Below are 127,486 nucleotides of genomic sequence, written 5' to 3'. Positions count from 1 at the left end.
TTTTCCACTTTATTAGCAGTTTCCTTCATTGTTTCCATCATTTCTTTCATTGTTTTCAACATGTGTATTCTAAATTCCCTTTCTGTCATTCCTAACATTTCTGTATAGGTGGAATCCTCTGCAGTAGCTACCTCATGGTCCCTTGGCGGGGTTGTTCTGGACTGGTTCTTCATGTTGCCTGGAGTTTTCTGCTGATTCTTCCTCATGAGTGATTTCTTTTATCTGTTTCCTTGCCCTAATTTTCCTTTCACTTCCTCTTGCTCTTTAAGTTCTTGTGCCTGTGGACTAAGGGTTACAGGACCAGAAAGGTGAGAAGGTTGAAGAGCAAAAAAGGGATGAAAGAAAGGAGGACCGAGTGATAAGAAAAAAAAAGAAAGATAGAGAAAGGAGAGGGGGTAGGGATAAGGAATATTGACAAAAAGAAGAGAGGCACAGAAAGAGGGAGACAGGGCAATATAGGTGTACAGTAGGGTACTTTGACACAACCTTAAAAAACCCCACCTTCTGGGGGTTGGGTGCCCAGTTGGGTGGTTCCCTTGAGGTCAGCAGCTCTTTGCTAACCTGGTCAGACACAGTACCCCATCTCCACCAAGTAGAGAGGAAAGACAAAAATGCTATAAATCAAACTAAAACAAGCAAACAGAAAACTTTATGGCGATAAAATTGGGTGAAAAACCAAGTGATAGCGGTAGAAACACTAGCAAAAATGAAGTTGTAGTTATTAAAAAAGGCAGCAATGGGAAATTATAATTAAACTAGAAAAATTGAGAAAGAAAAAGGGATCTGTATGGAAAAGATTGAAATTAAGAAACAAAAGAACATCAACAACGTCAAAATAAACAAACAAAAAAACCCAACCAAACAAAAAAAAAAGAAAAAAAAATACACAACCAAAAACAAAGCAGTTTGTATATGTTGTTGAATATTGTCTGGGCAACACGTGGTCTTTTGGGGTATGAGATGTTAGTCACAGTTCTGATACGACTGGAGGCTGCTGATTTCTCAAACCCCAGCAGGTAGACACCCTAAATCTCTCTTCAGCCCACTTAAAAGGCACTTTGAACTTGTAAACTTGCTGAGCAGAAGCTTTCCCAGCTTTCTCGCTGGAATCACTGCTGAAGTGGCTATCCACTTACTCAGTGTGCCAAAACCGGTCTCACTCTGCCCCTGAGGGTTAGGGCTGCAAGGCGGCTCAGACCCCACCCTTAGGCTACTTGGTTGCTGGGTTACCAGCTCCCACCCGTTTCTAGCTCTGCTACCCTGAGGGCGGAGCTTGCCGGGGCAGATCACTGACAATGGATCCGTGTGACCCACCGCCAAACACTATTAGCTCCGTCTGGCTCAGCGGCTCAGACTGGGGCCCTAGACAACGGCCAAAGTTCTCCGCACTCCCACTCAGGCCTTCCCCAAGGCAGTTCAACTCAGTGCCAAGTCCAAGGACATCAAAAGAGTTCACAGGTAAGGCCTTTCTGGTTTGCAGTCTCGCTGCTACTGAACTTACAGTTGTGGGCGGGTTTAGACGGGTTGAACACACGCGACCACTTGCCGGTTTTCCACTGTTTTAGTCCTCCTCTTGGGGTCCAGAAGTCTCTCGCTGACTCCCTGTATCCTCATAGGAGTGATGATAGGTAGTTCCCACCAGCCAGAGATGCCTGGAGTCCTATCTCCCCAGACTCACGGTGCCCAGATGCAAGGAAGCTGTTACTCGGCTGCCATCTTGCTCCGCCCATCGAGGCTCTCTTCTTAAACCTCGCTCCTCCAGCACTTCTCAAGGTGAACTCTGATGGGTGTTCATGGCCCATCACCCCTCACTTGCTGTGAACTTTCTACAGGCAGGAGCTGCGTCTGAGTAAGTAATGCATTCCCGGTGTCACACAGGCATGACACACACGAGGTGACATGCTGATTGTGATGGGCCGACGGGGCCTTCTTCCCAGAACAGAGCTTAGGGGAGTACAGCTGTGTGACAACCCTCCAAGAACAAGTACAGTCCATTCCAGAAAAGTAACTAGGCAGCTGAAATGTGCCAGGTACCACCCTAGGCATGGGGGACTTGCAGCCTAAAAAGTCATTTTCCAGATGAGACAGACACACTCATAAGTAGCTGCAGGGCCAGGCAGAGTGGACATTGTCCGAAGTGCGAGCTGGAGAAATGCTATTGATTTGGCCCATTTTCCAACCTCAGCATGAGGATGCAACTGCTTTTGAATTAATAAATTCATATTTCCCCTATGACAGATTTTAATACAACATCTCACAACGGGTTTTAAGTAAACCAAAATACCCAAAATGCCTAGATTCATCTGCAAGGTTAAAATGACAAAAGGCTTATTAAATGTAAAAGACATGCACTGTTCTCTGAGGAGACAAGGCAAGCCAGGCCAGGGCAAACACGTCCATGAGAGGCCATCCCCTTCCCCCGACCCCATACCTCACAACGGGCTGAGGCCTGGCAAAGGCACATCTCTACATCTCTAATCTTGGCTTCGAGATTATGTTTTGACTTTGCTGAATGATACCTAGTCCACAGATAGTTATTTCTATGGGCAATGAGGAAAAATTTCTTTTAAACCTCCCTGCTGACTAAGGACCAGTGTACTAAGTGGGGAACACCAAGGCACAGGAGGCAAAAGACAGGCTCGTAGTCCTCTCATACACGAGGCAAGTGGGACTCTGGAGAGGAGTGGGCTTCCTGTCACTGACAGGGGAGAGTCTCAGTGCATGGAGATTTGGGTTGAAGGCAAATATGGCCTGTTTCATATGGTCAACCTGGTGATGCCTGTGACAGAGAAGAGTAATAAGCCCCTCACTGAGTCATTCTGGAGGCCAAATAAGAACACCACGTAAAGCTGCTACAAACATTTACATGCTCCACGTGAACACCAGCCGTGGTGTGACAGCTAATTTGATGTCAATTTGACTGGCCTGCAGGGTGGGGGAGATGTTTGCTTAAACATCATTCTGGGTGTGTTTGTGAGGGCATTTCTAGATGAGATTAATATTTGGGTTGGTAGACTGGGTAAAGTGGATTGTACCTCAGCCACCAATCCACTGAAGGCCTGAAGAGAACCAAAAAGGGGAGTAAGAGAAAATTCACTCTCTCTGTCCCATCAGGCTTCTGCCTTCACACTTGGAATTGAACCGGAACTTACAGCATTGGCTTTCCTTGTTCTCTAGCTGCTGCTGCTGCTGCTGCTGCTGCTGCTGCTGCTGCTGCTGGGACTTCTCAGCCTCCATAACTGTGTGAGCCAATTCTTCATAATAAATCTATTTATCTCTTTATATAAACACATACATATTAACATACCCTGTTTATATATATTTGGCATATACAGATACATTCTATTTGTGTGTGTGTCTATCTTCTACACATTCTGTCTCTCTGGAGAACCCAGACAAACACAGCTGGAAATCATGTCAGAACCACACTGATGGCTGGGAAAGTCCTGGCTAGTAGCCTGCTTTTCTTCCCGGCTTGCACAGTCTGGAATTGGCCCTTCAGACAGTATAGTACCTGGTATGCAGCGGGTGTACCAAAAGGAATTACTGAATAAATGAGTGGCTTATGCTGCAGAGCATTTTAAAATGTGCAAAGTGTCTTTATATAGGTTTAATTTTATCTCTGTGATAATCCTGTCAGGTAGCTTTTATTGTCACCATAGTATATGAGGAGATGGAGGTGTGGAGAAGCCAAGAAACTTGGCCCAGGAGCATTGGGTGGTGGGGCCTGTAACACTTGCTGACCTCCCAGCCCTCCCAGCACAAACTCCGTGCTTCTCTGTCTGGGGTTTGCATACAAGAGGGAGGGGCTGAATACAGGAAGCAAGAGAAATCAAGAAACTTCTAGCATCTAAACAAATCACCAGGGCTGCCATCCTGCTGGAGAGCTTTTATTCCTCTCATCGCCCCATGGTTGTCAGGTGAACAGGAGAGCAGATGAAGGTTTGAAATGCTCCCTTGGGAGGTGAGGGCCCTTCACAGAGACCCTGGTAAATATCATTCAACAAGCTCCTCTATCCAGGGACACATTTATCCTCTGAATGAGACTGCCTGCTTGGAGCTGAGAAATCTGCTTGTCATTCAGCACTTTGCAAAGGGGAGAAGAATTGGCTGGGACCAGTATCAGCCTCCATTATCTTGCAGTTCCACTCTGACTGTCAGCTGCAGAGTGAGCCCTCAGAATCTCCTGCTGAATAAGGTTGTTCCCTATTTCCTGACCCTTCAAAGTATTAACACTGAAGGAGAAAACAAACAGGCGATGTCAGAGATAAAGGAATCTCCCATTTACAAAACAAGCCTCGTCTATGTAGTAGGGGTCCCAAGTACGGTCCACATAGCACAATCACTCCCCAGTACCCATTTCTCAGGATGACTTTCTAGAGATGTCACATTATACCTATCTGGTCACCACCAGCTCTGATTCGATTCACTTTGCTTCAGCATGGTTACGGAGTGGGGATAAACAGATGAGGGTCACATTATACCTACCTTCAAGGTACTTACTATCTAGTATGACATTATTATACTCTTTAGACGCCTCTTTACTTCTTACTAGCCAATCCCTTTCACTCTGATTTCCATTACAGTTAATAATTCTTTACCTTAACCTATCTCTGCAGAAATTACTGTGTGGTTTTGTGTTCCTACTTTGATACTGACATACATAGTGTATGTTAATTTAAAAAATTAGATAATAAATTCTGGGAGGGAGTTAGAAAAGTAAGATAAATGAGGTGCCACTCATTTATTTATCTGGCCATTAGGCTGATCAACCTATCTAAAACATACTGGAAAATCTTAGCTGGGGTGGGGATTACTTCAAATGAAGACAGCCTCTGCCCCTGAAAAGTTCAGAAAAGGTGCTAGATAGGCATGCTAATCTCTGCAAGACACAAAAAAGAAAATATTACATAGTGGGATTTGTATGTGTATATATACAATGAATGAATAATTGGTGCTGGATTAAGGGGAGAGAGAGAGAGAGGAAGAGGACTGGGTGTGGTGGCTCATGCCTGTCACCCCTGAAGCAGGAGGATCACTTGAGCTCAGGAGTTCACGACCAGCCTGAGCAAGAGTGAGACCCTGTCTGTACTAAAAATAGAAAGATTAGCCTGGCATTGTGACAGGTGCCTGTAGTTCCAGCTACTCAGGAGGCTGAGGCAAGAGGATCACTTAAGCCTAGGACTCTGAGTTTGCTGTGAGCTAGGCTGACGCCATGACACTCTAGCCTGGGTGACAGAGTGAGACTCTGCCTTAAAATAAAATAAAATAAAATGAGGAAGAGGGAATGAATATGAGAATATGAATGAATAAACAAAGAGTGGCTGTGCAGAAAGTGACCCTGGAGCACTTGGACACATGGTCTGAGTCTGCCCACTAATCTGATGGCCACCTTCTGAAGCAGGGAAGGAAGAAGAGAGAAGTGCTGGCCTTGCAGACAAAACTGGTAGTCAGGACTCTGCTGGGAGGGTACCTCGAGAGGAAGAGGGGATGTGAGCCTGGCGGCAAGGTGTGAGGAGTGAAAAGCGGGGCACTCCTGACTCTCCAGCTGCCCAGCCCTAGCCAGCTAGGGAGGTGCCAAACTTAAGATCGTGCCTCTCCTTATCTCCCTTCTGCTCATGGTCTAGTCCTATTTACCCAGCTCTGGACCCACGGTCCTGCCTCTGGGCTCGACTGGCATGCTCTAGTTCTCCTTCCCTCACGGCTCTCTGGGCCTAAGGATTCTGGATCAGACTTCACTCCCCTGACCCTTTCCTCCTTCTTGTTCTAGGCCCCTGATTTGGCACTTGCCCATCAGCCAGAGTTCTGGCTGGACCCCGCTCCAGTCCCTTGCCTGAGGTTGGGTGGAAGGTTGAGATTTAGATCACCACGGTCACGGAGAACAGAGACAACCAAAGGTTGGCCTAACTGTGGGACAGGGAAGTATATTTCCTGGCGAGGGCTGAGAGGGGAGTGTTAGAGAGGGAGCAGACAGAAGCTTCTTCACGGTGCCACCTGCCTGGCCAGCATCTGCTCCAGGAATGCTCTGAAAAGCCCAACTCCTGCCTGCTCTGGGGAATATAAATCGTGCCGTCACCAGACGCAGGCTCCAAAATGCTGTTCCCACGCAGCCCCCAGAGAGATGGAAACGGCCCATGAATCAAGCACCTCGGAGCTGTGCCAGGGCTCATCCTGTTTTGGGGGACAGGGCTTGGCAAGAGACTCCAGACAGGATTTTCATTTGCAAGTGTGGCCTCCTGATCTCTCCAAGAACACGCTCTCTGTCATCCCCCTGACAGTGCAACTGAAATTCCACAAATCACACTTTCATTTATGTCTCAACATCCTTTTGCTATTCATTCTTTTTCCATCTCCACCACCACCACCAATCTCCAGGCTTCTTGTGCACTGATAACCAGTTATTTGTTGAAGAACGACTACTAGCAACCCTGAAGCTGGAAACTATGGGCAACTCTGTCTTCAGTGTCCCCTGCACAGGGTAGTGAGGTGGCTCCTACAGCACCAGCCCCACACCAGTGGGAGCACATCAAAAGGCAGCAAAATACTCCTTTCAAAGCAAGGATTCCTCTACAATTGGCAAAACTTGAGGAAGCAGGACCGAAAACTCAAAACTTGCTGCTACCACATATAATCATTCAGTGCCACCTAAATGATTCCAAGAGGCCAGGTCTAACTGCCAGCACATCGCGTGGAGACTCTACAACCAGGAAGCAGAGAATGTCTTGGAGACATGAAGAGATGACAGATGACAAACACCAGGGGCATTTATTGGGTTTTGTGTGGCCCGCTGCTGATGGCTGAAAGGGCCCATTTTTTCCCAAAAGCCACTTAGCAACAGAATGCCAGAAACTAAAGACATGAGACTTCAGGAACTTAGGTTGTCTGAGACCTTTGAACCTTTCCCATGTGAATTACTTACTACTCCCTGTCTGGTCTTTTCATAGTGATTAGTAAACCTTTAAGATGAAAAGAGCCTGGGGCTTATTTTCAGGGACAGCAAGGAAAGTGGGGGAGGCATCCTACTCCATGGGTTGTCTCACATAGAAGAACCCAAGAAACAGAAGCTGATGTATGTCTTTAAAGAAGGAAAACTGGCTATATGTTTGGGGATGGGGAGAAGGGGGCGGTGTAGTAGACAGCTTCGGGGAAGTTGCCCTGGTCATACAGATTCTAGTTCTAGAAATTCCCTCCCAGACCCACAGGATCACAGGGATGAGTGCTGAAGTTTATGCCCCATGACTCTCTTCCCCAACATTGCTGACTGTACCAGAGGTGGATTTCTGACCTAAGCTAAGCCCACCAGATTCCCTTCCCCAAAATTTGAGCACTGGCATTCAGGGAGAGCTAAATATGACTTCCTGTGGCTAGTTCTATAGGCTGTGGGTGACACGCACATGAGCCACATAAGGTGACTGTTTTCCCACATTAGGACTAGGAGCAGAGAGCATTTTACACACTGCTGGAGGTGCTAACTGAAGCCACTGAGCAGTGAGGAGAATCAGGTGCCTTCTGCCTTGAATTACATGGATTTCCTTGGATTTCACCCCCATAATTTTATTAGAAACCCCCCTCTTGAGACTATCAATGCTTTTGAGAGGATTGTTGTTGAGGGGAGAGGGAGAAGAAGCCGAGAAGTATCCTCTGGGACCTGTGTGGCCTTGCTACACTAAGTCAGTGCCACAGCTGCCAAGTTGCTCCAGCATCATTCTTCTTTTTTTTTTTTTTTTTTTTTTTTGAGACAGAATCTCACTCTGTTGCCCTGGTTAGAGTGCTGAGGCATCAGCCAAGCTCACAGCAACCTGGATTCAAGTGATCTTCCTGCCTCAGCCTCCTGAGTAGCTGGGACTACATGTGCTTGCCACAATGCCCAGCTGCTTTTTCTATTTTTAGTAGAGACAGGGTCTCACTCTTGCTCAGGCTGGTCTTAACCTTCTGAGCTTAAGGGAGCCACCTGCCTCAGCCTCCCGGAGTGCCGGGATTACACGCATGAGCCACTGCACCCGGCCTCTCCAGCATCATTCAAACTTGTAGGCCATGCAGGAGTGCAGCTGGAGGCAGTCAGCGGGCAGGAAGAGTGCAAGCTGCACACCAGAGAGATGTGTTGTCCCTGTGAGGGCAGGGACACTGTGAATGCCATTCTCCTCAGAAAACTCCTTCCAGTGAGCTGCCTCATATCCTAGTCCAGACCTCACGACCAGAGGAAACGTGGTATAGCAAGCACAGATTCTGAAGTCAAGGCTGCTGGTTCAAACTCACGCTAGCAGTGGGGCCCTCCAGCAGTCACTGTTGACACTAGCTAAGGGGTATTGATAGCTTCTTCTCAGAAATCCAATCACGGCCACCAATTCACTGGTCTCTCTGCTGATATTTGGATGAAACAAGATTTGATTTCTTGCACCTGTATGTCACTCTAGAAATCACTTTTTTTCTGTATCTTCTCAAGAATATAATCCATACTATATTTAACAGTTGCTATTTATAGAACAAACATTCTGTTGGTCTGAAGGCAAATAATTACATTTACCTGCCAAGAATCTACGAGCGTGCACACACACAAACACAGTATGAATGATCAATAAGCTCTGATGGGGACTTTTGCTGTTAAACTGATAAAAGAATACAATTCCTCCTCAAATGTGCTTTCTTAAGATCATTTGGATGAAAGAAAGCCTTCTGGCCTTTGGGATTCAGAACTGTGCAATTTTAACTCGAAAGCACTTTGTGTGTACCCTGCGTATCTCACGGCCTAGAATTATCTAGTCTGCACTTAAGTGTTAAAAAAAGGAACATGGGTATTTTTTCTAGCTTTTCTTCTCTCAGTAAACACTATGATCAAACAAATAAGAAGGTTTCACTTCCATTAGCTCAGTAGTCTGTGTGCACGAAGACTGTCATCGATTGGAAGGCCCTATTACATGGTATCTATTTTTGAAAGCTTCGACGAGAAAGCATTGGCAATGGAGATCCCCCCGACAAAGTGGCTCTCAAATCCACTCTAACATCAATTACCACTACTGTAGGCAGTTGTAATACAATGGTATTTAATACAATGGTGTATCTAAAAATAGAATAGGTGTAGTAAAATACAGTATTATAATCTTATGGGACTCTTCGGTGCATGCGGTTCATTGTTGACTAAAATATTGTTAAGGGCGGCACCTGTGGCTCAAAGGGGTAGGGCACCAGCCCCATATGCCGGAGGTGGCGGGTTCAAACCCAGCCCCGGCCAAAAAAAAAAAAACTGCAAAAACCCCCCAAAACAATAAAAAAGAGTTTTTTAAAAAATATATTGTTATATACACGACTGTATTTAAAATTGAATCTAAAGGAAACCAAGTGAAAAAGTAGAAGCCCTTCTATCTTCCCACAAAGTGAGCACTAAAACTGCTGTCTGAACAGACGGCCTGCGTGACCGATGTGCATGTTTACATACATTCATGTGTGTCTGCCTGTACATGTGTGTGTACACAGGAGTGGGACCTCTAACTGAGGTGTCAGCACAATGACTATCAGACACTAAAGAAGCATGCACTCTGCATCACCTCCCAGGTCCAGACGCACACAGACAATGGCTTTGAGAACCTGCCTTAGGGCTTTTAGGTCCCCATCTCCATCAGGGCTCAGAAAAGGAGGGTGTGATAAGACTGGTGGAAAGATCTCTTTGGAGAGTGTTACCACCATAGAGTGAGTCCCCATCCCAGCCCTTCCGGGAGAGTAGTGAGATTGACCATCTTACAGGAGGTATTTTCATGGAGGTACTACTCAAAGAGCTTAGAAACGTCTACCCTGAAATCAGGAGAGAGACATGCAGGACTGAAGCCTCCTGCCCCATGCTGAGTGGGGTCTCACTGTCCCACTCTGCTCCTTCCCTGCTAGATGGGCAAGGCTAGAGGAATAGCCTATGCTCCTGGAGTTCATCAGTGGCAAGGATGCAAGAATGCTTCCTGTGGACCAAATGTAGTCCCGGGGGGGTGAGCAGGGATGGCTTGTCTTTATCTCTGTCCAACAAGGGCCCCTGGAGAAGCCAGTCGAGGCGCACACCCGATGCCAAGGGATAAGAAGAAAAACGGAGGACCAGACGTGTGTCCGCCCAGGTTCAACAAGCTACAGGTACCTGTAAAGGGCCTATAGAAAACAAGATTCCATTTTAACCATCTGTCAGACCCAGAGTTCCCAAAGCCACACAGCCAGGCAGGAACAGTCCTGTCTCCTAGCCCCTTGTAATACCAGCAAGTGAGTGGCGAGGAGGCAGGCCTACCTCCTTACCCTTAGCAGGCTTCCAGCCCAAAGCCCCGAGTGAGTATAATGCTTTCTTCTCCTTCACAATGATGGGACAAACTCTGGCTATTGAACACGACCACAGTCAGGTTAATAGGAAGAGGAATTTAAATGCTTCATAATAAAGCAAAACCACAGATGTAGCATTCAGATAAAATACATAAATATCGTCAGATTTGTCTTCCAAAAACCAGCACCCAGAAGACAGTGCAGAGCAGGTGTCAAGACTGCTGTCATCTAGTGTCAGGTGAGCTTACACACCTTATCTCCCACCACCAGCTGGGACAGACTGCTCCATCCAAACCAGGCGCTCTCTATTCTGTGAATATACTTTGCAATGGGCCACGTTCCTGCTTTGCTTTGGCCATGCCCTTGACCTGGACTCCCCCTCTCCATCACCCCTAACCTGCCTACACACATGGAAATTATGCTATTCCCTCAAAGATGAGCTCAAATGCCTTCTCCTGTATGCCTCCTTCTCTGAGCGTCTCCGGCAGCACCTGCTAGGTGAAGAATTCCTGTGTTCCAGACATCAGGAGCCTTATGGTCTGTTCCTCCTTGCTCCTTGTTGGACAGGGGTGGAGGCAGGGGCGGCCTCATGTTTCTGACCCTTACAAGGTCTAGAACAGGGCCTTGGCTACAGCAGAGCTCAGCACAGGCTGAGTGGCTGCACAAGGACTCCTGAGGGTTCCTGCCCTCATCACCCAAACCTGGGGAGATGTACTCCAGCCCACAGCACCCCATAATACCCTCAATACAGCTGGGAAATGGTTTTACTGCAAAAAATCCCACCACACAGGTTAGGTTCTGTCCCCTCCCAGGAGAACCAAATTAGTCACTGGAAAAACAAAACATGCACCTTTAAGTAAACAGTGGTTTTTCAGCAATTGTAAAACACCTTTCTTCCATTTCCTTCCTAGAATCTTGAACTTTCTATGAGGTTATCAGAGAAAGGAGGGATTGTTAGAGTAACAATTTTTTTTTTTTTTTAAGCAGAGTTAGTTTGGGGTCAGATTTCTAAAGCACCAGAGAACACTGAAACTTTGGAAGCTAGTCCCAAATCCATGGCACTTGGCTGTTCCTTTCCCCACCTGGGTTGGGGACTGTATAAGGGCTCACTTCAGCCTGGGATGTGTGGGTGTGTGTACATGTATGCACAGAGCGAAGCAGTGAGTGTGCATATTTGTGAGAACACTTACTAGAGTGTGGTAGTTAAGAGTGTGGTAAATGAGTGTGTGTGTGACAGCAAGGGCATGTGGGGACAAAGCATTCTATCAGGTAAGTAGCTGTGAGCCCTTTCACAGGGCATGTGAAATAAAGTACCCATCCTGATCTGGAATTAGGCCTCCCTAATTCCAAATCCAAGAGTAATAGAGTTGAGGCGTGTTATTAATGACAACTGAAGTCAATTACTGAGTCCCAGGATCCTTCTAGCATATTATTATTAATCCTTGTAGCACAGCTAGGAGGAAGATCACCTTATCTTCATTAAAGAGGCCTGAAGGGAGACCCAGAGGCGTTCAGGCACTTGTGCAGGGTCCCACAGATAACAAGCAGTAGAATTGGGCCTGGGAGACAGGTGAGCTGAATCCTAGCCGGTGCCTTCCCATGTCACCATCCCGCCTCCATGGGCTCAGAAAGCTGCCTGACCCAGACACATTTTCCAAAGGTAATCGGGGGCTAAGAAATTCAACGATCACAGGGGCATTTCCATTACCTCAGCTCTCCTTAGCAGCATCAGCACCCATATTAGAGGCATGCTTTTAAATTTTATATGACTGTGTGTTCTTGTAGAAAACATAGGCTGTTATAACTGTAAATGGTCTTCAAAGATCACCACGAGGTCCATTTCCTTTGTCCACTCAGAGAAAAGAACGTCTCTGGGAGGAGCATTTGCATATACAGTGTATGTGCAATGTATCATTTATGTGCATTTATACAGAAAGGGGTTTCAGCTACACGAAGGTAGAGTGCATGGGGTATGGGCAAGTCTTTCTCCAGCTGTTAAAGAACAACCTGTCTGGTTCAGTGTTTAAAGATTTTTGTTTCCTATAATTGCACTAATACAAGTTATATTGAAAAGCCAAATGACCCCTTTAACGAATGAAAAAGAGATGCCTGCCTATAACAGGAGTCCCACAGCTAGACCTCCACGAGTGCTGTGAGAATGCCCCCCCTTGGAGTTGTTATAAACACAATAAAACCTAATATGTCATAATGAAATGCATATTCTAATACAATATGATCCCCTTAATGAGGAAAACTGGAGGGGGAGGTTGTTTTATTTATAATCCTCTAAATCTAGGTAAATTGTACATGTTTAAAATTTCTATACAGGGCGGCGCCTGTGGCTCAGTGAGTAGGGCGCCGGCCCCATATGCCGAGGGTGGCGGGTTCAAACCTCAGCCCCGGCCAAACTGCAACCAAAAAATAGCCGGGTGTTGTGGCAGGCGCCTGTAGTCCCAGCTACTCCGGAGGCCTGAGGCAAGAGAATCGCTTAAGCCCAGGAGTTGGAGGTTGCTGTGAGCCGTGTGATGCCACGGCACTCTACCCGAAGGCGGTACAGTGAGACTCTGTCTCTACAAAAAAAAAAAAAAAAATTTCTATACAAATAACGTCACAAAGAGCTATACAAATAGTGTCACAAAGAGCTATTAATACACAAGAGTGTATTTGGTCTGGACCAGAGACAACTTAACAGATTAACAGACAAAGTCAAGGTGTGATGAAATGCTAAGCAACAACTAGGGTAGGGGTTATTTTTCTTTTTTTTTTCTCTCTCTCTTTTTTTTTTATTGTTGGGGATTCATTGAGGGTACAATAAACCAGGTTACACTGATTGCAATTGTTAGGTAAAGTCCCTCTTGCAATCATGTCTTGCCCCGATAAAGTGTGACACACACCAAGGCCCCACCCACCTCCCTCCTTCCCTCTTTCTGTTTCCCCCCCATAACCATAATTGTCATTAATTGTCCTCATATCAAAATCAAGTACATAGGATTCATGCTTCTCCATTCTTGTGATGCTTTACTAAGAATAATATCTTCCATGTCCATCCAGGTTAATACAAAGGATGTAAAGTCTCCATTTTTTTAATGGCTGAATAGTATTCCATGGTATACATATACCACAGCTTGTTAATCCATTCCTGGGTTGGTGGGCATTTAGGCTGTTTCCACATTTTGGCGATTGTAAATTGAGCTGCAATAAACAGTCTAGTACAAGTGTCCTTATGATAAAAGGATTTCTTTCCTTCTGGGTAGATGCCCAGTAATGGGATTGCAGGATCAAATGGGAGGTCTAGCTTGAGTGCTTTGAGGTTTCTCCATACTTCCTTCCAGAAAGGTTGTACTAGTTATGGGACTTCATTAAACTGAAAAGCTTCTGTACAGCTAAGGGTAGGGGTTATTTTTCATACAGGATGTGGTCCCTAAAAGTGAAGGGTGATTTCCCAAATCACTCCAGATTCCCCAGTTCATTCAAAATCGATAAACAAGGCAGAGGGAGAATGTGGCTCCCATGCTTCTAGAAGGAATCACGAAAAGCTTTTGTATTCCCTCTCATGATGTTTTTAAAACCATCATATTTGTTATTGTCTAAATTGAATTGTGGGTGAAAACAATTTCCTGTTCACCTGCACTGTTTGTTTCCTGAGAAGACATCTAGAAACACTGGTTTTCTGAGCTAAGTCAAAGTAATATAGGATTTTCCTTTGTCAATATTGAGACTTTTACCTCCGGGGAGAACCTGTTCTCTCCCTCCCTCCCTCCCTCTCTCTCAGCAAAGCATATTTCCTTCTCTCTATAATTGGATTTTCTGAAAGAATCTGTTTCCCTTTCTCTCTTCCAGATGCTCAAGATACAGCACTGTACAAAAAGTCATTGGCTGGTGTCGTTCTTGTCTTTTTCTGCCACATTAACCCAGTAGGGGGTTTAACAGCCTGAGGTTTTGAAAAGCTGTTGTCAAGTCCTGAAAGCTCCCAAATGCAACTTAAATGGTTATTAGCTAGTAGGATACATCCCCTGCATTCTAATACCTCCATTTAAATAACAATAATAAAGAAAATAATAACAATAAGAGTAAACTCCATGTCTTCACAGCCATGATTATACCCTACCACCCACAGACCACACAGTCTACAGGGCATTTATACAGGATCTAGGAGTGAGGGTCTGTCTTTTGGTTTAGTAGTGGGCACACCTGATTTCACAGGCTGCCAGCAGGGGTCGCCCAAGTCATCTAGGAGCCAAATCAGAGCTTTCATGACATTGTGGATAATTCCTTTAAAGAATCCAAGGCACAGCCTAAATGCCCACCAACCCAGGAATGGATTAACAAGCTGTGGTATATGTATACCATGGAATACTATTCAGCCATTAAAAAAAATGGAGACTTTACATCCTTCATATTAACCTGGATGGACGTGGAAGACATTATTCTTAGTAAAGCATCACAAGAATGGAGAAGCATGAATCCTATGTACTCAATCTTGATATGAGGACAATTAATGACAATTAAGGTTATGGGGGGGGAAGCAGAAAGAGGGATGGAGGGAGGGGGGTGGGGCCTTAACTTTATGGGGGCAAGACATGATTGCAAGAGGACTTTACCTAACAATTGCAATCAGTGTAACTGGCTTATTGTACCCTCAATGAATCCCCAACAATAAAAAAAGAAAAAAGAAAAAAAATGGAGTTAACTTGGTCCTTACAGTTATGTTAAAAATTAAAATGTGAGATGAGGAAATTTCCAGGAAAATGCCCTTATTTTCTGCTTTTAGAAACCAAAAGAATGTCTCATTATGGCGTTGCATCCGAGAATCGGAATCCCCAAGAGAGAGCTGGACACCAATGCAAATCACATGAGGGCATTTATTCAGGCTCGAGCCAAGGCAGTCGGCCTTCCCCCAGATGCAGCTGGTGAGACCTGGAGCCTAGAGCCGTGTACTCGTCGTGGGTGGGGGGTTTTATGCCGTGGATATGGGGTGAGGGGCGTGGGAAGCAAAGCATGGCCTTTGGATTGGTTATCTCTTATGCCTATACTAGAATTTAAAGCTGATAGGGTCCCGCCAATCTCAACAGCCAGAAGGGTGGGGGGTGGGGTGGGGAGGGTTCTGACACACTCCGGGAGATAGGGACACATCCCAGGAGACAGGGCTATCCCTTTATGTTCATCTACATAGAGATGAAATAGTTTTGTAATATCAGGGAGTCCGGAAGTGGGGGAAGAGAGCAGAGCAGTCTTAAGTTCTCTTTCTGTTGTCCATTTGAAGGGGTGTCCCTCCCTCATGGCTTCAAAGAGGGGTTTTGCAATTTCAGCAAAGCCTGGTACCCAAAGTCAACAGAACCCTGCAGACCCCAAAAAGTCTCGCACTTGCCTGGGGTTTGTTGGGGTTGGGATGTTAAGTACAGTGTGCTCCCTGGCCTCAGTGAGCCATCTCTGTCCATCTTTAAGGGTATATCCCATGTAACTCACAGTTTGCTGACAGATCTGGGCCTTCTTTTTTTTTTTTTTTTGTAGAGACAGAGTCTCACTGTACTGCCCTCGGGTAGAGTGCCGTGGCGTCACACGGCTCACAGCAACCTCTAACTCTTGGGCTTAAGCCATTCTCTTGCCTCAGCCTCCCAAGCAGCTGGGACTACAGGCGCCCGCCACAACGCCCGGCTATTTTTTTGTTGCAGTTTGGCTGGGGCTGGGCCTGAACCCGCCACCCTCGGCATATGGGGCCGGCGCCCTACTCACTGAGCCACAGGTGCCGCCCTGATCTGGGCCTTCTTTGCTGATGCTCGATATCCCCATCCCCCACCCCCCCAAGTGTGATGAGCAGGTCTCAGTTAGTCTCTCCCACCTGGGGTTAGGGATTCTAGGCTACTTGAAGAGAAGACTTTTTAACTCCCCTAAAACAGGATCCCAGGAATTTGAGCAGAAAGTAATTATTGACCTAAGTGTGATTATGCTATAGCTTTTAAAAACTATTATGCCTTTCTAATGTAGCTTATTACCTAGAGTTCAACATCTACTTATCTTAGATGGAATATTTTGCTGAAGATCCTTTCTGTAAATCAATTACAGTCATGTGCCACCTAACAAGCTTATGTCAACAATAAACTACATATGTCATGGTAATCTCATAAAAATATAACAAGGCTATACAGGTGTACCTTTTAAAAATCTTTTCTACTATATTTTTACTGTATCTTTTCTATATTTAGATACACAAATACTTCACCACTGTGTTATAGTTGCCTGCCATATTTAGTACCATAACATACTGTACAGATTGGTTACCTAGGAGCAATAGGCCATACCATATAGCCTAGGTATATAACAGGATACACGTATACCACCTATACCACAACAACTAAATTGCCTAATGCATTTTTTTTAATTTATTTATTTTTTATTGTTAAATCATAGCTGTGTACATTAGTGCAATCAGGGGTATAATGTGCTGCTTTCATATACAATCTGAAATATTCTCATCAAACTGTTCAACGTAGCCTTCATGGCATTTTCTTAGTTACTGTATATAGGCATTTGTATTCTGCATTTAGTAAGTTTCACCTGTACCCATTCTAAGATGCACCATAGATGTGGTCCCACCGATTACTCTCCCTCCACCTAAACCTCCCCCCACCCTTCCCCTTCCTTGGCTCTTTCCCCATAATTGCATTTTTTTTTAATGATGCATTTTTCAAGCTCCTCCTCACATGGCAAGCAATGCATAACTGTATGTGAAATCCCTTAATTAGGGATTAAGTTGCTAAAGTAATTTCTAAAGTTATCATTATTTACTATGTATGAGATTTTTTTTTAAGGAACCAAAAATGTGTTTTGTGTCAGGGGAACTTAATTTGGGGCTAGATTTTTGATTATTTAACTTGCTCCAGAGTTGCAAAGTGTTTTGTTTTGAAGAAGGGAGTGAAAGAGAAAGTGGTTGAAGTCTGAAAAAGTATTTGAAGTTTTATTCTATTTAGGGTAAATTATTATAATTCTATTTAAATAAAACCAGTAAAGACAATGTCAAACTTTAAGAATACTAGTTTCTTCCCAGCTACTCGGGAGACTGGGGCAAGAGAATCGCTTAAACCCAAGAGTTTGAGGTTGCTGTGATGCCACGGCACTCTAGTGAGGGCCACATAGTAAGACTCTGACTCAAAAAAAAAAAAAAGAATACTCATTTCCTGTGAAATGTGAGAGGAAGGAAGAAAGTCAGCACCAATTTCAGAAATCTGATTCTAACAACAGGTCATCTCTAAATGAGGTAAATCTTGGAATCACCTCCAACTTTAAAACCATTACTGTGCACCAAGTCATATGCTAGATTCTGGGAAAAAGACGAAGCACTATTTTATCTCCAAGTGAGAGAGACAAACCTCTCTCCTGTGTCCGCAACCATATTAGAATTCTAACAGTCCTCACTTCTGCTCTCCAAACTTCAAATAAGGGGTCAGAGCCAAGAGCCAGGACTTTAGTAAAAGCACCAGAAATACTCTCAGAGTTCCACATTTTCCTAAGAGTGATACACACTGAAGAGTTGTGAAATAAGTCACTTGGGTTCTGTTATAGTAGTATTTGAAGATAATTATTTAACATGCTGACTTTAACACACTATGTGTCTTTCTCCATGTGTGCGTACAGGATAGACCTCTGAAAAGCGGCCTAGTTACTTCTAGATTATTGACTGTGTTTGCCCATTGCTGACCTAAAGGGCTATTCACTTGCAGCAATACCTTCTCTGCTAAGTTGAATTGCTCAACTCTTAAAACCCTTCCTACAGAAATTTCAGAGTCATCTCTGATTCCATGGCAGCCCCTACATGATAGAGTGGTGAATTAATTGTCAAACATGGAAGAAAGGATACTGAAAGTTGAGCAGAAATGGCAACATTTTGGAGTAACTAACCAATGGAACAAATGTGTGTTCTGCCTGCCGCCCTAACTGGTGCTCATGTTTTTTTATCTTTTCAGTGGGATTTATTTACGGTTAAGTAAAAGTAGCAAATGTTACGTAAGTTATTTCTTTAAGAACATTTAATTTATACAACTACATTGTTATCAAGCAACATTTATGGAATGTGCCCTGGATCTGGGATATTGAACTTTGTAACTATTGTAGCATTCTCTTTTCCAAGTTTAAACATGACCTTGTGCAGTGAAGAAGCATGGCTTCTCATTGTAGAGTTATCATGTATGACAACCTGACCTGCAGGAAGGCTTTGGGTGTTTAATCTTCTATTGATTTACAAAATGATTTGTGTGTGTGATTATTCAACCCATATGATTGTTTCAACTCATTTTTCTTCTGCTGTGATTAAAATAAATCAGCTAAAACTAAGCAGTTTAGCAACATAGTCAATCAAATAGATATGACGTTATATCTTCTATAGGATGTCTTAGGCGATATTGATGTTTTATATTACACATATGTAGTTAATATACTTTGGGCAATAAAAAGTTAAAACATGTCTGGTAAACAAACAAAAAGAAAATTCTGAAAATCAATGCATTGTTTTAACAATCCCCCAAACCTGGATTTGTGTGTGTGTGTGTGTGTGTGTATGTTAGTGTCATATTAAAATAAAAAAATCTTGACACCTGCAAGATTTTTTTCATATTCCTATTTTATACATTTTTAGATAATGGAATAATTCTATAATTTTATTGCTAAAATCTTATTACTTGTTAGTCATGATTATCAGATTTTCATTATTATCTGAATTTGTTGCTGTCATATTTGTGAACATCGATTATTCACTGTTTACTTTTCCAAACATGTACTTACACTAAGATTCAAAAACTCTAAAGAGGAGTCATTGATAATAATAAATGTATAATGATAAGTTGGGACAATGAATAATCTTAAAGATTGAAATTTTTGTTGCTATGATAAGAATTCTGACTATCCAGTTAAGTTAGCTGTACAGAGTAGTATGGGGGGATCAGGAAATGCATATTTCCAAAAAATGATATTGCATGCTTATTTGATTGGGAGAAATTCTCTGGTCTGATGCATCACTGGTATTTAGGAGGGATTCTACCTACATGCAGCTTCTTCAGCGAGCTTGTTGGTCCCTCAGGGAGCCCAGTGATGATACGATGTCTTACAGCTTGTCACTGCAGATGTCTGTCTCTGCTCACTGCCAGGAAGGTTGCAGATTCTCCACAAAATCCAATGCTAGATTTAGAACTGAAGGAGCTTTGTTACAGATACCTGTAATACCAAAATAATCTAGTTAATATCCTGAGAGTTAGGATTTTTGCTTAAATTTGGCTTCTTGGTACAGTTGTTTAGCTTTTGCCCTATCATTCTCCTAATTGAAACATCATCCGTATTGGTAAATAATTGTTTTGTTACTCCTATGATTTCTTGAACTTCATTCTGATTCATAGCTGGTTTTCCGGCTTTGTCCCTTGAAGTACAGGATTTTGCTCCCGTCAGGCTGTGTGTGGCCATATATTCATTTGTGTATAGCACTTGCATTAAGTCATTAATAAACTTCAGAGGTTTGCTCTTATTAGAACGGGCAATCAGCCATTTCTCAATCTTGAACTGCTTCTTATCAGCCTGATGCTCTTCCTCAGCCTTCAAGGAAACTGGTGAACTGCAATTAGCATTAGAGTTACTGCATGTTGAAGTAAATGAATCTGGGGAGGAGTTGTTTGTTGCTCTCCAGAGGGTGGACGCAGACGTAGACGTGGTTCCTACACCTTTAAGCAGGGCTTCTGCCATACCAACCAGCTCCTCAAACTGGGTGACTGCCTGTGGTAACACTTGAAGTATGACCAAAGACTGTCGAAGTCCGATGTTTTCTTTTCGTGTTGGTTAGTTTTTCTTTCAGGCTTTTTATTTTGGTGCACAATTCCTCTTTAGACAGTTCTGCTAAGGACTCTTCATCCTCACTGGAGATCTCACCGGGCAGAAAGTCATTTCCGGAATATGAGTCTCTCTGTCCTTTATCCAGGTCATTATTTGCATTTTGTGAGTTCATTGTCTCTGTCCTTTTCCTCTTTCCTTTTCTAAAAGCTTGAGTATTGGCAATTTAATCTGTTGGAAAGATCATCTGCATTTTCTCAATTTGTTATCAAAGGTTTTCTGAGATCGTAGGAGGAAGGAATGTCCATGTAGATGATGCTATTCTGCACGTGGCCCAAAAGTTAAAGTTTTCCCGGGCTACCTGCTCCAAAGCCCCAGCCTCCGGGCCGGGCGCAGGGAGGTGGGAGGTAGGGGTAGCACCGCCAGGAGGCTCCCGCCAGCGCCTCGCCGTTCCCCCGGCTCCGTGGCGCCCCCTGACGCCGGACTCCCCAGCAGTTGGGCCTAGGAAGGCTGGACAGGCGGAAGCCCCAGGTGTCCGCGAAGCGAAGAGGTGCCTGGCCAGTGCACCTGAGGACAGTGCAGACAGGCCGGCAGCCCCGCGGGAGGGCGCTGGGCGCTGGGCGCTCAGGCCGGAGCGCAGCCCGCGGCCGCCGCTGCAGCTGCCGCAGCCATGTCCGCGCACCCCGCAGCAGCCTCCCGGCCCTGGTGTCCAACTGGTGATCATTTTGCAGATCAATTGTGTTTCTTGGAAGCAGTACTGCCGGGGGGAAGAAGAATATCTCTGGGATTTCAGCTTGGAGGAAGACGAGTTCAGGCTGCCAGAACCGAGCTAGCACTTCTGAATGTGCCAAGAGGCGAGGCCCTGTGACGTCCTTGGGAAGCTCTGGCGCCCCTACCATAATGGGCTGCTGGAGTCCTGGGGCTACCTACTCTGTGGCCGAATTCTTGCTCTGCTAAGGGCGGGAGAGATGTTCTGGTGTGAGACAGTTGTAGCTCTGTGGGGAGGGGTTTGGGCTCAGGGACTGTGGGCAAAACTCACCCTGGTGGCATGGAGCCAGCCCGAGCTTAATAAAGGTTGCTGCGTAAACAAAGGTTGTCGTAGATAAAGGGTGGGGGCGGGGCACGCAGTTGCCGTGGGTGCTCGCGCTGCGGAGCTGCCATAAGAGTTCCGGCTCTCATTGGCGCCGGAGCCTCTGGACATTATGTCCCTACTGCGACTGTGGACCCCACGGGTCCTTCTCACGGTGCAATTGTTGTGGCTGCTGATACAGGCAGCTCCTGTTTGGAGGTGGCCCCGGGACAGGGTCCAGCCTACCTTCGAATCTCCAGGGCCGGAAGAGCCCTGGTCTTCCCTCTCTTCCGATCTCTCACCCGAATCCCCTCATGTGCCTACACCCCCAGCAGATCCTGGGGACTTTGATTACCTGGGGTCTTCTGCTCCTTCCCACTTGTTGGCTTCACCTCAGGAATTGCCTGAGAATTTGGCTCCATTCCTGGACAGGGATTCAGCTCAAGAGCTACTTCAAGGGCCAGATAGGCTTACTATTCTACGTCGTCGGCTTCTGAGGAATAAGCTAAGGAGACGACGAAGGCTTCCAGAGGTGGTTCCAACGCCCGGTTGGGATCAGAATCAAGTCCTGCGTCCTCAACTCATAAGGAAGATTCAAACTGTAAGTCCAGATGAGGTTACAGTTCAAATCCCAGAGTCCCCTATGGAGAGTATAACTCAAACTCTACCTAATCATGAGGTGACAGGTAAACCTCCGGATGTGGAAGTTACCATAACTTCAGAGCCTGTGACAGAGGCTGAATCTTCGTCAGCCCAGCAGGAGACTCCAACTGAGCCTCCAGAGCATCCTGAGGAGGTGAAACCACCTGCCATCCAGGAGGAGACCCCAACTGAGTCCCCAAGCTTTCCTGGGGAGGCTGAGCCTTCCCCCAGTGAGCAGGAGCAGCCACCTCAGCCTTTTGTGTCTCCTGGGGAGGCTGAACCTTCTCAAATCCAGCAGGAGGTCACAGCTCAAGCTACAGAGTCCCCTATGGAGAGTATAGATCAAACTCCACCTAATCATGAGGTGAGTGGTAAACCTCCAGATGTGGAGGTTACCATAACTTCAGAGCCTACCAGTGTGGCTGAATCTTCTACAGCCAGCAGGAGGCCACAACTCAAGCTCCAGAGACCACCATGGAGAATATAGCTCAAACTCCACCTAATCATGAGGTGACAGTTCAAACTCCAGGTGAGAATCAACCTCATCTTTATTACTTCCCCAATGTTATAGTTAAACCTTCAGATGTGGAGGTTACCATAACTTCAGAGCCTCCCAAAGAGGCTGAATCTTCTTCAACCCAGCAGGAGACCCCAACTCAGCCTCCAGAGCATTCTGAGGAGGTGAAACCTTCTGCCACCCAGGAAGAGACCTCAGCCGACTCTCCAGGCTTTCCTGGGGAGGCTGCACCTTCCCTCAGCGAGCAGGAGCAGCCACCTCAGCCTTTTGTGTCTCCTGGGGAGCTCGAACCTTCTCAAATCCAGCAGGTGGCCACAGCTCAAACTCCAGAACCCCCTATGGAAAGTATAACTCAAACTTCACCAAATCATGAGGTGACCATTAAACCTCCAGATGTGGAGGTTACCATAACTTCAGACCATACCAGTGTGGCTGAATCTTCTCAAACCCAGCCAGAGGCTTCACCTCCAGAGTATCCCAAGGAGGTAGAAACTTCTCTAACCCAGCAGGAGCAATCAACCCTATCTCCAGAACATCATGAAGTAACAGTTTCACCTCCAGAGCACCATCAAACTCAACATTCAAACTTGCCCAATGACATTTTTAGGCCTGCAGATGTGCAGGTCACCATATCAGGAGAGCCTACTGCAGAGGCTACAGATCAGCTCTCAGTGCCAATCAGTGATATGGAACCTTCTGTAACCCAGCAAGAGGCCCCACCTCTGTCTCTAGAACCTTCTGAAGAGGTTGAACCTTCAGATCATGTGGTTACCCCGACTCCAGAAGTCACTAATGAGGTTGACATTTCATCCCAACTGGAGGCTCCAGTGCCCCCTCAGCAGTTTGAACCTTTGAAAGGCCGACAGCAGCCAAATGTCCCTGGAAAGGATGAACATTCTCCAATCCATCAAGGAGTCCCAACTCGGCCTGAGGAGCTTCCTGAGGAACCATCTTCAGGCCAGCAAGGAATATCACCAATTTCTCAACAACCCACTGTGAGTGTTGAACCTTCACTGTTCCACACACCTAAGCCTCCAGGATTCTCTACAATGGCTGAACATTCATTGTCAGATGAACATTCATTATTTTCACCTCTAGATCTGTCTACAATTTTCAGAAGTCTTTCAACATTGCCTGCCACCACAGTTAAACATGTGGATTTGGAGGTTACCGTATCTACAGAGCCCACTTCTAAAGGCGAATCTTCCTCAACCCAGTGGGAAGATGCCACTCTGCCTGCAGTTCCCACTGAACAGGGTGAATTTTTGCCAACCCAGTCTGATCCCCTTTCCCTACCTCCAGATCCCCCTGAAGTGTTTGCATCTTCTCTAGTCCAGCAAGAGGCTGTGGCTCAGACTCCAGATCCCCCTAAGGAGCTAGAACTTTCTTCAGTCCAACAGGAGGCCCCAGCTGAGGCACCAGAGCCCCTTAAGGAAGTTGGACCATCTGGGAGCCATCAGGAAGCCTTAGGTCGTCCTCCAAAGTCCACTGAAGAGGTCAGACCTTTTCCAACAGAGCAGGAGTCTCCAGCTCAGCCTCTAGGGCTCCCTAAGGAGGTTATGGCTCAACCTCCAATGAATTATGAGATGATGGTTCCAACACCAGGTCTAGATCAAGCTCACTATCCAGCATTGCCCAGTGTCCCACTTCAGTCTGCGGACATGGGGCTTACTGTAACTCCAGAACCTACTACAGAGGTTGAACATTCTTCATTCATACAGGAGACCCCACCTCAACCTCCAGAGCCACCGAAGGAAGTTATTGTAGGTCAACCCCAAATATATCAGGAGGTGACAGTTATGACACCAGCTCAGGATCAAGCTCACTATCTAGCATTGCCCAGTGTCCCACTTCAATCTGGGGACCTGGGACTTACTGTAACTCCAGAACCTACTACAGAGGTTGAGCATTCGTCATTCATGCAAGAGACTCCACCTCAACCTCCAGAGCCACCAAAGGAAGTTGCTGTAGCTCAAACTGTAATATATCAGGAGGTGACAGTTCCAACACCAGGTCAGGATCAATCTCACTATCCAGCATTGCCCAGTGTCCCACTTCAGTCTGCGGACCTGGGTCTTACTGTAACTCCAGAACCCATTACAGAGGTTGAACATTCTTCATTCATTCAAGAGACCCCATCTCAACCTCCAGAGCAACCTAAGGAAATTGTGGCTCAAACTGTAATATATCAGGAGGTGACAGTTCCAACACAAAGTCAGGATCAAGCTCAGTATCCAACATCACCCAGCGAAACATTTCAATCTTTGGGCCTGGGAATTACTGTAACTCCAGAACCCACTGTGGAGGCTGAATATTCTACAGCTCCAATGACTACAGTTCCTCCAAGGCTCCCTGAGGTGACACTTGCACATCCCAATCAGGTTCAGGCTGAAAATCCAAATCCACTTCAGCCTGTGGACCTGGAGCTTTCCATAACTCCAGAACCCACTACGGACATTGAACTTTCTCCAGTCATGCAGGAAACCACATCTCAACCTCCAGAGCCACCTAAGGAAGTTGTAGCTCAACCCCCAGTGCACATAGAGGTGACACTTCCAACACAAAGTCAGGATCGAGCTCAGCCTCCAGCATTACCCATTATCACACTTCTGACTTTAGGCCCAGTATTTTCCATAACTACAGAACCCACTGTGGAAGTCGAACATCCCATAACCCTGAAGGAGACTCCACCTCCTCCTAAGCTCCCTGAGGTGACCTTTCCACTTCCCAACCAGGTTCAGGTTCAGAATACAAAAGTGACTGAAGGTCCAGTTCCATCTTATGTTGTGGAACCAACCTCACCTCCAGGGTCCAATACAGAGGTTGAACCTTCTCCAACTGTGCAGATGACCCCAACTCAGCCTCCAGAGCCACCTAAGGAACTTGTAGTACAACTACCAGTATACCAAGAGGTGACACCTCCAAACCAAGGTCAGGATCAAGCTCAACATTCAACATCTCCCAGTGGCTCAGGTAAAAATTTGGAACTGAGGCTTCTCATAACACCAGTGTCCACTACAGAGGTTGAACCTTCTACAGCTCAGATAAGTACTGCTCCTTCTTTAAAGCTTCCTGAGGTGACGCCTCCACATCCAGACCAAATTCAGACTTGGCAGCCAAACATGACCGAGGTCACAACTAAACCTTTGGACCAGGAATCTACTGTAACTCCAGAACACACCATGGAGGTTAAACCTCCAAACATGCCAGAGACCCCAACTCAGCCTCCAGAGCCACCTAAGGAAGTTGTAGTTCGACCCCCAGTATATCAAGAGGTGACACTTTCAACACCAGGTCAGGATGAAGCTCAGCATTCAACATCGCCCATAGTTACGGGGCTTTCCATAACTCCAGTGTCCACTACAGAGGCTGAACCTTCTACAGTCCTAACAAGCACAGCTTCTTCTTCAGAGCATCCTGAGGTGACACTTCCACATCCTGAGGTGACACTTCCGCATCCTGAGGTGACACTTCCGCATCCTGAGGTGACACTTCCGCATCCTGAGGTGACACTTCCACATCCTGAGGTGACACTTCCTCATCCTGAGGTGACACTTTTGCATCCTGAGGTGACACTTCCACATCTTGAGGTTGCGGTGACACTTCCACATCCTGAAGTCACAGTTCCACATCCTGAGGTGACACTTCAGCATCTTGATGTGACACTTCCACATCTAGACCAGATGGAGACTCAGCAGACAAACCCAGCTGAGGTCACAGTTAAGCTTTTGGACCAGGAACTTACCATGACTTCAGAACAAACTAGAGAGGTTAAACCTTCCCCAACCATGCAAGAGACTCCAACTCAACCTCTAGAGGTACCAAGGGATGTAGTAGCTCCAGCCTATTATGAAATAACAGTTCCAACACCGGGTCAGGATCAAGCCCAGCATACAACATCCCCTGGTGTCACGATCACAGTTTTACCTTTGAGCCTGGAATTTGTTGTAACTTCAGCAACTACATCAGAGGTTGAACATCCTGTGGCTCTGGAAACGATGGCAGCTCCCCATCCAGACCAGATTCAGACTCAGCCTCCAATCCCGACTGAAGTTACAATTCAAATATCCGACTCGGACGTTACCGTAACTCAAAATTCGTTGCCAAATTACAACATGGAACAAGAGATTGCCAATATCAACACCGACATGAACACCAGCATATGTGAGCTCTGTACCTGCAGAGATGAGACACTGTCGTGTGTTGGTCTCAGCCCAGAGAAGAGACTCCGCCGAGTGCCTGTGCAGGAGCCTGAAGCCTATAATGGCACCTTCACCGTCTTGTAAGTCACTTATCCTCATTCGTTCTCTGCATCCTGCCTCACATGGCAGCCTTTTCCTTGAGACACTTGTGGGCTTTCTTCATTGGTTGACTTTCTGCTTTTACCTTTTACTTGTCAGATTTTCCTTATCCTCATTCTCCTTTGTACTATTGTGCCCCTTCTCCAAACTTTTACCTGTGATGACTCTTTTTTTCTTTATCCATTTCTCTTTACTCCCATCATATCATTGCTTACCCTCTACTCTTCTGAGTTTGCTTCACTCTCTTCACAGAAGCATATTCCTCTGGGTGGCACCTGTGGCTCAAGGAGTAGGGTGCCAGCCTCATATACCAAGGGTGGCAAGTTCAAAGCCAGCCCCGGTCAAAAAAAACAACAACCCAGATCTGTCATTTACTAGTTTTGTGACCTTGGACAAGTCATTCCACTCTGTGGCTCAATTTCCTCATCTTTAAAATGGGGATTGTGATACTTACCATTTCATAGGATCGTTGTGAGATTTAGGGGTGGGAGTACATGTAATACTTACATGTATATCAGTGCCTAGCATATATATGAATGTTAACTATTATTATCATTATTCAGTCCTTTAATTATGTCCAGGCCTCATCTTTGTACCTGGTTTCCTGTATGTAGTGCCCATTTTGTGCCCAACTCAGGGCAGAGTATGACATTATCTCTAGAATATGAAAATGATGGGTAGGAGGAAAAGAAATAGGCATCAAAAGGGAGGTGATTTTTAATTAAGTACTAAAGAGATATAGAGACCATAGATGCTGTAATTCACCAGAATCTATAATCATTGAGGTGTGGAGGTCAGGGAAAGTTCCCTGGATAAGCTGAAACTTTGCCTGGGGCTTAAAAAGCATCTATAATCTGTTAAAGAGAAACATTGGGAGGAAAGCCTAGGCAACGGCATGGCTGCAGGAAGGATGGGGATTTAGAAGACCAGTCTTGCTTCCAAGAATTGGGTTAGGAAGCAATGGAAAACGTGATTATGAAAAACCTTGAACATCAGATATGGGAGTTTGAAAGTTATATGCAATGACGTATGGAGAGCCATGGAAAGTTTTTAAGCAAGAGAAAGAAATGATTAAGCGCCTGTGGCTCAGTCGGTAGGGTGCCAGCCTCATATACTGAGGGTGGCGGGTTCAAACCCGGCCCCGGCCAAACTGCAACCAAAAAATAGCCAGGCATGGTGGCGGGCGCCTGTAGTCTCAGCTACACGGGAGGCTGAGGCAAGAGAATCGCTTAAGCCCAGGAGTTGGAGGTTGCTGTGAGCTGCGTGAGGCCACGGCACTCTACTGAGGGCCATAAAGTGAGACTCTGTCTCTACAAAAAAAAATAAAAGACAAAAGGATTATTTTAGAATCCATACATAGCATGCTCTAGAGGGGGAAGCTTAACTCAGGGAGACCAAATGGAAAGCTTGTCTAGGAAAATTTAGAAGTAAAGTGAGAAAGGACTAAAGCTGAGTGCTTGTGATAGAAGTGGGAATAAAGTCCCGGGGATACTACAAAGGAAGGACAGGATTTAGTGACCAACTAATGAGTTGGGAGAGGATGTGTATAGGGAAGGGAGAAATCAAATGTGACTCCATGGTTTCTGTCCTGCATGATGAAGATAATGATGGTGGTGGAATACTATGCAGCCTTAAAGAAAGATGGAGACTTTACCTCTTTCATGTTTACATGGATGGAGCTGGAAAATATTCTTCTTAGTAAAGTATCTCAAGAATGGAAGAAAAAGTATCCAATGTACTCAGCCCTACTATGAAACTAATTGATGGCTTTCACATGAAAGCTATAACCCAAGAATAGAGGGAAGGGGGAAAGGGAGGGAAGGGAAGGGGGAGTTGGGCAGAGGGAGGGTGATTGGTGGGATTACACCTGCGGTGCATCTTACAAGGGTATATGTGAAACTTAGTAAATGTAGAATGTAAATGTCTTAGCACAATAACTAAGAAAATGCCAGGAAGGCTATGTTGACCAATGTGATGAAAATGTGTCAAACGGTCTATAAAAGCAGTGTATGGTGCCCCATGATCGCATTAATGTACACAGCTATGATTTAATAATAAAAAAAAAAGATAATGATGGTGGTATATAACAAGTGCAGCAGTCAGAGCCAATTTGAGGGAGAGAAGATCAGTTTGGGCATTTTTTTAAATTTCTGAGCATTAAACAACCAGAAAGCTTCTGGTTAAATGGAAATGTTCATTAGGCAGACGACTGTCTTATTTCTACCCCTGCCCCCAACTGGGAAAAATACACCTATAAAGTAAATAGGTAAAATTATTGCTGAGGGGCGGCGCCTGTAGCTCAGTGAGTAGGGCCCTGGTCACATACACCCGGGCTGGCAGGTTCGATTCCGACCCGGGCCAGCTAAACAACAATGATAACTGCAACCAAAAAATAGCCAGGCGTTGTTATGGGTGCCTGTAGCCGCAGCTACATGGGAGACTAAGGCAAGAGAATTGCTTAAACCCAAGAGTTTGAGGTTGCTGTGAGCTGTGATGCCACAGCACTCTACCCAGGGCAACATAGTGAGATACTGCCTCAAAAAAAAAAAAATTGTTGCTGAGGAATAGGGAACAGTGTTAAAGGTAAAGATTTAAAGTTATCCACAGAGCTGAAACTGATTGTAAGTCATTTAACAGTTTGCTTTCAAACATGTCATTCATGGATATATTTACACATTGTTAAAAAAACTCATGGTAGTACATGTGTGTATATATGTGTATATGTATATGTGTGCATGTATATATATGATATATGATAATTTATTATTTTTTTCTTCATGGGTTTTCCCTGACTTTCTTCTAGTATTTTTATAGTTTCATGTCTTAAGTTTAAATCTTTAATCCAGTGAGAGTCTATCTTAGTTACTGGTGAAAGGTGTGGGTTCAGTTTCAGTCTTCTACAGGTTGCCAGCCAGTTCACCCAGCACCATTTGTTAAATAGGGAATCTTTTCCCCACTGAATATTTTTAATTGGCTTGTCAAAGATCAAATAATGGTAAGAAGCTGGATCCATCTCTTGGTTCTCTATTCTGTTCCAGACATCTACTTCTCTGCTTTTGTGCCAGTACCATGCTGTTTTGATCACTATCGATTTATAGTAAAGTCTCAGGTCTGGTAGAGTGATTCCTCCTGCTGTGTTTTTATTTCTGAGTAATGTCTTGGCTATTCAAGTTTTTTTCTGATCCCATATGAAATGAAGTATTATTTTTTCAAGATCTTTAAAGTATGACAGTGGAGCTTTAATAGGGATTGCATTAAAATTGTATTTTGCTTCGGGTAGTATGGACATTTTAACAATGTTGATTCTTCGCAGCCATGAGCATGGTATGTTTTTCCATTTGTTAACATTTTCAGCTATTTATTTTCTTAGAGTTTCATAGTTCTCTTTGTAGAGATCTTTCACATCCTTTGTTAGATAAACTCCCAAATATTTCATCTTCTTTGGCAGTACTGTGAATGGAATATAGACCTTAACTCTTTTTTCAGCTTGACTACTGTTGGTATATATAAAGGCTACCAATTTATGAATATTGATTTTGTAACCTGAGACACTGCTGTATTCCTTGATCACTTCTAAGAGTTTTGTAGTAGAATCCCCGGTGTTTTCCAGATATACAATCATATCATCTGCGAAGAGCAAAAGTTGATATATGATAATTTAGACACATAAGTGATTTTATCCATTTATTCATTCATAACTGATATTATCTTCCAAGAGATTGGACAGACAGGAAGTTAAGCTTCTGAGGAGATGCCTTATTATTTGAGCCCATAGCCCCACATTCTTTCTTTCTTTCTTTCTTTTTCTTTTTAGACTTTCTCTTCCACATGAATTCTATTGTGTACAGAAAACAGTGCATACTGGCATGAGGCTCTGCCACATCTTCACATCGTTTCCATTTTCCCTCCTATGGTTTCTCTGATGTTTAGTAAGACTGAGGACCACTGAAAACCTTTGCCACATTATCGATATTTGGAAGATTTCTCTCCAATATGAATGTTCGTATGTTAAGGTTTGAGCTCTGGTTAAGGTCATTGCCACACTGTTCACATTTGTAGGATTACTCTCCAGTTTGAATTCTTCTATGCTTAGCATGCTATCAACACCAGGTCAAGGCACTGCCACCGTCTTCAAATGGAGGGTTTCTCTCTGTGTGATTTCCTCTATGTACAATGAGGATTCAATTTGAGTTAGAGTTTGCCACACTGTCCATATTTAAAAGGTTTTTCTCCAGAATAAATTCTTCAATGTCTAGAAATGTTCACAAACTAATGAAAGTCTATGCCACATTTTGACCACTGTAGTTTCTTTCAAGAATGACTACTTTGATGAACAGAAAGGGTTGAGCACAGTGTAAATGCCTTGCCCCCTTCTTCACATTTGTGGAGTTTCTCTCCACAAGAAATTCTGTTATGTTCACTATGAGTTTAACTAAGGAAAAAGGCTTTAGTGCATTCTCTAAATGTGTAAGTTTTATGTCCAAAGTAAATTCTTTGAAGTACAGAAAGGTTTGAGTCACAGTTAAAGGCTTTGCCACACTCTTGACATTTGTAGGGTTTCCCTCCAGAGTGAAGTCTTTGATGTCTAGAAAAACTTGTGTAGTTCTTAAAGGATTTTCCACATTCTTGACCTTTGTAGGGTTTCTCTCCAGAGTGAATTCTTTGATGTCTAGAAAGGTGTGAGTGCTGTTTAAAGGCTTTGCCAAATTCTTCACATCCATAGGGTTTCTCTTCAGAATGAATTCTTTGATGTACAGAAAGGTTGGAGTACTTGTTAAAGGCTTTGCCACATTCCTGACATTTGTAGGGTTTATCTCCAGAATGAATTCTTTGATGTCTACAGAGGAGAGAGTGCTGGTTAAAGGTTATGCCACATTCTTCACATTTGAAAGGTTTCTCTGCAGAATCAATTCTTTTTCTTGTCCAGAAACGTGTGAGTGTTGCTTGGTAAGTTTGTCACATTCCTTATAGTTGCAGGTTTTTCCTCCAGTATCAAAATTCTCATGGTTACGATATTTTGAACTGTGGCTAAAACATTTGCCATCATTTTCACACGTGTCCAGTTTCTCTCCAGTATCGAATCTTGAGCAAGACTGAAAAACTTGGCTACCTTCTTTGCATTTGGACTGTTTTTTCCAATATGAGTGATCTTATGTTCTGTAACATGTGACCAGAAGTTAGAGGCTTTCCTATAGCTTTTACAATTAAAAGTTTTCTCTAAGGTATATATCATTATTTGTCCATTGAGATTTAACAATTGTCTGAAGGTGTTCAAAGAGTTACTACATTGGAATACTTTGCCATGGGTAGCTGTTAATCATTGGTGAAGTCCACTGTAACTTACTTTCTGCTCATCACACTTATACACACTTTCCCAATATTTTGTTAAGTTTAAATTCTCAGAGCCATAGCTTTGATATCTGGTCAGGATCATCTCTGGAAATAAAATATTTGTGCCCCACTCTTGAAAACGGTCTTCAGTATAATGAGTATACAGAGCTGGGTGCTTGACTAGTGTCTTGTGTGTCTTCGCCTTCCAGGGTTCTTTGCTTTGCTCCAGACAGGTGATGAGTTCTGGCTTAGAGACAGTAAGACCCAGTAAGAACAGGTTTCTGTAGGTCACTAACATGACTTCCCCATACAAATGCTGCTGAGCAGGGTCCAAGCAGGCTCACTCTTCCATAAAGAATTCAACAGACATGTCCTTGAACGTCAACACTCCTTTGGATTCTTCCCTGAGGACCTTTTGAATGTTACCACGAGGGAGGGATGCTGGGCGCTGCAGGCAGACAGCTGCTCAGACAGCTCTGGGCATTTCCCAGCTTCCGGGATGTCCCGGTGTCCTGCAGGTCAATTCTCTGCAGAATCAGAGTGACAGAGGCTGCTGCAGAGACACTTAGGATCCCCAGGAAAGGGAACAGCTGAAGAGGAGGCCGTATCTCAGAGCCCAACTCCAGAGACAAACGCTGCTCAGAATCCTCGGTGCCGCCTTCTTCTTTCTGACTGTGCATCATTTCCCAGCTCCCGAGATGTCCCAGTACCTGCAGGTCACAGGGTGACAGAGGCTGCTGCAGAGACACCTGGAATCTCCAGGAATCCCCACATTATTTCTTGATTAATTGTGCAAACTAGGAAGCTCATAGCTCTGGAAATGAGAAAAATGGAAGTATTTTCTGTATTTGAATATCTCCTGTGTTTCTTCACAGAAATTTCCAAGGAAATGCTATTTCTTACATTGATGAGAATGTATGGAAATCATACCGTTGGACTGAGAAACTGTGAGTATATTCTCTCCAGATATGAGTACAAAAATTTAGCTGCATTGTAAGATCCTTCCTGGTCCAGAATTTTGAGGTCAAGGCTTCTAAGGAAAGGTATTTCTTCCTCCACATCTCAAATCAATGTCTGTTGATTATAATTCTATGATTATTTTAAAATTAAATTTGGTGGGCTCTCTTTAAAAGAAAGAGGCAATTTAAATGTATTTTTTATTATGTAAGTAATACACATTATACTCTTAATATATAAAAACAAAATAACAGGTATAATGGAAACCCTCCTTGTGCCCTGATGCCTGGTCCCTGAGGTAACCACTACTCCTAAGTTTGGTACATATCCTTCCAGACCTTTTCCCAAGTATTTGCCTACATACGTATTTACATATAGCAAAATAAATTTTTTGTGTGGCCTTACATTTTTTGTTTTATAGAAATGGTAACATCTTACAACTTAATTCTTTCACTTCATGATACATGTTAGATTTTTCTTTCACAGCACTTAGAGGGTTGCCCTATTCATTTAAACTCTTGCATCATTCCATATTATGGATTCCATACTATGGATGTGGCATGAATTATTTAATAATTCCCCTATGGATGGATGTTTAGATTATGTCCAGTTTTCTTTTCTTTTTTTTTTTTTTTAGAGACAGAGTCTCACTGTGTCACCCTCGGTAGAGTGCCCTAACATCACAGCTCACAGCAACCTCCAACTCCTGGGCTTAGGCGATTCTCTTGCCTCAGCCTCCCGAGTACCTGGGACTATAGGCGCCCACCATAACGCCCGGCTATTTTTTTGTTGCAGTTTGGTGCAGTTTAGTGGGGGCCAGGCTCGAACCTGTCGCCCTCGGTATATGGGGCCGGCACCCTACTCACTGAGCCACAGGCGACACCCTCCTATGTCCAGTTTTCTTGTTAGGTGCATTGCTGCTTCTTTGTAAACTTGGGCAAATATTTCTGTAGAACAGATATCTAGAAATGGAATGGTTGATATGAGGACAATGTAGGTATTAAATTTTAATTGTCCTCAAAAAAGTTGTGCCAACTTATACTATACTCAACAGAATATGACAGCATTTTACCACTGAGTATTCTCCAACTCTTTGCTGATATGATGGGTGAACAAAAAGTGTCCTGTCTGAATTTTTCTGATTACTCTTGAATTTAAATACCTTTATTTGTTAAAAGTTGGTGAACATTTGTGTTTCTTCTGAGTTTTCTGTCCTTTATCCATTTTCCTTTTGAATTGTTTTTATCATTTTCTTATTAATTTATTAAAGCAGTCAATTTAGATACATAAGGTATTTTGGAAAAATACAGTAGTTTGTGTGTCATCAGTTCAACTTGTATAGGTGATCTCTGAGTTTTCAGTTTTGAAAATAGAGATGTCGTTTTATTTTCCATGAAAGTTTGTCCCCTTGTAATATGATTCCATTTATATAAAGTTCAGGAAGAGGCAAAACTAAAGTATGTTGTGTATGACTGACATATAACAGGTAAAACTATATTTTGAAAACAAGGAAATTACTATAAAAGTTAAGATAGTGGTTATCTTCAGAGGTCAGAGAGAGGGTTGTGATTGGAAAGGGCCACACGAGCTTCTGGATGCTCATGGTACTCTTTCTTGACGTGATGATATTACATGGGTACCTGCTTTACAATTATTTAAACTGAACATTTAAGTATATGCATTTTATGCACATTGTATTTCTCAAACAAACAAACAAACAAACAAAAAAAAACCTTTTTTAAATGGGAGGAAAGCCTACTGACTTCACTTGTAGCCTGACATAGGTCCATGTGGGGCTTTAATAATAACATTTGGGGCTCAGTGCCTGTAGCTCAAGCGGCTAAGGCGCCAGACACATACACCAGAGCTGGCAGGTTCAAATCCAGCCTGGGCCTGCCAAACAACAATGACAACTACAACCAAAAAATAACTGGGAGTTGTGGTGGGCACCTGTAGTCCCAGCTACTTGGGAGACTGAGGCAAGAGAATCTCTTAAGCCCAGGAGTTGGAGGTTGCTGTGAGCTGTGACGTCACAGCACTCTACCCAGGATGACAGCTTGAGGCTCTGTCTCAAAAAAAGCAACAACAACAAAAAAAAAATTGGGGGGAAAGAGATGAGGAAATGGCAGTTCTGCTGGTCTTGATTAGAACCAGTGTTGGGTTCTAACAGGGATTTTGTGATCTAGAGAGTAGGCATTAAATATACAGTTTGGTGGGAATAGTGGGTAGGGGTGTGTGTGTGTGTGTAGAGATTTGGACACAAAAGGAAAATGTGAAGAAATGTTTGAATGAAAACAAAGCAGATGTTGCCACCTTGAAATTAAATAAGAATTAGTGTATTCAATTGGCACCATTACCCAGGTTTCCTCCACAGATAGGAGTTAGTCCTATATGGCAAATAGTTTGCATTTTTATTTAGAAATAACCTCTTCCGGGTGGCGCCTGTGGCTCAGTCGGTAAGGCGCCAGCCCCATATACCGAGGGTGGCGGGTTCAAACCCGGCCCCGGCCGAACTGCAACCAAAAAATAGCCGGGCGTTGTAGCGGGCGCCTGTAGTCCCAGCTGCTCGGGAGGCTGAGGCAAGAGAATTGCTTAAGCCCAGGAGTTGGGGGTTGCTGTGAGCTGTGTGAGGCCACGGCACTCTACCTAGGGCCATAAAGTGAGACTCTGTCTCTACAAAAAAAAAAAAGAAATAACCTCTTCCTTTACACTGTTGGTGGGACTGCAAACTAATTCTACCTCTTTGGAAAGAAGTATGGAGAATCCTCAAAGAACTCAAATTAGATCTCCCATTTGATTCCTCAATCCCACTATTAGTCATGTATCCAGAAGAAAAAAAAATCATTCTATCATAAAGCCATTTGTACTACGTTGTTTATCGCAGCTCAATTTACAATTGGCAAAATGTGGAAACAATCTAAATGCCACCAACCAGGAATGGATATACCAAACTGTGTTATATGTATACCATGGAATCCTATTCAGCCATTAAAAAAGATGGGGACATTACATCTTTTGTATTAATCTGTATGGAATTGAAACACATTCTTCTTAGTAAAGTATCACAGAGTGGAGAAGCAAGAATCCAATGTACTCAATACTAACATGAGGCCAGTAGATAATCTGATACATTCCCACATAAGAGAAAAACTCAAATCAATTCAAGGTCTGGGATGGGGAAAGAGGGAGCAGGGAGAGGGGAAGGAGGAAGATGGAGGTGCTCCCACTCAATGGGCCCAATGTTCGAGCGTATGGCACACTTCTTGGGGGCAGTACACAATTATAAGAGGAACTCTACCTAACTAATGCAAACATTGTAACCTATTTCTTTGTGCCCTCAGATTAACCCGAAACAATAATAAAATCTTAAAAAAGAAATAACAAATAACCTTATCCTTTTTCAGAATTCTCAGTGAAAATCATTTGACCGAATTACATAAAGATTCATTTGAAGGCCTGCTATCCCTCCAGTATTTGTAAGTTAGTTAGTTAATCATATTTATTTATGAGCTTTTAGTGATATTATGTGTAAAGTGAATAAGGGGTTCAAATTAGATAATCTCTAAAACTTCTTTCAGCAATCAAATGCTGCAGTTCTCTAAATCCGTGTAGAGTTTTAGCCCGTCTCTAGCCCATTTCTGTGCATTTTTAGTTTTTAAAATCATATAGATAAGATACGGATAGAAAAAAACTTTGGTTATAAGGAAAAAGTGGTAATAACTTTTGAGCAATTATTGACACCCATTGAACCTTGTTTTATAAGTTTTATATATCATCTGCTTATATTTATATTTAGTCTACAACCCATAGAGCAAATCTAATCCAGTCTGTTTTTATTTACAGCCTTTAAGTTAAGAATGGTTTTTACATTTTTAAAGGGTCTGTAAAAGAAAAAGAAAAACAAGAATATGCAACAGAGACCATATGTGACCTACAAAGCCTAAAATAGTACTATTTAGCCTTCAGAAAAAGGCTAAATTTGGGTGGCGCCTGTGGCTCGAAGGAGTAGAGTGCCAGCCCTAGGTGCCGGAGGTGGTGGGTTCAAACCCAGCCCCGCCGAAAAAAATGCAAAAAAAGGAAAGAAGAAGGATTTGAAAAAGTTGGTTTAGTAGCATGAGAAGAATTAAACTTTAAGTTGTTGCTCAAAGGAAAGGAAAGGAAAATATAGACCATCTACACTAGTTTGAATGCCATCAATCCAGAATTTTTTGATAATTTAATCTGAATTAAATTAACATTTAACTATTAAATAAGCAGATGAATTATAAAGAATAAATATATTTAAGAATATAAAATATTAAAGAATATTAAATCATATAGATATGATTTAATTTAATCATACATTAAATATATATATTTAAGAGAATAGGCTGGCAGTGAGGATTTCATAGCAGAAATTACTATACTCTTATTGAAAATAGTTGTTTAAGGACAAGTGCAGTGGCTCACACCTGTAATCCTAGCACTCTGGGAGTCCAGGGTAGGAGGATCCCTTGAGCTCATGTGTTCGAGTGCCGCCTAATTGAGAGTGAGACCCTGTATCTACTAAAAAATAGAAAAATTATACAAACATTATGGTGGGTGCTCATAGTCCCAGCTACTCGGGAGGCTGAGTTAGGAGGATAGCTTGGAGCTCAGGAGTCTGAGGTTGCTGTGAGCTAGGCTGACACCATGGCACTCTGGCCTGATGCAACAGAATGAGACTTTGCCTCAAAAAGGAAAAAAAAGTTGTTTAAATTATGGTTAAATGGTATAGCTAGAAATGTTTACAATGAATAAGCATATTACCAATGCTCCTAATTCTTCCCAAATTACAAAATGAACAGTTCTCCTGCCTTATTGCCAAGGAGGGAATACTTGCATGGTATTTATTTCTATCTTTTTAAAGATAAGAAGATACTATATCCCTTGCTATGAAAGTCTGAGTTTTATCCTTTGCCCACGGCAAAGAAGTGTGGTCACGAAGTGTGTACATCATTAATCTTTATTAAGCTCACTAATGTTGCTCTTTAGCAAATAGATTCTTCTTTCAAATGTAGAAGACTTAAGGGAAGTAGGTACATGACACTAAAAATAGTCCTTTGAATGATCTAACCTTCTAGGCCTTAAAGGCATGACCACTTTTGTACTGGTCTTCTTAGGCACCTCTGCCACATTTGGGGAAAAAAGTAAATGACGTAATTGCTCAATGGAGTAGGCCCTTCCTTACTTCCACAATGACATATGCATATTTTGTAAGCTAATCTTTCATGTTAGGATATATTTTCATTCATTTAAAAAATGCCAACCAATTAAAAAAACAAAGAGAATATGCCAACCACTTTGCCTAATATTAGAGTCAGAGAGATGAGTAAGACAGGATTCCTACCCTTCTAAGAACTTAACATTTCATAGGGGAAACAAACATGTAAGCATCAACCATAACGCCACAAGCACTAAGAGGATGACAAAGGGCTGGTTGCAAAGGCCCAGAAGAAGGATACAAAGTAATAAAATTGCATTTCTTTTAAAATATTTTTTTTCTTCTTCTACTTGTTCTCAGCTTTTCACTCATTTTATAAATACAGTAGAACCTCCATGGTAGACCACCTCCATAATTTTACCTCATTTTCACAGACCAGACATGTGCCACATGTGCTCAGTGGAAGTTCCTTATGCCGACCACCACTGTATGTTGCCTGGTTTGTTATAGTCCAGTAAGTGATCAGCTTAGAGAGGTTCTACTGTATTCTCATGTGTCAATTTTAAACACAGTGGGCTTGCAGATGAGCAAGACCTAATCCCTGCTTTCAAGGAGTTTATACTTAAAAGAAATGGGAGCAAAAATAACTACATTGAAAAGAAGACATAGCTATGGGCACTAAGAGGGACAAACTGCTTCTGGAGCACAGAAGGAGGAGAAAAGACTTGAGTTTGGATCAGAGAAGATGTTCCTAGAGCAATGCTGCTAGAACAGGATCTATCAGAAGGCCATCAGATATCCTTAGACAGATTTCCTTGGACAGATTTGGGGGGAAATAGTCTAAACTTGGAAAAGGGAAATGGGAGAAAGGCAAAATACAGCAAAGTATTTGAGGAATGCTTTGAGTACCTGCAGAGTGCAAGGAGAGAGAGTAGGAGACTGGAGCCAGACTTTCTAGGGCTTTGAATGCCAAGCAAAAGCCATCGCAGGGAACCATGCTATACCACCATGCTTTATGCCCATCTTAAGTCTGCACCACAAGCATTTGGAGGTCTTGTTAGGCCTTGGTTCTGGACTACAACTCCACAGCTACTGATTCAGTCAGTTTAGAGTAAGGCCAAGGATTTGCATCTTTCATAAATTCCCATATGCTGGTCTTTGAGAATCACTTCTGGAGAGTTCATCTGGTCATTTGTGTGCAGGATAGTTTAGAACAATGGTTCTCAACCTTCCTCATGCCGCAGCCCTTTAATACACAGTTCCTGTGGGTCGCGACCCACAGGTTGAAAACCACTGGTTTAGAAGGAAGAGATACCAGTCAGAACAGAGTGACAACAGCCAGGTGAAGAGCGAGGGATAAACTGGAGTCAAGAGAAATAGTCAACTATAGTTAAGGGGTGTTTTCAAATAAAAATCCAGTTCCGTGTTGCCTTTTGGTCCGTCCCATCACTGTACCACCAAAAAAAATCGCTTTCATGGAATATTAAGGCAATATAAAACCAAAATGAATTTCTATTAATATGGTATAATTCTGAATTAGTTCAAAGTTATGTATTAATTAGAAGGGTAACTTCCTTTCAAAGGATGTGAAGGGATAGCTTTTATCTCTTTTGGTATTGAACTAGCTTAGAAAAACAGAATTAAACCAGAAAGGTGTAAAATGTGAGGTTATTCCTTTTCATATTAGAAATTATATAGAAAAATAAAAACTTGAAGCTTCTAATCTAGAATTTGATGAGACTACAAAAGGTTGTTTAATCAAGTCTCCTGCTGCCCAGGGAAAGATTACATCCAAAATCTTTTAAGATCTACAGTTGCATATTTTATTGGTGAAAATCATGAAATACAGGGAGCATTAGGGGGCTATGGAAAGTTCAAATACAAGTCCAAAAGTTTAGAATGTAGACAAAAGCTACATATTCATTATTATCATTCTAAACTCTACTAGTTGTTCCTACTAATTTGGTATCGAATCAAGGCAATGTCTTCCTTTCACGTTTTCTAGAGATTTATCCTGCAATAAAATCCAATTTATTGAAAGACGTACCTTTGAATCACTACCATTTCTGCAGTATGTGTAAGTTACAAATAGAACTTCATTACATTTGGAACTTTTATTAAACTTATAAACCCTCTGCTATTCATTTTGAAATATGATTAAAATTTTACTAGTAGAAAGTTAGTAAAATTATATAGCAAATTCATTTAATCTCTAGCAAAGATTAGTGTGAGAATTATTACACAGATCAGAGGGGATCATAATAGAACAATGGTCTCAACTAGTGGGATTTTGTACCCAGACGACATTTGGCAATGCCGGGAGACATTTTCAGTTGTCACAACTGTGGGTATGTTACTGACACCTGGTGGGCAGAAGCCAGGAATGTTGTTGACCTACAATGTACAGGACAAATCCCCCAAAGAATTATACAGCTAATATATCAATAGCACTGAAGTTGCAAAACTCTGTCGTAGAGAAATAAAGATCTCTTAACACAAGTATTGGCTGAGCATTCACTGGTTTGTATCTACACATTGCATGTATAGTAAATACGAAAGTATAAATCATGAGCCAATATCTTCTACAGCGAAATTCCCTTCGTGTACGGAGAAAGTACTGAGGTTATGTTTTGTCATATATAAGTTAGAATCACTGCCAAATGATAAATGCTCTGAAAGAATATCTTTTCTTCTTCTTTATCGGCTTATGTCTTTCCTTTTTCTTGTTGTTTTTTGTAGAAATCTTGGTTGCAATTTAATCACTGAACTGAGCTTCGGAACGTTTCAGGCGTGGCATGGAATGCAATTTTTACACAAGGTGTAAGTTAAATAGATGAACACATAAAAAGCTATGTGTAAAAGCATCATTCAGTTATCAGTTAACTAGATATAAGCTCATTATGAACTCTGAATAGCATATCTTAAAATCCATCCAATTTTTCTGTTTTAATTTTTTTTAAAGTTATATTTATATTTCAGAGAAAGGAATCATCCATTTTTTTCAGGTGAGGAAACTAAGGGACAAAGGGGCCAGGAGACTTGTGTAACTTCCATATGACATGCTCTGCTTTCCCTAGAAATGATCTTTGGTATGGGTGATAAAAGATGTCAAGCAAGTAATGCTCAAATTAGCATTGTCTTGGGAGCCCTAGCAATGCTGCTTTGATATGTGAATTGTCCTTGAAATCCTACGTTTGAATATAAGTTTGATTCCTACTCATGTACAGTTTCTAACCGCTGAAATGTATACAGCATATAGCCACAAAGAAGGAAGCGTAACACAAAGTCCTCCAGGGTGCAAAAGGGGAAGGATGTTTTCTCAGAGTCAGTTTCTTTTAGTTATTTATTTATTTATTTATTTATTTATTTATTTATTTATTTTGATAGAGACAGAGTCTTACTTTATTGCCCTCAGTAGAGTGCTGTGGCGTCACACTGCTCACAGCAACCTCCAACTTCTGAGTTTAGGCGATTGTCTTGCCTCAGCCTCCCAAGTAGCTGAGACTACAGGCGCACGCCACAACACCTGGCTCTTTATTTTTGTTGCAGTTTGGCCGGGGCTGGGTTTGAACCCGCCACCCTTGGTATATGGGGCCGGTGCCCTACGCACTGAGCCACTGGTGCCACCGAGAGTCAGTTTCTTTTAAATGGTAAACCAGGGTGGCGCCTGTGGCTCAAAGGAGTAGGGCGCTGGCCCCATATGCCGGAGGTGGCGGGTTCAAACCCAACCCCCGGCCAAAAAACCTACCAAAATAATAATAATAATGATAATAAATAAATGGTAAAGCAGAAAGAATTCCAGAAAATCTGCCATAGGGCACTTCTCTCCCTGTCACCACAAACCTTATTTTTTTAAAAAATACATACCTATGAAGAATGATCTGTGGGCATCTTTGCACTGTGGGGGAAAATGGTGTTCATGTAAAGCTATAGTGCAAAAAATGTTCAGAAAGAAAATACATTACTTTAGCCTACTTCCATATACTTGCTTTCTGACTACCCTTCAACAAGTAATGTAGAGGGGCCAGGCACAGTAGCTCACACCTGTAGTCCTCGCACTCTAGGAGGCTGAGGCAGGTGGATTTCTTGAGCTCAGGAGTCTGAGACTAGCTTGAGCAAGAATGAGACCCTGTCTCTAAAAAAGAAAAAAATAGCCAGGTGTTGTGGTGGACACCTGTAGTCCCAGCTACTTGGGAGGCTGAGGAAAGAGGATCACTTGAGACCAAGTATTTGAGGTTGCTATGAGCTGTCTTGCTATGGCACTCTACAAAGGGCAACAAAGCAAGACTTTGTCTCAAAAAAAAAAAAAAAGCTATGTAGGTTTTATTTTCTTTCAGCTCAAAATTCAATAATTTCTCTGTGATACAAGCAGATCATGGTAGGTATATATGATCTATGGCCTGAAGGAAATTTTAGACTCAAGGTGAAGATCCTCTTCTAAACTTGACTTTGGAAAAGACTGTCCACCTGTCTTGAGGTTTGGAAGTCTAATTTCACACCATTCATTTTGGGTTAGAGGGAGGGGTTTAGGGTGTGTGTGGAACTGATGAACAGTTTCTACAGAGGCTGGTCTTATAGGGACCTCTTCTCTTCCCTTGTTAATTTACTGATGCCTTGCATAGAGGAAGAACACAAGGGTCTGTTTTTCTTTTGCCCTCACACCAAAGAACCAGATTCATTAGATCCCTCCACCAAGAGATTTAGATGGCATCAGTACAAATGTCTTGAACTCACCACCTTCACTGAACATTGTCAACAGAAGAGAAGGCAAACTCTGTAAAATAATTTGAAGAGGTCTATTCTAAGAACTGAATTTGAGGACCATGGCCTGGACCCATGCCCAAGAAACCTTGAGCAAGTGGACTCACTGTGACTGGATTAGTTTGCTTCTATTCAATTCAGGGAGACAGGAATTGCATGTAAAGTCATAAATCAATACAAGGCAGGGTGTAAGTTGGTTTGGCCTAAAAAGTTGGGACATCTCAAAATGGAGGTTTACAGGTTATAGGTGGGTTTTAAAACTCTTTGATTTGTAATTGGTTAAAGAAATTAAGCTTTGTCTAAAGCAGGCGTCCTCAAACTTTTTAAACAGGAGGCCAATTCACTGTCCCTCAGACCGTTGGAGGGCCAGACTATAGTTCAAAAAAAAAAAAAAAACTATGAACAAATTCCTATGCACACTGCACAAATTTTATTTTGAAGTAAAAATACAAAACAGGAACAAATACAATCACATGGCCTCACGTGGCCCGCGGGCTGCAGTTTGAGGACCCCGGGGCTAAAGGCTTGGGATCCTTTAAATTTATGACATCTGTTAATTGGAGACAACACATCTGACAAATACCTAGAGTCAAGTGAACTGTTAAGTAAGCAGAGGACCTACAGGTTTGGCTTCTATAGCCTCAGGCCTGTTAATGAGTCTCCCAGAAGGGAGGGGGCTTGATGAGGCATTTCTGACTTCCGCTCTTAGGGCCAGCAACTCAGCCCTTTGGCCAAGAGGGGGGTCCAATTAGTCAGCTGGAGGGGGGAGCCTTAAGATTTTATTTTTAGTTATTATTATTTTTTTTTTGAGACAGAATCTTACTTTGTCGCCCCTTGGTAGAGTGCTGTGGTGTCATCTCATCTCCGCTTACACCTTTCACTGGCAACCAATATAACAAAGTAAGAGTTTGACCATCCATGCTGCCTCTGGCGGATCTTGGCCAAAAGGGGAGTTGTGAACTAAAATAAAACCTTACAAACCACAGCTCCTTAGAAGGCCTCACCTGCCGCAGCCGAGCCGGGCACGCGGGTCCCGGACGAACGGAGCTCCCGGAAGCTCCGCCCCCGCCGCTGGCCGCGCGCGCCCCCCACCTCCGCCCCGCGGCTGCTGCGCTCGGCCCTCCCCTCCCTCTCCCGCCCTCCGCCTTTGTCGCGCCTGAGGTTGCGGGTCAGCAAGAGCCTCCAGCGTGAGCGTGCGGCTGCAGCAGAGGGCCACCCAGCCCTCTCCCCCTCTTTTCTGCCTGTCTGCCTCTCCTCCCTGTCGCCGTCTCTTCCTTCCGCGCTCTGGGTCTGTGAATCTCGACCTTCATTTCTTCCACCCCGCCCTGCCCGGTCCCTGGCGTGCCCAGTCACCAGGCCGCGTGGGCCCTGCCACGCCTCCTCCCCTCCCCCAACCGCCACCCCCTCCCGGCAGGCGACACGGGGCCGCAGCTGGGCCTGCTTGGCCTGGAGCCCGTCTCAGCGCCGACACTTCTCCACTCCAGCAAGCCTCCGACCCGCCGAGCAAAATGGGAAATGAGGCAAGTTATTCTTTGGAAATGTGCTCAAACTTTGGTGCAGATGAAATTAAAACGTTAGGAAAAAGATTTAAGAAGCTTGATTTGGACAGTTTTGGTTCTTTGAGTGTGGAAGAGTTCATGTCTCTGCCTGAGTTACAACAGAATTCTTTAGTACAGCGAGTAATAGATAGATTCGACACAGATGGAAATGGAGAAGTAGATTTCAAAGAATTTATCCAGGGAGTCTCTCAGTTCAGTGTCAAAGGAGATAAGGAGCAGAAGTTAAGGTTTGCTTTTCCTATTTATGACATGGATTAGGATGGCTAGATTTCCAATGGGGAACTCTTCCAGGTGTTGAAGATGATGGTGGGGAGCAATCTGAAAGATACACAGTTACAGCAAATCGTAGACAAAACCATAATAAATGCAGATAAGGATGGAGATGGAAGAATATCCTTTGAAGAATTCTGTGCTGTTGTAGGTGGCCTAGATATCCACAAAAAGATGGTGGTGGATGTGTGGCTCTTTTTAAAGAGTACCGCCCAACACTTCTGCTTTCTTATCCATCTCTGAAGATCTGCTCAAGATGCCCAGCAATGCTCTCTGTGTATTTAAATGGAAGCATTTTTCTCTCTGAAGCCACGTTTTCCAACATGAGCCTCATGAAGCCAACCAAGTGTTATTGAACTCTTACTCTCTGAATAACTCAGTGTAGCACTTTACAGTCTGAAGAACAGCAGCATGAAAAGAGCATATCAGTGTGGTGGAGAAAGGGAAGGGGTTGGCTTTTTAATTTATTTTTCTTCATGTTTTATAACAAGAAAGTATTTATACATATGTAAATATTTATATGTAGATATATGTAGCTTTCTATGTATGTAGTAGGTTGGCTTTAATTTAATATACTTTGATTCAGAAACAAAATAGAGTAAAAGTGCCAAGCAGAACATAAAACATCCTTACTTTTATTTCACACAGTTTTTTTGTTTGTTTGTTTTTGTTTTTATTTCACACAGTTTTATATATAGATAGGAGATTGTACAATTTGAGCCCGGTGTTAGGCCAGCTGTTTTCCTTTTCCTGTGCTTTCTCCTTTGAGAGAGTGACAAAGCATTTGTTAATGTCTTATTATTTACCTTAATTAAATTTTTGTAACAAAGGAGTCTGTAACTTTATTCATACTTAAGAATATATTTCCAGGGACTAGGTCTCACTGCTGAGCAGCTTTTAATATGCCTCTCCTTGAGGAGAAAGTATAGTTCAGCGCTACTGCCAAGAGCTAGTTCTTGTGTGCACGTGATAACTGCACAGTGCTTATGGCTGCTTCATTCTGTTACTTTACAACTAGGAGCCATTGCATTTATTGAATGTCCCTGAGTAAGTGTAAGTTACCAGTTGCGATTTTATACATAAAGGCCAGAAGATAGGTTAGGCAGTCATGATTTATTATATGCCTTACTTAATGAAGAATACGTGAAATAATCGTGTAACTGCTTAGGATATCCATCTGTTTCAGTAAATGGATAATTTGTCATTAAACTTGTGTTTGAACCATGAATTTCCCTTTATGTTTCAAAAGACTTGCAGCAAATAAAAACTGGGGACATTTAATGTGCATATATGTACTAAACACCCATATATATTTGTGATTAAAATGGGACAAATCTTGCTAATTATATGTCACAGAAGAGCAAAATTCTATTCAAATTTGTACCTCTCTTTACTGTAAGGCATAGAGAATGCATAATGGTTTTCCTTGATTTGCCCATATAATTGGTAATGGGTAATAACTTAATAGATGTGTGTGATATAAAAGTAGTATATCCTGTTCTACCACTTGATGTTATCCCTTCCCTTTTCTGCAAAGGTACTATTGGCTGGAAGAAAAACATTTTGGTTAGCTTTGTATGACAGTATTTACTGATATAGTTTTTCTATAAAAACTGGTTTTATAATCATGAGTGGAAAAGGGCAGGTTGAATTGAGTTGACTGAATCTTTTTTTTTTTTTTTTGGTAGAGACAGAGTCTCACTTTGTCACCCTGGTAGAGTGCCATGGCGTCACACAGCTCACAGTAACCTCCAACTCCTGGGCTTAAGTGATTCTCTTGCCTCAGCCTCCCAAGTAGCTGGTACTATAGGCACCCACCACAATGCCCAGCTATTTTTTTTGTTATTGCAGTTTGGCCAGTGCCAGGTTTGAACCCGCCATCCTCCCCATATGGGGTGGGCGCCCTACCAGCTGAGCCACAGGCGCCACCCAGAGGTGACTGAATCTTTTTTTTTTGTTTGTTTTGTTTATGTTTTTTTTTTTTGTTTTTGTTTTGGCCGGGGCTGGGTCTGAACCGGCCGCCTCCGGCATATGGGACCAGCGCTCTACTCCTTGAGCCACAGGCGCCGCCCATAGAGGTGACTGAATCTTAAGCTGAGCGCACCTCCTGCCATGGCTGTTCCTTCAACTGAGTGCTGCACATCATGGGCTCTGCCTGTGAGAGAAAAATCCCGGTGCTTGGTGTCCTTGCATGACATGGAATTTTGCATGTAGATCAACTTAAAATGTACCTCTTGTTTACATAATTTGCATAATTTTAAAAGACAATGTTGCCAAACTTTGGAAATGTTAATATTCAAACTGGAAATCTCCACTTCATGTAACATCTTTCTCTGGTTTATAATCCCAGCCAGTGTTTTAATCTGTTCCAGTGTCAACTGCCATGTGCTCTGCTTCAAGGGGGAACCTAGTCTTTTGTGAATTTTTTGTACATTAGTATTTGTTACAAATATTTTAGCAAATGCTTTCTATTTCTCTTGGTTGTGCATATCTTGGCTGGCGTTACAGAAAAATAGTGCAGACATTATTTCCTTACTGGGAAATAGGTTTGTTTCCTTTTCTTTCTTTTTTTTTTTTTTGGTTTTGGCCCGGGCTAGGTTTGAACCCGCCACCTCCGGCATATGGAACCGGCGCCCTACTCCTTGAGCCACAGGTGCCGCCCTTTTCTTTCTTTCTTTTTTTAGTTTGTGTGTGGGTTGGGTTGGGGAGGGGTGGTTTATGTTGAATGTTTAGTTTTTCTTCTGCATGGTACATCATGTTGTGGGATCTTTAGAAAAGTTCATACTGTATGAATACGAAGACAAAATATTTGAAACTTCAAAAAAAAAATCTTAAGCCAGCACGCCTGGTTTAAGTATTTTATTTTTTTCACACTTTCTCCCTTTGGCCAAGATCTGTGCCCCCACCCCCACCCCCCGGCTTAACATTTTATTTTATTTATTTATTTTATTTTTTATTAAATCATAACTGTATACAATGATATGATTATGGGGCATCATACACTCACTTCATAAACCATTTGACACATTTTTATCACAGTGGTTAACATAGCCTTTCCGGCGTTATCTCAGTTACTGTGCCAAAACATTTACATTCTACATTTACCAAGTTTCGCAAATACCCCAGTAATATGCACCACAGGTGTGATCCCACCGATTCCCCTCCCTCTACCCACCCCCCCCTTTCCCACTTCCCCCTATTGTTAAGTTGTAGCTGGGTTATAGCTTTCATGTGAGAGTCCCAAATTAGTTTCATAGTAGGGCTGTGTACATTGGGTATTTTTTCTTCCATTCTTGGGATACTTTACTAAGAAGAATATGTTCCAGCTCCATCCATGTAAACATGAAAGAGGTAAAGTCTCCATCTTTCTTTAAGGCTGCATAGTATTCCATGGTATACATATACCACAATTTATTAATCCATTCGTGGATCGATGGGCACTTCGGCTTTTTCCATGACTTAGCTATTATGAATTGGGCTGCAATAAACATTCTGGTACAAATATCTTTGTTATGTTGTGATTTTTGGTCTTCTGCGTATATGCCCAGCAGAGGAATTACAGGATTAAATGGCAGATCTATTTTTAGATCTCTGAGTGTTCTCCATATATCTTTCCAAAAGGAATGTATTAATTTGCATTCCCACCAGCAGTGCAGAAGTGTTCCCTTTTCTCCGCATCCACACCAACATCTCTGGTCTTGAGATTTTGTGATATAGGCTAGTCTCACTGGAGTTAGATGATATCTCAAAGTAGTTTTGATTTGCATTTCTCTGATGATTAAAGATGATGAGCATTTTTTCATATGTCTGAAGGCCGTGCGCCTGTCTTCTTCAGAGAAGTTTCTCTTCAAATCCCTTGCCCAGCCTGCGATGGGATCCCTTGTTTTTTTCTTGCTGATGCGTTTGAGTTCTCTGTGGATTCTGGTTATTAAACCTTTGTCAGAGATATACCCTGCAAATATCTTCTCCCATTCTGAGGGCTGTCTGCTTGCTCTGCTTACTATGTTCTTAGCTGTGCAGAAGCTTTTTAGTTTGATCAAGTCCCAGTAGTGTATTTTTGAAGCTGCTTCAATTGCCCGGGGGGTTCTCCTCATGAAATACTCACCCAGACCATTTTCTTCAAGGGTTTTCCCTGCATTCTCCTCTAGTATTTTTATAGTTTCATGTCTTAAGTTTAAATCTTTAATCCAATGAGAGTCTATCTTAGTTAATGGTGAGAGGTGTGGGTCCAATTTCAGTCTTCTGCAGGTTGCCAGCCAGTTCACCCAGCACCATTTGTTAAATAGGGAATCTTTTCCCCACTGAATGTTTTTAATTGGCTTGTCAAAAATCAAATAGCGGTAAGTAGCTGGATTCATCTCTTGGTTCTCTATTCTATTCCAGATATCTACTTCTCTGTTTTTGTGCCAATACCATGCTGTTTTGATCGCTATTGATTTGTAGTAAAGTCTGAGGTCTGGTAGTGTGATTCCTCCTGTTTTGTTTTTATTTCTGAGTAATGTCTTGGCTATTCGAGGTTTTTTCTGATTCCATATAAAACGAAGTAATATTTTTTCAAGATCTTTAAAATATGATAGTGGAGCTTTAATAGGGAGTGCGTTGAAATTATATATTGCTTTGGGTAGTATGGACATTTTGATAATGTTGATTCTTCCTAGCCATGAGCATGGTATGTTTTTCCATTTGTTAACATTTTCAGCTATTTCTTTTCTTAGAGTTTCATAGTTCTCTTTATAGAGATCTTTCACGTCTTTTGTTAGGTAAATTCCCAAATATTTCATCTTCTTTGGCACTACTGTGAATGGGATAGAGTCCTTAACTGCTTTTTCAATTTGACTGTTGTTGGTGTATATAAAGGCTACTGATTTATGAATGTTGACTTTGTAACCTGAGACGCTGCTGTATTCCTTGATCACTTCTAGGTGTTTTGTAGTAGAGTCCCTAGTGTTTTCCAGATACACAATCATATCATCTGCGAAGAGCGAGAGTTTGATCTCTTCTGACCCTATATGGATACCCTTGATCGCCTTTTCTTCCCTAATTGCGGTGGCTAAAACTTCCATTACAATGTTGAAAAGCAATGGAGACAATGGGCAGCCTTGTCTGGTTCCTGATCTGAGTGGAAATGATTCCAATTTAACTCCATTCAATATGATATTGGCTGTGGGTTTGCTGTAGATAGCCTCTATCAGTTTAAGAAAAGTCCCTTCTAGACCAATTTTCTTGAGTGTTCTGATCATGAAGGGATGCTGGATATTATCAAAAGCTTTTTCTGCATCAATTGAAAGAATCATATGGTCTTTGTTTTTTAATTTGTTTATGCGCTGAATTACATTTATAGATTTACGTATATTGAACCAGCCTTGAGACCCTGGGATAAAAAAAACTTGGTCATGATGTATAATTTGTTTGATGTGTTGCTGGATTCTGTTTGTTAGGATCTTGTGGAATATTTTTGCATCTATGTTCATTAGTGATATTGGTCTATAATTTTCTTTTCTTGTTGGGTCTTTTCCTGGTTTGGGGATCAGGGTGATGTTTGCTTCATAGAACGTGTTGGGTAGTCTTCCTTCTTTTTCTACATTTTGGAACAGGTTGAGTAATATAGGTACTAATTCCTCTTTAAAGGTTTGGTAGAATTCTGACGTGAAACCATCTGGTCCCGGGCTTTTCTTTTTAGGGAGGTTTTGTATAGTTGATGCTATTTCTGAACTTGATATGGGTCTGTTCAACATTTCCACTTGATTCTGGTGAAGTCTTGGAAGGTGGCGTGCTTCCAAGTATCGGTCTATTTCCTTCAGATTTTCATATTTCTGAGAATAAAGTTTCTTGTAATATTCATTAAGGATTTTTTGGATTTCTGATGAGTCTGTGGTTATTTCGTCTTTGTTGTTTCTGATTGATGATATTAGAGATTTTACTCTTTTTTTCCTGATTAGGTTGGCCAGAGGTTTATCTATTTTATTGACCTTTTCAAAAAACCAGCTTTTTGATTTATTGATCTGTTGTATTATTCTTTTGTTTTCAATTTCATTTAATTCTGCTCTAATTTTGGTTATTTCTTTTCTTCTACTGGGTTTGGGGTTGGAATGTTCTTCCTTTTCCAGTTGCGTGAGATGTCCCATTAAGTTGTTAACTTCCTCTCTTTCCGTTCTCTTGAGGAAGGCTTGCAGTGCTATAAATTTCCCTCTTAGAACTGCCTTTGCAGTGTCCCAGAGGTTCTGATAGTTTGTGTCTTCATTGTCATTTTGTTCCAAAAAATTGGTGATTTCTTTCTTAATCTCATCTCTGACCCAGCTATCATTCAGCATAAGGTTATTTAACTTCCATGTTTTTGTATGGGTATGCAGATTCCTGTTGTTACTCAATTCAAGTTTTATTCCATGATGGTCCGAGAAGATGCATGGAATAATTTCTATTCCTTTAAATTTACTGAGGTTAGACTTGTGACCTAAAATGTGATCAATTTTGGAGTAAGTTCCGTGGGCTGATGAGAAGTATGTGTATTCAGTTTTGTTGGGATGAAATGTTCTGTAGATGTCTGCTAAATCTAAATATTGGATGGTTAGTATTAAATCTAAGATTTCTTTGCTCAGCTTCTTTCTGGAGGATCGATCCAACACTGCCAAGGGAGTGTTGAAATCTCCAACGATTATGGAGCTGGAGGAAATCAAGTTACTCATGTCTGTTAGAGTTTCTCTTATAAATTGAGGTGCATTCTGGTTGGGTGCATAGATATTAATAATTGAGATCTCGTCATATTGAGTATTACCCTTAACAAATATGAAGTGACCATTCTTGTCCTTCATTACTTTTGATGGTTTAAAGCCTACTGTATCTGCAAATAAAATTGCAACACCTGCTTTTTTCTGATTACCATTTGCCTGAAATATGGATGACCATCCTTTCACCCTGAGTCTGTATTTGTCTTTTAAGTTGAGATGTGACTCTTGTATGCAACAAAGATCTGGCTTGAGTTTTTGTATCCAGTCAGCTAACCTATGCCTCTTTAGAGGACAGTTTAAGCCATTCACATTGATGGAGAGTATTGATAAGTCTGGTGGAATTTTGGGTATCGAGTTTTTCAAAGGTCCAGTGAACATTTTTAATCCTTTCGCCAGTGTGGAAGTTGAAGTTTGATCCGAAGTTTCTGAGTGAGTTTACTTTTGTGGTATAGGATTGGGTTGGTCATTGTAGAGGATAGGTCTGAGAACATCCTGAAGAGCTGGTTTACTTATGGCAAATTTTTTCAACATATGAATGTCATTGAAGTATTTAATTTCTCCATCATAGATGAAACTCAGTTTAGCTGGATACAAGATCCTGGGTTGAAAGTTTTTTTGCTTTAGGAGATTAAAAGTTGATGACCAGCCTGTTCTGGCTTGAAAAGTTTCAGCAGAGAGATCTGCAGTTATTCTAATATTCTTACCTTTGTACGTTATAGTTTTCTTTCGCCGGGCTGCTTTGAGAATCTTCTCTTTCATGTTAACTTTAGTGAAGCTAATTATGATATGTCTGGGAGATGGCTTATTGGGGTTGAATCGTGCTGGGGTTCTGAAGCTGTCTGCTATCTGAATTTCAGATTCTCTAGGCATGTCTGGAAAATTTTCTTTCATAATTTCATGTAAAAGGGCCTCTGTGCCCTTGGCAGCCACTTCATTGTTCTCCGAAATTCCTATAACCCTTATGTTGTTTTTTTTTCGAATTATCTGAGAGTTCTCTGAGTGAGTGATCCGTTTTTGCTCTCCATTTCTCTTCCTCTTTGAGAGATTGGGAGCGTTCGAAGACTTTATCTTCAATGTCAGAAATCCTTTCTTCTGCTTGCTCCATTCTTTTACTGAGGGATTCTACTGTATTTTTCATATCTTTGAGGGCTGTAAGTTCTTGTTTCAGTGTGTCTAAGTCTTTGGTGGTTTTGTCTTTAAATTCGTTAAATTCTTGAGACAATTTTTGAATTTCTCCTCGAATTCCTAATTCCATTTTATTAATCTTGTCTGCAAACCAAATTCTGAATTCGACTTCTGACATCTCAGCCTGTTGTTTATGAATGGGATCTTCAATCACATCTGCCGTATCTTTTCTTGGGGGGGTTGATCTATTCTGGTTATTCATGTTACCAGAGTTTTTCCGCTGATTCCGCCCCATGGTTTACTCCCTTTGGTTTTTCCCCTGGGGTTTTATTGAGGGCCCATACAGTGTTGTGGCCTGAGAAACTGGGGCCCTGTCTTGTGTGGTGGAGCAAAGTGGTTCTGTCTTGTTTTCAGTTGGTTTCTGTTCGATCCTATTGCAACTTCTACTCTGGCTTGAAGTCTCAGCTGTGTGGAAAAATCAGCAATTAAGTCACCCCGCCTACCCACCTCTGGCCCCAGTTGGAAAAGGAGAATCAAACCTTCCTACAATCGCACACCCAGGGCACCACCTGAAAAGTCCTCAGTCTATTAGCCCAGTTCAAAAGGTCCGAATCAACTGTCTCAATCGGCACTTGTCTCGGGTGGAAGGGTTCAAGAGGTCTCTGGGAACTGGATCACAGGGGCCTGGTGACTCCTCTGACACAGCTCACCCCTGTGCAGCGTGGAGTCAGGAGGAGCCACCCAGCAAACAGAGCAGTCTGGGAAGGTTGACGTCTCCTTCCCCACTTTGCCCCTCCGTCGGACCCAGTCACTGGTATCTCTGCAGATGGCTAACCCAGTTGCCTGCAGTGAACAGACACTCCAGGGTTTTGCACCTGCCTGAATCGCAAGGAAGTCTGCCAGGCCCCCGCAGACTGCCGCTATCTAGCAGGAGGAGATGGGGCCTGACATCTTTGAGTGTTTGATGCAGGTGATGGGAAGGAGGTGTTCACTCAGGCTTAGCCCCGTCCCTGATGGATGTTGCTAACAGAACAGAACAGAACAGACAACTTTGTGAGGTTCTGTCTCTGTTCCTGTCGTCGCCTACAGAAGTCGGGCTGTTTTGAGTTCAAAAGTCTTTGCTGTTGGAGAATTGCGTCTGAACACCTCTCAGACGCCCTGCCCTGGAAGCTTCCCGGGTTTGTGAGCCGTGGGTGGCCTCCTCTGGTTGCCCAGGGAGACAGGGGGTGTGGCCTCAGAATATCCAGAAGTGAGCGTTCTGCCGTTAAAGAAAAAACGGCTGTTGATCTACCTCCATGGAACTGCTGCTCTGGTGTGGGCACTCAGGCGACCCTTTTCTCCTCTGTCCCGCGCCCCAGAGTCAGCACTGAGCGGCCGCAGTTTGTGCTGGGTCCACACCCCTTAAGAGATCCCCCAAGAATCAGAACTCTTGGGGGATGGGCCCCCAGACCCCGATTGGGAGTGGGGGGGGAAGCTAGAGTTTCATTCAGTGTTACGCAATACTACGGTCCGGGGAGGGCTCCTGCACTGCACCGCAGGGAAGTGCCGCCAAGGCTTGATTTCCCCTCAGCAGAGTGCCCTCTCCTCGCTCACGTATCCCAGAGTCAGCGCTGACCTGACGCAGCTCAGGCACTGTGCACTCCCCTCGAGAAATCACCCAAGGAGCCGAACTCCTAGGGGATAGGCCCTCAGACCCCGAGTGAGCGTAGGGGTTCTCAGCTCTCAGCGGGGAGGCCAGAGTCTTATTCAGTCTTGGGCCCCGTATGCCCGGTGAGGGTTGGTGCACTGCACCGCAGGGAAGTGCCGCGAGGCGTGACTCCCCCTCAGCCCGGTGCCCTCTCCTCACTTGCACGCCTCAGAGTCAATGCTGACCAGTCGCAACTCGGGGACTGTCCACTCCCCTTGAGAAATCACCCAAGGATCCGAAGTCCTGGGGGACAGGCCTCCAGACCTCAGTGGGCGGGAGGGGAGCGCCGGGGATTCAGGGTTGCCGGCAAAGGATTCCCAAAGTTTTATTCAGCCCTATGTCCGGCAGGAGAGCGCCACGGCACCCCAGTAGGGGAGGTAGGTCCAGTTTTTAGAAGGTCTCTCCCGTGGAGTGTAGTGGGAGGGCCTTTAATTTCTGCCCGCTTGTTCAATTGTGGGGCTCTTGAGCCGGTCTCATGGGGGAGGGGGACTCCCGTCCGCTTGGTGGTGGATTTTGTACCTTTTGTTTGCGTCCTTGTGATCACAACTTGCCTCAGCGGTGTTGATGTGCGTTCTTCAGCCTTCTCTCTTGGTGAGGCTCAAGTCCACCAGGATACCTACTAAATTCCTGTCCCTTAACTCTCCTTCTGGACGGGAGCCTTTGTTGAAAGCTGGCTTCAGTCCGCCATCTTGTCTCCCCTCCTCAAGATTTTATTTTGGTTCACAATTCTTCCCTTTTGGCCAAGATCCACCAGAGGCACCATTGATGGCCAGACTCTTATTTTGTCCCATCCCGAGAGCAAGACTGGATGTTCGGGCCAGGTTTGTTAGAAGGGAAGGGTGACTCACCTGGGCAGTGCAAAAGTCTGTTCTCAGGGGCAGTTAGAGAACTCTTTCAAATACAGGGGTGTAGGGTAGCTGGTAGGCAAATTCTACAGCTTGCCAAGAATGTTAAGGTCCTTTGGTGTGAATTTCTGAGGGGGTGTGGGTAACTAGACCCTTTGTGTCTTTGTCTTAGGAGGAAAGGAGGAGGAGGAGGGTGAAGGGTTTGTGTGTGGCTATGTTAGGCTCCAACAGCTGGGATGGTATGGCCCCTGCCCTGGTTCCATCTAGGCCCTTGGTGGGACCCTCATGGCCAAGAGAACTGAAGAGCCAAAAGGACTTACATCCATGAAGTGTTTTAGGCCAGATGGGACTGGAGGTGGACAGGTACTCATGGAGGCTTTTAAACCTTCTAGGCAACATGAAGGTAAAAATCAAAATGTTAAAGGCAAGGCTACAAAATTAATTGATCTGTGTTGTGCTACTATATTTTGAGGTTTAGTTGCAGGCTTGTAACAAAAAGGCCGAGGAATTTAGAAACTTAATTACTTAAGCTAAGGAATTTAGAGACTTTTGTTGTGTCACCTTATTTTAGTCTCTTTAGTGATTTGTCCTAAGGTGGCTAATAAATTTCCTGTTACATCTCTTTTTGTATAAACCCCATCCTGAGGACAATTATGCTGAGGATGGATGTTTGGACCACATGGCCCCAAAGGCAAAGTTTCTCATTTAGTATTTGTTTAGGTTTCTGTGTACCCATCCTTGATCTTGATCTACTTTAATCTATAGAACTAAATGTTTTCCCTATGTCTTTGAACATATTTCAAATAGTTGAATTAAATTCTTGTCTAGTAAGCCCAATATCTTGACTTCCTCAGGCACAGTATCTACTGATTGCCAACCCCCACACCCACCCCTGTGCATGGTTTCTTTGTGCCCCTTACAAATTGTGTTGAAAATTGGATATTTTAAATAATACTACGTATAATGTAACAATTCTAGAAATCAGATCCCTGCCCCCAGGGTTTGGTGTGTACTGCTGGTTATTATAGTAGTTATTATTAATTTATTTAGTGACTTTTTGGAACTAATTTGGTAAAGGCTTGTACTTGTTGTCATGTGTGGCCACTGAAATCTCTACTAGGTTAGGTTAGTCTGCTGATGAATGAACAGAGATTTCCTTAAAAGTCCAGAAGCAGTAAGTCTCCGAGATTTTCCCAAGGGGCTTGTGTGCGTGTTAGGGTGTACCTTCAGCACTCAGCAAGATGGTTTTATAGCTCTGCCTTAGCTTTCATTTCCTGCTTTGTGCAGAACCTCAGAATCAGACATGGATGAGAGGTTAGGGACTTCTCTGATGTTTCCTGACAATGCTCACAGTCCTAAATATGTGTATGACCTTCCAGATTTCAAGGAATATGACTCATGGTCTTCCAGTTTAACAAGGAAATGTTGGAGTATTTCAGAGTTCCTATGGATATCTCATTCCTAAGCCTTTTCTATTAAGTTTTGTTAGTTTGTTTGTTTGTTTTTGAGGCAGAGCCTCAAGCTGTCACCCTGGGTAGGGTGCTGTGGCATCACAGCTCACAGCAACCTCCAACTGCTGGGCCCAAGTGATTCTCTTGCCTCAGCCTCCCAAGTAGCTGGGACTACAGGCGCCTGCCACAACGCCCAGCTATTTTTTTGGTTGTAGTTGTCATTCTTGTTTAGCAGGCCCGGGCTGGATTTGAACCCGCCAGCTCTGGTGTATGTGGCTGGTGCCTTTGCCGCTTGAGCTGCAGGTGCCAAGCCATCTATTGGTAAAAGGTGCCAACTTTTACCCATCACCTCATGTAGCTGCCATATTAAGACACTTCTTATAATTGTCTTCCACAAACACCCTTTTAGGTCAAATAGAAGCAAGCCTTTCCAGGAAGGTCTTCCATGTAACTAACAGGTCAAATAATGACAGTTCAATTGTGGCTTTGAAAGAGCTCTGGCTCCATTTTGCTCCCTCTGTTACTAGAGATGTGGGCTACTTTTCGTTGTTGTTGTTGAGTCTCACTTTATTGTCCTTGGTAGAGTGCTGTGGCATCACACAGCTCACAGCAACCTCCAGCTCCTGGGCTTAGGCGATTCTCGTGCCTCAGCCTCCCAAGTAGCTGGGACTACAGGCGCCCGCCACAACGCCCGGTTATTTTTTTGTTGCAATTTGTCTGGGGCCGGGTTTGAACCCGTCACCCTCGGTATATGGGGCTGGTGCCCTGCCCACTGAGCCACAGTTGCCACCCAGATGTGTGCTATTTTTAAGGCTACTACTGAGCTGGGAGCAAAAGATGGTCTAGGGTAAGCTAAAACAACACAAATCTCACTGTTTTTACTGAAATTTAGCCATTTTTCCTGAATAAACACTCCTTGGGTTGCTGCATTGTGACTTTGATTAAATTTCTAGAGTTCTGAAAACATTGATTTTGGACATTTTGGCCATAATTTTGTTGTTTTTATGAAGGGATGAATTTTCAGAAGTCTTACTCCACCATTTTCACTGCTGTCACCTACAACATGGTTTTGTTCTCTTTTTTTTTTTTTTGAGACAGAGTCTCACTTTGTCACCCTCAGTAGAGTTCCCTGGCGTCATTGCTCGCAGCAACCTCAAACTCTCGGGCTCAAGCGATTCTCTTGTCTCAGACAAGTGTACTTGCCTCCCGAGTAGCTGATACTACAGGTGCCCACCACAATGCCAAGTTCTTTTTTTTTTTTTTTTATAGGCAGGGTCTTGCTCTGGCTCAAGCTGGTCTTGAACCTGTGAACCTGTGAGCTCAGGCAATCCACTCACCTTGGCCTCCCATAGTGCTAGGAATACAGGTGTGAGCGACCATGCCCAGCCTACAATATGGTTTTAAATCTCTAAAGTCTCCATGGCCATGGGCTAATTAAATATTTAAGCATGGGAAGTGACTGGGAAAAGGAGTAAAAAGAGAAATTCTCAAGAGGTTCTCCCAGATGAATAGATGTAGTTTAGAAAGGTATTTTATATTTAGTTGTCACAGAATTAAGGTTAATGTAACAGCTATTTTAAACCTTTTTTCTTCAGAGAAGATAAACACAGGCTTTGCAATCAGAACTAACTTTAAATTTCAGCTTTGCTTCTAACTATCTTAGTGGTCTAGGACAAGTTATATAAACTCTCTGTGCCTCGGTTTCCTAATTTATAAAAGATAATATTTACCACGTAAGCTTATTGTAAGGACTAAATGTAAAATGCTGATCACAAACGACCGGCAGCCCAGTAGATATTAGGTATATAATTGTTATTTTTATAATGTTCTGCAGAAGTACACTAATAATTGTTTAGTAGAGTTAACCTAAAGGCAGATTTTCTTTTCTTTCTTGTATTTCTCTCTTTTGTTTTGTTTGTTTGCTTTTAAGAATGGAAAAGAAAATCTGTTCCAGCATTTTGGAATACAAATTTGCGTCAAAATTAATTTATTCGTTTCACTGATATTTAAATAAAATGATGTTTTCAACAAACATTGATTAAATATCTAGTAAATTTCAGGCACCATGCCAGGCACAGGTATGAGAATGTCACTAAGTTGTGGTCCCCACTCTCGAGGGGCTGACAGTCCAGGAGACTGACGAGTGCCCAGGTGATTACAAGCACAGTAACAAAGGCTGTGATGTGAGTGCAAGTGTGTGACAAGAATTCCCTTCTCTCAGATTTATCCCTTTTTCTTTAGCTCTAAAGCCAAGGATTTGGTCCGTTTTTTTCTTAATCAGATAAATTAAACACGGATTTAAAAAAATTTTCAAAAGATGAAAGACAAACACCTCAGATTATGGAGGGCATCTGGCATAATAAACCTGGGTTGTTCCCAAAGGAAAAGTGCTTGGCAGAGTCTTAGGATGATTTAAGGGAAAAACAGAAAATGTTTTTATTTTTTTACCTACAAGTTTCATACTAAAAAACGACTATAAACTCTTTGTGGAGTTACATGTACATTGAAATGCAGGTATTTTTAATTCAATTGCATTTTTCAGAATTCTCAATCGTAATCCTCTGACAACTGTTGAAGATTCATATCTTTATAAATTGCCAGCATTAAAATATCTGTAAGTATTGCGGTCATCTCATGAATTATGAGATTATTTCTGCTGTTATTTTTTATTTTCATCAAAGATTAAGTATGTTGAATTTAGGCTAAAAAGTCATAATTTAAACTTTAACTGGTTATTAAAAAAAGGTTATTGGCAAAGAAAAGAGATTAAGAATGGATGTGTAATGAATGGGCAAGACAGCCAGCAGGGAAAGAGAACAGTAGTATTGAGGAATGTATATAAATATAATATATATAGATGCATGTAGGAATATCATTTATCCCAGAAAGCAAAAAAGAATAGATGCTTCTATTTTAAAAATAAAAAATAAAGGGCTGTGCCTGTGGCTCAAAGGAGTGGGCGCCAGCCCCATATGCCGGAGGTGGCGGGTTCGAGCCCAGCCAAAAACTGCAAAAAAAAAAAACACCTCCCCCTTAAAAAAAAAAAAAAAAAAAAAGTAATCCTGAGAGGTGAATCCAATAAGAAAATGGGAAGATAAATGTTAAAAAGTGTATACATTCCATTATTCCATGTCATTAATTTGATGCTGCAAATGAAGATAATTACATTTCTTCAGTAAAAGCTCTGTAATCATCTTCTATGACAAACTCTTGAGCTGGATTGTTTTATATAGAAACAAAAATTGAAGTGCTGACATGTCCTTGCAATATGTTTTTAAGTACAGAATTTTTCTATTGGGGTTAATATCTTGACTCTTCGGACTTTCTCCTTCAGAGACATGGGAACAACACAAGCCCCACTTACAACAGTCGAGAACATCCTCATGACAACTCTTGAGTTGGAAAAACTGTAAGTTATTTTTTTCTTAGCTTTATTTTCACTTAGTACGTTTGTTAGGTTTATATTTTCTTAAGTCAGTTTTTGTGAGGTATAATTTTTATGCAGTAAAATTCACTCTTTTTAGGTGCAGCAATCAATGAATTTTCACAAATGTGTAATTATGTAACCACCATCACATTCCCCAAATAGAATGTTTCTGGTGCCCTAAAAAAAGCCTCTCATGTTCCTCTGCAGTCGGTCCCCTCCTCCCACCATCAGCCCCTGGCAACCACAATCTGATTTACATCCCCATAGTTTTGCCTTTTCCCGACTGTCTTAGAAATGAAATCAGATGTAGTATGTAACCTTTTGTGTGAAGCTTCTTTCACTTAGCATAATTGTTTTGATATTATATTACTATTCTTGTTGTATCTGTCAGTGCAGTTAGTTCTCTCCTCATTCACAGCTTCAACCAAGCACAGATGGTAAATATTTGGTGTGGGGTGGGCGGGTGGGGGAGAGAATAAACTATAAAAAATAATATGTGTTAAAATACAGTATAGCAACAATGTACATGGCCTTTACACTGTATTACATAATATTCTAAGAGTAATCTAGAGATGATTTCAAGTATACTAGAGATTATATGCAAATATTATAGCATTCACAGATTTTGGTATCTGCAGAGTCCTGGAACCAGTTCCCCACAGATAGCAAGGGACAGTGTCGTATGGCTATATCAGCTTATCCTTTCACCAATTTATGAACAATTGGGTTGTTTTCATTTTTTTGGCAATTATGAAAACTGCTAAGAACACTCATACTCATGTCTTTGTGTGAACATACGTTTTCATTTCTTTCAGGTAAGTACCTAGGGTGGGACTACTGTATCACATCCTAAGTACATATTTAACTTTTTAAGAAACTGCTAACTTCTTTCCTAAAGTGGCTGTACTATTTTGTATTCCCACCAGCAATGTGAAAGTTGCAGTTGCTACAGGTATTCAGCGGATCCTTATTTCAGTTTTCTTGAAAAATCTACTAGTAGATGTATAGTGGAATCTCATTGTGGTTTTAATTTGCATTTCTGTAATAGTTAATGCTGTTGAATATCTATTCATGTGTAAATATCTTCTGTACTGAATTATCTGTTCAAATCCGATCCTGTAGTTTAATTGATATTTGTCTTCTTGTTCAGTTTTTAGAGTACTTTTTATACTCTAGATACAAGTCTTTCAGGTATGTGTTTAGTAACTATCTTTTCTCTTTTCTCAGGTTGTGGTTTGTCTTTTCATTCTTTTTAAATTTCATGTATGTGCGTATGTATGTATGTATGTATGTATGTATGTATGTATGTATGTATGTATGTATGTATGTATTGAGACAGGAGTCTCACACTGTCACCCTGGGTTGATTGCCATGGTGTTATAAATCATAGCAACCTCAAACTCCTGGGCTCAAAACCAGAAAACTGAAATATAAGGATCTGCTGATCCTCTTGCCTCAGCCTCCCAAGTAGCTTTGTACCCACCACCATACCCACCTACTTTTTCCACTTTTAGTAAAGACGGGGTCTTGCTCTTGCCCAAGCTGGTTTTAAACTCCTGAGCTCAAGCGATCCACTCACCTTGTCCTCCCAGAGTGCTAGGATTACAGGCGTGAGCCACTGTGCCTGGCCTGTCTTTTCATGCTGTTAAAAGTATTTGAGCCCAGGTTTTGTAATTTGTAATTTGAGGTTACAGCACAGGTTTTGTAATTTGTAATTTGAGGTTACGGCAAGCTATAAAGATGCCACCACACACTAGCCTGTGTGAGTGAGACCCTGTCTCAAAAAGAAAAATAAAGGAAGAAAAGGAAAGAAAACCGTAGGTGTTGTTTAGTTTCCAAATATTTGGCGATTTTTCAGATCTTTCTGTTGGTTTCTAATTTAATTTCATTATGATCAGAGAACACATATTGAATGACTTGAATTCTTTTGAATTTATTCAAATTTGTTTTATGGCCCAGAATATTGTTGCATAGCTCATTCATGCTCTATTCATGTTTTATTTTGTTTCTCCTTGTGTTTCATTTTGGGAAGTTTTAAGTTTTTGAAATAACGATTTTAATGTCCTTGCCTGCTCATTCTATCCATGTAGGTTCTGAGTTGGTTCTTATTGATTGCTTTGTTTCTTTACTATGGGTCATATTTTCTTGCTTCTTTTCATGTTTGGTAATTTTCTATTGGATCTTGGTACGTGTTGCCCCATGGATCATGAGATTGTCCTATCTAGCTTATGCTAACAGGCAGTCTTCCTAATCTTGAGCAACATCTAATTGTTTTCTGATACTTTTGGGTGGTTCTTTTCCTAGCCTCAAGTAGTTTCCTCATACACGTGCACCAATCAGTACTTTGCTGAACACTCAAGAGCTCCCTCTGTGTGTCTCCTGAGTTCATGTTCTGTGTGCCTCTTTTCTCTCTAGTACTCTGCTTTGAGACTTCTAGCCACCTTGGTTTTCCCAGACTCTCAGCTCAATTTCCTTAATCGAAGAGTCCACCAGTTTCCTTTCCTAGCACCATGACCTGGAAACTCTCTCAAAGAAGTAAGCTAGGGCAGCCACGGGGCTCACTTCATTTATTTCACATCTTACAGAGATCACTGTCCTTCATTGCCTGATGTCCAGTGTCTTTAAAACTGTTGTTTTGTTTCTTTTATCTGGTATTTTGGTTGTTTCTGGCCAGGGGTGCAATGTCCCTGTTATTACATCTTGGCCAGAATCTAATAATAATCTTTAAATCTGTTTTGTTTTGATCCAGGATCCGATCAGAGATCAGGCATTGCTCGTTATGTCTCTGTTTCCTTTAGTGTAAAACATTTGTCTACTTTTTCTTGGTCTTTCATGCATTGAAGAGTCTAACAGGGTTGTTTTGTAAATTCTCCCACAATCCGGATTTGTCTATTTCCTCATGATTAGATTCAGGTAAAACATTTTGAGGAAGAATACTATTAATAAATAGACGATGTGTTCTTCCTACCTCATGACTTCAGATGGCCCATAATGCTAAGTTTGATCATTTGATTACAAAGTGATATCTTCTAGAGCTCTCCATTATAAAGTTATTTTTTCCATTGTTAATTAATATGTGTAAATACATTTGATCTTAGACAAAAGTCCAAGAAGAAACAATAATAAGTATAAATAATCTCCGGGGTGATGCTTTGAGATCAGTGAAAATCCTGCTTTCAAAACATGTTTTTACCCAACTGTGCATCAGTGAGGCAAGAGAATCGCTTAAGCCCAGGAGTTGGAGGTTGCTGTGATCTGTGACGCCATGGCACTCTACCCAGGGTGACAGCTTGAGGCTCTGTCTTAAAAAACAAACAAACCAACCAACTGTGCATCAGTGATAATCACTATCCAAATCCATTATTATTGTGTTTGCAAAATGACACTTTTCTAATTATATCATTCCTTCTACATAGCTGGCATTATTCTATTAATATTAAAGAAGAGCTGGCCCTCTTTCCCTTTTGTGAATTCATGGATTCTTCTTCTGTGAATTCATGGATTCTTCTTTAGAGTAATTATGTTGTATCTGATTATCATCATTATTATTTTGAAGGCTGAAATTGTCCACATTTGGCCAATGTAATCTTCATTATTGTTCAACCCTATAAAGTGGTTTAAACTAAGCTATCATTTATGCCCAGAGTAATTTCTAATATTTACCGCTCCCAACAGTAATTGAGAAAGGAATTCTAGAAGTTTGGGGCCTCCAGACTCTTCTTAGAAGTCTGCCTCCTGTGTCCTCTCAACCCAAAGTGAGACAGATTTTCTTCTTCTGTCTTCTATGGGAGAAGATAATTTCTGAATGAAACTACAAATCAGTGTCACCCAATTCTAATTCCTTTTTTAAAAATTTATTATTTTAAGAGATGAGGTCTTGCTATCTTGCCTAGGCTGGTCTCAAAGTTCTGGCCTGAAGCAATCCTCCCACCTTACTCTCCTGAGTGGCTGCAACCACAATGCCCAGCTAATTAAAAAAAATTTTTTGTAGGGGCAGGGTCTTGCTATGTTGCCCAGGCTGGTCTCAAACCCTAGCACCAAGCAATCCTCCTGCTTTAGCCTCCCCTGCAGCTGGAATTACAGGTGAAAGCTACCATACCTGGCACCTCTAATCTCTATCACGTTTACTCTAGGACTACCATAACCACTGCCATGTTCACACATCTCTCTTTCTCCTTTCCTTTGGGCTTTCTGGTTCCTACCCAACAACTGACCAGGCCATATGCCTCAAGAACTCTTTTTGCCTAGCCCTGCGGTAGTTTCAGCCTCACTCTTCTACCAACTGAAGTCATCAATTTACCATTAATTTAATTCTCTGCGTTTCCATTTATAGGATCTTACCTAGCCATATGGCCTGCTGCCTCTGCCAATTTAAAAATAATATTGAGGTTGTCTGCAAGACAGTGAAGCTACATTGTGATGCATGTATAGGAAACAGCACAGAAGATTGTTGTGAGTTTAAATTGCTTAATGATAAATTGTTTTAATTTTTATTTTGTTTTTTAAGTTTTTAATTTGAGAATTTTTTTTTTTTTTTTTTTTTTTTTTTTTTGGTAGAGACAGAGTCTCACTTTATGGCCCTCGGTAGAGTGCCGTGGCCTCACACAGCTCACAGCAACCTCCAACTCCTGGGCTTAGGCGATTCTCTTGCCTCAGCCTCCCGAGTAGCTTGGACTACAGGCGCCCGCCATAACGCCCGGCTATTTTTTTGGTTGCAGTTTGGCCGGGACCGGGTTTGAACCCGCCACCCTCGGTATATGGGGCCGGCGCCTTACCGACTGAGCCACAGGCGCCGCCCTTTAATTTGAGAATTTTTAAGATAATGATGAAATTGCTTTATTCTTGTTTATTCGTTCAGAGTTAAACTCCCTGTGTTTCTGAACTACTCCCTGGCTGAAAGTCAGGTTCTCAATTATTATTACATAATTTAATAATGTAACTGTTCCACATCCATAAAGGACAGGGAGGAAGGAACGGAAGGGGGACAGTATAACATTAGCGGCCACATACTCTGTACTGTGCCTCTGCTTGGTGTTTTGCCCCCCACCAATAACTTGTCTCTACGGCTCCTCATAGTTTGTAACTGGTTTTATATCCATTACGTCTCAAGAGCTCTTTGCCTTATAGGACAGGTATAGATCGGGTTTTGGTTCGTTTATTTTTACAAAGAGTATAAGTGATATTTGGAGCCTGAGAGTTTCCAGTTGCATGAGCAGAAATTGCTACCTGGCCCTTCTAAAGAAACAGCGGGCTTTTCCATTCTTAGACTTTCCAACTCTGAACTTGCTCTAAATCAAAAGCATTTATATCCACAGAACAAACACTTGGGTGCTTTTTTAAGTGTTTTTCTCATATTACCTTTATTAGCACTAACTTCATCAAAATGTGACTGCTTTCATGTCCAGACAATTTGAATACAGACCTCTACCCATGATACTAAAGTTGCATACTTTCCAAAACAATTTTTCACATATTATATTATATTGTATTCGTCTCTTCTCTCCTGAAAGTAGGCAGAACAAACATTTTTAATCTTGTTTTACAGATGAGGAAAATGAGGGGATAATGAGAAGTTTAATTGCTCCTTTTTTTTATTTATTTTTATTAAACCATAGCTGTGTACATTAGTATGATCGTGGGGCACCATAAACTTGGTTCATAGATCGTTTGACACATTTTCATCACATTAGTTAACATAGCTTTTGTAGCATTTTCTTAGTTATTTTGCTAAGACCTTTACATTCCACATTTACTAGGATTCACATATACCCTTGTAAGATGCACCACAGCTGGAATCCCATTAATCCCCCTCCTTCCCCGTCCCTCACCCCCTTTCCCCTTTCACATGAAAGCTATAACCCAGTTAATTGCTCCTTTTAAGAGTAAAAGCCTTGCCATTGTCTTCCTATTCCAGGGAGCCCCTATCAACAGCAACACCTGTGGATTCGGCTGCTGAAGGTGGTGAGGAAAGTGAGACCGCGCCAGAGGGGGAGGACTAAGAGTGATCCAGCCTGCCTAAGGCCACCTGCAAACTGTATTTTCTAATGTTGGCATCTCAGCATTGCTTGTAAGATACTTATTTTTCACACACAACAAATGTATATAATCTATTGTCAATTCCAGCCATCTGGTAAGAAACTTAAACGTTAATAGTTAAATATTTATACACGCAAAACAAGGGCCAGAGAAAAGAAAAGTGGGACTGAAGCCAGAGACTGTGAACAGTGTTGGCCAACACCTCCACAAGCGGCATTGTGGGCAGAGGACTCACGGGGGCTCCCCCACATCATTTCCCAGTCCAGTCAGTCTCTGGGAAGCTGAAAATATATCATCCTGGAGAGAGGGAGCCCATTTTTAAATCAAATACAGTTGTTCTGGGGCTCTCTCCCCTGGTCCATTAAGAACCAGTTGTTTACAACATACTTGACCTCTTGCCCTGAGGGGACCTTCCACCTGCTGCCACTTCTCAGAGGGTGGGTGGGGTTGCCAGAAATGTTTGGATCACTAAGCCGACCTGCGCTGTTGCGTCAAGTCCTGTATTTTCTCCCATGCTCCCAAATTCATGCGTGAATGTGTGTCCTTTACCCTTTAAAGCTGGTGGAAACTTCAAAAAAAATTTTTTGTTGTTTTTTTCTTTTTAAAAATCTCAACCCTTGGATAGCTACTAGGAAGGTGCTGGAAGGGTAAGGTACAGAAGAATGTGTGAGAGCAGTAATTTCCCAAGACTGCCCTCCTTGAGTGTTTATGTGTTGTTGGGGCTGTTACTCCATTCACATGTTCTGTCCTAGCGTCTCCTGACCCCTCTGCACGCCCAGCATCACCCTGCGCCTCCACCCACTTTCTGCCTCACCCAAGGCAGATCATGGCTGCATTGTTCCAAGTAATAACAGAGTGCCATTTTGCAGAAGATGCAAGGGTTCTTCTACTCCATCTTTAAAAAGTCATTAATAAATCACTTCATAATAAGTTGGTGAGACTTAAACACATTAGTGAGTAAAAGAAAATCTGAATGAATAAGAATTGGCAGTGTACTTAACTGACCACAAATGAATGTTGGCAGTGCAATCGTAAGAGATGAAGAGCAGTGTGTACCACAGGACAACACACCAACCCCTGGAGAAGTCACACCGCTGAGGAGCAGCCCAGTGTGTGTGCTGGAGAGGGCTCTGGGCAAATTGAACACCTCTCAGCTCCCCACCTGGCCAATCCGTTCACCAACGCTGGACAAGAGAGACATCTGTTCTCTCTCACTCTTTTTCTATTTTTAGTAGAGATGGAGTCTCACTCTTGCTCAGGCTGGTATTGAACTCCTGAGCTCAAGCAGTCAACCAGCCTTGGCCTCCCAGAGTGCTAGAATTATAGGCATGAGCCACCACACCTGGCCGTACTTGTTCTATTGATGCTTGCCCTAGTGACCTCCAAAAGTTCCTTATCAAGAATGAAAAACAAGTGTCTTTCTCTGTGTGTTGACTTTGGTGAGCCATCAAACACTTACTGAAGGCCAGGCATGGTGGCTCACACCTATAATTCCAATACTTTGAGAGGTCAAGGTGGGAGGATGGCTTGAGGCCAAGAATTCACAGTGAGACCCTGTCTCTACAAAATATTTTTAAAATTATAGGCTGCGCACCTGCAGTCCTTGTACTCTGGGAGGGTGAGGTAGGAGAGTCTCTTGAGCTCGGGAGTTCAAGACCAGCCTGAGAAAGAGACCCTTTAGTAGAGACCCTGCTAAAAAATAGAAAAAACTAGCCAGGCATTGTGTAGGGTGCCTGTAGTCCCAGCCACTTGGGAGGCTGAGGCAAGAGGATCCCCTGAGCCCAAGAGTTTGAGGTTGCTGTGAGCTATGATCACACCACTGCACTCCAGCCTGGGTGACAAGAGTGAGACCCTATCTCAACAACAAAAAAAAGTTTACTAAGTTTAAAGCACAAGACTAAATAGTAATAATTACAGGAAGCAGAAGGAGCAGAACCGTTTATGATTTGCTTACTTGGTGGCAAGCCCTGGGTTAGGCATTTTACAGCCTTAGGTCATTTAGCCCAACAATCCATGGGACCATCAACATTGACAGATTAAAAAATGGCTCCAAGAAAGTAGGTAACCTGCCCACGTGCCCAAGGCCACACATCCAAAACTACCCATTAGGATTTTAACCCAAGCCTCTTAACCATTACTCTTCTGTGCTGTAGGGTCTAGGGCAGGCGTCCTCAAATTTTTTAACAGGGGGCCAATTCACTTTCCCTCAGATGGTTGGAGGGCCAGACTATAGTTTAAACAAACAAACAAAAAAAACTGAACAAATTCCTATGCACACTGCACATATCTTATTTTGAAGTACAAAAACAAAACGGGGACAAATACAATCACACCGCTTCTTGTGGCCCGCGGACCACAGGTTGAGGACGCCTGGTCTAGGGAGATAGAGAAGTAGAACCCATGCTTGCCAGTGAAGAGTCAACAATGACAATAATACTGGGGATGATGGCTGCTACGGTTTATTAGGCACCAGCTTGGGCCAGCATAATACGAAGCTCTTTAGTTGCACTGTTAAGTCACAAGGACCAAAACGCCACATGCCAGCTCAAATTCTGGAAGGGGGTGGGGTGTTATGAGTATTGGACATAAACAGGAAGCTAACAGTAAACCAAGACTAGAGATCTTGTACTGCTGGGCCTCCCAGACTCTGGGCCAGGATTCCAGGCAAATCCAGGTTCCTATTTTGTCATAATTAGGTTATTTCCAATTTGGTGCACAAAGTGAGACTTATGTAAAACACCATCTCAACTTTGTACAATACTTGTTAATCTCAAATGCTACCGTACTGTACTTCTATTTTTTGTTTTAGCGATAGAGTCTCACTTTGTCACCCTTGGTAGAGTACCATGGCATCATAGCTCACAGCAACCTCCAGGTCTTGGGCTTATGCGATTCTCTTGCCTCAGCCTCCCGAGTAGCTGGGACTATAGGCACCCGCCACAATGCCCGGCTATTTTTTTGTTGCAGTTTGGCTGGGGCCGGGTTCAAACCCACCACCCTCGGTATATGGGGCTGGCGCACCCCCTACTGTACTTCTAAATTAAAACTCCCCAAAGTGAGATTCTACTTTGCCCAGCTCTTCAGTGAGACCTGAGAGAGAGAGGGGGACACAAGCCAACAGCTACTAAATGAATGAAAATCCTCACTGAATCCTATGAAAACTGTCAGAGAAATGAGAAATTTTATAACAGATGAATAAATGAGGCAATATATGATTAGAGCAAAAATAATACTGAAAAGAAATGTAGCGGTTCGGAAGAAAGAAGGTTACATGGCCTAGGGAAAGTCCTTGAAGAAAATGGAATTTTGCTGGAGGATCCGTCTTTAGGTAGTTCACTCACTCACACACTGGTGAGTTCTCGGAGGCTTCAGTTCCTCCCCCAACGGGCCTGTGCACACGCTATTTAATTGAAGGTTCTCATGACTTGATGGTGGGCCTCCTCCAGAGTGAGTGGTCTAAGAGACAGAGACAGAGCCAGGCAGAAGTTAACCTTTTCATGACCTAGCCTCAGAAGACCTCTGCCACATAACATGAATAGAGGTCAGTCACTAAATGCAGCCCACATTCAAGGGAAGGGAATTTAGACTTCACCTTTCGAAGAAAGAAGAATCAAAGAGCTTGTGGACTATATTCAAACTACTTGCATATACAAAAAAAGCAAAAAAAAAAAAAAAAAGAATGGAAGAGAAAGTATCCAATGTACTCAGCCCTACTATGAAACTAATTTATGGCTTTCACATGAAAGCTATAACCCAGTTATAACCTAAGAATGGGGGAAAGGGAGGGGAGGAAGGGGGAGGTGGGTGGAGGGAGGATGACTGGTGGGATTACACCTGCGGTGCATCTTACAAGGGTATATGTGAAATTTAGTAAATGTAGAATGAAATTGTCTTAACACAATAACTAAGAAAATGCCAGGAAGGCTATGTTAATCAGTGTGATGAAAATGTGTCAAATGGTGTATAAAACCAGTGTATGGTGCCCCATGATCGCAATAATGTACACAACTATGATTTAATAAAAAAAAAGTAGAGTAGATGGATGTGGCTGTTTGACAAGCATGGAGGCAGCTTCTTCTGCCCCACCCTCCTTCATGGACCAAGGAAGGAAGAGAAGAGCAGCGAGAACAAGTCTTTGGCTCTCCAGGTAAAGGTATATGAAAGCAATAAGAAATAATCACTCTCCAAAAATGAAATAGTAAAATACATGCTACATAGGATTAAAGAATGGAGTCCATCTGTCACTGGGCTTTAGCCCATTTTGCAGCCTACCAAGTCCCACCACCCTCCTGACACCCGCCCAGCCTCTGTCACCCTCCACACACCCACATGTGCTACTGCTGCATTTATCACGATGGAAGTAGGAGTCATGAGTGTTCTTGAGTTAGGATCAGGGTTGATAGTGTAAATGTTCCACTTATTAGGAGGATGGATAGTAGGATGACGGCCAGGGTTACTTCATATGAGATAGTTTGTGCTACTGCTCGTCGTGCTCCAATTAGTGCGTATTTTGAGTTTGATGCTCATCCCGATCACAGGATTGAGTATACAGCTAGGCTGGATGTGGCTAGGATAAATAGTACGCCCAGGTTGATGTTGATCAGGGGGTATGGGATTGGTAGTGGGGTTCATATGATTAGGGCAATGGATAAAGCTAGGGTTGGGGCAATTACATTTAGTAGGGATGAGGATGTTAGGGGTTGTAGGGGTTCTTTGATAAATAGTTTTATTGCGTCGGCAGATGGTTGGAGGAGGCTGTTTGGGGCAACAACGTTGGGTCCTTTACGAAGTTGTATGTAGCCCAAGATATTTCATGCAGGGTGTTGTCTTTTTTTTTTCTTTTTGTAGAGACAAAGTCTCACTTTATGGCCCTTGGTAGAGTGCCGTGGCTTCACACAGCTCACAGCAACCTCCAACTCCTGGGCTTAAGCGATTCTCTTGCCTCAGCCTCCCAAGTAGCTGGGACTACAGGCGCCCGCCACAACGCCCGGCTAGGGGTGTTGTCTTTTCAATTGTGGATATTATACTGGGATTGATCCATGTCTCTACTGTTTATGCATTCATCCTTCTTGCTATAAATAAAAGTTACTGTTTCCCTGTAACTTAGAAAATTACATAATCTGATATCCTAATGTTAGTTTAATTCATAACTTCCCAAACAAACTAAGTTTATCTTACAGAAATAGTAAACTATTTAAAAATTGATCTGGGGTCAGGCACACTGGCTCACACCTATAATCCTAGCACTTTGGGAGGCTGAGGTGGGTGGACTGTTTGAACTTGTGAGTTTGAGAACTGACTGAGCAAGAGCAAGAACCCTCTCTACTAAAAATAGAAAAACTAACTAGCTAGCCATGGGGTAGAAGCCTATAGTCCAAGCTACTCTGGAAGCTGAGGCAAGAGGATCACTTGAGCCCGAGAGTTGAAGTTGCTATAAGCTATGACACCACAGCACTCTACCCAAGGTGAATACAATGAGACTCTGTCTCCAAAAAATTATTATTATTATAAAATAAAAATTAATCTGGGAGCTTAAACATATTAACAGTAAAAGAAATATAAGCCTGAGACCAAAAGAGTATGAATATGATTTTAGTTAATATTTATAATATAATTTCTTATTTATTTATGCTTGTGATTTATAAAGTGCCCCATAATTGTCTGTGGTTACTTTGAAGAAAATGTTTACTAAGTGGAAAAGCTCATAAACATGAATAAAAAGTAATTTCCAATAATAGTTTTTGGTGTTCTTGGTTTAACTGGCCCATTGTGGGCTATGCTAGAGAAATAAGATGCTTGGAGAGATGTTGCTCAATGTGAAGACGTGGGTCCATTACTAAGGTGACAAAAAGTCATATTTGTGATGCCCATATCCAGCAAAATCCCTACTCTGTGTAACCAGAGATTCACCCACAGTGCAGGTGGAGGCACAGTGCTGGCTGAATTCCCTTTATCGAACTCAGTGTCCAGAATCCAAGTTCTAAAGCCAGTTGGATCTGTCCTCACTGGGAAGCAGATTCTTTGCAAACTCCCAGATCCGCATCCTCATAATGGCTGACAGAGTGAACCTAGGGGAGCCCAGGACACAAATTCGGAAGCTGAATTTCTCAGCGTAGCCTTTCAAATCCTGTTTGATACACCCATAGTGGTCACTCCAAAGGTCATCAGAAATGATGAGGACCTCATTAGCTTTGTCAACATCCAAGGTCCTATCTGCTGTGGAAGAAAAATGAGTGGCTCAGCAAACGGGCAGACTGAAGATGAACTCTTCATTTTGCAAAGGCTCCAGCATCTCATTCACTTAAACTTCATTAATTCTTTCCTCCTAAATCAGAAATCTTCCTAGTGAATCTTTCCTGAACTCCTGACTAGGGCCATTATCCTACCAGAAAGATTTTGTACATTTGTCTCCTTTATAGCAAGGCTTTCTGTTTATAGCAAATGACATTATCTAAAGTTTTTTTTTTTTTCTTTAACATGTAAGATCCATAGGGCAGGGACTATGGACATTGTTTGCTTTCCAATTTAATATATATGATGGCTCAGATATACATCCTATCAAAATATAAACATTCCATATGTACTTTGAAGAAAACAAAATTTTATTTATTGCAGAATAATATAGAAATTAACACTTGTTTCCTTGCATTTCCATCTCATCCTGCTGGCTAGACAATTGCACGCAAAGCTTCCTTTTACTAGGGTGATAACAAAATGAAGAGTTCTAAGATGAGCTGGGCTACCATTGCACAAGTCCCGATAGACAAAGAGAGTCCCTTGGGCATGAGTTGAGATATCTTTGGATTTTGGCAGCACTGAGATCCAGAACTTACATGTAGTACTGTTTAGAGTTGAGGGGAACTTGGGAACCAGTGACTTTTTGGGTTGCCATCATTTCCAGTAATTCTTAGTTATTGGGAAAACAGCACAGAGCTGCTTGTTCTGATGAGGCCAAGTGGATGGATGCAATGGTAACCACAGAAATAAACCCTTTGGACCAAGTACCAATTACTTCCCCAGGATTCCTTTTCAATTAGCACCTTGGAAGGTTCTGAGTCTGTCCTGGCCCATACAAGGGTTGCAAAGGACCAAAAATGTTTTGGACATGTTTTATCACCCCAAATGAAAGTGTACTCACTTAGAAAGTATAGTATTTTGTTTTCCTCGTGACTGATTCTGTGTACTATCATATAAGCTAAAGTATATCTCATCATAAGCAAACCCAGCACAGCCACCATTGATTCTATGAGGCATCCTATAGTAGACACTGGGAAAAGACGGAGCAGGAGGACTTGGCACATTCAGCGGAGTCTGGTCCAGGACTCTGGCAGGTGGGGCCTGTCTCCCTACATTTAGCACAATGGCGATACAGTTGCATTCTAGCAATTCACTGTGTACCTTTTGAAAATCAGGTCATAAGTATGGGGTAGAGTTCAGTTGTGACATTGAATCAGGCACTTATATACTTTAGAGCTTGGCACACGATAGGGTGTTCAGGGCCAGAATCTACAACCAACCTCAGTCTACAGGATCAACAGTCACATGCACTTTTACCAGCCTTTGCTTGGTTCTCAGGATGGACTCTGGGTTAAAATCCACCCAGGCGCCTTTACACGTTCAGGGCCTTGCAGCCAGAGAGAACCCCAGATGCAGCTGGTGTAGGTCTTGCTACCCAGCAGGTATTCAGGAAGCAGCTACAGCAGCACCACCTGGGTACCTGGGTCAGAAACCCAGATGCTCAGGCCAGCCCAGTGCTGTGGAATCAGAATCTTCATTTTCAAAAGAGCCAGGGTCAGGCTAGGTTAGGTGTTTTTCAATCTAACAAACACCAGGCCTGGAAAGCCATAGGGCAGTGCTCCCATTACAGAGACATGATGCCACCACAAGTGTAATTTTAGTTCCTAGTAGCCATATTATCAAACATAAAGAGAAACCAACGAACTAATTTTAATGTTTCATTTGACCCAATGCATTAAAAATATTACCATTTTCCTACCTGGCTATAGCCACATTTCAAGTGCTAACTAGCCACAGTGGCTATCATTTTGGACAGCACAGATATAGGGCAGGACCTAAATATTATAGTTACTTCCAAATATCCAGGTGGTTCTAATCTATACTCAGGGCAGAGAACTAGTGTTGCTTGGAGAGTGTTAGGTGCCAGGAATCAGCTAACTCCTATATTTAATGGAGAGCCTTTTGTACTTTGCGTTTTCTGGGGACTTCATGGGGAGGGCTGGGTAGGACAGAGCCTCACTTTGAACTTCAGCATCCTTGGCTTCAAGTGGTTTTCTATATCAAGGAAGTGAAGTCCCCCTGAGACTATTCTGCACCTGGTCATTGACATGAAGGATCTAGTCCTGCCTACGGCTCTGGAGTAGAGGGCCTGGTGGCCCTACGTGCACACACTGTGCCTGGCACTGACTTGGCCTCAGTCAGCACTTGCCATATCAATTACTCCAGTCTTGAAACCTCACTCTTTTACATTTACCTCTCATACAAAGTTGAGATGTAAAAAAAGAAATGATTGGCCTCATTTCCATGAGAGTCTTCTCTGTCCTCCAGCTGCTTCTGAAGATAGCTCAGATGTGGAGATCCACCTGCCAGGGGCTTTTACACAGACGGTCCCTCCTACCGTATTATCACCTTGCCTCTCTAATTCAATCACAGCCTCATTGAAATCTGCCATAAATGAGTTTTTGCTGAAGAGGCATAGAAGTACTATGTGCAAAATAGAGCAAATTATCCCGAAGCTGTTGTATTTTTATTAACATACAAAGACACCCCTTCTTCTAGATTAGCTCTTCAATATCATGTCTGTATATGACAGGGGTTCTCAACCTTCCTGATGCCTCCTTATGCCACAACCCTTTAATACAGTTCCTCATGTTGTGCTGACCCCCCAACCGTAAAATTATTTTCATTGCTACTTCATAACTGTAATTTTGCTACTGCCATGAATCATAATGTAAAGATCTGATATGCAGGATGTATTTTCACTGTTACAAGGGGTTGTTGCGACCCACAGGTTGAATTGCTGGTATATGAGAAGACTTGAAATTTGGAAAGTAACTTTTAAAACAAAATGTTTGGTCTCCTTATTACTGTTTATGCAATGAGTGGAGTTGGTTTCAAATACTTTTTGCTCACAAAGTAAAACCACCTCATATTTTGATTTCGGCAACTGAGGAAATCTAATTTGTCCTTTTTAAAAATCACCTTCACTAGACCACAGTGACACCTTCAAATGGGCTTTTTCTCCATGATGGTAAAGATCCATGTTTTAGAAGTTTGGCAATAAACAAAAACAAAAAATGGAAAAAAATTTAAACCCACACTGTTCCAAGATAATCATTTGGTCCTTCAAGGTCCTGGGTTTTGTTTCTGTTTCTCTCTTTGTTATTTGCTGTAACTCTATCAAAAATAAAAAGTATTGTCATAATCTATTTCCTTATACCACAATTTATATAAAACGATTTTTTTAACCTTCAAAAAAGTCTCCTCATGTTTTCATTTTTATTTCATTTTTTTAGAGGCAGAGCATAACTCCACTACCAGGCTGGCATGCACTGACTAAATCATAGCCCACTGCGGTCCCAAACTCCTAGGCCCAAGTGATCCTCCTGCCTCAGCTTCCTGAGTACCTGGGACTACAGGCACTCACCACTGTGACCAACTAATTTCTTTACACTTTTTATAGAGCTGGGACCTTGCTATGATGTCCAGCCTACTCTCAAATCTTGGCTTCAACCATTCCTGGCCAATTTTTCTTATTTTGTAGAGACAGGGTCTTGATTTTGCGCCAGCTGTTCTAGAAATCCTGACCTTAAGCAATCCTCCCACCTAGTCTCCCAGAGTGCTAGAACCATCAAGAACAAAAAAGAAGACTTTCCCAAACCACAGCTTAGTGCAGCTCGTCTGCACTAACAGGGACACCTCTTAATCCACGGAGTGCACTGTTTTCACATGTGACCCTGCTCAGCTGTTTCTTCCTCTCTTCTTTTTTCTCTTGTGGCATCCTCACTGCTGTGCTCTGACAGACCTGGTGGCTGTTGAGACAGCATGCCAGTTGCTAGTTAAAAGAAAACAGAACTTGAGGAGGGAAAAAAGATGGCAGTCAAGTAACAGCTTCTGTGCAGCCGGGCACAGTGAGAGTGGCGAGAGAAGACTCCAGCCATCTCTGGCTGGTGAGTTTTGCCCAGAGGCTTCCCTTTGGTGACACAGGAAGCCAGTGAGAGACTTCTGGACCCAATGAGGAGGACAGAAGCAGTGGAAAATCTGGCAAGTGGTAGGTGCGTTTGTTCAATCAGAGGCTGCCTGCAGCTGCACACATAGCAACAGCGAGAGTGCACGCAGGAAAAGCCTTACCTGTGGGCTGTTTGGGTTTTCTTGGACTTGGGCACTCAATTAAACTGCCTTGGGAGATCTTGGGCTGTGTGTGAAGATGACTTTGGGCCTTGTCTGGGGCCCAGGTCAGAGACACTGAGCCGGAAGGAAGCTAATATCGTTCAGCTTTGGACTGCCTGCACAGCTGCTGTGGGAGAGCTGCCCCTGTGTGTTGCAGCGCGGAGATCAGCCGGGAGACCTTGGGCGAGCAATCTAGTGACTGAGCTTCCCAAAGGAGGGCACTGAGACACTGGGGAAGTGTGGAGTTCCAAGTGTGGCAGATTAAAAGCCTTGGCCCTCAGGGGCATAGTGGGAGTCTGGACGTGGTGCACTGGATAAGCAGGCAGCCACACTGGGAGAGATCCCAGGGATAAGTGCTTTCCCTGGAAAGCTTCTGCTTGGCCAAGGTTCATAGTTTTGAGTGTCTTTTAAGTGGGCTGAGGACATTTTTGGGCTCCCAAGCCTGCAGGGTCTGAGAGGTCAGCAGAGACCTCCAGTCTCCATCTTGTACAGCTGTATCAACATTGTGATTAACATCTTATAACTCAGAAGATCACCTGTTGCCCGGACAATATTCAGTAAAATATATATAGTATTTGGTTCTTTAGGGGTTTTTTTTTGGGGGGGGTGTTGTTGGGGTTTTTCTTTTTTTATTTGTTTGTTTTCTTAATTCCAACATTTTTCCCTGGTGTTTTTCTTTCTTTTTCATTTATTTTTTTATTATTATTATTTTTTTATTGCTGGGGATTCATCGAGGGTACAATAAGCCAGTTACACTGATTGCAATTTTTTTTTAATATATTCTTTCTTTTTTTCACTATCCTAGTTCAAATACAATCTTCCATTTTTGCCTTCTTTAACAATTAGAATTTCATTTTTGCCAGTGTGTCTGCCCCTATTATTTGTTGTTGTTTTTTTTTCCTCCAATGTTACCCCATTAGGGTTCTTGCTTGTTTGTTTTGGTTTTATTTACAGTATTTTTGGCTTTTCTCTTTACCAGGTGGAGGTGGGGTACTGTTTTTGATCCGGCTGACAAAGAGCTGTTGACCTCAAGGGAATCACCCAACCCAGCACCCCCAGAGGTTGGGGGTCTTCAAGGTTGTGTCATAGTACACTACTATACAACTATATTACTCCTGTTTCTTTCTTTCAGTGCTTTCCTTTATTTTTTTTTGTCAATATTTCCTTTTACTTACCACCTCTTCTTTCTCTGTTTTCTTTCTTAAATCTTTTTTCCCTTCTTACTCTTCAATTTTCTCATGCTTCTAGTCCCCTACCAAAAGAACTTATTAAAACTTTAACGAGTGGAGTTTATCTAACAAAGGACGAGAAAGATCTCTATAAAGAGAACTATGAAACTCTAAGAAAAGAAATAGCTGAAAATGTTAACAAATGGGAAAACATACCATGCTCACAGCTGGGAAGACTCGGCATTGTAAAAATGTTCATACTACCCAAAGCAATATACAATTTTAATGCAATCCCTTTTAAAGCTCCACTGTCATACTTGAAAGATCTTGAAAAAAATAATACTTCGTTTTATTATCAGGGAAAACCTTGAATAGCCAAGATATTACTCAGAAATAAAAACAAAGCAGGCAGAATTACGCTACCAGACTTCAGACTATACTATAAATCAATACTGATCAAAACAGTATGGTACTGGCACAAAAACAGACAGATAGATGTATGGAACAGAATAGAGAACCAAGAGATGAACCCAGCTACTTACCATTATTTGATCTTTGGCAAGCCAATTAAAACATTCAGTGGGGAAAAGACTCCCTATTTAACAAACGGTGCTGGGTGTACTGGCTAGTGACCTGTAGAAGACTGAAATTGGACCCACACCTTTCACCATTAACTGAAATAGACTCTCACTGGATTAAAGATTTAAACTTAAGACATAAAGCTATAAAAATACTAGAAGAAATTGTAGGGAAAACTCTTGAAGAAAACGGTCTGGGCAAGAATTTTATGAGGAGGACCCCCCAGGCAATTGAAGCAGCTTCAAAAATACACTACTGGGACCTGATCAAACTAAAAAGCTTCTGCACAGCCAAGAACACAGTAAGTAGAGCAAGCAGACAGCCCTGAGAATGAGAGAAGATATTTTCAGGTTATGTCTCTGACAAAGGTTTAATAACCAGAATCCACAGAGAACTCAAATGTATTAACAAGAAAAGAACAAGTGATTCCATTTCAGGCTGGGCAAGGGACTTTAAGAGAAACTTCTCTTAAGAAGACAGGCGCACAGCCTACAAACATATGAAAAAATGCTCATCATCCTTAATCATCAGAGAAATGCAAATCAAAACTATTTTGAGTTATCATCGAGCTCCAGTAAGATTAGCCCATATCACAAAATCCCAAGACCAGAGATGTTGGTGTGGATGTGGAGAAAAGGGAACACTTCTACACTGCTGATGGGAATGCCAATTAATACATTCCTTTTGGAAAGATCTTTGGAAAACACTTAGGGATCTAAAAATAGACCTGCCATTCAATCCCACAATTCCTCTACTAGGGATATACCCAGAAGACCAAAAATCACATTATAACAAAGATATTTGTACCAGAATGTTTATTGCAGCCCAATTCATAATTGCTAAGTTATGGAAAAAGCCCAAGTGTCCATGGATCCATGAATAGATTAATAAATTGTGGTATATGTACACCATGGAATATTATGCAGCCTTAAAGAAAGATGGAGACTTTACCTCTTTCGTGTTTACATGGATGGAGTTGGAACATATTCTTCTTAGTAAAGTATCTCAAGAATGGAAGAAAAAGTATCCAATGTACTCAGCCCTACCATGAAACTAATTTATGGCTTTCATATGAAAGCTATAACCCAGTTATAACCTAAGAATATGGGGAATGGGGAGAGGGAGGGAGGGAAGGGGAGGGGGGAGGATGGGCAGAGGGCGGGTGATTGTTGGGACCACACATACAGTGCATCTTACAAGGATACATGTGAAACTTACTAAATGTAGAATATAAATGTCTTAATACAATAACTAAGAAAATGCCAGGAAGGCTTTTCCAGTGTGGAAAGGTTAACCAGTGTGATGAAAATATGTCAAATGTTATATAAAGTCAGTGTATGTTGCCCCATGATCGCGTTAATGTACACAGCTATGATTTAATAATAATAAAAAAAAACTTTAAAGAGCAAGAAGTGAAAGAATAATTAGGGGAAGGAAACAGATACAAAAAGCACTCATGAAGAAGAATCAGTAGAAAAATCCTGGTAACATGAAATGTCAGTTCAGAGTAACCCCCCTCTAGGGATCGTGAGGTAGCTACAGCAGAGGACTCCTCCTACAAAGAAATGTTAGAAATGACAGAAGGGAAATTTAAAATACAGATGATGAAAACAATGAAGGAAATTGCTGAGAAAGTTGAAAATAACCAAAAGGAGATCCAAAAACAATCAAATAAGAGATGAAAGATATGAAGAACATAAAAAGGATATAGCAGAGCTGAAGGAACTGAAGCAGTCAATTAGGGAACTTAAGGATGCAATAGAAAGTATCAACAACAGATTAGATCGTGCAGAAGAAAGAATCTCAGAGGTAGAGGGTAAAGCTCTTGAGATAACTCAGATAGTTAACGAGGCAGAAAAGAAGAGAGAGAAAGCAGAACATTCACTGACAGAATTATGGGACTCTATGAAGCGTTCAAACATACGAGTTATGGGTATCCCAGAAGGGGAAGAAGAATGCCCCAGTGGAATGGAAGCCATTCTAGAGAATATTATAAATGAAAATTTCCCTAATATCATCAAATGTTCTGACATACTCCTTTCAGAGGGATATCAATCCCCTGGTCACCTCAATTCAAATAGAGCTTATCCAAGGCACATTGTGATGAATCTATCTAAAGTCAAGAGAAAATTAAAGAATTTGCAAGGGGCAAACCCATCAGGGTCACCGCAGACTTCTCTAATGAAACATTTCAGGCTAGAAGACAATGGTCATCTGTCTTTAATGTACTTAAATAGAACAACTTCCAGCCCCCAGAATTTTACATCCCGCTAAGCTAAGCTTTAAAATTGACGGAGAAATCAAATCTTTTATTGATATGCAAACATTGAGGAAGTTTGCCACAACAAGACCAGTCCTACAAGAAATATTTCAACCTTTTCTACACACTGACTATCACAATGGACCTTCAGAAAAGTAAACACCCAGAAATTAAAGGACATAACCTAGTTTCCACAATGATGCAAAAGACAAAACTAAGCAATGGACTTTCACAAAACAAGATGAATAGAATGCTACCACACTTATCAATTATCTCAATAAATGTCAATGGCTAGAATTCCCCACTGAAGAGGCATAGATCAGCTGATTGGATTAAAAAACACAAGCCGTCTCCTTGCCATCTGCAGGAAACACACCTCACATCAAAAGACAAATTAGAACTCAGAGTTAAAGGTTGTAGGTCAATTTTTCAGGCAAATGGAATTCAGAAGAAAAGAGGGGTTGCAATCTTCTTTTCAGATACATATGGATTTAAAGCAACTAAAGTCAAAAAAGGCAATGATGGTCACTTTATATTGGTCAGGGGAAAAACACAACAAGAAGATATTTCAATTCTAAATATTTATGCACCCAGTTTAAATGCTTCCAGATTCTTGAAACAGACCTTGCTTAGTTTGAGCAATATGATATCCTCTAACATCCCAGTAACAGGGGACTTTAATACACCTCTCGTAGAGACGGACATATCCTCTTAACAGAAATTAAACAAAGATGTTAGAGGTTTTTTTTATCAATTATTATTTTTTATTATTGATTTAATCATTTTACACATGTAATAGATACATATACAAGAGTGCCTTGATGTATCACCCTTGATCTATTCTTGAACAACCACAGTTGTTGCAAATATGAAATATGAAAATATTTTGTAATTGTATATTATTAATATGTTGAACTGGAATCAAAAGTATTCATTTATGTTTTGAATAATTTGGGGCACTATAATAAGTTACCCTGTGATTTGTTACATGAGTTCAACTTTTCTTATTTTCACTTTATTTATTTATTTTTATTGTTAAATCATAGCTGTGTACATTAGTGCAATCAAGAGGTACAATGTGCTGGTTTCATATACAATCTGAAATATTCTCATCAAAATGTTCAACATAGCCTTCATGGCATTTTCCTAGTTATTGTATGTAGACATTTGTATTCTGCATTTAGTAAGTTTTGCCTGTACCCATTCTAAGATGAACTGTAGGTGTGGCCCCACCCATTACCCTCCCTCCACCTTAACCTCCCCCCTCCCTTCCCCTTCCATGGCCCTTTCCCCATAGTCTTGTGCTATAGTTGGGTTATAGCCTTCATGTGAAAGCTATAAATTAGCTTCATAGTAGGGCTGAGTGCATTGCATACTTTTTCTTTCATTCCTGAGATACTTTGCTAAGAAGAATATGTTCCAGCTCCATCCATGTAAACATGAAAGAGGAAAAGTCTCCATCTTTCTTTAAGGCTGCACAATATTCCATGGTATACATGTACCACAATTTGCTAGTCCATTTGTGGGTCGATGGGCACTTGGGCTTCTTCCATGACTTAGCAGTTACGAATTGGGCTGCAATAAACATTCTGGTACAGATGTCTTTTTTATGTTGTGATTTTTGGTCTTCTGGTTATAAACCTAGTAAAGGAATTATAGGATCAAATGGCAGGTCTATTTTTAGGTCTCTAAGTATTCTCCAAACATCCTTCCAGAAGGAACGTATCAGTGTGCATTCCCACCAGCAGGGTAGAAGTGTGCCCTTTTTTCCACATCCACGCCAACATCTCCGGTTTTGGAATTTTGTGATGTGGGCTACTCTTACTGGGGTTAGGTGATGTCTCCAAGTAGTTTTGATTTGCATTTCTCTGATAATTAAGAATGATGAGCTCTTTTTCATGTGTTTATAGATCGTGTGACTGTCTTCTTTGGAGAAGTTTCTCTTCAAGTCCCTTGCCCACCCTGAGATGGGATCACTTGTTCTTTTCTTGTTAGTATGTTTGAGCTCTCTGTGGATTCTGGTTATTAGACCTTTATCGGAGGTATAACCTGCAAATATTTTTTCCCATTCTGACGGCTATCTGCTTGCTTTACTTACTATGTTCTTGGCTGTGCAGAAGCTTTTTAGTTTGATCAGGGCCCAGTAGTGTATTTTTGACACTGCTTCAATTGCCTGGGGAGTCCTCCTCATAAAATATTCACCAAGGCCGAATCCTTCAAGAGTTTTCCCTGCACTTTCTTCAAGTATTTTTATAGTTTCATATCTTAAGTTTAAATCTTTTATCCAGTGAGAGTGTATCTTAGTTAACGGTGAAAGGTGTGGGTCCAGTTTCAGTCTTCTACAGGTTGCCAGCCAGTTCACCCAGCACCATTTGTTAAATAGGGAATCTTTTCCCCACTGAATGTTTTTAATTGGCTTGTCAAAGATCAAATAACGGTAAGTAGCTGGATTCATCTCTTGGTTCTCTATTCTGTTCCAGACATCTACTTCTCTGTTTTTGTGCCAATACCATGCTGTTTTGATCACTATCAATTTATAGTACAGTCTCAGGCCTGGTAGCGTGATTCCTCCTGATGTGTTTTTATTGCTGAGTAATTTTTTGGCTATTCGAGGTTTTTTATGATTCCATATAAAACGAAGTATTATTTTTTCAAGAAATTTAAAATATTACAATGGAGCTTTAATAGGAATTGCATTAAAATTATATATTGCTTTGGGTAGTATAGACATTTTAACAATGTTGATTCTTCCCAGCCATGAGCATGGTATGTTTTTCCATTTGTTAACATCTTCAGCTATTTCTTTTCTTAAAGTTTCATAGTTCTCTTTGAAAAGATGGTTCACATCCTTTGTTAGGTATACTCCCAAATATTTCATCTTCTTTGGCACTACAGTGAAAGGAATACAGTCCTTGACTCTTTTTTCGGCTTGGTTATTTTTGCTATATACAAAGGCTATAGATTTATGGGTGTTGATTTTGTAGCCTGAGACATTGCTGTATTCCTTGATCACTTCTAAAAGTTTTGTAGTAGAATCCCTAGTGTTTTCCAGATATACGATCGTATCATCTGCAAAGAGTGAACATTTGATCTCTTCTGACCCTGTGTGGATACCCTTGATCGCCTTTTCTTCACTAATTGCGGTGGCTAAAACTTCGATTACAATGTTAAAGAGCAATGGAGACAATGGGCAACCTTGCCTGGTTCCTGATCTAAGTGGAAATGATTGCAATTTAACTCCATTCAATACGATATTGGCTGTGGGTTTGCTGTAGATGGCCTCTATTAGTTTAAGAAATGTCCCTTCTATACTGATTTTCTTAAGTGTTCTGATCATGAAGGGATGCTGCATATTATCAAAAGCTTTTTTGGCATCAATTGAAAGAATCATATGGTCCTTATTTTTTAGTTTGTTTATGTGCTGAATGACATTTATAGATTTACATATATTGAACCAGCCTTGAGACCCTGGGATAAATCCCACTTGGTCACGGTGTATAATTTTTTTGATGCGTTGTTGGATTCTGTTTGTTACGATCTTACTGAGTATTTTAGCATCTATATTCATTAGTGATATTGGTCTCTAATTTTCTTTTCTTGGGTCTTTCCCTGGTTTAGGGATCAAGCTGATGTTTGCTTCGCAGAATGTGATGGGTAATATTCCTTCTTTTTCTATATTTTGGAAGAGGTTTAGTAATATAGGCACTAGTTCTTCTCTAAAGGTTTGGTAGAATTCTGATGTAAAGTCATCTGGTCCTGGGCTTTTCTTTTTAGGGAGATTTTGTATAGTTGATGCTATTTCAGAACTTGATATAGGCCTGGTCAACATTTCCACTTCGTTCTGGCTAAATGTTGGTAGGTGACGTACTTCCAGGTATTGGTCGATTTCTTTCAGATTTTCATAATTCTGAGAGTAGAGTGTCATGTAGTATTCATTAAGGAGTTTCTGAATTTCTGAGGGGTCTGTTGTTATTTCATTGTCATCATTTCTGATGGGTGCCATTAGAGATTTTACTCTTTTTTTCCTGGTTCAGTTGGCCAAAAGTTTATCTATTTTATTGATCTTTTCAAAAAACCAACTTTTGGATTTATTGATCTGTTATACAATTCTTTTGTTTTTAATTTCATTTAATTCTGCTCTGATTTTGGTTATTTCTTTTCTTCTGCTGGGTTTGGGGTTGGAGTGTTCTTCCTTCTCCAGTCGCTTGAGGTGTCCCATTAAGTTATTAACTTCCTCTCTTTCTGTTTTCTTGAGGCAGGCTTGCAGTACTATAAATTTCCCTCTTAGGACTGCCTTTGCAGTATCCCAGAGGTTCTGGTAATTCGTGTCTTGATTGTTGTTTTGTTCCAAAAATTTGGTGATTTCCTTCTTAATCTGGTCTATAACCCATCTATCCTTCAGCATAAGGTTGTTTAGCTTCCATGTTTTTGTATGGGTATGCAGGTTCCTGTTGTTATTGAGTTCAACTTTTATTCCATGATGGTCTGAGAGATGCAAGGAATAATTTCTATTTTTTAAAATTTGCTAAGGTTAGATTTGTGGCCTAGGATGTCGATTTTGGAGTATGTTCCGTGGGCTGATGAGAAGAATGTGTATTCAGTTTTGTTGGAATGAAATGTTCTGTAGATGTCTGTTAAGTTCAGATGTTAAAGGTAATACTCAATATGATGAGATCTCAATTATTAATATTTATGCACCAGATTTCTAAAATATCAACTAAATGAATATTTAACCACCATTATGATGGTTAAGTTTAAATCTAAAGTTTCTTTGCTTACCTTCTTTTTGGAGGCTCTATCCAGCACGGCTAAAGGGGTGTTAATATCTCCAAGTACTATGCAAGTGGAGGAAATCAACTTGCTCATGTCTGTTAGAGTTTCTCTTATAAATTGAGGTGCGTTGTGGTTGGGTGCATAAATATTAATAATTGAGATCTCATCATATTGAGTATTACCTTTAACAAATATGAAGTGTCCATCCTTATCCTTCCTTATCTCGGTTGGTTTAAAGCCTATTGCATCTGCGAATAGGATAGCAACGCCTGCTTTTTTCTGCTTTCCATTTGCCTGGGCTACAGATGACCATCGCTTCACCTTCCGTCTATATTTGTCTTTAATGTAAGATGAGATTCTTTTATGCAGCAGATATATGCCTTGAGTTTTTGTATCCAGTCAGCGAACCCATGCCTCTTTAGAGGACAATTTTAATGATTCACATTAATTGAGAATATTGATAAGCCTTTTGAGAGTCTGGTGGACATTTCTAATCCTTTTGTGACTGTGGAAGTTGGAATTTGTTCAAAATTTTCTGGGTGGGTTTACTTTTGTGATGGAGGATTATGCTGGTCTTTATGGAGGATAGGTCTGAGAATATCCTGGAGAACTGGTTTAGTTATGGCAAATTTCTTCAACATGTGAATGTCATTGAAGTATTTAATTTCTCCATCATAAATGAAACTCAGTTTAGCTCGGTACGGGATCCTGGGTTGAAAGTTATTTTGTTTTAGGACATTAAAAGTCGATGACCATCCTCTTCAAGCTTGAAAGGTTTCAGCAGAGAGATCTGCAGTTATTCTAATATTCTTGCCCTTGTAGGTGATGGTTTTCTTTTATCTGGCAGCTTTCAGAATGTTCTCCTTCATATTAACTTTAGTGAAATTGATTATGATGCGTCTGGGGGATGTCTTATTTGGGTTGAGTCATGCTGGAGTTCGGAAACTGCTATCTGAACTTTAGAATCTCGTGGCATGTCTGGAAAGTTCTCCTTCATTATCTCATGGAGAAGAGATTCTGTACCTTGTGAAGTCACTTTGTCGCTTTCGGGGATCCCTATAAGACAAATATTGATTTTCTTTGACTTGTCCCAGAGCTCTCTGAGAAAGTGATCTGTTTTTGCTCTCCATTTCTCTTCCTCTTTGAGAGTTTGGGAGCATTTGAAACCTTTGTCTTCAATGCCAGAAGTCGTTTCTTCTGCTTGCTCCATTCTGTTGCTGAGGGATTCTACTGTGTTTCTCAGATCTTTGAGGGCTGCAAGTTCTTGTCTCAATGTGTCAATATCTTTGGTCATTTGGTCTTTGAATTCACTGAATTCTTGAGATATCTTTTGGGTTACTGCTTGGAATTCTAATTTGATCTTATTTGCTATCCAGATTCTGAATTCGATTTCTGACATCTCAGATACTTGTTTGTGCATGGGATCTTGTGCTGTGTCTGCCACATTGATCCTTGGGGGAGTTGATCTACTCGGATTATTCATATTGCCAGAGTTTTTCTGTTGATTTCGCCTCATGATTGTTTTTCACCGTTGCCTCTGGCCTTCCTCAGAGTTGGGGAGGTGTCTCTCCCAGATTAGACCCCAGCGGGATCACCCTATTGTTGCTGGATCTTTGTAGGGAGTTACCCTGTGTAGTTCCTCTGCAGTTGCCCCAGCCAGGGAGTTTTGGTTGTTGAAGCAGCTCCAGAGTGTGACACACCCATATCCAGCAACAGGGCGGGAGGTGGTGCGCACAGTTCTGGGAGTACTTGGCACCCAGTGATTTTGGCACAGAGATCCCAAGGCTCCAGCAGTCTCTGGCCAGGAGAAGGGCTCTGCACAGAGACAGGGAGGGCTCCAGAGGGCACACAGCTACCACTGTCCCTGGCCAGATGAGCGAGCCGGTGTGGAGACAGGGAGGGTACAGGAGGGAGGAGGCGGGGTTGTGCAGTTCCCACAGTTCCTGATCAGGGCATGCAGAGGCCCAGCTGGTGCAGCTGTAATGGAGGTCTGGGCGGTGCCGAGCCCAGAAGTTTGAGGTTGCTATGAGCTGTGATGCCACAGTCCTCTACCCAGGGCAACTGCCTGAGGCTCCAGTGTGCCAAAACCGGTCTCACTCTGCCCCTGAGGATTAAGGCTGTAAGGCAGCTCAGTCCCCACCTAAAGGCTGTAAGGCAGCTCAGTCCCCACCTACTCAGTCACTAGGTTGCTAGCTCCCACTCAATACTTGCTCTGCAACACTGAGGGCTGCACTTGCCAGGGCAGTTCTCTCACAATGGCTCCCTGCAGCCCACAGCCAAATATTATTAGCTCTGTCCGGCTTAGCAGCTGAGTCTGAGGCCCTAGACAATGCCCAAAGTTCTCTGCACTCCTGCTCAAGCTCTCCCCAAGGCAGTTCTACTGAGTGCCATGTCCAAAAATACCGAAACAGTTCACAGGTAAGGCCTTTCCAGTTTGCAGTCTCACTGCTGCTTGTACTTACGGTTGCTGGCGGGAATAGGTCAATCGAACACACGCAACCGCTTGCCAGTTTTCCACTGTTTTGGTCCTCCTCTTGGGTTCCAGAAGTCACTTTCTGACTCCCTGTATCCTCAAAGGGATGATTATAGGCAGATCCCACCAGCCAGAGATGCCTGGAATCTTATCTCCACAGACTCACCATGCCCAGTTGCAGGGAAGCTGTTACTCAGCCGCCATTTTCAATGTTAGAGATTTAAATGAGACCCTACAACAACTGTGCTTGAGAGATGTATATAGAACACTCCATCCCAAAGATAAAGAATATACATTCTTCTCATCATCCCATGGAACATTCTCCAAAATTGATCATATCCTAGGTCACAAAACAAACCTCAACAGAATCGAAAGAATTGAAATTCTACCTTGCATCTTCTCAGACCACAAGGCACTAAAAGTGGAACTCAACTCCAAAAAAATTGCACAACCTCACACAAAGTCATGGAAGTTAAACAAACTTATGCTGAATGACAGTTGGGTGTGGGAAGAAATAAAAAAGGAAATCATTAACTTCCTCGAGTATAACAACAATGAAGACACAAGTTACCAAAACCTATGGGATTCAGCAAAAGCAGTCCTGAGAGGAAAATTTATCTGTTTAGAAGCCTACATTTGAAAAACAGAAAGAGAACACATCAACAAACTCACAAGCCATCTGATGGAATTGGAAAAAGAAGAACAATCTAAGCCTAAACCCAGAATTAGAAAAGAATATCCAAAATTAATCAGAGATTAATGAAATTGAAAACAAAAGAACCATTCAGAAAATTAAAGAAACAAAGAGTTGGTTTTTTGAACAAATAAAATAGATAAACCTTTAGTTAGACTAACTAGAAATAAAAAAGTAAAATCTCTAGTAACCTCAATCAGAAATGATTAAAGAGGAAATAACAGAGTTAAGGGAGGCGGAGCAAGATGGCAGCCGAGTAACAGCTTCCTTGCATCTGGGCACCGTGAGTCTGGGGAGATAGGACTCCAGGCATCTCTGGCTGGTGGGATCTGCCTATCATCACCCCTGAGAGGATACAGGGAGTCAGCGAGAGACTTCTGGACCCCAAGAGGAGGACTAAAACAGTGGAAAACCGGCAAGTGGTCGCGTGTGTTCAATCTGTCTAAACCCGCCTGCAACTGTAAGTTCAGTAGCTGCGAGACTGCAAACCAGAAAGGCCTTACCTGTGAACTGTTTTGGTGTCTTTGGACTTGGCACTCAGCTGAACTGCCTTGGGGAGAGCCTGAGCGGGAGTGCGGAGAACTTTGGCCTTTGTCTAGGGCCCCAGTCTGAGCCACTGAGCCAGACGGAGCTAATAGTGCTTGGCTCTGGGTCACAGGCAGACATTGTGAGCGATCTGCCCTGGCAAGCTCCGCCCTCAGGGTCGCAGAGCTGGAATTGGGTGGGAGCTGGTAACCCAGCGACCAAGTAGCCTAAGGGCGGGGTCTGAGCCGCCTTCCAGCCCTAACCCTCGGGGGCAGAGGGAGACCAGTTTTGACACACAGGGTAAGTGGATAGCCACTTCAGCAGTGATTCCAGCGACAAGCACTTCCCTGAGAAACCTTCTGCTCAGTAAGTAAACAAGTTCAAAGTGCCTTTTAAGTGGGCTAAAGAGAGATTTAGGGTGTCTACCTGCTGGGGTTTGAGAAACTAGCAGCCTCCAGTCGTATCAGAACTGTGATTAACATCTCATACCCCAGAAGACCACGTGTTGCCCAGACAATATTCAATAACATATACATACTGCTTTGTTTTTGGTTGTGGTTTTTTTGTTTTTTTTTTTTTTTTGGTTTGGTTGTTTTTTTTGTTTATTTTGATGTTGTGGATTGTAGTTTTGTTTTTTAAGTTCAACATTTTCCATACAGATCCTTTTTCTTTCTCAATTTTTCTAGTTTAATTATAATTTCCCATTGCTGCCTATTTCAATAATTAGAACTTCATTTTTGTTAGTGTTTCTACCACTATTATTTGGTTTTTCCAGCCAATTTTATCCAGTAAAGTTTTCTGTTTGCTTCTTTTGGTTTGATTTATAGCATTTTTGTCCTTCCTCTCTACTTGGTGGAGGTGGGGTACTGTGTCTGATCAGGTTAGCAAGCTGCTGACCTCAAGGGAACCACCCAACTGGGCACCCCCAGAAGGTGGGTTTTTTTTAAGGTTGTATCAAAGTACCCTACTGTACACCTATATTGCTCTCTCTCCCTCTTTCTGTGCCTCTCTTCTTTTTGTCAATATTCCTTTTACCCACCCCCTCTCTTTCTCTATTTTTCTTTTTTTTTCCTTATCACTTGGTCCACCTTTCTTTCATCCCTTTTTTGCTCTTAAACCTTCTCACCCTTCTGGTCCTGTAACCCTTAGTCCACAGGCACGAGAACTTAAAGAGCAAGAGGAAGTGAAAGGAAAATTAGAGCAAGGAAACAGATGAAAGAAATCACCCATGAGCAAGAATCAGCAGAAAACTCCAGGCAACATGAAGAACCAGTCCAGAACAACCCCGCCAAGGGACCATGAGGTAGCTACTGCAGAGGATTCCACCTATACAGAAATGTTAGGAATGACAGAAAGGGAATTTAGAATACACATGTTGAAAACAATGAAAGAAATGATGGAAACAATGAAGGAAACTGCTAATGAAGTGGAAAATAACCAAAAGGAAATCCAAAAACAGAATCAAATCAGAGATGAACGATATGAAGAATATAAAAAGGATATTGCAGAGCTGATGGAAATGAAACAGTCAATCAGGGAACTTAAAGATGCAATGGAAAGTATCAGTAACAGGTTAGACCATGCAGAAGAAAGAATTTCAGAGGTAGAAGACAAAGTTTTTGAGATAACTCAGACAGTAAAAGAGGCAGAAAAGAAGAGAGAGAAAGCAGAACGTTCACTGTCAGAATTATGGGACTTTATGAAGCGTTCCAACATAGGAGTTATAGGAATTCCAGAAGGGGAAGAAGAATGCCCCAGAGGAATGGAAGCCATACTAGAGAATATTATAAAAGAAAATTTCCCAAATATCACCAAAGATTCTGACACACTGCTTTCAGAGGGCTATCGGACCCCAGGTCGCCTCAATTCTAACCGAGCTTCTCCAAGACACATTGTGATGAAACTGTCCAAAGTCAAGACAAAAGAAAAGATTCTGCAAGCTACCAGGAGTAAGCGCCAATTGACCTACAGGGGCAAATCCATCTGATTGACCGGAGACTTCTCTAATGAAACTTTCCAAGCAAGAAGACAAGGTCATCCACCTTTAATCTACTTAAACAGAACAATTTCCAGCCCAGAATTCTGTACCCTGCTAAGCTAAGCTTCAAAATTGATGGAGAAATCAAATCATTTACGGATATACAAACATTGAGGAAATTCGCCATAACAAGATCAGCATACAGGAAATAATTAAAGCTGTTCTGCACACTGACCACCACAATGCATCAACAGCAAAGTAAGAACTCAGAAATTAAAGGACAGAACCAAACCTTCACACTGATGCAAAAGATAAAACTAAGCAATGGACTCTCACAAAATAAGATGAATAGAATACTACCACACTTATCAATTATCTCAATAAATGTTCATGGCTTGAATTCCCCACTGAAGAGACATAGATTGGTTGACTGGATTAAAAAACACAAGCCATCCATTTGCGGTCTGCAAGAAACACACTTGGCTTCAAAAGACACATTAAAGCTCCGAGTCAAGGGTTGGAAGACAATTTTTCAGGCAAATGGAATTCAGAAGAAAAGAGGTGTTGCAATCTTATTTTCAGATACATGTGGATTTAAAGCAACTAAAGTCAAAAAAGACAAAGATGGTCACTTTATATTGGTCAAGGGAAAAATACAACAAGAAGACATTTCTATTCTAAATATTTATGCACCCAATTTAAATGCTCCCAGATTCTTGAAACAGACCTTACTCAGTCTGAGCAATATGATATCTGATAATACCATAATAACAGGGGACCTTAACACTCCTCTTACAGAGCTGGACAAATCCTCTAAACAGAAATTAAACCAGGATATAAGAGACTTAAATGAGACCCTAGAACAACTGTGCTTGATAGATGCATATAGAACACTCCATCCCAAATATAAAGAATATACATTCTTCTCATCACCCCATGGAACATTCTCCAAAATTGATCATATCCTGGGACACAAAACAAATATCAACAGAATCAAAAGAATTGAAATTTTACCTTGTATCTTCTCAGACCATAAGGCATTATAGGTGGAACTCAACTCTAACAAAAATGCTGGACTCCACCCAAAGGCATGGAAACTAAACAATCTTCCGTTGAATAACAGATGGGTGAAGGAAGAAATAAAACAGGAAATCATTAACTTCCTTGAGCATAACAACAATGAAGACACAAGCTACCAAAACCTGTGGGATACTGCAAAAGCAGTTTTGTGAGGAAAATTCATCGCTTTAGATGCCTACATTCGAAAAACAGAAAGAGAGCACATCAACAATCTCACAAGAGATCTTATGGAATTGGAAAAAGAAGAACAATCTAAGCCTAAACTCAGTAGAAGAAAAGAAATATCCAAAATCAAATCAGAGATCAATGAAATTGAAAACAAAAGAATCATTCAGAAAATAAATGAAACAAGGAGTTAGTTTTTTGAAAAAATAAATAAAATAGATAAACCATTGGCCAGACTAACGAGGAACAGAAAAGTAAAATCTCTAGTAACCTCAATCAGAAATGATAAAGGGGAAATAACAACTGATCCCACAGAGATACAAGAGATCATCTCTGAATACTACCAGAAACTCTATGCCCAGAAATTTGACAATGTGAAGGAAATGGATCAATATTTGGAATCACACCCTCTCCCTAGACTTAGCCAGGAAGAAATAGAGCTCCTGAACAGACCAAATTCAAGCACTGAGATCAAAGAAACAATAAAAAATCTTCCAACCAAAAAATGCCCTGGTCCAGATGGCTTCACCCCAGAATTCTATCAAACCTTCAAGGAAGAGCTTATTCCTGTACTGCAGAAATTATTCCAAAAAATTGAGGAAGAAGGAATCTTCCCCAACACATTCTATGAAGCAAACATCACCCTGATACCAAAACCAGGAAAAGACCCAAACAAAAATTAGAATTTCAGACCAATCTCACTCATGAACATAGATGCAAAAATTCTCAACAAAATCCTAGCCAATAGATTACAGCTTATCATCAAAAAAGTCATTCATCATGATCAAGTAGGCTTCATCCCAGGGATGCAAGGCTGCTTTAACATACGCAAGTCTATAAACGTTATCCACCATATTAACAGAGGCAAAAATAAAGATCACATGATCCTTTCAATAGATGCAGAAAAAGCATTTGATAAAATCCAGCATCCTTTTCTAATTAGAACACTGAAGAGTATAGGCATAGGTGGCACATTTCCAAAACTGATTGAAGCTATCTATGACAAACTCACAGCCAATATTTTACTGAATGGAGTAAAACTCAAAGCTTTTCCTCTTAGAACTGGAACCAGACAAGGTTGTCCTCTGTCACCTTTACTATTCAACGTAGTGCTGGAAGTTCTAGCCAATACAATTAGGCAAGACAAGGAAATCAAGGGAATCCAAATGGGAGCAGAGGAGGTCAAACTCTCCCTCTTTGCTGACGACATGATCTTATATTAGAGAACCCCAAAGACTCAACCACAAGACTCCTAGAAGTCATCAAAAAATACAGTAATGTTTCAGGATATAAAATCAATGTCCACAAGTCAGTAGCCTTTGTGTACACCAATAACAGTCAAGACGAGAAGCTAATTAAGGTCACAACTCCCTTCACCATAGTTTCAACGAAAATGAAATACCTAGGAGTATACCTAACGACGGAGGTGAAGGACCTCTATAAAGAAAACTATGAAATCCTCAGAAAGGAAATAGCAGAGGATATTAACAAATGGAAGAACATACCATGCTCATGGATGGGAAGAATCAACATTGTTAAAATGTCTATACTTCCCAAAGCAATCTACCTATTCAATGCCATTCCTACCAAAATACCAACATCATACTTTCAAGATTTGGAAAAAATGATTCTGCGTTTTGTATGGAACTGGAAAAAAACCCGTATAGCTAAGGCAGTACTCTGTAACAAAAATAAAGCTGGGGGCATCAGCATTCCAGATTTTAGTCTGTACTACAAAGCCATAGTGCTCAAGACAGCATGGTACTGGCACAAAAACAGAGACATAGACACTTGGAATCGAACTGAAAACCAAGAAATGAAACTAACATTTTACAACCACCTAATCTTTGATAAACCAAACAAGAACATACCTTGGGGGAAAGAATCCGTATTCAATAAATGGTGTTGGGAGAACTGGATGTCTACATGTAAAAGACTGAAACTGGACCCACACCTTTCCCTACTCACGGAAATTGATTCAAGATGGATAAAGGACTTAAACTTAAGGCATGAAACAATAAAAATCCTCAAAGAAAGCATAGGCAAAACACTGGAAGATATTGGGCTGGGGAAAGACTTCATGAAGAAGACAATTCATGGCAATTGCCATGGCAATTGCAACAACAACAAAAATAAACAAATGGGACTTCATTAAACTGAAAAGCTTCTGTACAGCTAAGGAGACAATAACCAAAGCAAAGAGACAACCTACACAATGATAAAGGATATTTGCATATTTTCAATCAGACAAAAGCTTGATAACTAGGATCTATAGAGAACTCAAATTAATCCACATGAAAAAAGCCAACAATCCCTTATATTAATGGGCAAGAGACATGAATAGAACTTTCTCTAAAGACGACAGACGAATGGCTAACAAACACATGAAAAAATGTTCATCATCTCTATATATTAGAGAAATGCAAATCAAAACAACCCTGAGGTACCATCTAACCCCAGTGAGAATGGCCCACATCACAAAATCTCAAAACTGCAGATGCTGGCGTGGATGTGGAGAGAAGGGAACACTTTTACACTGCTGGTGGGACTGCAAACTAGTACAACCTTTCTGGAAGGAAGTATGGAGAAACCTCAAAGCACTCAAGCTAGACCTCCCATTTGATCCTGCAATCCCATTACTGGGCATCTACCCAGAAGGAAAGAAATCCTTTTATCATAAGGACACTTGTACTAGACTGTTTATTGAAGCTCAATTTACAATCGCAAAAATGTGGAAACAGCCTAAATGCCCACCAACCCAGGAATGGATTAACAAGCTGTGGTATATGTATACCATGGAATACTATTCGGCCATTAAAAAAAATGGAGACTTTACACCCTTCATATTAACCTGGATGGACGTGGAAGACATTATTCTTAGTAAAGCATCACAAGAATGGAGAAGCATGAATCCTATGTACTCACTTTTGATATGAGGACAATTAATGACAATTATGGTTATGGGGGGGGAAACAGAAGGAGGGAAGGAGGGAGGTGGGTGGGGCCTTGGTGTGTGTCACAGTTTATGGGGGCAAGACATGATTGCAAGAGGGACTTTACCTAACAGTTGCAATCAGTGTAACCTGGCTTATTGTACCCTCAATGAATCCCCAACAATAAAAAATAATAATAATAATAATAATAAAAGAATTAATCAGTTAAAAAAAGGGGGGGGGAATAACAACTGATGCCACAGAGATATAAGAGATCATCTCTGAATACTACCAGAAAATTTATGCCCAGAAATTTGACAATGTGAAGGAAATGGATCAATATTTGGAATCACACTCTCTCCCTAGACTTACCCCAGATGAAATACATCTCCTGAACAGACCAATTTTAATCACTGAGATCAAAGAAACAATAAAATATCTTCCAGCAAAAAAATGCCCTGGTCCAGATGGCTTTACACCAGAATTTTATCAAACCTTCAAAGAAGAGTTTATTCCTATATTGCAGAAATTATTCCAAAAAATTGAGAAGGAAGGAATCTTCCCCAACACATTCTACAAAGTAAACATTACTCTGATACCAAAGCTAGGAAAAGACCCAACTGAAAAGGAGAATTTCAGACCAATTCAGACCAATTTCACTAATGAATATAGATGCAAAAATTCTCAGCAAAATCTTAGCTAACAGATTATAGCTTATCATCAAAAAAGTCATACATCATGATCAAGTAGGTTTCATCCCAGGGATGCAAGGCTGGTTTAATATACGCAAGTCTATAAACGCTATTCACCATATCAAGAGAAGTAAAACCCGGGTGGCGCCTGTGGCTCAATGGGTAGGGCGCCGGTCCCATATGCCGGAGGTGGCGGGTTCAAGCCCAGCCCCGGCCAAAAATAAAAAAAAAAAAAAAAGAGAAGTAAAACCCAAAACTATATGATCCTCTCAATAGATGCAGAAAAAGCATTCCACAAAATCCAGCATCCTTTTCTAATTAGAACACTGAGGAGTATAGGCATAGGTGGCACATTTCTAAAACTGATTGAAGCTATTTATGACAAACCCACAGCTAATATTTTACTGAATGGAGTAAAACTGAATGCTTTTCCTCTTAGAACAGGAACCAGACAAGGTTGTCCTCTGTTACCATTACTATTCAACATAGTGCTGGAAGTTCTAGCCAATACAATTAGACAAGACAAGAAAATAAAGGAGCAGAGGAGGTTAAATTCTCCCTCTTTGCTGATGATATGATCTTATCCTTAGAGAACCCTAAAGACTCAACCACAAGACTCTTGTAAGTCATTAAAAAATACAGTAATGTTTCAGGATATAAAATCAATGTCCACAAGTCAGTTGCTTTTGTATACACCAACAACAGCTAAGATGAGATGTTAATTAAAGACACAACTCCCTTCACCATAGCCCCAAAGAAAATGAAATACTTAGGAATATACCTAACAAAAGAGGTGAAGGACCTCTATAAAGAAAATTATGTAACCTTAAGAAAGGATATAGCAGAGGACTTTAACAAATGGAAGAACATACCATGCTCATGGCTGGGAAGAATCAACATTGTTAAAATGTCTATACTTCCCAGAGCAATTTACCGAGTCAATGCCATCCCTCTTAAAATACCAACATCCTATTTTCAAGACTTGCAAAGAAATGATTCTGCTTTTTGCATGGAACCAGAAAAAACCCTCATATTGCTAAGGCAGTTCTTAGTAATAAAAACAAAGCCGGGGCGGGGGTATCACCATACCAGATTTTAGGCTGTATTACAAGGCCATGGTGGTCAAAACAGCATGGTACTGGCACAAAAATAGAGACATAGATATTTGGAATCAAATAGAAAACCAGGAAATGAAATCAACAACTTACAGCCACCTAATCTTTGATAAACCAAACAAGAGTGTCCACTGGGGGAAAGATTCCCTACTCAATAAATGGTGCTCTGAGAATTGGATATCCACATGCAAAGACTGAAACTGGACCCACACCTTTCTCCACTCACAAAAATTGATTTAAGATGGATAAAGGACTTAAATTTAAGGCATGAAACAATAAATATCCTCAAAGAAAGAATAGTAAAAACACTGGAAGGTATCGGCCTGGGGAAAGATTTTATGAAGAAGACTGCATGGCAATAGCAACAACAGCAATAATAAACAAATGGGATTTAATTAAATTGAAAAGCTTCTGTACAGCCAAGGAGACAACAAACAAAGCAAATAGACATCCCACCCAATGGGACAGGATATTTGTATATTGTCTGATTCAAAGACAAACACTTAATGACAAGGATCTATACAGAACTTCAATTAATTCACAAGAAAAAACCCAACAATCTCATACATCAATGGAGAAAGAGAGATGAATAGAATCTTCTCCAAAGATGACAGACGAATGGCCACCAATCATATGAAAAACTGCTCACCATCCCTAATTATTAGAGAAATGCAGATTAAAACAGCCCTGAGATATCACCTAACCCCAGCGAGAATGGCCTATATCGCAAAATCTCAAAACTGCAGATGCTGGCGCGGTTGTGGAGAGAAAGGAACACTTTTACACTGTTGGTGGGACTGCAAACTAATACAACCTTTTTGGAAGGAAGTTTGGAGAAACCTCAAAGAACTCAAGCTCGACCTCCCATTTGATCCTGCAATCCCATTACTGGGCATCTATCCAGAAGGAAAAAAAACAAACAAACAAAAAAAACTTTTATTATGAAGACACTTGTACTAGGCTGTTTATCGCAGCCCAATTTACAATTGCCAAAATGTGGAAACAACCTAAATATCCTTCAACCCAGGAATGGATCAGTAAGGAATATGTATACCGTGGAATATTATTCAGCCATAAAAGTGGAGATTTTGCAGCATTTGTACTAACCTGGATGGAGGTGGAACACATCATTCTTAGTGAAGCATCACAGGAATGGAAAAGTATGAATCCTATGTACTCAATCTTTATTTGAAGACAATTAGTGACATGGTGGGGCGTGGGGGAAGGGGAAAGCAGACAGAGAAGGAGGGAAGGGGTGAGGGAAAGGAAAGGAAGAAGAAAAAAAAAGAACAAGAAAATAGTGAGTAATTTTCACATAAATTGGTTTTAATTTTGACCAAAGTATATTACTTAAATATTAATTTTTAACCCAAGATGTTAATATGTTGTTTAGGATATTATATCCTCATTTATAAGTGACATATGTTTGTAATTTCTCCTTTATGATAATATATTTTCTCCGACTTTAATAACAGGTGTACCCCGATGAAGTAGAATGATTTTGATGTATTTCTTCTTTTTCTGTTGCCTATAAGATTTAGCATGATCTGTTTTTTGAAATTATCTTTTACTTTTATTTATAAATATTAGTTGTCTATTCTTTGATGCTTAAAAAAAATAAGAAGTTAACTGATGACTCCATACTGAATCTCAGAGTCAAAGCATTCTATAATAGACATGCTCTTATTTGACAATGTGACTGTTACTTTCTTTGCATCATCATCATCATCATTATTATTATTGCTTAAGATTTCGATGTAGCAATTGTCTGATTCCTTTTCTGAATGTATTTGTTTGTTCGTTCATTATGAGGTTTTTGTTTCTAGTCCTTATCTTAAACATTGTTATTGTTATGAAACTTTAAGTCTTATTAATTTTGTGAAGGCAAAAAAAAAATGGAAACCTTATTAACACATGTATATGTAAAAATAAAAATAAATTAAAAAAAAGAAAACAGGACTTGAGAATTGAGAATGTTTTGCTTAGATTTAAAATCATCAGAGTAACCAGCAATAACCAAAAAATGGTTCCCCAGGAAAAGAGAGCACTTAATCCAATCACTTAAATATAGAACCTAATCCCATCCCAGCCCACCCCCAAGGAGTCATGGTTTTGCATTTTCACTCAGCAAACTCAATCATCCTTGAGTCATCTAAAACTACAGTGGATTGTGGTGGGGTAGGCTGGGTGTGGAGGCTCACGCCCTATAATCCTAGCACTCTGGGAGGCTGAGGCGGATGGATTGCCTGAGCTCATGGGTTGGAGATCAGCCTGAGCAAGAGAGAGATCCCATCTCTAAAAATAAATAGCCGGGTGTTGTGGCAGGCGCCTGTAGGCCTAGCTACTCGGGAGGCTGAGGCAAGAGAATCACTTGAGCCCAAGAGTTTGAGGTTGCTGTGAGCTATGACACCACAGCACTCTGTCAAAGTGGACAAAAGTGAGACTCTGTCTAAAAAAAAAAAATATATATATATATATATATATACACACACACACACACACTAATTAAATTATCTGATTAGTACTTAGCACTCAATTTATACACTACATTAATTACATTCATGAAATGTTCCATATTTTCTACTATGACTTTTGTATAATCCTTTTACCAAGTAGAAAGTGCCTAGGCCTAACCACAAAGTAACTTTCTGTGAGTATTTCTTTGCCATGGGGGTCTATTCATGCTCCCCAGGATGGGCTAGAGGATCAGCAGTGACCCGGCTCATCACAGGACAGATTCTCAGGATACCCTGATCACCATTAGGTGGAATTGAAGGAGCGAAAAATGGGCACAGTGGCTCCTTAGCAAAAACTTTGGTGAACGTAAAGATGTGGGATCCATTGTCTACATCAAAAAAGGAAATATTGCCCATATCCATATCCAGAAAAATCCCCAATCTCTGTACCTTGGTATCTGAGCAGAGGGCAGTCTGAGGCATTGTGTTGGCAAACGAGTAGCCTCCAGCCTTCAGACTCACAGTCCCGAATCCAAGATCTGTAGTCAGTTGGATCTTTCCTTTCCAGTGAACAGATTCTTTACAAACTCCCAGGTCCCATTGTGTGCTCATTCCCACATCCACCTGCCAGTAATGGCAGCCAGAAGTGAAGTGAGGGGTACCCAGGACACAAAGTGGCAACTGTAATCTCTCGGCAAGGTCCTGTCGACTCTGTTTGATGCACAAACAGCGGACACTCCTGAGATCATCAGAAATGAGGAGGAACTTGTTGGCTGTGTCAATATCCAAGGTCACATCCACTGCAAAAAGAAAAGCAAATTATCTCTACAAATGCACAAAATCCAGGCCGATGTTTCGTGGCTACTACAAAGTCCCAAATATCTCATTGACTTTAGTTTCTTTCATCTGCTTTACATCAGAACTTTTTAGGACAGAAATTCCCTGGCTGCCCTGACTAGATCAAATTAGCATAGGCATGCTTTGTAGCAATATGAGACTCACTCATAATAGTAGTGCTTCTTTTTCCATTATGTGATATGTGTTTATTAATTAAACTTTTGTTCCCTGTATAGTGGAAAGTCTCTGAGTTAGACACCCTGACTCTCCTACCACACTAATGAATGAAAAAGAAAATTAAGAATATTAAGAATTCTAAGAAAGAATATTAAGAAAATTCCAGTTAACAATATTTAATGATGTTTCTGTTTCCACCTTTTACTATTCCAATTCAAAAGAGAACTAAAAGTAGACCTGCCGTTCCATCCTGCAGTTCCTCTACTAGGTATATATCCAGATGACCCAAACTCACTTTACAACAAAGACATTTGCACAAGAATGTTTATTGCAGCCCAATGCATAATTTCTAAGTCCTGGAATCAGTCCAAGTGCCCATCGATCCATAAATGGATTAACAAATTGTGGTATATGTACACCATGGAATATTACACAGCCATAAAAAAGATGGAGACTTTCCCTCTTTTATGTTTACCTGGATGGAGCTAGAGCATATTCTTCTTAGTAAAGCATCTCAAGAATGGAAAAAAAAAATCCCAATATACTCAATACTATTATGAAATCAATATGTAATCACCCACACTTTCATACAAAAGATAAAACACAATTATAGCCCAGAGAGAAGGAGAGAAGAGGAGGGCGAGGGGAGAGGAGGGAAAGGGAGGGGGTGGACGGGTGGAAGGAGAGTAATCGGTGGAATCTCACCTACTGTGCATATTGCAAGTGTACATGTCAAATATATTAATGGTAGAATGTAAATGTCTAGACACAACAATTAAATAAGTGAGGTGAATGCTATGTTAACCTGTTTGATGTAAACATTCCAAATGGTATATAAAATCAGCACATTGTACCCCATAAATGCAGTACTGTACAGAGTTATGATCTAATTTTAAAAATAGTATCTAGAGCAGGATTCCAGGCTTTCGTTCTCCATGTTTCTAAACAAATTGGTTTAGATATCATTCACAGTTCTGACAGGAGATGGGATATCTCTGCAGATGAAAATATGCCGACAGAAGTACCATCCCTGCACATTAAAAGGACCCATGGCCACAAGAAGGAATGGGGACCTAGATGGGAGACGATTTTCCATACTGTGGGATATGAAGCCTTAAGCAAAACATTAGTAATGGGAACAAATTTAAGAAAGAAACAAACAGGTATTTAAAAGTTAGTATTTGTTTTTTTTTTAATTTTTTTATTAAATCATAACTGTATACAATGATATGATTATGGGGCATCATACACTCACTTCATAAACCATTTGACACATTTTTATCACAGTGGTTAACATAGCCTTTCCGGCGTTATCTCAGTTACTGTGCCAAAACATTTACATTCTACATTTACCAAGTTTCGCAACTACCCCTGTAATATGCACCACAGGTGTGATCCCACCGATTCCCCTCCTGCAACGGACCGCCCTGTCGGTGGCCTTCAGTCCGAGGGAGTGCAGGGAGAAGGAACGAGGAAGGTCGAGAGATCGGCGAAGAAATGACAGACTGACACACACTACGGGTTAAAGTGTGCAGCTGTAAATTTACTGGGTACACATGTTGGTATTTATACATTTTTACAGAGCTTACATAATGCAATCTTTCTGCTTACGTGCGCGGGTTATCTTTGCGTTTACAAGTGTGATTTATCATGCATTGTTATGTTTTAACGTTCCGCTTCCGGAGGGTGGCGGTTATTAGTCAACTCTGCCCGCTTCCTCCTATCTCAGTTTCTTATTATCTTTTTAGAACAGCTTGACATCTTCTTTACGTTAATGCTTGACTAATTCTACATTTACTATTTGATCTTATTGTTATTGATAATTATAATTTTGATTTAGAGTAAATTCCTTGACAAGTATTATTTTTCCTATTGATTTTTATTATGCGTGACAGTTGGTGAAACAAGATGTTCTGAACAGGACTTTATGGTGGGTGGATGTGTTTCAGTGACTTTGTAGCTTATGTAGATAATTTGTATTTCATGTCCTTGGGCTTATCGTCTTAGCTCACTGGTGGGAAAACATCTTTATGTGCTCATTGTTGGTGCCACTGAGTTTAGCAGCTCACAAGGCTGTGCTCTATCTGGATTAGTAGTGCATTGTGCTCATTCTTAGGAAAGTACATATTGACAATTTATCAGAACAAACTGGCTTCAGGTACAGAATGACAGTCACATGAATAGACGCCATAATCTTTAAACTTTGGCAAATACCTAAACACGTTGAGCAACATTTCTGATGCTTGTACGTGCTGGGGGCGCTGGGGGCAAAGCTCCGGGGAGCACAATCCACCTTCCCGTCGTTCTATAACGCGGACAGCACTGCCTCACTACGGCTTTATGCCGTGGGCGCGGCACCCTCCCTCTATCCACCCCCCTTTCCCACTTCCCCCTATTAAGTTGTAATGACATATTGAACATTTAAGAATTGCTAAAAGAGTGCATTTTGAATGTTCTCACCAAAAAATGTTAAGTATTTGAGGTGATGGATATGTTAATTAGCTTGATTTAATGATTTCATATTGTATTCATAAATCATAATGTCACTTTGTATCCCATAAATATATACAACTATAATTGGTTGATTTATACTTAAAAATAAACATTAAAAATAAACTGCCAAAAAAATAAATAAAAGTTAGTAGACATAATTTATCTATTGTCTGGTGTAAGTGCAGGAGATGAAAATGAATGAACATTTTGAGGGATGGGTATGTGACTGAAAGGTGAAGCTGCCAATTTTAATGGAGGAAGAAAAGAAAGGGTGTGATCTGGCCTACAGAAATTAATAGACGGGCGGCCCCTGTGGCTCAAAGTGGTAGGGCGCCGGTCCCATATGCCAAAGGCGGCAGGTTCAAACCCAGCCCTGGCCAAAACCCACAAAAAAAAAAAAAAAAAAAAAGAAATTAATAGACTAGAAAATTATGAAAAAAAAAAAAACCGACAGAACACATTATCTTTCAAGTCAAAAGACAAATGCAATCACCAATGTAGATTTCATAGGTTAAAACAAGACATTGGGTGACTGATCTCTGATGATGAATTAGTGGATTAAATAAGATGAGTGGACATTGAGAAGGAAGGAGGAAGAGAGTTAGAAAACTGGCTTGGACAGAGTGAATCTGTGCTCTATGTTTCAAGCAGAAGGCCAGATGTTGGTAGGTAAATGACTGGAAATTGTGGGTATCAGATAGGATACTGCACAGAACTCAACAGTGTGGGGAATTTCACAGGAACCCGCCTTTCTTTATCGTTGCAATTCTTTGCCCAGGCAGTCCATAATCTCTTCATTTAAATGTGCTTTCCCTCCAGAGTCATGGAGTCGGATAGTATTTTCTGTAGCAAAGGCCCCTGTTGAAGCCCATAGTGCTCAGATGAGGAGACCAGATTCTGCAGCTCTCCCCACACCCATTGAAACACCGCCCCCATCCCCGGTGCTCCATACCAAACTCGTCCCAAGGCTGGGGAAAGCCCATTCAGTGCAATGGTGCCAACATTCACTGTTCATTAGAATTACCAGGGGGTATTAGCATTAGACTCAGGAGCACTACAGCCAGAGAGAAATTCAGATTCAATTGCTCAAAGTTTTGCTACTCTAAGTTTGATGTGATCCCCCAAGACAGCAGGGTCATTGAATCTGAAATCTCCTAGTTCAGAATCCAGATTCTAACAAGATCCTCAGGTAATCTGAGCAAGCTACATTTTGAGACTCTCTTGTCTAATCCATGACATGGATAGAGGAATGTTTTGTTAAAGATCAGATGATTCTATCTATTGTCAGGGCTGAGAACCACTGAAGCCAGAGGAGCATCTCATTTTTAGCATCAGGCATCAGCTGATCCCTACATGGAAAGGAGAGCCCATCCTACAGATGAGTCTTCCTGGACCTGTAGTGGGAAGGGGGCAGGGGTCACAGAGTCCTTACCGTGGAATTTCTGCATCCTTGGGTTCATCTGTAGAATAGTTGTCAGATGGGGCTCCAGCTCCTTGATCTTGGAAACCAGCTTTCCCAGCTGCCAGTTGGGCCTGAGGTTGTTTTTCCGAGAGATCATGGGGCACAAATAGCAAAATAAATCCTCCCCATGTGGCTCTGTCTGCAGTGAATAGATGCAGTTAGGGCAGAAGATGCATCCACATTCCATGTATATTGGCTTTTCAAGATAGGCTGAGCAGATGGGGCATTTGCTTGCTTCTTGTAACAGTCCAGCCATGTCCACTGTTGGGGAAACACACATGGCAGGGTGAATTTCAATGCGATGAATACTTATTAGTGGCACGTGACAACTTTTACATGCACCAAGTTATTGTGTTCCGAATTTGTCATCCCCAAAACAAGACTGTGACAGTACAATGACCTAACCACATACCCTACCATCAGGCAGTTGAAGTTCTCTGGAAAGAAAGTCACAAATAGACATTGTGTTTTGAACCGTGGTGGAGGAAGGGCCCATGCAACCCTTTCCCCCAGCCTAGCTGCACCAACAGAGGTGCCTGAGCATCTATCTGAAAAGCGGTTATTGCACCCCTATGCTGGTGTCTTTTCACCTGGAGGAACCTAAGCAACAAATTGATTATGTAAAGGAGAAAGTCATCCTTTCTGCAGCCTTGGAACTGAAAACCAAACTGCCCACCACTCCATGGGCATCCAGTGTGTCTGGTTGTCAACACTCAGTGGGCACTTGGACAGCATTTGTTGAATTCATTAATCACTAACTTTATTTCTTTCATTCCCCTATGTCATAACCACCATTTCTCGGCATCTAAGAAGAAAAAGCCAAACACATAAGGGTGGACTCACTTCCTCTGCACTAGAATCTCCTCTGTCCTCCAGCTGCTCCCACAGGTAGCTCAAGTCTTCTGGGGAATGAACACACCAGGGCCTTTTATGGTTGAGATCATCCTTCCCTCCCTCCTCACACCCTGCCTCAATCTAATCAGATTTTGATTTCATTATAGTAGATAATGGGGTTTTCATTGGTGATCTATCTCCAGTTACCCCTGTAACCTTAGTAAAAATCCTTCATCATGATAGTAAAGGCCAGGCACGCTGGCTCACACCTGTAATCCCAGAACTCTGGGAGGCTGAGGTAGAAGGATTGCTTGAACTTAGGATTTTAAGACTAGCTTGAGCAAGAGGAAACCCCCATCTACAAAAATAGAAAATATTAGCCAGGCATGGTGGTAGGTGCCTGTAGGCCCAGATACCTGGGAGACTTATGCTGGAGGATTGCTTAAGACCAGAAGGTTGAGCTTGCCGTGAACTGGACTGATGCCACTTCACTCTAGCCCAGGCGACAGAGTGACTCTGTCTCAAAATAAAAAAAAAAAAAAAAATTAAAAATAAAACCCAGCCCCACCAATCTTTATATTATTTTTTCTTTCGTATGAATGTAATATTTAGGGTGGCGCCTGTGGCTCAGTCGGTAAGGCACTGGCCCCATATACCGAGCCTGGCGGGTTCAAACCCTGCCCCGGCTGAACTGCAACCAAAAAATAGCCGGGCATTGTGGCAGGCGCCTGTAGTCCCAGCTACTCGGGAGGCTGAGGCAAGAGAATCGCTTAAGCCCAGGAGTTGGAGGTTGCTGTGAGCTGTGTGAGGCCACAGCACTCTACCGAGGGCCATAAAGTGAGACTCTGTCTCTATAAAAAAAAAAAAAAAGAAAGTAATGTTTAATTAGCATTACGTTAAATTTAAACTAATGTACTAATTTCACAGCCTTATTATAAGATTTTTTTCATCATTTGTAATTGGTAATGTTTCTTCTGATATAAATGATACACTTAAAGCTTTGCTTATAATCCTAAAATAAAGCACTCTGTATGATTGCATTTGTCATTTTAAAACATGGTAGAAATTCATACACATCAGAATTATAGGTAATTTGTGCCTGCAACCCATCTTGGATTTGGAAAAATTTTGATAATTCACAGGAATAATTTTTTTTTTATTTTTGTTTTTATTGTTGGAGATTCATAGAGGGTAGCATTTGTTAGGCAAAGTCCCTCTTACAATTGTGTCTTGCCCCAAAAAGGTGTGTCACACACCAAGACCCCACCCCTCCTCCTTCCCTCTCTCTGTCTTCCTTTCCCACACCCTTCCCTCCTCCTTTCTCTCTCTGCTCTCCCCTTCTCCCACCCCACTGTGTCAATGTCCTCATATCAAAATTGAATACATAGGATTCATGCTTCTCTATTCTTGTGGTACCTTACTAAGAATAATGTGTTCCGGGCGGCACCCGTGGCTCAGCCGGTAAGGCGCCGGCCCCATATACCGAGGGTGGCGGGTTCAAACCCAGCCCCGGCCAAACTGCAACCAAAAAAAAATAAAAATAGCCGGGCATTGTAGCGGGCGCCTGTAGTCCCAGCTACTCGGGAGGCTGAGGCAAGAGAATCGCCTAAGCCCAGGAGTTGGAGGTTGCTGTGAGCTGCGTGAGGCCATGGCACTCTACCGAGGGCCATAAAGTGAGACTCTGTCTCTACCAAAAAAAAAAAAAAAAAAGAATAACGTGTTCCACTTCCATCCAGGTTAATACAAAAGATGTAAAGTCTCCATTTTTTTAATGGCTGAATAGTATTCCATGGTGGACATATACCACAGCGTGTTAATTCATCCCTGGGTTGGTGGGCATTTAGGCTGTTTCCACATTTTGGCGATTTTAAATTGAGCTGCAATAAACAGTCTAGTGTAAATGTCCTTATGATGAAAGGATGTTTTTTCCTTCCGGGTAGATGCCCAGTAATGGGATTGCAGGATCAAAAATGGGAGGTCTAGCTTGAGTGCTTTGAGGTTTCTCCATACTTCCTTCCAGAAAGGTTGTACTAGTTTGCCGTCCCACCAGCAGTGTAAAAGTGTTCCCTTCTCTCCACATCCACGCCAGCATCTGCAGTTTTGAGATTTTGTGATGTGGGCCATTCTCACTGGGGTTAGATGATATCTCAGGGTTGTTTTGGTTTGCATTTCTTGAATAATTAGGCACAATGAGCACTTTTTCATATCTGCCTTCTTTAGAAGAGGTTCTGTTACTGTCTCCTGCCCATTGATATATGGGATTGTTGACTTTTTTCATGTGGATTAATTTGCGTTCTCTATAGATCCTACTTATCAAGCTTTTGTCTGATTGAAAATATGCAAATATCCTTTCCCATTGTGTAGGCTGTCTCTTGGTTTTGGTTGCTGTCTCCTTAGCTGTACAGAAGCTTTTCAGTTTCATTAAGTCCCATCTGTTTATTTTTGTTATTGTTGCAATTGCCATGGAAGTCTTCTTCATGAAGTCTTTCCCCAGGCCGATATCTTCCAGTGTTTTTCCTATGCTTTGAGGATTTTTATCATTTCATGCCTTAAATGTAGGTCTTCTACCCATCTCGTGTTCCACTTCCATCCAGGTTAATAGAGAAAGGTGGAGAAAGGTGCGGGTCCAGTTTCAGTCTTTTACATGTGGATATCCAGTTCTCCTAGCATCATTTATTGAATAGGGAGTCTTTCTCCCAGTGTATGTTCTTGTTCGCTTCATTGGAGATTAGGTGGCTGTAAGATATTAGTTTCATTTCATGGTTTTCTATTCGATTTCAAATGTGTATGTCTCTATTTTTGTGCCAGTACCATGCAGTTTTGACCACTATGGCCTCATGTTACAGCCTAAAGTTTGGTATGCTGATGCCCCGGCTTTGTTTTTATTACTAAAAACTTCCTTAGCTATACAGGTTTTTTTCTGGTTCCATACAAAACAAAGAATTATTTTTGCCCAGTCTTGAAAGTACAATGTTGGTATTTTAATAGGGATGGCATTGAATCGGTAGATTGCTTTAGGAAGTACTGACTTTTTTACTTGCCTTCAAGTGATCAGCAATGAGTATTCTCTTCATTTCAGGTTAGTTCTGAAAGATGATTGCCATCACCTCAAATACTTAATATTTGAAATGTAAAGCGGCGCCCATAGCTCAGTGGGTAGAACCCTGGCCATACACCGAGGCTAGTGGGTTTGAACCCAGCCTGGAGCTAGCTAAAAACAATGACAACTATAAAAAATGGTTTGATGTAAACATGTCAGATTGTATTAAAAAATCAACACATTGTACCCCACATATGCATAAATGTATTCATGACCTATGTGTACATGACTTAATAAAAAAAAAAATAGCTGGGCATTGTGGCAGGTGCCTGTAGTCCCAGCGACTTGGGAAGCTGAGGCAAGAGAATCGCTTAAGCCCAAGAGTTTGAGGTTGCTGTGAGCTGTGACACCACAGCACTCTATCCAGGGTGACAGCTTTGAGACTCTGTCTTAAAAAAAAATAATTTTTGAAATGTAATTTTTCTCAGTTCACCTACTTTATATTTATGATTCATAAAATGTTTCATATTTTCTCCTGTAACTTTGTCCCATATGTTGAACCAAGAAGAAACATTTTTAGCTTTGAGCATTAAGTGATTTTCTCCACATGTTTTTTATGGCTAAAAGTTTATCTGCCTTGCTCCAGATAAACTAGAGACCTGGCAGTGCCCAGATTTATCAGGGGACAGATACTCAGGAAGCCCTGATCATCATTAATTCGATTTGCAGGAGAAAAAAATGCACACAATGGTTCTTCAGTGGACACTTCAGTGAATGTAAAAACATGGGCTCCATTGCTGATGTTATAAAAGGAAATGATTCCAACGTCCATATCCAGGAAAATGCCTACTCGGCGTAATGGCAGTCTCCCTGAGAGGGGGGTTAAAGGCATAGTGCTGGCTGAAAGAAGCTCTTCATTTCTCAAACCCACAGTCCACAAGCCAATATCTGAAGACAGCAGAATTGACTCATGTCGATCGGCAGATTCTTCACAAACACCCAGGTCCCATTCTTTGCTTGTCCCCACGTCCACCTCCCAGTAATGGCGTCCAGAGGTGAATTGAGGGGAGCCCAGGACACAGATTGAGTGTTCAAATCTCTCAGGGCATTGTCTGCGATTCTGTGTGATACGTCCACAGCGGACGTGCCTCAAGTCATCAGAAATGATTAGTCTGTTATTGGCTGTGTCAACATTGAAAGTCATATCTACTGTGGAAAGACAAAAAGGTAAATCAGCAAATACACAGACTCTGAGTCTACTTTCAATTCTAATGTAAAGGCTCAAACATCTCATTCACGTGTTTCTTTAAGCTACTCTTCTTCCCTAAATCAGAATTTTCCAGAAGAAACTACCCAGGATTCCTCAGTTAAGTCAGATTTCATATAGAGAATGAACATATTTGTCACAAGCATCTCTTAGAGTAGGTATTCTTTTTACATTAAGTTCTTTTTATTTTATCAATTTTTTTCCCCTTTGGAGCATAAGATCCCTGAAGACAGAGACTAGGAATGTTGTTTACTCACAAAATTATACAACTTAACACAGACTCAGTCCAAATATAGACAACTAACAAATACTGTGAATGATTAGAAAACAATTTTACTATAAAATAATAGGAAATATTAAAGTGTCAGAAATCCTTATTTTCAGGCCAGCCTGGTCCTATAGACTCAGAATCTGTATTTTAACAATATCTCCAGGTAATTTAACACATGTTCAAATTTGAAAAGCCATAGTTTGGGTCAGTCTTGCCCAAAGAAATACAATGAAAACCATCAGGAGGTGCCTGTGGCTCAAAGGAGTAGGGCGCTGGCCCCGTATACTGGAGGTGGTGGGTTCAAACCCAACCGTGGCCAAAAACAGAAATACAGTGAAAACCATGTATACTACTTAACATTTTTCTGTAGACATATTTTAAAAAGCAATAATATTGGCTTCGTGCCTGTAGTACAGTTGTTATGGCACCAGCCACATACACCAAGGGTGGTGGGTTCGAACACGGCCCAAGCCAGCTAAACAACAATGACATCTGCAACAAAAAATAGCCGGGCACTGTGGTAGGCACCTGTAGTCCCAGCTACTTTGGAGGCTGAGGCAAGAGAATCATTTAAGTCCCAGTGTTTGAAATTGCTGTGAGCTGTGACGCCACAGCACTCTACCAAGGGTGACATAGTGAGACTCCGTCTCAAAAAATAAAAAAGCAATAAGATATGCAAAATACCTTAAATAACATATAAGGCCATATGTCAGAAATTATTGTCTTTTCCACATGGGGCACTACCCATATTTCAGTAGGTTCAGTAGCCCTTGGCGGCTACTATATTGGACAGCACAGGACTAGAACACCTAAATATTATATTTCCTTCAAAAACTCAAATCTGGCTCGGCACCTGTGGCTCAAGTGGCTAAGGCACCAGCCACACACACCTGAGCTGGCAGGTTCGAATCCAGCCTGGGCCTGCCAAACAACAATGATGGCTACAACCAAAAAAACTCAAATCTAAGGTCAGAATGAGAACTGTTCTTAGGGGGCATAACATTTTTAGGTGCTAGAACTCAGCTAATGCCCACCTATAATGCAGAATCTTTTGAACAGTTGTTTTTTCCAGGGCCGTTGGTGGGGCTGAGAGCAGATTGCACAGATTTCTTACCGCAGAACTTCAGCATCCTTGGGTTCTGGTGTAGAATTGCTCTCAGCTGGAGCTCTAATTTCTTGACTTTGGAAACCATCCTCTTCAGCAGGTGATGGAGCCTGACGTCATTCTTCTGAGAGACCACAGAACAGAAAGGGCATGAGACACCTTCCCCACGGGGTTCCTTCTGGAGTGAGCCGATGCATCGGAAGCAGCAGATGTAGCCACAATTTAGGTACACGGGGTTTTCAAGGTAAGATAAGCAGGCAGAACACTTGCTTCCTTCTTTAAATAGTTCAGCCATGGCCACTGTCTGTGGGAAAATGTACATGATATTGTAGTTCCACGAAGTGAATGGCAATACTCCTTGGGGCTCTTTCATCTTTACGTGAGTAGGCATCTCAGTGTCTCGTAATAGGTAATGACAGCATAAAAGACTCATGGACCTGAACCTATGATATTTGGTCTGCTAGTCGGAACAAAGGACATGATTCTTTCTTTGGGAAGTTGGTTTTGTGAAAGGGTCCAGACCCTGCTGGCCAGCCCTTGGAATAGGGCTGATGGGAGTTGAGATGTGTTTCCCATGAGAAAAATGCACACTGGATTTCCTTTTTTTTATGAGACAAAGTCTCACTTTGCTGCCATGGGTAGTGTACCCTGGCATCGTACTCACAGCAATTCAAACTCCTGGCCTCAAGCCTCTTCTTGGCTCAGCCTCCTGAGTAGGTGGGACTACAGGTGTGCGCCATCATGCCCAGGTAGGTTTTTTTTGTTTTTGTTCTATTTTTTTTATTTTATTGTTAAATCATAGCTGTGTACGTTAATGCGATCACGGGGCACCATACACTGGTTTTATAGACCATTTGACATATTTTCATCACACTGGTTAACATAGCCTTCCTGGCATTTTCTTAGTTATTGTGTTAAGACATTTATATTCTGCATTTACTAAGTTTCACATGTACCCTTGTAGAGATGAAGGGCTTGCTCTTATTCAGGCTGGTCTCAAGCTCCTGAGCTCCAGCAATCCACCCTTCTTGAAGATTACAGCTTGAGTCACCGCACTCTGCACATGATTCTTTCTTTGGGAAGCTGGTGTGGGGAACGGATCCAGACCCAGCTGTCCAGCCCTTGGAATAGGGCTTATGGAAATTGAGATGTGCTTCCTGTGTGGTGGGACCACACCTACGGTGCATCTTACAAGGATACATGTGAAACCTACTAAATATAGAATATGAACGTCTTAACACAATAACTAAGAAAATGCCAGGAAGGCTATGTTAACGAGAGTGATGAAAATATGTCAAATTGTATATAAAACCAGTGTATGGTGCCCTATGATTGCATTAATGTACACAGCTATGATTTAATAAACACTAAATAAATAAAATGCACACTGGATTTTGAAAATATAATGAGAAAAAGAGAATGTAAATGGTCTTATTAAAAACTTTTAGAGATTTTGGGCAGTGCCTGTGGCTCAGAGGGGTAAGATGCCGGCCCCATATGCCGCAGGTGGCAGGTTCAAACCCAACCCTGGCCAAAAACTGCCAAAAAAAAAAAAAAAAAACTTTTAGAGATTTCCATAATGCCACAATGATATCACATTTTCTGTATTAAAATTCAACCCCCCCCAAGTCAATGGGGTGTTAGAAAATGTGTAATTACTCATGTGGGTTTCATTATATTTCTACTGGACAGCTATGGGCTAGACTCAGACACTGTCCAACACTCCCACCCCACACCCAAAGTGTTCTAATATTGCTGTGGCAAAAAAAAAAAAAAAAAAACCTTCCAGTAGCTGAAAGATTGAATAAAAGGTTGGATAAATCAAAGGAGGAAACTTCCTTCATGATCTCATAGAATTGGCCAAGCTATGATTAAGGAAGTTGAAGACAGCAATTTCTCTAGGCTGGGTATTGAAAACCTAATTTCTTCTCCTAGGAGGGAATCTAGTATCCCTAAGTCCCTGGCATTGAACTGGCCTCAAATAACAGTTGCTGAATTAATAACTACTCCATTGTTCAGACCGTACTCTCTAATATCTGTCCTTTGCAGTATTCTAATAACCAAAGAAAGAAGTAACATAGATCAGACTCGCCTCTCCTCCTTCTGTGGTCTCCAACTGTTTTCACTGACAGCTTAGACATGGAATAAGCTCCACTTATATAGAGCTCCACCCTCCTCCCACCCTATTCACATCCTGCTTGTCTTCCTTAATCAGGTTTTGATTTAATTATGCCCAAATCGGATTGTTCCTGATGTTGTAATCCGATTACCACAAACAAAGTGTATCACTTCGACTTAAGGATTTTTAAATTAATTACAGACAAATATCACCCTGTTATTATTCTATATTAGGGCTGTATATTATGTATGGATGTTGATAAGATTTAAGATTAAGGCTGTAACTATTGAAATGAAATATTGGGCATCAAAATCAAGCTATGATTGGCAACAGTTTCAAATGGTTATTTACAGGCCAGGCCAGGCGTGATGGTTCACACCGATAATCCTAGCACTCTGAAAGGCTGAGGTGGGTAAATTGCCTGAGTTCAGGAGTTAGAGACAAGTCTGATCAAAACGAGACCTTATCGCCCCTAAAAAATCTAAAAACTAGCCAGGTGTCATGGTGTGTGCCTGTAGTCCCAGCTACTCAGGAGGCTGAAACAAAAAGATCACTTGAACCCAGGAGTTTGAGGTTGCTATGAGCTAGGCTGATGCCATGGCACTCTAGCCTGAGGCCACAGAGTGAGACTCCCTTCTCAACAAAAAGACAAATGGATTTTATCACAAAAATAAAATCTCATGTTCTGATCAAGGAAATTAGTCAGACTTATTCGGAAGTCTTTCTTAAAATCATGCTCATTAGACCAGTCATTTTATTCAAAAGGACTTTTTCTCCAAGATTGTGAAGATTCATATTCAGCAGTTCGGTTCGAAAAACCCTGAAACTGTCAGGTGTGATGGCGTGTGCCTGTATTCCTAACTACTCAGGGGGCAGGGGTGAAAGTAAGGATCTCTTGAGTCCAGGAGTTCAGGACTAGCCTGCGTAACAGAAGGAGACCCTGTCTCAAAAAAGAAATTTTTTTTTTCCTCAGTGACAGAGTCTTGCTCTGCTGCCCAGGCTGGAGTGCAGTGGCATGATCATAGCTCACTGTAACATCAAAATCCTGGGCTCAAGTGATCCTCCTTCCTCAGCCTCCTGAGCAGCTGGGTCTCTAGTCACAGGCACCACTACGCCTGGTTAATTTTAGTAGAGATGAAGTCTTGCTTTATTTCCAAGGCTGGTCTTCAACTCCTGGGTTCAAGTGCTTCTTCTTCCTCGGCCTCCCAAATTGCTGGGTCTATGGGAGTGAGCCACTGCACTAGGCAAAAAAAAAAAAAAAAAAAAAAAAACTCTTTTAAAAATGTTTGTGTCAGGTGGTGCCTGTGGCTCAGTGGGCAGGGCACTGGCCCCATATGCCGAGGGTGGCAGGTTCAAACCCAGCCTGGCCAAACTGCAACAACAAAAAAATAGCCAGGCATTGTGGCGGGCATCTGTAGTCCCAGCTACTCGGGAGGCTGAGGCAAGGGAATCGCCTAAGCCCAGTAGTTGGAGGTTGCTGTGAGCTGTGTGACGCCATGGCACTCTACCGTGGGTGATAAAAGTGAAACTGTCTCTACAAAAAAACAAACAAACGAGAATATTTGTGTCATCAATGTAAATCCATGTTCAAATGATAAAAAATATTTTACCAATTAAAATCATTTTTGTTTTAGACAGAGTCTTACTTTATTGCCCCCAATAGAGTGCTGTGGTGTCATAGCTCATAGCAACCTCAGACTCTTGGGCTCAAGTGATTCTCTTGCCTCAGCTTCCTGAGTAGCTGAGACTATAGGTGCCCTCCACAACACCCGGCTACTTTTAGAGATGGGGTCTCACTCTAATTCAGGCCAGTCTTGAACTCTTAACCTCAGGTGATCCACCTGCCTCAGCCTCGCAGAATGCTAGGAGTACAGGCACGAGCCATGGTGCCCAGCCCTTAATTAAAATCATTTTAATTTGGTTCTTTCTACTTTATTTATTATGGCAACTAGAAAATGTATAATTATATAGGTGGGTCACATTATATTTCTACAGGACATCACTGATCTAGGCTCAGGGCTCCTTCAGCTCCACCGCTGGTCCAACCTGGCTGGAGGCACAAACCTACAGCAGCAGCTGCCAGGTTGAATGAAGTCATCGGGGAAAATTCAATTCATCATAGCCTACAGTAGCCCAAGCTGTGAATTGATTGAGAAAAGAAAACATGTCACATCTCTAGCCTGGGTTGGGGAATCTACCCTGCCTGTAGGTCCTGGAGCAGAGGACCCAGTGGCCCTAAGTGCACCTGCTGTGCTTGGCACTGAGTTGGCCTCAGACGGCTCCTGCTGCATTAATAATGTATTCACTTCCTGAGACCTTGCCCTCCTACATTGAATTTTTGTAAAAATATAAGAAGTAAAAACAAAATAAGATTGGACTCACCTCCCAAAGGTGGCTCAATTCTAAAGTGAGATTGATCTACATGGGGTTTTTATGTAGAAGGAGTCTTCATCCACCCTGTTCACACCTGGCTTCATCTCTTTAATCTGGTTATAGTCTGGTTAAATTTCTGCAGAAACAAGATCCTTACTAATGATACAGAGGTTACTATAAACCTTGAGTCAAATGTTTTAACTCAACATTGAACCAAAATTTCAAAATGAATTGCGTTTTCAGAAATTTCTGGTTGCATACCCTTGAAATACTGTGAGTTTGAGTGGCAGGGTCCATGATGTGTAGGTTTTTCTCCCCTCTGCTACCTATGAGACAGCAAGACCAAGCCCTCCTATTCCTCCTCCTCAGCCTACTCAACTTAAAGATGATAAAGATAAGGACTTTGTATGATGATCCACTTCCACTTAAGAAATAGTAAATATATTTTCTCTCTCTACAACAGGAATAATGGCCTGAAAATGGGTAAAAATGTTTTGTCTCTCTAAAACCTCCCCCACTGTTTTTGGGAATTAAAAGCTGCATCCCTAGATCAGACAAGTGGTCAGGAGGGTCAGGAGAGTGTCCTTGTTCTTGTAATCTCAGAGATGGCTCAGGGGAGGTTATGAGATTATCTTAGCTGACAAAGGAATTAATCAAACCATTCCCTGTCAAACCTCCTGTTTCTGCCCAGCAGTGAGACATTGGTATTTTGAAGTCAGGAGTCTGACAATTTCCTCATTTGCCAGCAAATTAATAAACTTCTCTTTTCTCCTCAAACTATGCTCTTTCTTCTGATGTGGTCTTAGGGACAAGGGCCAGACTTTCTGTAACATTCCTTTTGATTTTTAAATATCATCTTTCTTCTCCAGATTACTTTATTGTAAGAATACTGTATATAATGCATATAACATACAAAACATGTGTTAATGGACTGATAATATCATCACTCAGACTTGACCACACATGGGGTAGGTGCTCCTATTCCCACATTATTCAAGGATCAGCTATATTTATAAATCTCATGAACATTGCTTCTGGTCAATATTTATAAATTTTCTCTTGGCTTTTAGAACAAATCCATTGTGTATATTTAACTTCATTAGTATTACTCTCTCTATATAAGTATATATAAATTAAATATCTAAGCCAACTGCTGTAAAATTTTATGTAGAATAAATTATTTTCTTTTAGCAGATTACATGTTTCTTGATTTTTGCGTGTCTCAAAACTTCTGTAATGCCACATATACCAGGTCATTTTATTCAGTATTCCTTAAAATATCATTTAAGAAAATCCTCTTAAAATGAGACCCTGTCCTACAGGTGTCCATAAAGTTCATGTGCAATTCAAAATAGACAACAATTTTAAACTATTTTTCCGTGAGTGTAAAGCGTCCTAGCCCTTTCCATGTGGCAGAGTAAGTCTCCATCCTCCCCTCTCCCATCAGACAACTATTTTAAATTCCACACGAACTTTATGGACACCCTGTATTTAAATTTAATTTTATCTATTTCACCTAATAATATGCATTCTACTTGAGAAATTTTCATCTCAGATACAATTTACACTGCATTGCAACTATTACAGAATTCCTAAAATTGTCAAGAGGATATTCCAGAGAACATAATTTAACAACTGACTTTAGCAGACATGTCAGGATAAAGACCTCCAAAAAAAAAATCTCTCTTCCAATAGAGAAGTGAGGAAACTGTTAAAAATTGTCACCACCAACATTTTCAGATATCTGCACACACTGTAACTTGTGGGAATGGAGAGAAAGTTGATTCCAAACAAATAAATAAGCAAAAACAAACCCCTCCAAGTAACAAAAACCTGAATTTTAGTAAGAACCATGATTTTTGTGCTGTTTTAACTTGTCCTATCCTCATCCTTTGTCTTATAATCCCAAAGTAGCTTGAAAATTCAAGTGCCATGTTTATGATGAAAACCAGCAAATTGGCAGCCATTGGATAGAGCAGGATGGGGCTGGAACTCCCTCAAAGCCTTGTTTTTAAAGAATCTTCACTAAACAACCTGTCTGGTGGACCCTGTAAGATCCCACTTGCTAAACTGTATTTCCAGTGACTTTGAGCTTTCCTAGAACACAAAGCCTTTTCCCTAGCACAAATATATATTTTTTTAAATTACAGGCAATTGTTTGACTTTGTTACTTGTGGAGAATAGCTGAAACAATTGGCTAACAGAAAGCCTATCTCAGTTTAGTGAAAGCAGCCCCACTGGGCCTTCAGTGGGGTAAGGTGTATGGGAGAATAGCCGAGGCTCAACCCTTGCATCTGGCCAGGTGCTCTTTCTGATGCTGCCGAATGACTCCTGGGGACAGGCAGCATGTTTGCTTGACCGAGGATCTATCATCACGTGCAAACTTTGTTTGACTCCCTTATTAGCTTTTGCTTTTCTTTTTTTCTATTCTTGCAACAAGGTACTAGAACCTCATCTAGAGGAGTCTCCTGCACTGAAGCAGGGCTTAGGAAGGTCTTGCCATTTGGCGTGTGTTTAAAATATACTGCACAGGCCAATTGTGTGAGAGTCATAGCTTTGTTCAGATGAGATAATGTAGAAAGTGTGGGAATAATCACTTCATTTAGTTAATGTAGAAAGTCAGCACAACACAGTGACCGAGAATATGGGTGCAGGTGGCTGAGGACCTGAAATCACAGCCAAGTGTTCCTGGAAAGGTTCCTTAGCTCCTCTGCTCTGTTCCCTGTTCGGGGACATGGAAATGTGAATAGAGCCTGCTTATTACCATTATGTGATGCAGATGAAGCTTCAAGAAAATGGCATCTGCTTTATAAGTACTACTTACTAATTGTTCAATTTATAGATGAATAAGCTAGACACAGCAGTGGTGAACTCCAGAGGCGGGACATGGAAAGTGACAGGACGGGGGAGCATGGAGACTTACTTTGCCACGTGGACAGGCTAGGACACTTTACAGCTCATGGAAAAGAATCCAGCTCGTATGATGTAGGGTGAGCAGAATAAGGGCTGTGACTTCCATTTTGTGGTTCAGAGCACTGAAATTTACAAGAGACTGACTGTCCCAGAGTCACAACACTGATAATAGGTCTGAGACAGAGGATATGCTTGGTACCCTGGAGATCCCTGAACACCTGAGACCACTAGGACACTCCCTGGACACAAAACCTAGGACTCTGCTCACTCCCTTCCCCAAATCCTCCTCCCCCCAAGGATGATGCTGGGAAATAGGTGATGCTCTGCCGAAGGTGGCTGGCCCCAGAGAGTGGCCCAAATACTGACTCAACTCCTGGATTGACATTGCAATCCCTGACCCCAAATGCAGTGTCTTTACCTCAACTGCAGCCCTGCCGAAGGACCAGGACCAATTTTGCCAATTTTGACATTTGACTCTGTCAACTGCCTTGTAGTGAGATTTCCCTGTGGTCAGGTGACCTCCTCAACTCCTTGACTCCCAACTGACTCAGAACCCAGGACATTACAAACCAACTGCCCACATGACAGTTGCACAGAACCTAAGCAGTATGTTCAACTGACCAAACTGGGAAGATAAGCAGTTAAGATTACTTAACTGAAAAGAACTGGCCCATTGGGCCAGTGCTTAAGTCATTCAATGCACAAAGGCTCCGAGCTCCCAGAGTCTGTCTCTCTTACTTAAGTTCTACCAACTGTCTGAGCAGCCTGGACTCAGGCCTCAGTGAGAGGGGCAGTGGCTACACCAGCTCTCAGAGTCACCTTCCTGTTCACATCCTCAGTGCCAGCTATATAAACTATAATCCTGACTCTGGAATCTATTTAAGGGTTTCATTTCCACAGCACCTTTCATGGACCAGTTGGCAGGGGATGATGTTTGTGATTTTACCCTGTTGTGTGGCCAGATGGGGATTTCAATGCTGCTGATCCACTTCTGGGAAAGGACAGTGGATTCCCTTGAATACAAACACTTTTCTGTATTCAAATCCTTCGTGATTTTTTTTTTAATCATAACTTTGAGGCAAGATCCTGCCCAATACATTCAAAATAGAGATGCGTGTTGACATCTTGTTGGCAGAAGACCATGGGAAGGTGTTAATAATCTTTCCCCAGGTCACTCTTCTGTTCATTACTTGCCACAGGAGTCGAAAGAGGAACCCTGCGGCATGGTGTGCACTTTAATGTATTTAAGGGACTGATTGTGTGGGGAAATTACTCTCAAGAGGACATAATACAGAAAGACACAGAGCACAGTGGCCGAGAGCAAGGGCCAGGTGCCTTCTGGACTGGGCTCAGGTCCTGTCACAAAACTAGCTCCTGCCGGGGGAAGGCAGCAGACTCCTTTCTGATTTAATCTTCCCCAAATTTGTGACTCTGGGTCCTCACTGGGCCAGGATGGGATCTATATGTCATCACCTTCCCGTGTCCCGTTGTGGGAATGTACAACACAGACACAGGCACAGGAATCACTGGGGAGGCAGAGAGGGAGGAGAAGCTCCTTGGGGTGGGTGGGTGTGCAGGATGAAGAGGTGATAGGGAGTCTAGTCCATGGGGTACTGAGGTCTGTTTTCTGCTCTCTGATGAGGGTGCTGTGTGTTGACAGAGTGTCTATAAACATCCTATTGGAGAAAATTAGCCCAGGCAGTGACTTGGGAAGCCTTCAGGTGACAGGTCCTCTCGATGGTGAAACAGATGCAAAGGAAAGGGGAGCTCTGTAGGATCTCAGGATGAAAAGGCAGAGTCCCCTCCACCTGGCCCTGTGAGGAGCAGGAGGTCTGATGACACAGCGGTGCGAGAGTACATCCAGACCCTCAACACGATTCAGCCTGCACAATTAGGAGACTTGCAGGGGAAATAAGAACTGCTTCCCGGAGCTCTTTGCTTCTGTTGCTAATTATCGTTATTCCCTCTAACGCCACTGCCACACCTCCCCTATGTCTTTCAATTAAAAGAATGCTAATAAAAAGTAAATTTTATGGGAAGGACACAGAAAACATTGCTATTTTAAAGCAATTACCTTTATTGATAAATTTGAGTTCTAAAATAAACACAAGTAACGTGAAATTCTATCAACTTAACATATCTCAAGAAAGCATTGATGAAATCATTTTCTGTGTGTGTATGTGTATATTTTCTTTGATTTTTATGTATATGTGAAAAATATATAGAAGCTCATCTTGAAACATGGTGCTCCACAGAGGCTGGGGACCCCCTAAGGGCTTGGGCATATCCCAGATGGTCTTGGACCCTGGGGTGTCCCCCTCTTGGTGCCAGAACCTCCACAGGCAGGCACAGTTGGGCTGGGTGGGCTGCTTGCTTATATGATAAGGGCCCTGGGTGCCTCAAAACAGGGGGAAGTCAGGGTCAGCCCCAATGTCTCCTCACAATTAACTGGGGGTGGGGGTTTCTAATGCCTTTAGAGTGTTGGGAAGGCAGGGCTGGATCCTGCAGAGGCAGACGTTGACGAACTCCAGTGGTTCTGTCCACAGGAAGGCGATAAGACCCCCCCCAGGAAGTCTTAGACAAGGTGTCCCTACCGGCACCCATAGCCACTCCCTTGATTAAAGCAGCCTGCTGGGGGCTTAGCCAAGCAGACTTAGAGACTTCTAAGCTGTGAGTGTCCATTCTCTTGTAGGATGTCCTCAGGGTAGCCTTCATTTGCCTGCCTGGGTCTTAGCTCCCTTTCATAGATATGCAAAGTCACACCAGACCAGCCCCTCCAGTGCTATCCTCAGACATGCTGGTTTTCCTGCTGGGCCAACAACAGAATCAGACTCATTGCTGACACGTGCACTTGTCTTCCTTCCCCTCCTCCTGGTGCCTGCTCCACACTCAGGTTTCTCGCTCTCTTCTGCTCCATTTTCTGTCCTCCATTTCTCCTCCTGGATATAGGACTAAAGAATATCTTGGCATCTGGAGGAAAAGGAATAATTGCACCTACCCAGAGGGCCCCCGTGCGGGGACAGCCCTGTCAGGGGAGGGCCCAGAGCAGACACAGACTTGCCAGAGGCCCCTCCAGCAGGGAGGGCCCAGATCCCCTCCCCAGCCCAGCTCCCTGCCTGGAACATCCAGGGCTGCTGGCCAAGGGTCACAGCTGCAGCCTGCGCGGTAGAAACCAGGGTGATGCCAAGAAAGAGGGGAGGAGCCTGGAGAGAGACTTAGAGAGAGTGAAGGCCCAAGGATCCACTGCCTGGATAAGACCTGACCTTCAGGATGCCCATCATGAAAGGAGGGAAAGAGAGACTGGGGAGAGCCTACACAGAGGGGCTTATGATTAAGAATCAGGAAGTAGGAAAAGACACAAAAGAGGTGATGAGTTACAGGCAGAATGCTGTTTCTCTGTCAGTGTCCTCAGAATCTGCAAAGTAACCTTCTGCATGTACAATTGCAATGGTGTGACAGGGTGGCCTTGGGAAAGGAGAAGGGAGAGATGGAGGGATGGGGTGAGAACTTGGGGCCCCATTTTCTGGCAGGAGAACACCTCACCTTGGGCCCCATTCTGCCCTCATCTGCACACTTCTCTCCCAGGGCCTCCAAAGCCTCCCCTCTGCAATGAGCAGATGCATCTGGGATCTGCACGGGCCCCTTCCCACCCTCAAATTCTGCAACTGAGATGAGGCAGGAGTGGCTGCATTGTCTTATTCCTCCTAGAGGCAGCCACTGTCCCCTCGTCTCCCTGTGCAAGACATGGATGCCCCATCTTTTCTTCTCCTCTCACTATTGACTTCTCATTTCTGTCTCCTAGTTCCTATTCATTTCCTTTCTCCTTGTCAGTCACCAATGCTACTGTTCTCCAACACGGGGATATTGGAAAAATGACTCTGGATATAAGGCCACCCTGTCCAATCAGTCCATGGATGAATTATCTACTCCATGCAAACTGGCAAGCACCCTGCATGGTGCTGGGGTTGTGTTGAGTTCTGTAGAAGAGAAAGACAGCCAAATCCACGTGTCCAGTTACTGTCATGTGCCTGGGATGTTCTTAGGGACTCGGGAAATATTTAATTCTCACAACAACCCCATTAATTTTTCTAGCCTCTTAGAGAGGATGGATATAAAAGGAGAGGTAAAGCAACTTGTCCAAATTCACTGCAAGTGAGGCAACGGGGATTCCACAGCAGGTGGATTTGGGGCACACACATAAAGGGACCTTCCAAAGTTTGCCTGGAGCCATAGAGGACTGCAAAGGGTTGGGAAGGCAGGGGGCCTGGGAGGCCTGAGCACAGGGAAGAGGCTGGGGCCTGACTAGAGGGTGGGGGAGCAGGGCAGCGCTGTCTGGCTGGAGCAGTGCCTCTGAAAGGAGCCGGGTCATCTGTTGCTGTTGCCCAAGGGAACATTCCTGGGGTCTGGTTGATTCCAGACAATGAGGCCAGTGGGACTGTGAGAGCCAATGAGGGCAGCAAGCCCAGCAGCCCGCCCAGCAGCCCTTCACACACAGCCTCGGAGTTCCTGTTGGCCTTAGAGGGTGACCAGGTGCATCTGGACGTGGAGCTCTTAAATGGAATCAAGTTAGGGTTTTATTCCTATTTCCAAGATTTTGGACATGGGAGAGGTGTGAATCTCTTGCACAGAAATAAACTTCAGATAAGAAGGTACCTAGAAAGACAATGATGTATGACATATCATGGGTCCTAAATTTGTAGTCACTTGTACAACTAAGACTAAATGAGGGAAATATGAGACGGTGTGACCCGGGGGATGGTCACTAGAGTGATTATGTCATCATAACTTATTAAGATGTTTTTGTGCTATTCTGCAAATGCATTTTACTTTATATTTTAAAAAAATATTTTTAAGGACTACTGGAATAGATATCATTTGAGGGGACAAAGTTCAGGATTAAATGCAGAGTTTCTCTAAAAATGATTCTAAATACATACAATTCACAGACAAAATAGCTGGAGCAGCATTAGCTGACTTGGGGAGGACAAGTGGTGGGCTGGTCCCTGGCCAGGGGCCGTGTGTCTAATTCAAGCTTCCCAACCCTGTGTCAGCTGCAGCTCCCCTGAGGCCCAGGGTGAGCCCTGCACATCACGGCCTTGCCAGGTGTCGGTTCACCTGGAGTGTGCAGCACAGACGGGCCAGGGACCCCTGGGGGGCCCAGAGAGGGGGGATCGGTAGGGGCCTTTGGGGAGGGGGAAAGTGTGGGACTCAGCGGGCTCCTAGGGATGCAGGAAGATATTATAGGTATTAAAGATGCAAGTACATCAATTTCATAGTTGACTATGAAGAAATCAGGAAACTTCCACCATCCTCTTTTTGTGTAACTTTCCAAAAAATGAATACCTATAGCAGCAGCTCTCCAAATTTGGCTCCTAAATCAGCAACAATTTGCTAGAAATATTATGTAAATGTTTGGGGCCCACCCCAGCCTACTGTATCAGAAGCTCTGAAGGTGGGGACTCAGCAGTCTGTGTTTCCACAAGCTCTCTGGGTTATTCCCATGCCTCTCAAGTTTGAGAACCACTGACGTAAAGCATCTTCCTTAATGGTGTCTTGGTCACTTTAGTGGTTAGCAAAGGCACATGGGCTTGACTCCATGACTACATTTTGGATGAATATGTTTGATTCTGAAGATTGGAACTTTAATTGTGTATTTCCCAGAACTAGTACAAATGACAAAATATCTCATTAAAACTCACAGTATACTTTAGGATATTATCTCAAAATCAATTCATATTAGAATCCATGAGTTATTGTGAAGTGTTTTAACACATGACCTTTTAATTTATTGTCCCATCCAACTAGATAGATTAATCCAAGTTTAAAGTTTTTTTAAAAAGACAGGTGGAGGGCGGCGCCTGTGGCTCAGTGAGTAGGGCGCCAGCCCCAAATGCTGAGGGTGGTGGGTTCAAACCCAGCCCTGGCCAAACTGCAACAAAAAAATAGCTGGGCATTGTGGCGGGCACCTGTAGTCCCAGCTGCTCGGGAGGCTGAGGCAAGAGAATCGCATAAGCCCAAGAGTTAGAGGTTGCTGTGAGCTGTGTGACACCACGGCACTCTACCCGAGGGTGGTACAGTGAGACTCTGTCTCTACAAAAAAAGAAAAAAAAAAAAAAGACAGGTGGATACTGACAATGAGGATTCAGGTGTGGGGTGTGTTTATCTCGTGGGTTGTTTGCATTTGAAGTTAGAAAGAAAACTCTACCTACTACAGTGTATCAGAATTATAATGAAATATGACATAATGTCCATTGGCAAAATAGAAACACTCCGTTGTGAGAACTTTTTTATCAGGAAATAATTAATTTCTCAGTTATTTAAATAGCAAAATTAATGTAATAAATGCTTATTGCCAAGTTAACACCTATAGTCCCCTAGAACTTGTTATCAGGAGATATGATCTACACTGAATAGAAATCAGATTTCAGTGAAAATGATCAGCAATAGATATGTGCACATTAGTGTCAAGAGGCCTGTGTTACAGTCATTTGCCTTTCTGAAGTCTGTTCTTCATTCAGAACAGCTCCTTTCTCTTTCTGAAGTTCAGTTTCCTCATTGGTAACAGAATATTGGATTTAAAGAGCTCTGAAGGCTCTAAGAGATCTAATATTTTCTCTGGGCTGGAAATGCAAGAGATAGCTTGAGAACTTGAGGAAATACTTAAGGTAAAATCAGGTACTGAAAGCCTCAGATATGGATGGCCCTTTTCTGCTGACTATTGCAAGACTGGGTGGAATGTGCAGGCCCAGAAGGGATGGTGGCCTGAGAGAAGAAATATGGGGAGGTATCGATGTCACAGTGAAAGAGATGTTGCCTTCCTACAGTCCTAGGGCAGTGCAAATGTTAGGGTTACGTTCATTAACTAAGAAACACAACTCCCTCCAGAATTCAGGAGGCCATCAAGATAAGTGAATGATCACCATCCACTCACTAAGTCTGCCCCTGCCAATGAAGATGTCTTCCACGTGCTGTTGACCTCCCTGTCTGTCCCTCATTGCTGTCTTTTCACAGTGTTTAGTCTCCAACCTGACTAATTAACCTTGAATCCTCACCTGTTTCCAACTAAGCTTGCTAGATCTTGCAGCAGCAAGCTCTAGCTCAGAGCTTGTCAACCTTTTTTATCTCACGGCACACTTGAAATAGAGTTTAACTTACATGGCACACTTCAATTATGTTGATCAAAACAAAAAAAAGTTAAAAAAAAAAGAATATACTTACTATGCTTTGAACTTCTTTCAAAAATAACTTAATTAATGATCTTTAAAAATGTTCATAGCGGGTCAACGCCTGTGGCTCAAAGGAGTAGGACGCCAGCCCCATGTGCCAGAGGTGGCGGGTTCAAACCCAGCCCTAGCCAAAAACTGCAAATAATAATAATAATAATAATAATAATAAATAAAATAAAATAAAAAAATTTTTATAGCGCACCTAAGAGTTTTCTCATAGCACAACAGTGTGCCCTAGAATATTAGGTTCTAAAGGTTTTACTCATTCTCCCACCTTGTATTAGAATAGAGGTTTTATTATTATCCAGGTATGGTAAATACGAGATGGTATGGTAAAGTCAACAGATAAAGATATGGCAGTCACTGAAAAGATGATTTCTTATCCTCATAGCTCCCATAGGAGGGGGCTTGCTATAGTATACAGGGCCATAAGGGAAGCACTGGTCAGTCAGAGGGAGTGAAAGAAAATATTTTCTTCTTCCAGGAAGAAGAAGCAAGTAAGGCAAGGTAAGCAGGTATAGGATTGAAGAGTTAAGAGTAATTTCAGCAGGCTCTAGGGCACATAGACTCTCCCCAGTTTTCTATGGATTAGGACAGATGGATAGGGGCCTGGAACTGTGAGTCTGGTAGATAAGGGAGGTGTGGTGGCAGAGGCTCTGGACTGATTGGTTTGCACATAAAAAGCACAGTTGCAATCTCCCAAGCCCTGGCTAGCACTGGGAGGGACAGTCTCTCCAATGATTGGTGATCTTCCACTAGGAGTATTGGTGTATTTTTCAAACATTATTTGTCTGACTCAAGTTACTACTTAAATATGTGTTTTGGGTACTTCCTCCTAGAAAATTTCAGGTCATAGTAAGACCTCAGTGAAGATAGTTAAGTAATGTGTTGTCTTTTTGGCATAAGTTGCAAGCTCATGAGACGGCTGTGAAGAAATCAGAAGTTAGCAAGACCTCAGACATCAAAACATCAGAATAAAAAGACATGCTTAATATACATCTCCACTGGCCACTTCCCTCAGGCTACCCTCAACTGCGTGTAGTTGGTCCCAAAGTATCACAAAATCAAAAAAAGGGAGCCTATGCTAAGAGCAGTCAAAGTCACATACCCAAGGCAGCAGGATTTTACTTGACAGGGTCATATACCTTTGTGGGAGGCCCCAGTTTGAAACCTGTTGTCACTATTCAGTAGTCTCTGAGAATGTCATTTAGCCAGTTGGAACCTCAGGTTTTTTTCCCCTAACCTGATCAATAGTGATGATAATATATACCAATTTTTTGTGATAACCTAAAAAAAAATGTGTTTTAAGGCTACAAAGAGGTATATGTTAGTATCTATGGATATTTTAGCAGAATAAAAAATAGATCAACAAAGGTGAATACTGAAGTATTGGTGAAATAATATATCCAGGATTCTTTTTAAATGAGTGAAGAAAACAAACAAAAAAGTCAAGGGGATTGATGATACAAAAATAAATAATATTGATAATTACTAAAGCTGGCTGATGGATACAGGGAATTCATTATACAATTCTCCTTGTGTATATTCATGAGTATTTGAATAATACAAATTTTAAAATGAAGGCTGAAAAACAGAAGAAATCATTAGATACTATCAATCACTAGAGAATTGCTGTTATATAAAAATACACACTGTATGGTTATTCTGTTTTACAATATTTATTTTTATGAACATGATTGAATAGGCCATCCTCTTTCTTAGACTCATGAGTTCCTAGGGTGACTTGATCTTTTCACTGGTTCCAAATATCTCCAGGCTAATACCTACTTAGATTAATCAAATTCAAAAATGTGTCAAATGGTCTATGAAGCGAGTGTATGATGCCCCATGATCATATCAATGTATACAGTTATGATTTAATAAAAAAAAATGGAATTCCTAATGGTAAAACTGTAATCAACATGTTATGACTATTTTATGGTGAGAAGTCCTATCCAATTAGAAAATTTATGATGAGAAGTCCTATCCAATTAGGAAATTTCCCCAATCAAAGGCCCTTCTCTCTCAAGAGGGTTTCACTGAATAACAGTGGCAGTTACTTAATTAGTGAGGTTAAAACATCTCTCAGAA

General features: G+C 41.8%; 3 protein-coding genes, 1 non-coding gene and 1 pseudogene across 5 annotated transcripts; 2 read left to right on the top strand and 3 right to left on the bottom strand.

The window, feature by feature from the left end:
• Window positions 1-8,015: 8,015 nt before the first annotated feature.
• LOC128588748 (BEN domain-containing protein 6-like) lies at window positions 8,016-20,347 on the bottom strand (annotated as a pseudogene).
• A 6,066-nt stretch (window positions 20,348-26,413) lies between these two features.
• LOC128588020 (leucine-rich repeat-containing protein 37B-like) lies at window positions 26,414-65,988 on the top strand. 2 transcript variants are annotated; one of them, XM_053594593.1, is made up of 8 exons: window positions 26,414-26,604; window positions 32,830-32,901; window positions 36,316-36,387; window positions 40,833-40,913; window positions 59,059-59,130; window positions 59,851-59,925; window positions 64,277-64,395; window positions 65,858-65,988. In XM_053594593.1, the coding sequence occupies exons 1-8, from the start codon at window positions 26,438-26,440 to the stop codon at window positions 65,986-65,988; spliced, it is 789 nt and encodes a 262-aa protein (XP_053450568.1). In that variant the 5' UTR covers window positions 26,414-26,437. The 2 variants fall into 2 exon arrangements, with proteins under 2 accessions (XP_053450568.1, XP_053450569.1); XM_053594594.1 differs by lacking the exons at window positions 36,316-36,387; window positions 40,833-40,913.
• Window positions 44,296-45,743, top strand: LOC128588021 (calcineurin subunit B type 1-like). Its single transcript, XM_053594595.1, is given in 1 exon segment — window positions 44,296-45,743. A coding segment is annotated over 1 exon segment (564 nt). The 5' UTR covers window positions 44,296-44,362; the 3' UTR covers window positions 44,927-45,743.
• A 3,269-nt stretch (window positions 65,989-69,257) lies between the features above and the next one.
• On the bottom strand, window positions 69,258-111,137 carry LOC128588747 (ret finger protein-like 3). The gene is made up of 5 exons (XM_053595576.1): window positions 110,774-111,137; window positions 104,218-104,508; window positions 99,729-100,078; window positions 97,930-98,004; window positions 69,258-69,435 (listed from the first exon to the last, which is right to left on the bottom strand). The coding sequence occupies exons 1-5, from the start codon at window positions 111,135-111,137 to the stop codon at window positions 69,313-69,315; spliced, it is 1,203 nt and encodes a 400-aa protein (XP_053451551.1). The 3' UTR covers window positions 69,258-69,312.
• LOC128589556 (small nucleolar RNA SNORD2) lies at window positions 108,127-108,195 on the bottom strand. The gene has a single exon (XR_008381098.1). It is a non-coding gene; the product is annotated as a small nucleolar RNA SNORD2 (small nucleolar RNA).
• Window positions 111,138-127,486: the final 16,349 nt, after the last annotated feature.

This window comes from Nycticebus coucang, chromosome 6 (assembly GCF_027406575.1).
Source record: "Nycticebus coucang isolate mNycCou1 chromosome 6, mNycCou1.pri, whole genome shotgun sequence".
Classification (NCBI taxonomy): domain Eukaryota; kingdom Metazoa; phylum Chordata; class Mammalia; order Primates; family Lorisidae; genus Nycticebus; species Nycticebus coucang.
Note: the sequence above shows the minus strand (reverse complement) of the source record. Positions and strands in the feature narration are given on the sequence as shown.

Coding starts and splice junctions, on each gene's coding strand:
- LOC128588747 (XM_053595576.1), bottom strand. CDS start 111,137: ATGAAAGAGCCCCAAGGAGTATTGCCATTCACTTCGTGGAACTACAAT. Junction 100,079..104,217: donor AAGGATGCAGAAATTCCACG/GTAAGGACTCTG, acceptor TTCTTTTTGCAG/TGGATGTGACCTTGGATATT. Junction 98,005..99,728: donor CCCTCTGCTCAGATACCAAG/GTACAGAGATTG, acceptor CTTCAAATAAAG/ATTGAGTACATAGGATTCAT.
- LOC128588020 (XM_053594593.1), top strand. CDS start 26,438: ATGGAACAAGAGATTGCCAATATCAACACCGACATGAACACCAGCATA. Junction 26,605..32,829: donor AATGGCACCTTCACCGTCTT/GTAAGTCACTTA, acceptor GTTTCTTCACAG/AAATTTCCAAGGAAATGCTA. Junction 64,396..65,857: donor AAACAGCACAGAAGATTGTT/GTGAGTTTAAAT, acceptor TTCCTATTCCAG/GGAGCCCCTATCAACAGCAA.